This window comes from Phoxinus phoxinus, assembly GCF_949152265.1.
Source record: "Phoxinus phoxinus genome assembly, chromosome: 1".
Taxonomy (NCBI): domain Eukaryota; kingdom Metazoa; phylum Chordata; class Actinopteri; order Cypriniformes; family Leuciscidae; genus Phoxinus; species Phoxinus phoxinus.
The window spans coordinates 49,670,373-49,792,268 of NC_136876.1; the positions used below are offsets into that span (position 1 = coordinate 49,670,373).

The 121,896-nt window shown below is 39.4% G+C and overlaps 2 protein-coding genes and 1 long non-coding RNA gene across 7 annotated transcripts in view; 2 read left to right on the plus strand and 1 right to left on the minus strand.

The window, feature by feature from the left end:
• The window catches only part of LOC307003584 (NACHT, LRR and PYD domains-containing protein 3-like), a 32,781-nt gene extending 19,237 nt beyond the window's left edge, over window positions 1–13,544 (plus strand). For all 3 annotated transcript variants that reach the window (XM_079622222.1, XM_079622223.1, XM_079622224.1), the window contains 4 exons: window positions 6,361–6,534; window positions 10,245–10,406; window positions 11,433–11,479; window positions 11,555–13,544. In XM_079622222.1, the coding sequence (XP_079478348.1) occupies window positions 6,361–6,534; window positions 10,245–10,406; window positions 11,433–11,479; window positions 11,555–12,099 (928 nt within the window). In that variant the 3' untranslated portion in view covers window positions 12,100–13,544. The remainder of the gene's footprint in view (window positions 1–6,360; window positions 6,535–10,244; window positions 10,407–11,432; window positions 11,480–11,554) is intronic.
• A 13,519-nt stretch (window positions 13,545–27,063) lies between these two features.
• cyth1a (cytohesin 1a) lies at window positions 27,064–116,511 on the plus strand. 3 transcript variants are annotated; one of them, XM_079605847.1, is made up of 13 exons: window positions 27,064–27,509; window positions 85,556–85,638; window positions 88,645–88,709; window positions 89,111–89,177; window positions 89,261–89,379; window positions 91,921–92,001; window positions 92,237–92,349; window positions 93,143–93,291; window positions 95,627–95,738; window positions 105,649–105,725; window positions 110,205–110,273; window positions 110,666–110,820; window positions 115,288–116,511. In XM_079605847.1, the coding sequence occupies exons 1-13, from the start codon at window positions 27,434–27,436 to the stop codon at window positions 115,364–115,366; spliced, it is 1,245 nt and encodes a 414-aa protein (XP_079461973.1). In that variant the 5' UTR covers window positions 27,064–27,433; the 3' UTR covers window positions 115,367–116,511. The 3 variants fall into 3 exon arrangements, with proteins under 3 accessions (XP_079461973.1, XP_079461974.1, XP_079461975.1); XM_079605848.1 differs by lacking the exon at window positions 27,064–27,509 and adding an exon at window positions 67,027–67,332; XM_079605849.1 differs by lacking the exon at window positions 27,064–27,509 and adding an exon at window positions 73,352–73,612.
• LOC306994900 lies at window positions 80,628–83,722 on the minus strand. Its single transcript, XR_013796763.1, has 6 exons — window positions 83,557–83,722; window positions 82,663–82,733; window positions 82,262–82,492; window positions 82,016–82,111; window positions 81,764–81,855; window positions 80,628–81,655 (listed from the first exon to the last, which is right to left on the minus strand). It is a non-coding gene; the product is annotated as an uncharacterized lncRNA (long non-coding RNA).
• Window positions 116,512–121,896: the final 5,385 nt, after the last annotated feature.

Sequence of the window (121,896 nt, forward strand, 5' to 3'; positions counted from 1 at the left end):
AATAGAAAACAAGAAAAAAAATCTTAATTCAAATGGAAACCAAGAATTTTTTGCTTACCCCATTGGCAGATAATTTTGCTCGTTTTAAGCAAAAAATACTTAAATTACTTTCTTTTTATCTTAAAACAAAATAGAATTTCTTATGTCATTTTACTTTTCTAGTAAACACTTCTTGGTTTAAGAATTTTTAGATATTTGGACTGGAAACAAAACAAAAATACTAACTAAGAAAGTATTTTTTGCAGCAGGGCTGAATCAAATAATAAGAACAGTATAGCAGGCATAGTTAAAAAGGAACACTTCAGTAACACTACACTAGAGAAAAACATATTGATTATCATATGTTACTTCAAATGTTTACATCGATATGACGTTATGAAATGAGATTGCATAAAATCATGGTTTGCTTTTCAAACGCACGTCGCGCGAATGCGTTTTCAAACTCTCACAGCGCGTGCAGGGGACATTCACTGAAGCATCGAGCAACAGTTCAATGGCAATATGAAGTTTATGCAACAATAACACTAACTAATATAATTCAGGATTATTTCTTACCTTAAAATCGTTCTTGTCTTCAAATCGCGATCTTCTTCTTCAGATGTAAACCCAATAATCTCACAGCATGTCTTCCAAACTCGACGACTGAAGAGGACTGATAAAGTTTGCCGCTTTGTTGTTGAGGTAATGGGGGCGTTCGCGCGACACATGGACGATTTGCATCTCTATATGTTTTGCGCGTGTGGGTGTGGTCACATTAAAACTAATGAGGAAGGGTTAGAGAAACTGAATATCTTGTTGGTTTTATACAAATTACTTAAACAGAGAATATTTGTTTTCGTTTTGAATCAGATAATTTAAAACTACACACTTAAATGATTATAAATATATAGAGCTCACAAATGTGTGACAAGTATTCGCTGAGTTTTTTTAACCTGTTAGCCTTCAGCGCCATTTTTGAAAAATCCCCAGAAATTGCATTCTGAACCTAAAACAGATTCAGTTAATTGACCCTTTGTCCTAAAAGCACAAGCATGATCTCATTTGAAAGCTGACACCTGGCACTTTATTGGAAATGTAGAATGAATTATTGTCATAATGAAAAAAAAATTATGAATAGCTTCAAAGTTGTGTAAGTTATTAGAAATTTATTTTTATGAAACATCTTCATGAAAATTAAATTGAAGTTGGCCCGTCAGCACTCTAGAAATGCACTCCAGCTAAAGACACATGTCTGACCATGTTATATTTAAAATTTGAAGGTGATAAGTCTAAAACTCTGTATTTTGTTAAATGTTTTTCAAGATCATCTCAAATGACTTTATTTTGAATTGACTCTAAAATGCAAACTTGTGTTTATTGTCATCTATTAGCATCTATTCAGTCTATTGTCTCTATTTTTTTGTGGTGCAAACGAGCCCCATTCAGTGTCAGTCTCTCCTGCACACATTTACACCTCTCCAGCCGGCTTATGGCCATAAATATTCTTTTCCTTTGTCTCCATTATAGTGGCTAACGATCTGGCTATTCACGCCGTTTCACCCCCTAATTTCTTTCATAGTTCTCACTTTTCACATGTATAACTGTATCAAATGCCTTTCTTAAATAAATAAATATTTCAGTAAGCATTCCGATTTAGAAAAAAATCATAAAAAATAACAGCTAGATGGCAGGTGCAACTAGAGAGCTAGCTAGCATGTTAGCTTAGCACACCATCAATACACGACAATTTATGAGATTAAAACCGTGTTTGTGCTCCAAACTTACTTTAAAACGCAAGTCGAGTGTTTTAAATAATCTTCTATGAGCTTATTTGGCTTCAGAAAAGAAAATCAGACAGAAAATAAATGAGTTTATGTTATTCTGCACTATTGTAAAGTCTATATAGATTAGCATTACATTATACATATAATCTATTATTATAAAAATACCTGACATGGCTCGAAGAACACAGGTAAATCAAATATCATTGCAATCATGTTTATTGTCTTCAAAACATCTTTATCTGCATGTTACAACGATCTCTGAAAGCTAGCTGTGTTTGTGTAAGTGACGTCCTGGAAGGTCACATGGTAGGGCTCTTCTTCATGTGCAGTGCATCCGTATATGGATTATTCTGTGTATCTCTGGCGCCCTCAGTCTTCTGTATGGTTTGAAAACACAGTACATCAGAGTATCCAGCGCGCATATGATTACATGGACGCATTTTGATATAAATTCAATAAATATTATTCCTGTCTATAGAAATCTGATGTAAACCTATGAGAATATATCAATATTTCTCCAAATCTGCACATTTTTGAGCCAAAAGCCCTGAGGAACGTTGTTTTGTCACGCGTTCTCATGACCACACCACCGGAGTTTTTTTATGAATGGACGCGCTGATGCTCATAATTCACATTAAAGGTATCGACTCATTTTTTCATTACATAAATCCTGACACAAATTAAGACATAACTGTCACTATAAGTTTCTCAGAATACAATAGTGGTCAAATACTGAAACGTGAGACTTATATATTTTTAATGATGTATAGTTTGTCAAGGTAATAACATTAAATCTGATAGTAACTTTGAACTATTTAAAAAAAAAACGCTTCAGAGCGTCCTCGCTCTGGTGAAGGCTAACAGGTTAAATGTTTAGAGACATGCTCAAGAAAAAAAAGTTCACGAGACGGAGAGGCAGAAAGCACACCCTGTTTAATTTCTTTATTTTACAAAAGCACAACGTTTTGTTTTGATTGTAAGTGGACACATACAAAAGTAGACATCTCACAGATTCTTTTTTCATTTTTATTAAGTCTGTATGACCACAAATGACGGAGTATTTTAAGTTTATTCAGCTGCTATGTGAAAAAAAACGCGCAAATCACGCCGGCGTGATTGCCGACCCCAGGGGGTTAAACGACAAACAATAAAATCAGAACCAGTTTCAGTTCATGGTTCCAGTGCCTTAATGCATGCACGGCTTTCAAAATGTCACAAAGCGTTTTGAGATTATTTTGAATGAAATATTGAAGTTTTTAATTAAGTATTTTGGCACACCACGCCGAGTGGCGCTATCCATTGTTCTAAAGTCGGGTTTTATTCTGGCATGTTGAATTAGTGTTCGGCAGACGCGGCTGCGCGTTCATTTGGATTTATTTTTCTCATAACAGACAGCTAAAATAACTTAGGCTCTAATAGGCTACTCCGTAGTTTTTTAGTCATACAGATCAGAGTAGAGTAGCCTAGCCTACATCGGTCAAAACTGTAAACTTGTATTCATATTCAAACTTTTATTCAAAAGTTTATCTGTCGTCTCTGCATGTCTCCGGGAACTGCGCGTCACAAAAATGAACTGAAAGCCACTTTCCTCCGCTCAGTCACGATAAGAAATCGGCTATGTCTAAAGCTTTTAAATGTCTAAATATTTAATAAATGTTATCTGATTAGGTAATCCGTATGAAACCGAGAGGTGCAGATCTACTCAAAAGCTGTGAGCGCTTCCCAATGATGAACGGACAAGGGTGAAAATCTCGCTATAATTAAATGTAGTCTCTAGGCTAAATCGCCCTGAATTAAATTGTAAAAATAGATCAGATAATTTATTTGCCGAAATGTTGCGATATTGTTTCATTTAAGTTCATAAATATTATATAAATGTTATTTAGTTTAGCAGCAGCACAAAGCACTGTGGTTCGAGATTTATATATATAAAAAAAAATAGATAATTCACAAATCGCGCACCCTGGTTGTAAGGATCCAAAGATCCCCGTGGAATTTAACATTGAGTTGAACATTGTATTCATGACAACAAATGAACATGCGTTTGAACAAATTAACATGCGTTTGTATTTAGGCTTGCTTGGAAAAAGCTGCCCAAACCGAGGTAGCGTTTTATTTCTTCAATTATTGAAATAATTAAATGTTTATTAATAAACTTTTATGACAGAAATATTAGCCTATTAGCCTACATGTAGCCTAAATAATTAAATTATTTCATTATCAACACTTTACTAGCCTAATGCTAGGCCTATGTCTAGAATTAAGTGTGAATTGCGACTTCTCTTTGTTTTGAGTCGGTCTCGAGCTCAGATCGCCTGTGGGGGGTTGGGGGTTCAGGAGGTGTTAATGTTCCGTCTTTCATATGGAGAGTGAGCCTGATGACCAGGCAAAGGCAAAATAGGCTACTTTTAAAGATAAATCTCTCGATGTGTCCAAATGTAGGCCCTTAAATTATAAATATTGTAGTTTTATGTAGGCTATTGTATTTAAAGGGGTTTCACACACACTTTCAGTTGAAGTGTTCAATCCATTTGTTTCAACTGGTTTTGTAGAATTTTAACACGTTTGAGTATTGTGTTTGTCAACAATCTGGCATTATCTAAACATGAACTATCGACGAAACGCGTTCTTGCCAACTAAACGAATGCAAGTGAGCAGCAGATACAGAGCGCTTATTCGCGATCCACCTCGTTTTATTGTACGGTGAATTCAACCAGGCATTCTGTTTGAAGCAAGACTCAATCATGTTACAGTTTTTTTTTCGTGATTTGTCTGGATGACACACAGCGACATAAGTATTATCAGCTGTATAATGGGGTTTTACCCTGAAATCTTGTTTAATTTCGAGAGAGACCCGGCGCGCGCAGTGCAGGGAGACATAAACTAAAATAAAAGAGATCCAGCGCGAGAGAGAAGAAAATCTTAATTTATGTTGCTTTGAACTATTTTCGTTTTGTAGACTATAGCCTACTGTTTTAATTGTTTATTTAGCTGCAATTTCTTTGGCAATACAGATTTAAAATGTCGCAAGAATAAGATTCTGTTTCTTACTTAGAAAATAAACTCTAACTCGATGCAACCCTGTTTTAAATAAATAAACTGCCCCGACACTTTATTTAAACCTTGAAATGTCCAGGATCTGTTTTTAAAAATTTCTTCCTTTGCTATGACGGGTATCAATTGTCAGTCATCTCAATTTCGTGGATGATTCACAAAACAATAATTTAGCAGATTAAAGATATAGCTTCCATTTTCATTTTCTGACGCGATCGGCTGATAATCTTTCCTTCATCAGTTTTGTCGTCTGTGCAGCGGCTCTACTGGAAAGTAGCAAATTTATGTTGTAATGTGCCATTGATAATTAAACAAAACGCTTGACTTCAATAAACAGTTACCCATCTAACCATCAAGAATGGTAAAACATTTAACGCTGTCAGCCAAAGCTAGTGAGATTCGATCCCGCATCGCTTGAAACTCCGTGAAGCTCGTGCTGGTGCGTTGTCCACTGCACTACCGTCGGTCCGCTGATGAGACGTTGCTCTTGCAAAGCCTCATTGATGTAGCCTAATATTTTTTGCAAACATCTATTGCAATGTTTTGTGTTGAAATGTTTTCATTATTTATTAAATGTATTAGGCCTACATTTAATTTCAGTCTTGTGATTATATGAATTCATTTAACTACATGTTTAACTTGAATTGATCTGTTTTACCACATTTCAATCACTCTCAATGAGCCGCGGCGCGGCGGCAGATTACACAATAGAGAGAATAAACTGACACTTTTCAAAGTCTGCGATTGTAGCGCCTCTTAGCGGTCAAAGCCAGCAAATACACCCCCGCAATTTTACCGCCGCGGGAACGGCGGCGGTAAAAGTCTCATTCTGGTTGAGTACCATCTGTATGAACATTTTTATTTTTAAGGTTTCAGTTTAACTAATACCGTCTACACTGGATGCAAACGGGCGATACAACACACAAAATCTTTTGTTTTGCTCACTGTTTGAAGAGTTTTAGAAAAAGCAACCCAGGTATTGATAAATGTGTCCTAGCGATTGTGAAAGTAAACTGTAAAAACACATTCAAAACAGAATGATGGCAAATTTAGTATCTGCAGTAATTCAAATTAATTATATAGAACATTTTGTATATAGAAAATATATGTAAATACTAATATATAAAAAGCAGTAATCATGAAATAAAATAAAAGATATATTTAAAATGTATTTTTTGGTCAAGAATTGTGTTGTTAATGCAGACTATATGAAGAGTTTAAAAAAAAGTGGCTTCAGTATTGACCGATTCTTGTTAGCAATTATTATTATTTTTTATTTAAAATAATTTATTACAATTATATAAAGCAGATTATTACATATATGTATTTTGTCTTACACATGGATACGTTTTCCTTAATCTGCAATTTACTTATTTTATTAATCCATGTGATGTTGTCATTATTACATGATAACTGTGAGCATCACAGTGAGATGTAAGCCTTTCCATACTATGCTGACTATGAGTGCATACAGTTCCCTCAAACATTAGTTTGTATCTATATGGTGCATCTCTTATAGATTGTTTCTTATTACCCTGTTTAGATTGGTCTTCTGTAATCTCACTGATCAGTGCTGTGAAAATGTGGCTTCAGCTCTACAATCATCAAACTCCTCCCTGAGAGAGCTGGACCTAAGTAACAATGACCTACATGATTCAGGAGTGAAGCTGCTCTGTGCTGGACTGAAGAGTCCAAACTGTGTACTCAATATACTGAGGTATGTGTTTTAATTAGACTAATTACTTTTAGAATTATTAATCAACTATTTAGGCAATAAATGCAATGATTAATTAATTGAATATTCTAACATGTTAGACTAACAGTTATTATATCAAGTTACAACCAATTTTTATACAAAACATAATTTATTTTTTTGTGTGTGATGCTTTTTTTTATTCTTAACTCTTTCTGCTGTTACGTGGTAGGGGCGCTATTATGCATCTTCTGAAAGAGTACTGAATTTCCTGATCAAAACACATGCAAAGGAGAATGCGAAAACAAGTGATATACAGTATGTAGTTATATGCATATATAAAATAACACGATCATCAACATTAAAGGGTTAGTCCATTTAAAAAAAAAATGTTGCTGATAATTTACTCACCCCAATATCATCCAAGATGTCCATGTCTTTCTTTCTTCAGTTGAAAAGAAATGTATGTTTTTGAGGAAAACATTCCAGGATTTTTCTACACAGAATGGACTTCAATGGCAACCAAATATTCAGATGTTCAAAGAAGGTTCAAATGTCTGTCTCAATGCAGCTTTAAATGCTCGACATGATCCCAGTCAAGAAATAAGGGTCTTATCTAGCAAAACGATCTGTCATTTTCTAAAAAAAATAAAAATGTATATACTTTATACGTCTTGTGCTGGTCTGCGACGCCCCACGTATTACGTCATCACATTGTGAAAAAATCACGAAAGTGAAAATGCATCAAATGAGATTAATGTTAGGGAATCAGCATCATCATCAGCATCATGAATTTTATTTATAATGCACTATACATTTGACATCAAATCTCATAGTGCTAAAGCACATCTGGAGCACATCTGGAGCACTTAACCTAAGTACACAGGCTCACCTGAAAATGAGCATACCATGACTAATGGGCATACCATGACTAATGGGCCTGGTAGTGAATTAATCCGCCAAATTCAGCTATCAATGAGTGCTGGAGAATAGAACCAAAAATTACATGTCGTTACATGCTTGTTTTAATTTTATGTTTATCCATCAACATGATTGGCTGGAAATAGAGTAATCGGTCTTGTGACTCCCGTCAAATCAAATCTTGCATAGATATCTTTATCCATAGCAGTAGATGGTGCCAAATGCTGTTAATCATGACTGCTGTGGAAGCACATTCTTCAAGCATCAATTCAGTTGAGATATCAGCATCTTCCTCTAATTTGAAGAAACATGTTAAGGTGAATTTCGGATTTCTGCTTACTAAATGATTTGTATATAGGCTACAAGGTCTACAATTTTATGTAAGGTTATGGGTACAATGTTAATAACTCCGGCAAGTGCCATGTTCATAATGCGGGAATTTCCCACTCCCATTTACTTCAGCATATAGAGAGGTGTGCGATCTCCACTGCCGTGTCTATCCCTCAAGCCTTGTTTATGCTTTCGCCTGGTTCAGTACTGCGAGCCTCCGCTGACTGTGCGCGCATCTCCCCAAACAGACTAGGCATTTAAACTTGATAGGGCGTGACTGAGTTATTGTCCACTAAACCATCAGGAAGCAGCGGTGAGAAGTTAGGTACACACATGACGATGTTTGTTTTTAGTATACTTCACCAAACCTACACTACAAAAGAATCAAATAATTGTGTAAATTCCAGTAAACCTGGATACTAAAATGAATACTTGTGATATTAGAGCAAAATATATGGATATGAAAACATAAGTATTAAACTTTATTAAACAACAAATAATTTCTAATTAATATATTTTCTAATTTCATTAAACATTTTCAGTTAATTGCATCAACATTTTGAATGAATATGGACCTTTATTTTCATTAAAGGTCCCGTTTTTCCTGTGTTTTTGAAGCATCGATTGTGTTTACAGTGTGCAATATAACATGTGTTAATTTTTTGTGTGTAAAAAAACACAGTATTTTTCACAAAATGTACTTATCTGTATACCGCTGTTTTCACTGTCCTAAAAACAGGCTGATGACTTCCTTGTTCTATGAAGTCCCTCCTTCAGAAATACGTAACGAGTTCTGATTGTGCCAGCGGTTCCTGTGTTGTGATTCGACAGCAGCTTAGCGCACATCGCCCGGAAAGGTCACGCCTCTTACCATAACGTGGAGATGCATACTATTGTTATTGTAAACATATCTTTAATATTACCTCATCATAATGAATGAAAATAATTATTTCATATTTTCTCCGGGATGAAAATAACAGCGTCTCGACGACATGACAAACACTCTAGAAATGCTACTCTTCCTCTTCTCTGTAGGAGCGCAACAAGACCACGCCCCCTTTTTTATGTATTACTGTGGGCGGAGGTTAGTCAAAAAACTGTTCTAGTGACGTCATTAAAGCAGGAAGTAGAGATGTAGTCCAAACCGGCCGTTCCTGTAGGCTTTGAAAGGGGACTTCTGTTAAATAAAATATCTCACTTGGTATTGAACTTTGAGCTTTATAATTTTACAGGTATTATTAATGCTCTAACAGCAACATTACACACTAGCTAAAGTTTACCAAATGGGATCACGAAGAACAGGACCTTTAAAAGACAAATTTCTGCTATTTTAGGCCCATTTTTAGACAATTGCAAAATGGGTGCCACCAATGTACCTGATGAGCAGGAGTCGCTTCGAAGTTGTGCATCTTTGGAGCCATGCATCAAATTACAAAAAAAATGCCGTGCACACTGCTACGCGAAATGGGGGCTTGTGCACTCAACATGCATGACCGCCCACACTGCAATGATGTTATTTTTGCCACGCACACTATCACGCTTATATTGGATATAAATGTTCTATTTGTTAATAGGGCATTTGTGGACAAATTTGTTTAGATGTAATGGGTAAAAATAGAGTTTGTATTTTGAAGTGAAAGTTTAAAGTTAGATATTTGGATAACTCGCAGTATTAGTGTTGCATTAGTGTTGGGCAATATTATCAATTATTCGCTGAAAGTGAACTTGAAAAATGTGAATGTTTGGCAGAATTTTGTCATCTGACGCTGCATGTCATGCCATGGCTCAAACAACAACTATACTTATCAGAATGATGAAAATATATTTATAACAAGCAGTCTTGACAATTTGTGAATAGATCACCTAATTATGTAGTGTGTTTTAAAAAACATTTTCATTGAGGAGTCTGTGTATGTCCTACACACAAGTGTGGTTATGTGATGCCATTATGAAATTAGGCAAGGCAAATTAATTGTAGGTCTTAATACAGCGCGCGAGTCTTCTTGCACGTGAATGGTTTAAAATGGTTTTCCTCTTATGGCGACGTCAGATGCCCCAACACCTGTGATGAGACGACTAAACGCCTGTGAAGAGACGACTCAACGCCGATGATATGTTATGCCCTAAATTAATACATGATTAACTAACTGTATCTTCTTCTTTTTTTCTATGTATATTTCTGAAATGCACTTTCTGTACAGCTGCTTTGAACCAATATGTATTGTGAAAAGCGCTATACAAATAAATTTGAATTGAATTGAAAATCCCATTAAATCACTTTTTCTCTGAGCGTGCTTTGGGTGTGTGTTCAGCACAGAAAACACTAGCGCTTTAATGGTTTAAAGTAATTAAAATGCACACAAAAGGAATCAAAATGTTACTCCTGATCTCAAGTATTTGATTTTCAATGCCCAATCCTAGTTATTATATTGTACATCTCTGCAAATGAAGTACACTAACATGAACACTTACTGTTGTCACAGATTATCTGGGTGTTTGGTGACAGAAGAAGGTTGTGCTGCTCTGGCATCAGCTTTGAGTTCAAACCCTTCACACCTTAGAGAGCTGGATCTGAGCTACAATCACCCAGGAGATTCAGGACTGAAGCTGCTCTCCGAAGCACTCAGCCATCTGGACAAACTCAAGTATGTTGGCCCATAACAATTAACTTATGTTGTTCATTGTCTCTGATCTCTGTTGTAATTGTTTTTGTGGATTTTAAGAAAAACTGGGCAAACAGCCCATAGAAGTCTTTGTTAGATTTCTTTTCCATTGATTTTAATGGAGTAAATTTCCATGGTCATTGGACAAGAGGCTCTAAACATCACTGTCAGGTTCCATCCAAACATTGTGCTTTACTGGGGGTCTATGAGGGCATTATGCTGTGCCGTTGAAGCCTTAAAGGGATAGATCACTTTAAAATTTAAATTCTGTCATCATTTACTCACCCTCAAGTTGTTTCAAACCTGTATTCATTTATTTATTTTATTTATTTTATTTCTATTATTGCTGAACACAAAGAAAAACATTTTGAAGAATGTCGGTAACCAAACAGTAGACTGTACCCATTGACTTCCATAGTATTTTTTTTTCCTACTATGGAAGTCAATGGGTACAGTCTACTGTTTGGTTACCGACATTCTTCAAAATATCTTCCTTTCTGTTCAGCAGAAGAAATAAATTAATAGAGGTTTGAAACAACTTGAGGGTGAGTAAATGATGACCGAATTTAAATTTTAAAGTGAACTATCCCTTTAAGGCTTCAACGGCACAGTGTGTTAATAAATGTGTTGGATGGGTGTACAGTGTGTGTGGTCATTGAAAATGTGTTCTGATGATATGTTCTTCACAGAATATGAGCCAAGGCCAATGAGTCTTAGTTTGAAATAATAATTAATCGTATAATGTTTATTTTGATTAAAAAAAAATTAAACAGGTCCAACAGACCCGAACACCATACAAGGGTTAAATAGTGGCAGTGATGAGGGTGATGATGAGCAGGTGTGAGTGATTGGGAAATGACGTGCAGGTGGGAACCAAGGAGAGTGATGGGAAATGTAGTGCAGATGATGTTGACTAGGCTGATCTGTGACAGGTATTCATTATGTCTATGGAAAGTTCTCATAAAACATGAAAAAAAAAAAACATGTATGTGTATGTGTGTTTTCTAGTGTGGATCATGGAGGAGAGTTCAGGATGACATCAAGACTTCACAAATGTAATTTCCCAAATACACAGTTTTAGTGTTTGTTGTTGTAAATGTTGCTGTTGTAATGTGTGTTCTTGTGTTAAGATGCCGTTGATCTCACACTGGATCCAAACACAGCAAACACTCGTCTCGTTCTGTCTGAGGAGAACAGAAAGTCGACGCATGTGGAAGAGAGTCAGTCGTATCCTGATCATCCAGAGAGATTTGAGCATCCTCCTCAGGTTCTGTGTCGAGAGATTCTGACTGGACGCTGTTACTGGGAGGCTGAATGGAGTGGATTTCATTTTGATGTATCAGTGGCATATAAAGGAATCCAGAGGAAAGGAGGGCATGACTGTTTGTTTGGACACAATGAGATATCCTGGAGTATTATCTGCACTGATCAGAGATTCACTGCCTATCACAATAGGGAGGACACCGTCGTTTCTGCTGGTTTAGGCAGTAAGAGAGTAGGAGTGTATCTGGACGTGTCGGCCGGCACTCTGTCCTTCTACAGCGTCTCTGACACACACACACTCACACACTTACACACATTCAACACCACATTCACTGAACCACTTTATGCTGGATTTAGTGTTTATTATTCAGTGTCTTTGTGTCACATTAAACAACACACACAAACTGACTGAATGACAGACAAACACACATTAATGGTAACCTGATATGTCCATAAAAAATATATATGTACGTTTTTTACAGAGTTGGGAAATATATGTGTTTTTACAGAGAAAATGCAGTAAAATCTAACAATGATTTGCTGAAAAATGATACAAATATAACTGCTAAATTCCCCTAAAAATACAGATATTCAGACCACTGAAAAAAACAGGCCTTGTTAAATGTCACAAAGTTTAAAATGAGATAAATATAATTCAATATAATTAAATGATGATTGAACATTATTGAAGACATAAGCAGAATCACTGAACATGCCGAAAAGAAGACATTAAACCTCCGGGCGAACTCACACTAGGCTCTGTTGACTTGTACCGTGCCCTGGTGTGATTTACATTGCACTCAACATACCGCGCAGGAGCACAAAGTCATTTATTATGCAACTTTTTGTTTTGAAGAAAACGGGAAGAAAAGTGCTTTCACTAGCAGACTGCCTAATAGATTTATCATTTATGCCATGCAGTGATTATAACTTGATTGTATTGCACGTATTAGAAGATTATTATGGAGGCAGTTGATGTTGATGGAGGAATTTGCATCTTTACTCACAAACTACAATTCCTGTTCATCAATAAGGTGAGAACCAGACCCGTTATAAATCTAAATATACTCAAATTAAGTAAATTAATTTAAAAGTGTACTATAATAGTCAGAAAATGTTGCTGTCGTAATAATGAGAGTAGCGCACAAAAAAGTAGTAGCTGTTCATGGTTAGCGATCACACTACAAGCGTACCACGCCAGTGCCAAACTGACCCCTGCTCTGGCCGTTTATTAATATTCATAGATTAAATCTTGATGTCTCTGTGTGTCTGTTTTTCTTTTTTTATGCACAATTTGTTTTTGAAAACCTTGAGATTATCTGATTAAAACACTGCTGGATCGTATGCTGTAGAATCAACGCATTATTATAATCAATGTGAAATTAATAACATGACATCTATATTATCATAGAGATAACTTCATGAATCTTCTGTCACCTCCAGTATTTCACTGTTAATTCACATGTTTTATTACAGTTTAATCATGTTATTGTAGTTTATGGTCAATAATCGCTTGTTCTGTGTCCGTCTGAACATGTTTCTTCAGTTGTTGATCTTTGACTGTTATTTTCATTCATGATAAACGTTTGTCACCCTGAGTTTCACTGTTTTTACACGTTTGCTTCTTAATGTCCAGTTTTGACTGAATCACTTTATGAATCTTCATCAAAAGAGAGTTTGGATTGAATATAATACAGAAGAACTGCTGAACAGGAAAGTTCATGAGTTTGGCAAATAATCAAGTCAAAGTAAAAAAATAAAATAAAATAAAAACAGAAATATACGCAGTATTCGTGCTTGAGTCATATGGTTTTAAAAAACTTTTATACTATTTTCTACAAATTAAAAACTGTAGGCTAATGTGGTTTATGTAAAAAAAAAAAAAAAAAAAAAAGTACATATTGTCCTCAATCACATATGTGAGATTGCATACATATTTTCAAAAAATATTGCAATTAAAATGATTCATTTAAATACGAATAAAAAAACCTAATTGTTTATTTTTTCAGGTCAGTTATTTTAAATTAGATCTGGAGAAGCTCAATAAACTAAGCATGACATAATTATGAAAGAAAATGTATGCCAAATTTGAAACAAAAAAAGCTTGTTTAATTGCACTAATTGGAAAAAAATGTATGTAGTATAATTCAACAAGCTTCTTCGTTTCATTTTACTTCCATACAGAATCTACTGAGCAGAAAAATTTAAATTAAAAGAGAATCGAAATTGTGACTTTTGTGTCAATCAGTCATTATTGCATCAGGCTTGAAACAACATGAATATATGATGAATCTTTTTTTTTTTTTTTTGGTTGAAAAATCCTATAAAGTTATTAAGTGACCATTTGCCGTAAAAGTGTTAAAAAAAAGAAAAAGAAGGATATATATAAATATATATATATATATATATATATATATATATATATATATATATATATATATATATATATTATAAAAAGATCCTGACATGACACAAATGTTATGTTATAGCTTATACAGTAGCCTATATCTTTTCTGCTTTTTGCTTCTGTAGCACGCCCGCCGTCCGACTGGCGTTGCTGCAGTAAATTAATTCTGTTTGGTAAAACAATGAGACAGACAAAGTTGTGCTGTTATCAGTACCGAGTCGCTCTTGTAATGCTTTATTACAATAATTCAAAGATTATGTATATATTTTTCTTGTATAATTAAATCACAATCTCTTGTGTCACCTTACATGTGACTCACTCAAACAAAACAAATAAACATGTTACATCACTCTTATAAGTGTCTTTCTTCTTATACTCAGGTAGTGTTTTTCTCAGATAACTCAATACTCTTTCACGTAAAACATACATCACCATTTATAAGTCTCTGTTGTCTGTTGTCTTTGCACCAGAAGAATATATATATATATATTATAAAAAGATCCTGACATGACACAAATGTTATATGTTATAGCTTATACAGTAGCCTATCTTTTCTACTTGTTGCTTCCCTACGCTATAAACTATAACCAAAACCCTTGAACAGCCAACCAGCCTGACAACTTGTTAAACACAACTCCTAAATAATAATGTAAATATATTATTCATATTTTTGAATATTCATATATTATTCAATGTTTTTTTAAAAGTAGCCTAATATTTTAGAGCTCATTATGTTCACATCAGCTCAGTGTGACCAAGACAATTTCCAAGAAGGTTCCCAGTCCGAGAGCTGAAGCCCTTTCCTTCTTCATGTTCTTTTCAGATAAACTGTACATTTTGAACTGCCATTAGGTGAGTGTGCAAATCGGGTTTTTTTAGCTTTTTTTTTTTGCTTTGGTTTGCACCTAATTGTGTTATTAGTGTATATTTATTCCAGCACCACCAGAGATATTCAACATGTATGACAGTCTGATAGTCGTGCTCCCGCGCACATGCTGTGAGTGACGTCATCTCATCTGTTGAGGAGGAGTCGGTCTGAGGCTGAACAGCAGCAGAGCTGCAGCAGAGAGAGAGAGAGAGAGAGAGAGAGAGAGAGAGAGAGACCGCATGGGCTAGACAGAAGAGAGTAGCTGGATCCCTCCACATTATTGTTGACGCTCCTTCACTGTTCCTGCGTCAGTGTCTGTCAGCTGAAGATGGATGAGGAGAGCTACGGTAGGACACGCGCTTGAATATCTGCTTCATCATGCCTAAAGTGATAAAAATGGCATTGCACGTGCAAGGCTGTGATTTACATCATGGAGGAAATACTGTAGTCTACATGTTGCGTGTTTCTTGAAACATTTCTTGAATCGCAGTCCTGTGATGTCGAACCACATGCAATGTTTGCGTGGTAAACACCGTCATCTTGGGAGGATTCGGATGTGATGAGTTTTGGGCATGTCTCAAACAGGTCCTTTGGTCTTACAGCTCGCACGCAGCCGTCAGATCATTCTGCATCAGCTTGCGTTCCTTACCATAATAATGTGAAGCGTAATATTCAATGTGAAAAGCAGGGTATAGAGCGACGTGCCTCAGTTTTATATTTAAAATGTTCGCCCAAAAATTAAGAATATCCCTCAGTCTCAAGCCACCCAGGTGTATATGACTTTCTTCTTTCAGCCAAACACAATCGGAGTTATATAAAAAAACAGCTGGGTGCTACCAGCTTTATAATGGGAGTGAAAAGTTACTGAGATTTTAAAGTCCAAAAGAGCGCATCCATCCATCATAAAAGTAATCCATACAGCTTCAGAGGGATTAATAAAGATGAATTAATAAAACATATCCGTAGTTATAACTTTATAAACTAAAATCACTGGCTTCCGAAGTTCCAGCCAAAGAGTAAACCCTGACGCGACGCATGATGTATTGAGGAACACGGAAGCGCAGAGGATAGAGAAAAACAAAACACCGTTCACAAATTAGAAAGGATCATTTTTAAAGAGAAATGTGGGAGGAGCTTGAGTTTGTTGCCCAGCCCTGTATGTTTGGTGAGGCGTCTACTCTCACCCAAGCTTACGCTACTCCTACATCCTACGTCATGCGTCGCAACTCGACTCTCTCGTGATGCGCGGACGAGCGTTACCGGAAGTTAGCAGTTTATAAAGTTATAAATATGGATAATTTTCTTACAAAAACACATGGCTTCGCTTCAGAAGGTCTTTATTAAAACAAATTACGTGTGAGAGTTTAGCGTTCCATAATGCTCACATTGCCCTATTGTGGATATAAATACAACAAAAATATTCCTCTCTAAATATATTTGAAGTAAACAAGTTTGTATCCGAATGAGTACACTTTTTGACTAAACGCCTCAAGGGATGTAAATTTAACAAAACACAGAGAGGCATCAGCAGTTGTCAGGTTAATGTGACATTTCCCGTTTCAGGACTTGCTAAATAATTGCAACCTACTCTCTGAATAGTGGCGAAATCTGCAGGAAGATGGTTGGTGAACAAGTTGGTGGTTTGCCCCCTTTTGCACTTACTACCGGCAAGTCCTGCAGCCTGGGGAGTCATATTCTCGCCCTGTGTCGTCTTCTGTTTTATGACAAATGGCAGCGTTAAGGTGGAATAACGCCACCTATTGTACTTTGGGATGTCAACCAGGCGCTGGATTATTTACATGTCTCTTTGTTTGGCATCTTGGCTTTACTTTTATAACATAAAGATAGAGCTTGCATGCAAACTCGTGTCTGGAAATTGAACTTTGTTGAGTGGGTTACTTACCAACACATGCCCTCTATGCCTTTTATCGCCATATGCCCGCAATGGCGATACAAATGTGAACTTAACTGAAAAAAAAAAAAAAAAATTTACATGCTATTTTTAGACAGAACGCTATGGCAATATCAACGGTAACGCTTTATGGCAACTTTAAGTGAGACGTCACTTAGTTATGGCAATGATGTGCAAGACCAAAAGTGCGGTGTCCAAAACCATAGTGGACGTTATCGAGTGGACTCTTTCAATCCCATAATGCACCGCAATAACGAGTTTACAACCAATGTACTGTACGCTCAACGGCTAGAGAATACCCATAATGCACCTTTAGAGTCACAGGCCGAATGAATTCCTGCTTCTTGCCAGATTATGGCGTCTGCAGCGGAATTATCCATCCATCCATTTTCCAAACCTCTGGTCCAATGTGAATACAGCGTAATATCATACAGGTATAAATTCATTTTTAATTGACTATTAAGGTTTATACATGTTAGTTTCCATGGTAGAGTTCAATATAAATATGTTCATTAGTTCTGGATCTGCCAGTTTGCTAAGTTTCAAATGATTATTGAACGGCAAGCACACCTTCCGGCGCACTCAGTGTCTGAACTCACCCACTCATTTTCATTCACTCCTTCAAGTGGACTTCATTAGTAGAGTCATGTAGGGAATAGTGAATGAGGGTATAGGGGCCATTTTTAACACAGCTTTGGTTTCACTTATAAATGTGTAAAATGTCAATCCTTAGTCTTGTACATCTCAGCATGTGTGTTTGGATCAGTTTAGATCTTCACTTCCATTCTTTCATCTTGCATCTGAAAACTTTGAGTGAACATAAAATACAATTCACTTTATTGTAGTTTTATAATTTCTGAAAAAACATTCACACAAATCAACGTAAAAGACATTGACTTTTTTTACATTTTTTTTTTTACATTTTGACTTTAAGACATTGACTGCAGAATTGTGCAATGACGAAATTTACCAGCTTCAAAATGCTCTTCTTCAGGATAGTGTGTGCTGTGTTATGATGTTCAGTGAGATGGAAAGACTTTCTCTTCTCAATTATTCATTGTTCAGTTTGCTGAGGGCAGAATTCATCCCAGAATAGAAAAGTGTGGCAAGTGCCTGTTACAGGATATGATTTGCCTCCTAAAGGAAATCACATGGTTTATTGCAGTTTGCTAGATTGATAGTGAACTGAGAGAATCTTGCTAGTGTGATGAAACAATAGAAAAACTACCATAGACTTATGTTGAAGGAGACAAGTGAAGAAAACCCCAAGCGACCGCCCAGAATAATTGGCAACCACATATCAACATCCTGACACCCACACACATACTGCTACACACAGTCTCAGATCACACTAACTCTGGATCAACTCTAAGACCAGCAAACCCAGCCTGCTGGAAGAGGATTGAGCTTCAGATCCAGATGTTACATCTAAACCAGTATCACAGAGAGTTTATGAGCTGCTTTTGTAGGTATTTGAACTGTTGTGGGCCGAAAGCGTGAAGCTCTGGCCACCCGAGAGCTCTCTTCCTCCCACACGAACAGTTCAACATGACACCCGATAAACTCACAAACACATGCAGAACGAGTCCACGGCACATTTCACAGCCTTTATTTATAGTTTAATCCTGTCAAGACTCTTCAGATGTGTGAAATACCAACTGAAACCAACATTTCCATAAAACAAATGAACATTATTCTCACACTTGCCATGTATGAACAATTAAAATTCTGTTATTATTTACTCACCATCATGTTGCTCTAAACCAGTATTAATTGTGTGCCTCAGCAGTGACGTTTCTGAACTCACATGAACTCTCCAGGTCAGAGATCAGACACACAGATATACTTACTGCTTATTAATGAAAATATGGAAGTTCAATACAAAACCTACAATTCTATAAGTAGGCTATAATTGTCTTAAGGCATGTCAGAATGTGAGCTTGTGTGCAGTTTTCCGCTGCTCTCTCTGTGTTCACAGATCTGCGGTGAGGAGGACAGGAGGCGTAGGAGGTGCTTTAGCGCTGCATATCACATCTCTGCCTTTGACAGAAAGACTCGAGCTGATTCTTTTCCTACCAGTTTTATGTGGCATAAATTCAGAATGCCTTCGAAAAAACAAAACAGTTCCTTTGAACTGAGGTAGAAAACAGAATCAGAATTATAATTTCAATGTAAAGTTGAAAACTGAGACTGCTCTAAGTATATATTTAATGGTTTATTTAATTTATTTTGATATGAATCTATCATAAACATGTTATCATGCAACATATTGGCAATTTCCAGCACCACTACATTATATTAATAATAAAGATTAAAGATTAACTTAAATGTTATATAGACCATAATGGAAGAATACTATTTACCAGAAAGAATGCTATAATTTTTTTCATACTTTATCAGAATTCATTTTAATAAAGTCAACCCCAATTACAAATTAGCAACAACAATTAGCAACACATTAGCAATTACAAATGAGCAAAATGGCTGTTTTTGTAAACAGCTGCTTGTCTAATTGATCTAACATTTAATCATTTAAAATAGTTTTTTGATTTATGTACAGTGCTATGAAAAAAATAAGTGCACCACATGATACTTGTAGACATTCTCTGGAGCTTTATTTCAATATGATGGGTGTTAAAATATTTGTAAAAGTTTTTAATTTGACTTAAAAGGACAATTCCGGCGAAAAATTAACCTAGGGGTAATTAACACATGGTTACTGAGTCGATCGTTCTCTGGGATGCGTTTTCATGATAATCGAATGTAAAGAGTTATCTCTAAAAACTGATTAGCTTATAACGCTAGTATATGGGGCATCGAATATACACTCTAAAAAATGCTGGGTTGTTTCAACCCAATTTTGGGTCAAATATGGACAAACCCAGCCGTTGGGTTACATTTTTAAATAAAAATTTTAACCCAACGTTTGTCCATATTTGACCCAAAATTGGGTTGAAACAACCCAGCATTTTTTAGAGTGTAAGTAAAAAGAAATCGCTAGTTATTACCACTAACAAGGCTCAAAATAGCCTCACACTAACACGGTAGCATAATGAGGGTCCCTACATGCAAACCTAAGCATTGAGAACTTTGTAAGTCAGACAGTTTAATAAGAAGATACTTTATAAAGACAGTACACGTCGCGTATACAGGCAGGAGCCATCTTTGGAAAACAGTCTCGATCAGTCGAGACTGGTAAGTCCATAGGATGCCTGTGTCCATAGGATGCTCCTGCCTGTATACACAACGTTTACTGTCTTCATAAAGTATCTTCTTATTAAAGGATTAGTTCACTTTTAAAGTGAAAATTCTGTCATCATATACTCACCCTTAAGTTGTTTCAAACCTGTATGAATTTCTTTCCTCTGCTGAACAAAAAGGAAGATATTTAGAAGAATGTCAGTAACCAGACAGTTTTTGGTTCCCATTGACTTCCATAGTAGGAAAAAAATATACTATGGAAGTCAATGGGAACCAAAAACTGTCTGGTTACTGACATTCTTCTAAATATCTTCCTTTGTGTTCAGCAGAGGAAAGAAATTCATACAGGTTTGAAACAACTTAAGGGTGAGTATATGATGACAGAATTTTCATTTTAAAAGTGAACTAATCCTTTAAACTCATTATGCTACCGTGTTAGTGTGAGGCTATTTTGAGCCTTGTTAGTGGTATTAATTAGCGATTTCTTTTTACTTATATTCGATGACCCCATATACTAGCGTTATAAGCTAATCAGTTTTTAGAGATAAAACTCTTTACATTTGATCATCATGAAAACACATCCCAGAGAACGATCGTCTCGGTAACCATGTGTTAATTACCCCAGGTTAATTTTTCGCCGGCATTGTCCTTTAAATATTGTATTCCTCAAAAAAATATTGGTTAGTGGTCTAACCTCCGTTCCCTGATGGAGGGAAAGAGATATTGTGTCAAATGAAAGACACTAGGGGGCACACTTGGGAACCCCAAACCCTTTTGATGTTTTCAGAAAATGCCATTGGAAATGACGTGTGGAATTTGCATGCCTGGCCACGCCCCCGGAACACGCGGGTATATAAGGCGGCCAGTGTGCATCACACACTTCAGGTTTGTTCTAAATAGCCGAGACGGCATCACAACCCCTCAGCGACATTTCAAGTTATGGCAGGAGAGACACAATGTCTCATTCCCCTCGATCATGGAATGGAAGTTACACCAGTAACCGAGATAACTTTCATAACAAAACAGTAACTTTCTGTTGCTCACATCGACGTTGTTTTACGTTGACACTTTTTTTGACGACTGCGTACATCTGGTTGTTAATGTTGAGAAGCGTTCTCCTTCTCATTGAGAAAGGAACACTACGAGACCACATCCTACCCCTTTATTATGTGGAAAATACATCCTATGGACTTACCAGTGGGGAGAACTACATAGGGAAGAGTCTCTGTGGTGGGCTCCACCTGATGAGCCTGAAGGCAATGCTGAAGCAGTCTCATATGCATCAACCCCAGGCTTCAAAGCGGCTTCACAGCAACTGGTGACAGAGATAGACGTCGTGGCTGCGATACCCCTAGTGGAGTGAGTTTTCACTCCCAATGGGCACAGTACATCTTGGTGGGTGTGATAGGCCCAGGGAATGGGAGTGGGCCAGTCTCTGTTTGGAGTCAGCCTTCCCCTTCTGCTGACCTCCGAAGCAGTCAGAGAGCTACTCAGAACTCCTGAAGCTCTGCATATGGTCCAGGTATATGTGTAAAGCATGCAACGGACACAACAGGGACATCCCTCATCAAGAGGGATTGTTTGCAAGTTCACCACTTGGTCCCTGTAAGGAGTAGTGAGAACTTTGGTCACATATCCAGGCCGGGGTCTCAGGACAAGAGTATGCCGGCATGATTCACTAATGGAGAAGGCTTGTGCCCTCTCGCTTAATATTCAACAATATTATTGATCTGACTGTACTGACGCTGTTGTATGAGAACTGAACTGTGCTGGATAATGACATATTTTTTTGCATAACTGCTTAATAGATTAAATAAACCAATTTATTTATTGATCTTTACAGTGGAAATGAATCAACACAGCCAAAATGCATAATTTTCCTGTTATTACTGTAAAGCTGCTTTGAAACTAACTGTATTGTATAAAGTGCTATATAAATAAAGGTGAATTGACTTGTCTTGTAGGTCCCCCACCCTCTTGACAGAGTCCAATCAGGAGGACCGTCTTCAAAGAGAGGCCACGAAACTCAACTGATTGTAAGGGCTTAAAGGTATCTTTTTGTAAAGCCTGTGAGACTAGAGAAAGATCCCAAGAGGGTATGCATACAGCGCGCCACCCTGTCCTGGAGACATCGTTTGTGACAACAACAGGACACTTGTTCTTGGGGCACTTCTGCCCACAGAAACACAAGGTCCGACAAAGGGCTGAATAAGTGGTGACAAACCGGTGTGATGGCCACCCGATGTGTGACGCTGCGCCATGCCTATCCCGTAACTCAAGCCTGAAGCTAATGCTGAAGAGGTCTCATATGCATCAACCCCAGCTTTGTGACTGTGGTATTTCAGTGGTATGTTCTTAAACAGTCTCAAGCAGTTCAGCACTGACTATGCACAGTCTTATGAAAGACGTGCTTTTATGGTGATCGAGTCCAACTCCACTCCGAGAAAAGCGATACTCTGCACGGGGAAGGGCCTGCTCTTTTCCCAGTTGACCCAAGGTCCCAATCGAGGACCAGTCCCTGTGTGCACATAACAAATCTCGTGAGTGGGTTAGGATTAGTCAGTCTCCAACGTAGTTGAGTATGCAAATGCCCACCTCCCTTAGTGGGGCAAAGGCAGCCTCTGTGACCTTTATGAAGATGTGAGGAGAAAGGGACACACCAAAAGGAAGGACCGTGTACTGATGTGCTTGTCCTTCGAAGGCAAACCATAGAAACAGTCTGTGCCAAGGAAGGATCGAAACATGAAATTATGCATACTTCAGGTCTATTGCCGCGAACCAATCTTGGCGTTGAACACATGAAAGGATGTGTCTCTGTGTGAGCACCCTTGAATGGAAGCCTGTACTGGGCCAGATTCAGAACTTGCAGATCTACGATTTGGTCTCAACCCACCTCTGTAAAAAAATGGCAGTAAAACCCTTTCTTCATCTCAGCCGGAAGGACAGGCTCTATCACGTCCTTCACTAGGAGGGACAGCGATCTCCGCCCAGAGGACTGCTGTGTTCTCGGCTCGTAACAAGGGTGAAAGCACTCTGTTGGACCTGGGCAGGTGCCTGAAAAACTGAATCGCATTGCCAAACTGGAGCGTTCTGATGACCCAGCATGAAGGACTGGGAAGCGCTTGTCCAGACTCTGTACCAGTGGCAACAACGGAATGATCCCCGGTGTACCCGAAGTGGGCAGGGGATGTCGGGAGGCCTTGCACTACTTATTACTCATGGAGAATGATTGGAAACCCCAGATCACCCTCAGTGCTCGCCACCAAGGCCTCATACCCAGAGGTAGAAGAACCAGGACGGGAAGCAGCTGAGGGGACTTTTGTAAAAGTACGAGAGTTGCGACCGCAATGTTCCCATGGAGCATGATGCATCAACAAATGCTGTTTCATCATGAGTGCAGCCCATACACTGAAGACAGAGTTGCCTCTTTCAGAAAGCCACTGATGCACACAGGGGAACTCCCTGCACTTATCTGTACCAACGCTGAGAGGGACCGCTGACGTGTGCTCTGGTTCCAGCAGCAGTTTCAAGGTGAATGGAAATAGCTTCTCATGAAGAGATACTTTGCATAGGCTCTGAAGAACAAAGCTGAAGTGTGTGATGCAAGGTGGCCGCCTTATATACCCGTATGTCCAGGGACGTGGCCAGGCATGCAAACTCCACACGCCAATTCCAATGGCCTTTTCTGAAAATGTCAGAGGTGTCTGGGGCTCCCAAGTGAGTGACACAAAGGGAACAGTATTGTGTTCAGTACCCGGCATTGCTTTCTTTGACAGAAATAACTTTATTAGGTGACTTTTTTTATAATTATACATTTTTTTCACAGTACTGTAGCTAATGAGTATACCTGAAATGATCACATATTTTGAGAGATAAAAGACTGGAAGGATAGTATTTGGAATAAAAATCATTGAAGGGCCCCATGAATGTCACCAAAAACCCTGTTTGATAGAGGAAGTTGAGAGAGCAGCTCTAATTGTTTTTATTAAAATATATTTTCTGTACTGTTCTTTTCACACACATACACACAGACATGCCCATACATACAGTATAAATAAGGTTGGATGGGTTAAATGCAGAGGACAAATGGGTTACTTGCCCTTCACTTTCACTTTTTCACTTTTTGATGATAAACTCTTCAGAACAATGAGTCTCCAGGATCATGAAGGACCCCTGGGTTAAATAAGTTTCTAAAATCACAGTTCTGCTGTATCAGCTTTGGACTTCCAAGGAAAGGCTTCAGCATGAAATTGAGCTGAGGAGATTATCAAAGAAAATTTCCCAACAATCGAATGACTCTCAGCTGTAGTTTTGACACTTCATGGCCTCTGAGGGGCAGCATTGTAGCATAATGTAAGTGTCTTCTGTTGCATTTCATCAGCATTTTCAGAATACTGAAAGCTTAAAGAAGGGGAAAAATAGGGGGGAAATAAATAAATAAAAACATTAATGCATAGATGATGTTGTGATATAGCAACAAATTTTAAATGACCCGGGATATAAATAAAAATCCATGGTGGAGTGTACAGCCTATTCATAGTTCCCACACTCTTAACTAACTTAGAAACATCAATTTGATTTGCTGTCTAATCATGAAACAAAATAAACGTAAAAAATTATAGAAAAGCCATTGACATTTTCTAAAGTCATAGAGTTTTCTCCTAGTTATGCTGGGCTGGAATAGTGAAAATTATTATTATTGTTTTTTACTTTAGTTCATAACTTTATTGGTAACTTCATCATAGATTGAATTGAATAGTAAATAAAACAGCTGTTGTATCTTATAACTACTTTTACAACATGGAAAATCCAACATTTGTCCAAAAACAAAATCCAAAAGATTTTTACACATATGTGAAATATTTCTTGCTTGGAGCCACCAAAGGGGAAGAAAGGAAAATAATGGATCATCATATTTGTGTGACAGACATAGAGAGTGAGAGATTACCCTGCACTGTATGCCACTAATAAGAAAAAAAACCAGCAAAACACTATTAGTCACGTTATGGAATTATAAGGTTATATCTGACATTTTTTGTCAAGATTGAGTTATTCACATATTCTTGTTCTGTGACAACTAATTTACATTATGTGATGTTTTTTTAATGTTGTGTATATTTTGGGGCTTTTCATTTAGACAAAAGGGTTCTATCTAGTCGAATGGAATGCAAAAACGTTGGAGCTCAATATCTCAAAACTGCTCTGAATCCAGATAGACTCTTATAATTCCAAGATGGTGTATACATATATTAATAATAATAATATTAAATGTCCGCATGTCTTTAGAGCAGCAGAATGAATGTCAGCTCAGAGAGAAGTGAAGGTCAGATGTGAGCAGATCTGCTGAGTTGACAGACAGTCTGCTGTCATGTGACGTGTTTGACGTGCAGCTGCAGCATTTCAGATCCCTGACTTTGCAGCTCACGCATGAGACTTTTGTCCCTCAGCTTCTTTCTTTTTCTCGCTGTACTCGTGATTTTTCACTCTCTTGACTGTGATTGACAGAAAGGCAGTCTGAACGGTAATTGGCCGAGGCATGTAACGTGTTAGTTATGCGACTGCTGGGTGAATCGCAGTAATGCAGGCACAGTTGGCAGTCATTGAAGGGGAAGACATTAGAGGACAACAGTGTCTCTATCAGTGATCCAGCGGTTGCACATTGCATTTCAGTGCATGTTCATATGCAGGGCATTGCTTTAATGAAAGGGGAAGAATAGTTGTGGTAGACAAGTTGTGAAAATAAGACATTTTATTTTCACAACTTGTCTGGCAAAACTATTCTTCCCCTTTCATTTCTTAAAGCAATCTTTGGTTACACTTTATTTTAAGGTGACATTGTTACATTGTGTAGTTATATATTTAAGCACTGAGTAATAATAATCAACTACATGTTACTATGGGTCAGGGTAGGATTTGGTTTGTTGCATGTAATTATGCATAATTTACTATTATTACTATGGTAAGTACATGTAACATATGTCACAAGGACTCTGCTAAATATAATGTTACCCAATCTTTATATTGTGTTGTTATTATAACATAATATTAGATCACAATGCCAACCTCGGACATGATATTAGTGGAACTGACAACAAAATGTGCACAATTTAATACGTTTTTACAGAAAGGAATTGAACAAATGTGTAAAATGTCTACATGAGCTGACCTTTTATTACTCTCTGACATTCTTCGGCATAGGTTGATTTTATGTAATAAAAATTAAATATTTAAATATAAATTATGTAAAAAAAAAAAGATAAATTCTATCAAATTGAAATTAAAGTCAACACAATGCATCTTATCTCATTTTACTTTCATAATATTATGTATTTCTAGGATTTTCAAAATGAATAAGAATGTGGGACGGGCCTTACTTTTATACCGAGAAACGATTGGATGGCAAAAGTGGGCGGAGCCAGAACGGCTCCTAACTTCATAGGGAAGTTCATCATAGATTTAATTGCGTTGTAAATAAAGCATCTGTTGAATCTTATAACAACTTTTACAACATGGAAATTCAAACATTTGTCTAAGACTTTTACATACATGTGAAATATTCCTTGCTTTAAGGAGCCAATAAAATGGGAGAGAAAAAAAAACAATAGATCATCAGATCATGTGACAGAGATGAGAGATTAACCAACACTTGCCAATAATAAGGAAAAACAGCAAAATAATATTGGATGGTGAAAAGTGGCGGTGCCAAGCAGAATGGAGCCAGAACTGCTGTTGGGTTATGTTTGTGCAATGGCCCACATGACCTGAGAAAGTCATTTCAGAGGAGAAACAAGTTATTACATTTTGATAAAACATTTGGAAGTACAATCTTGCCTTTGTTTATTCGGGATAGTGTGCAATAATATGTTGTTCACTTAGGAAGACTGGAACATGGGTCGAATTCATGTTGATTTGAAACATTTTTAGAATAACAAACTACATTTTCAGTGGTGTTTAATCTGTTTGCTGTTGTGTATCATATGTGAGCAGACTTCAGAATATCTCACAGTAAGTGTGTGTGTGTGAGAGAAAGAGGCAGATTAGGAGAGTAGAAGTGGAGCGAGACATTATTAGCAGCGAGAGGGGAAGCGTCGCTGTTCTTGTGGCAGGTTGAGAAAGAGGAAACAAACACACAAATGAAGTTGTGAGGTACTGAGAGTGCATGTCACAGAGACGTTGGGATTATCAAGCAAGGCACAACACACTCACAAGCATGAGGACGAGTCCCATGGACCACAGAGCAAACGCTGTGAGATACTGAGACATGACAGGCACGCTGGTTTTGGCATGTGTTGCTTGACCCGGGCACTGAAGGGAAAAAAGCAGCAAAGAAAGACCAGACAAACATTCAATCTGAGGCCATGGGGAGTGTTAGTGAATTGTGTGTGTCCAGTTTTCAAGCTCTATTGTGTCCAACGATACCAAGGACCCCTCCAGGTAAGAGCCGTCTAATCTTTCATGGCATTGTTATCATAACCAATACGTTTTCTATTAACCAGACTTACCATGTTATGACTGACAGATGATAAAGAGGACATAATACCAGAATATCATACAGACTTGGTGGGATCTTGAGCCAATAAGCAGCATTGTGATGGTGTGTTTTGGATGGTCAATCACCAGTCCACTAGTTTATATCACTTTGAGAGGGTAACAGCAGTCTTCATGTGGAGTGCAATAGTAGGGTATGCACTATAATCAACATGTGATGGGAAAGCAAACTGAAGGACTGAAGTAGTGGGAGTTTGTTTCGGTCTAATGAACCTGTATACTTGTATGGTCAGCTTAAAGGATCTTCAGTCTCTCAGGCAGGAGCCGAGGGAAGAGACCGGTAATGCCATTAAGGGCTATATAGGCAGACGTAATCCCTCAAACCCAATGGTCAAGAGATTTTGTGAGCATCTTTTCCAAAGTTGGGTCTTAAAACCTCACCAGACCTCCTAAAAGTGGCCTTTGTTTAGGTATCCTTGTCTGGATCTCACAATTTACAGGAATAGTTCACCCAAAAGGAAATATTTCGAATAATAATTGCTTTAATTCCAGTATATTCCTCACACAAAGCTATTGACTGACTTTAGAAGACTTAGAAGTCATATGGACTACTGCTATGATGTCTTTGTGATATGGTGCTTTTACTTTTCTTTTTAAAGGGGTCATGACATGTTTTTTTTTATTGTATTATTATGTTCCCTTAGGTGCAATTATAGTATTACTATAGTTTTTTTTTTACAAAAAAAACGTTTAAAATGTAGTGATGTATGACCTTTTCCCACCCTGTTTCTCATCCTCTGATTCAAACAGTCTGTTTTGGGGGTGTTTCCCCTTTAAGAGTTCAGTGTTAACGCCCACTGTTATGATTGGCTAACGTCAGTGCCTATGCATCAATTATTAACGCCCCCAGCCAGAACATTTGCGGATTCGGCGTATTTAAAAAGTAGTTTAAAGTTTTAAATACATTACTTACAGTTTGCGTCGTCGTTGTTGAGCCCAGAATAGTCGGCACGGACTTATCTTTGAGCAACAGTTTTCTGGCAAAGCCAGCATCATTTTGGGATTTGTTCTCAAAACAGTCATCTAACACTGCCGTGACTGAGACGTCCGCAAAAAATAAAGTGCATCCATTTTTCCCCGACGTCTGGATCTTTCGCAGCGTATTCAAAGATGTAGTTTGTCCACAGCCAGGAACAGCACATCTGCGGCATCGTAATTTCCCTGTACACAGACCCACTCGCTGTCCGTCGACTGAACACTTGTGAGGCGCGCAGCGATACGAAATGAGCGTAGTTGTCTTGCGCTTTAAGCGTAGTTGTCTTGTGCCGGAGGCGGTCATATGCAAACGCTGGCACGTCACTTCGTACCGTGACGTCACTTCTTACCATGGATCCAGAACGAGCTGTATTTAGAGCTTGATTAAATAAATGATTTGTTTATAATGGGGAGGACGTCTTAAGCTACGAAACTTGCAGGACGTTTTAATGGTACAAAGACCTCTTATATACCAAAACATCAAGGCAAATTTGGTTTCTCATGTCATGACCCCTTTAAAGGGGTCATGAACTGTAATGTCTGCAATATAATGCATGATAGAAACACAAGACGAGGATATGCAAACTCACGTTTCAGATTTTACTCAACAGTAGCTGGCCAAGCATACAGACATAACCAAACAAACCCAGAGCATACATTTGAAAACAGACCTTAACAATAGAACAAAGATGTCTGCTATGCTGATATACAACAAACTGAATTTTTTTTATTATAATGTTTCCTGGGTTGTACTTCTAATGTGTAGTTTAGAAATAAAAGGCATTTTTCCAACACTGATGTTAGCCGTCTGATTTGAACGCACTGTTTGAAGGGGCGTGAGACGTCAGTGTAAACGCCCACTGCTGTGATTGGCTTACATCTTTGCATATTAAATAAGTATTACATGTTTTTATTATTACAGTTGTCGAGATTTACTAGCGATGAGCATTGTAGTCGATGACAGACATGTCTGTTGAGCGCATGAATGCAGTGATCTCGTCAAATTGATTTATGTACACACGCAAATGCTTTTATCATTAAATAACAGTGGAAACACAAAGTAAATAAGAGATTCATTGTGCAGTGTAGACAGCGTCATTGATTATAATGGGAGTTTTGGCGAGAGTCCAGAACATACTGATAAACTTGTGCTGTTTGATTGACAGGTCCAGCGATTATAAAGGGAGCGTTTTTAATCATTGTATATAATTTAATCACAACTAAAACAAGAGATTATTTTTATGCTACTAATAGAAACAATGCGAAGTCAGTAAATCAAGCCTGTGGCTAAACATTCAATGTTTAGCCACAGGCTTGATTTACTGACGTATAAACAGCAACAAATGATTTTGAGATACGCTTACTGTACATGAATCATATCATGAATCAAATCATTGAACACAGATTAGTCATTTGTACGGTTACTTACATCTTGTGGGATTACTGTCAGGTCCATATCTTACATTAAAAATACAATATGTCATTTTTTTCGCCGCTATGGGCCGGTGAAAATTTATCATTAAATTTATAATTAAGCAGAATTATGGATCTTGTCATCAAGCTGATGGATCTAATAATGTTTATGGATGAGTGAATACATTGATGTTTTTATCATGACTGAGGTATGAAGCAGGGCGCGATTGCTAATGAGAGACAGATATCAGCGTACACACACGAGTCCCGCGGATATAAAGGAATAAGGACATTTAATTCTACCGAACTACCCGCAAGTGCTGAACTTATACTCACACAGGACAGTTTATTAGACGAATGAAACTTGTGAGGTAACGCAGCGCTGTCTCACTCGCTCTACACCATCACACTAAACTGCATTTGAGTGTGTTAAAGTTCTAATGTTATTCTATGTGTTCGTTTTTTGTCTCTATGAGACCAGCAGTAAGCTAGATAAACATTAGAATAACATACAGATCATATTCTAACATTTAATCATGTTGAACGATAACATTGATTAGTTTTATCTACATTTGCTCACCTGTCTAATAAAGTACATGCAAGAGCTCTGTCAAGTTGTGAAGCTCTGTCAAGGTAAGTTATAGGTTGTCTTGATTCTTGAAATATTTTTTTTCTACTAATTTTCTTCAAATAGGCAATATTCAGAAAACAGTTGCAGGCCATGAATCAAAACAACCAATCAGCTCCAAGATAAATCACAGCATTAAAAAGCATATAGTGACAAAGATGTAAGTGTGTACCTGTGAGGACTTAACTGAACCAGACTGGATATTTATGTTGCTTTAATTCATTTTATTATCGGCAAACACCAGTATTGGCTTTTCTGCTACAACATTAGGCGGGTAGCTAAATAAGATTAGCTAATGTAGCAAGCCTTGCGGTTCCACGTCTCAGACTGGTCCTGAGATTGATCACTTCAGGATTGTGCTGTATTTCAACATGAATGTGGTGGTGATTTTTCACATAGGAACTCAGAGTGGTAAAGAAAACGGTGTTCTTCAAAACGTGCGATGCATTTTGACTGGACAGACATTGCCCTATCACTTTCAGTTAGCACATTCACTAGACTGCCAGATTGAGGAAGTTTGTCAGCATGTTGAGTCAGCATGTTGAGAGAGGGTGCCAGGGACGGACTGGGACTAAAAAACGGCCCTGGACTTTGACTAGGCCCGGCCCAAAGCAATCGGCGCGCGGAAACTCGTCAACAACAACAACAACAATAACGCCTGGCATGAGTGTCACAAGACTTTAATTGTGGCTCATGATACTATCCCATCCAAATTATAGCAATAGCACTGATGTTGACTAGATGTTGTGTTAAAAGCATATTATTCTAGATTAACTTGAATACTCACATGTAAATGGAGGTCTCAACACACTGCAGTCCCTCTCTGGCTGAACCAATACAAAACAGGTATCTGAAACACACAACACATAGTACTGTATGAGTTATATGATAAATCACAAAGTAAAGAGGTATTAATATACAGTTTAACTTGAATACTCACATGTAAATGGAGGTCTCAACACACTGCAGTCCCTCTCTGGCTGAACCAATACAAAACAGGTATCTGAAACACACAACACATAGTACTGTATGAGTTATATGATAAATCACAAAGTAAAGAGGTATTAATATACAGTTTAACTTGAATACTCACATGTAAATGGAGGTCTCAACACACTGCAGTCCCTCTCTGGCTGAACCAATACAAAACAGGTATCTGAAACACACAACACATAGTACTGTATGAGTTATATGATAAATCACAAAGTAAAGAGGTATTAATATACAGTTTAACTTGAATACTCACATATAAATGGTGGTCTCAACACACTGCAGTCCCTCTCTGGCTGAAACAATACAAAACAGGTATCTGAAACACACAACACATAGTACTGTATGAGTTATATGATAAATCACAAAGTAAAGAGGTTTTAATATACAGTTTAACTTGAATACTCGCATATAAATGGAGGTTGAATACTCACCTAAAAAAACAATCCAGCAATGGAATTTTACTCAATGTTGGGGGATAAGGATTTTCTTCAACAGGTCGCTTTGTTCTGCAACTCTGTCTATGACCAAGTCATTATCAAGGGACATGAGGATGTCTTTCTCTGTGGACATAAGCATGAATGCTTCCAGGTGTTCTTGTGACTGTGTGCTTCTTATTCGACTTTTGATGTGTTTGAGAACAGAGAAACTTCTCTCACAGGCTACCTGTGTCACAGGCAGAGTAAGGAGGTACCTGTATCCCCAGCCAAGGATATGATAGGCATCTGTGAAGAGGTTGTAGCGTTTCAGAATTTGATAGCAACAGACTGGGCATTCCTTACAAGATTTGCACTGTTTGTTTAGTACATCTGTGTCTTCTTCGTCATCATCACAGCCGCCCCCTACCATCCTGACTTTGTACTCTTCAAGTGCAGACATTTTAAGCCGTGGCCACTGAGCTGCCAGACACTTTAACTCAGACTGCAAATTGACAGCTGTTGCTCTGCTGTCAAACCTGAGCAAGCATTTGCTAAGTTCTTGAAATGCAGAATCAGGCAGAGTACCTGATGACACTTCAGCAAAGTTTCTCGGATCAAGAAGAGCCAAGTCGGCATAGAGTGTAGCATGGGTCAGAAAACGCCTGTGGATGCTCTCGGTGATTGTATCCATAATCTGGTTATGGACCTCAACTTCATAGGCTCTGTTTGCATCTGTGAGAGTCTCATCACTTGTTGTCATTTCTCCAGCCATCATCTTCCTTTTCCTCTTCCTTTTCTGTGGAAGTTCTGCCTCCAATTCAAGCTCACAGTCCTCTTCCACCATGAGTTGTGCATTTGCCCACTGGACAAAGGTATCAGCAGCTTGCTTAACTGACTCAAAATCTCTTGCCATGTTCTTCATGGTTTCTTGAGTTGCCATTACCATCCTGTGTGCAGTTAAGATATCTAGTCCACTTGACTGTAGGTATTTTGACAGCGGTGTTGTGACCTCAAATATCCGCAGGAAAAGCTGAGCAGTTAACACTGTGTCATACCTCATCAGAGCCTCTAAGAATCCAGCTTTGACACGCACTGCAGTTTTTAAATTGGCCTGACTTTGAAAGACGCTGAGTGTCATGAGGACATCAATGTATAAAGCCTGGTCTGGTTTTCCAAATGACCCAAAGATCCTCTTCAAGGCTACATCTTTGGCCCACCACCTTGTCTCTCCGATAGTAGAGAGACGTCTGTGTCGAGTATCCTGGCTTCTTTGTTCCCACACATTCATTCTTTGATACGATTCACGAATGAACACAGCAATGTCATTCATGAGGGAGAAGAGGGACCCACTGGATATGGCCATTTCAGTTGTGTCAGCCAGAACTAGGTTCAGCACATGTGCATAGCACCAAACATGTACCTGGTTTGGGGCTTTGGATGACAGGAGTGTGGAGAAGCCTCTGTACTTGCCTTGCATGTTTGATGCCCCATCTGTAGCATTACTGACACAGTTACTGATGTCCAGATTAAAACGTTCCATCACATCTGTCAGCATCTGGACAAAGTATTGACCAGTGGATGCCTCACACTTAACCACTGCAAGAAGCCTTTCCTGAATTGCATCTGTAACATATCTCAGAATTACAGAGCATTGCTCATGGGACGTAATGTCTTGGGTTGTATCTATCTGCACAGAGAATATCACACTTTCAGCAACCTCTTTTGCAATGGTCTCCTGAATTAGACACTTCACTGTAGAAATTACGGTGTTCACAGTGGTTTTGGATAAAAATGTTACAGCAGCACCGCGACCCCTAGCCTGTGACTGGTGCATCTTTTTACTTTTTGCTATGCACTCAGTGAGATGTTCCTTCAAACATACATCATATTTCCCTAGAAGAATGATGAGCTCTAGGAAGTTGCCGTGGTCAATGTTGTGGTCATCTAGAGTGTACGCTGCCTCAGATTGCTGTCCTCTGTAGCTCAGTCCTCTCTTTCCTATGAACTTCACCACATCTACTACTCTTTCTAACACCTGCCGTCTCTTCCTCACTTGATCTCTGTGAGCCACAATTTGGGGACCATGTAGCAGGCTAGCTATATCTGATTTAGATGCCCTCAAAAAATATGCCTCAGCACAACCTCTGTGTATGTTGCTCCTTTCATGTTCCTCAACTCTTTGACTGATATGGTTCCAGTCCTGCATTCCACTTATGAAGGGACTGGTTTCAGTTGGTTTGGCAAATGCTAAACATACTGCACAATACAGGGTATGGTTCTCTTCACAGTATGTAAGCCATTTTCTCTCTGTGCCATCTTTGTGTTTAAACACTCTCTGTACTGTCCGGTATTTTGTCTTCTTCTGAGGGTGGTATGAAAAAAAACCCTCTAGGCTGTGACTGTCTGACTTGGGGCGCTTAAAAAAATTCAAAGTTGAGCTGGAGTGGGTGTCTTTCTCAGATCTTGGTCTAAGCTCAACCTGAATAAACAAATGATGGAATAGATTTTTTTTTTTTTAAACAGGTTTTATTCCAAGATAGCATGGAATAGATTATACAATATGCTATTATAACAGCATATTATACAATCTATTCCATGATGTCTTAAAATTAATTTATTACTTACTAATGTTAATTAATTTATGCAGTAATTAATCTTACTGCACAAATAATAATACCACATCTAAATGAAAACACACCATTACAAATGTAACTTCTGTATTCAAAATCTTCAAAGTTTGTAAGCATTAACTGTAACGTTACCAACATTTTTTAAAGTAAAATCACAACATATTTCTTAATATTAGCTACTGCATGTGGCATTTTACAGCTAAAATGTTGAAGTTTAGCTGTTTTAACTTCTGTAATCATTAAAAATGTAGCAACCCCTGAATATCACTTCCTAACATCATCCCTAGCAAGTAACTCTCTTTCTCCTCTCATGTTCCATACTTACTTGCCCTGGATCTACCTGTGGAACCAGCTCATCTTTCTGTCCCTCATCACTGGTGGTGGCATGTTGCTGAATAGCTGTCTGGCTCACTTCTTCACTACTAATATTTAACAGCGAGGTGGTGCTGCTGCTGGCTGTGCTGCAACTAAATAGTTCAGTTATTTTGTGACATTTAGCTGCTTCACTATCTAAATTCCGCAATTTTTTTTCTCTCGCCTTCTCAGCCCCACCCTTTTCTTTCCGCTTTTTACCCGCGGCCGCGTTATGCATATTGTTTGTTTGTTTCTATGCTTCTATGTTCTACTTCGTTCTATCTAACGTCTTTGCTGTTGGTTTCTTCCTCCTCATACCACTTCTTCTCCTTACTTGGCGGCCGCGGCCAGTGCAGCTGGCATCCAACTTAAAGGTGCATTACTGCCACCTACGGTACTGGAGTGTGAAACAGATTAGTGGGGGGAAAAAAACAGGTAATGACTGCGTGCGTGGCGGGTGGTGGGCCGGCCCACCGGCCGTCCTGAGTACCGGCCGTTCTGTGATTCTCCAGATCACACAGATGGCCAGTCCGCCCCTGGAGGGTGCTTATGGGGACAGGAATTTCCGAACCTGAATATTCCGGTTTGTAGATTAAGTTGGTGTGATGCACAGTATGTACAGAGGTTGATTATCGGGAATTAGCTGTTGTGTTGGGCAATGGAGCTTTGTTCAGAAATGCCATCACACAATGGTGTTAGAGTTCATTTGAGTTCATGTTGCTGAACTCTGTGCCTCCCTCAGCTTCATCACACTCCCGACTTAAACAAAAAGCCTGCATGAGTTTGAACTAATGCATGAATGCCGTCGGAGAGTCTTGCGTTACTCATCTAAAGGCTCGCAATTTCATACACTCAGTCGTAGCTAAATTGTTGATTTAACTGTTTGATATAAAGTGCTTCTTTCTTATCATGGCCAAAACGAACATACTAATCAATTTAAAAGTTTTATCTTCAACTTTTATGGCATGGCCATTGGCAGGGTCTTAATTTCACCTCTGGTCCAGTCCATTTACATTTATGCATTTGGCAGACGCTTTTATCCAAAGCAGCTTACATTGCATTTCAATGTACACATTTACATACTTATCAGTTCTTGCATTCCCTGGGAAATGAACCCATGACCTTGGCGTTGCAAGCGCCAACGCTCTACTGTTTAAGCAACAAGAAAGCCAATACCAGTCCAATGGTATTCGGTGAACGTTTCCCCCAAAAAAACATGACAATCTCCAGCTAATTAGCACAATGGAAATGTGTAACAAATCCCAAGATAATGTTGCTTTAAATGCTCTTGATGATAATTAGTCTGAACTAAATCCCTGACCGTGTGTGTGTCAGTGCAGAGCAGGTGCTTTGAGATTATAGCTGCCGTCCACTGCGTGACATGGAAATTGTTCCCTACGTTTTGACTACAGCTGGAGGCGGCGACGGGGAACTGATCAAGACAAGGGTTCATTACTCTGACCGCTGGAAAATCACAAGAGGCGGACATTTAAGACACAAGATTCAAAGCTTCATTGCTGTGTTTGCTTCACATTTTGTCGGTTCTCACTAAATTTGGGTATTACCAGTTAACACACTAGTTAACATATGAGAGACTCAGCATGTTTTTTGAACTGTGGTGAACTCTGATGAACTCAGACTCAAGGTTGAGTTAGAATCCATTTTGCAGAAGAGTTTAATTAACAAATGTAAACAATTGGGCAGTAAAATAGGCAGTAGTCAAATAACAGGCAAACAGTCCAACGGGCAATCAAGGCAGAATTGAAAATCCAGAAATGTAAATCCAATAAACAGGCAGAAGATCATAACATGAGGCTAGACAATGATAGGGAAACACTCAGTGAGGCAGGTGAACGGGCAAAACTTCGCAATGATACCCTTATGGAAATAAGTACACTTAAGCATACTTTTAAAGGGATGGTATAATGCCCTTTTCACAAGATATAAAATACATTTCTGATGTCCCCAAAGTGTGTTTGTGAAGTTGTAATACCCCACAGATATTTTTATATAGCATGTTAAAATTGTCACTTTTTGAGGGGGAGCAAAAACGCACCGTTTTTGTGTCTGTGCCTTTAAATGCAAATGAGCTGCTGCTCCCGCCACAGAGGGCGGAGCTTCAAGAGTGTGTGTTAACAGCTCCGATTACCTCACACAGACACACACTAAAAATTAAAAAAACATACAATATTTTCTGTTCAAACCAGAGTCAGACAATAATGAGAGACTCATTATTGTCAATAAGAATTGACAACATGTAGAAGAACAGGACATTTCTGAATGGTTAGTTGATGAATCTTCTAGTCATTGATTAGCATATTCTGTCTTGATAATCTATAATCGTGTTCCTGGGGGCGGGGTTTATGTAAATTCTAGGGTTGGGACACTAACCCAGAAGGATTGTCGTGTAGTCCCTACCAGCCGTTTGTTGTAGTCCTTAAAAAACTATTTATTTAAAAGCAAATATCTCCCTTTGCTTTGAACTTTGAGCATTGCAACTTTGCAGATGTTTATGCTCAAACAGCAACATTACACACTAAAGTAAATTAGTATTTTTTTATGTATGATCTAAGTACATCTTTATATGTAATAATTTCATACAATTACTTTTATTTTCTTTGAAATATGGTTAAAGTGAACTGCTGAATGTTCTAACAAGCATTTATGGTAAACTAAAATATAGTTTTATGTAATTTCTATTGAAACTTGAATTACATGTAATTAAATATATTTGTAATTACACATTTGCAAAGGTGAAGTTGCAATTTAGTGCATTTAAAATATATTATCTATTAAATGATACACTACAGTTAAAACTATAACCATGTACTTTGCATGTGCTTTAGTGAGTTCTCTTACGAGAGATACTCTCGTACTGCGTTGTCGTAGCAACGCATTGGGGAAAATCCTTTTCCACGAGAATACTGAAGCAAAAATTATCCTTAATTTTGTATCTATGTAAAACGCTTTGCCACAGCATACAGACCTAGGCGAGACAGCTCGCGCGCCTATTGGCTGCTGTGCGGCAAATGCTTAAGCCAATCGAGTGATTGAGCCCTTGAGTGACGTCACACCCAATGAGGGCGCTTCGCGCCCTCCTGCATCACGTCCCGCCGAAACGGGCGTGGCTTAGGGCTATATATTTCGCTCACAGGCTTATGAACTCTGATTTTTAATCCTTCAGCGAAGACACCTCATCGCTGATCCGAGTTGGAAGCTGCGCCGTCGAGAGAGCACATCAGCGGGAGAGACGTGAAGCTGCTGGCACCGCCGCCTTCTTCGCCTTCCAGCTGCGCGTTCCGGCGCTTATATCCTTTCACTTGCAAACTAAACTGTATTTGTGTGTGTGTGAGTTCGCCGGCGCGACTCACACTTTGTATCTAAAAGAGCAGCGTCTTTTTCAAGATGCCTGTGGAGGACGACTGCTGTTCTCTCCTCGCTTCGGGTAGCGAGGGATGGGCGAGCTCCGAGGATCTCCCCACCCCCGCCGCTCGCGAGCGTCGAAGAAGAAAGGACAGCATCGCTCACGCAGGCCGTCGCGAAGCCTCGGCCTCGAGTGATCGGCGCCCGTGGAGCCTGCGCTTACTGGCTGGATGGCTGCTTTCTGCAGGAGGATGTACGTTACCGTCCTCACGACTCGCGCTTCTCTTCCTGAGTTTCACGAAGAGGTTGCAGAGTCCGGGAAAGCCCCTTTTCGACCAGGTTCCCTAGCCAGCCTAGGAAAGCGACGGTGTTCAAATCCCGCTGCGGCCGGATTTTCACCAAAACTTTTCGCTCGCACGGTCCCAACACACGTGACCGTGCCAGTGTATTCTGCAGTCACCAAACCGGCATCAAGGCCCGTTTGCCTGCACACAAACGCCGTTTTCACGACGTCCCAGGTAAATCTATAAATGTATTTTCTGGTGTCCCGGCCACGGCCGATGGTGTTTTGTGTGTAACTGTAATGCCCACGACTCAGTGCTCATTCGTACACACAAGCACAGCCCTACATAATACAGGGCTTGCACACATAAATCGACTCATGTCGATTGTGCATCACATGTAAGTTAGTGAACGTGCCCGCTTTTCAGTGCCCACAATCACTACACACTGCATGTCCCACGGTTTCTGTAAAAACGAAACAAATGCACGGTCAGTCAGTTCTGATAGACAGTACTCTCTGTGCTACGTGGTGTCCCGGCCACGGCCGATGGTGTTTTGTGTGTGACTGTAATGCCCACTACTCAGTGCCCATTCGTACACACAAGCACAGCCCTACACAATACAGGGCTTGCACACATAAATCGACTCATGTCGATTGTGCATCACATGTAAGTTAGTGAACGTGCCTGCTTTTCAGTGCCCACAATCACTACACACTGCATGTCCCACGGTTTCTGTAAAAATGAAACAAATGCACGGTCAGTCAGTTCTGATAGACAGTACTCTCTGTGCTACGTGGTGTCCAGGCCACGGCCGATGGTGTAACGTGTGTGACTGTAATGCCCACTACTCAGTGCCCATTCGTACACACAAGCACAGCCCTACACAATACAGGGCTTGCACACTTAATATCGACTCATGTCGATTGTGCATCATATGTAGTGAGCGTGCCCGCTTTCAGTGCCCACAATCACTACAGGCTACATGTCACATGGTTTCTGTAAAACAAAACCGATGCACGGTCAGTCAGTTCTAATAGACAGTACTACCAGTGCTATAAATGTACCCGCGTTCACGCACCTACATTTATTCACTGACATGCCGAGCCCTACGGGACTCGCCCCGCGCGCTCCCTCTCAGCTGAGAGCTGAGGGCGCGCGGGCTGCCCGCTCGATAAGGCGCGCCCCCGCATCAAACGCGGCAATGGCGTCCATGTTACAGCACACGGCTCTCGTGTCGCCGCCATTTCGCGACAGGGCCCGGTTTTTCAACCCGTGCACAAGCATTACAGTTCCAGTGGAACTCGTCCAGCCCTCCCCCTCCCGGATAACCACCGTAGAGGGGTCGAGCGCGGACATTCTGCCTGCTGTCATCGGCGCGGTCCCCGCCTCAGATGTTACGAGCGTGGCGCTTGAACGAAACCTGCGTGCAGGCGCTCGACCGGCGAGCGATGCTATAAAGGTGGTAAACGTGCCCGGTCCCCAGTGCCCGCGTTCCCACACAAGCATCACGGTTCCTACGGAGCCCGTCCAGCCCTCCCTCTCCCGCCTGAAGGCTGTCGAGGGGTCGAGCGCGGACATTCTGCCCGCTTTCATAAGCGCGGCCCCGGCCTCAGATGTTGCGAGCGAGACATTTCTGTCGCAGCTCACGAAAGCCGCTGTATCGCGAGTCGGTCAGAGCGCGCTTTTCACTCAGCCCCACGTGCAGATGCATGGGAGAAGCTTCCCGGGGTTTCAAAATGGGTGATAAACATCATAAAAGAAGGCTATTCGCTACAGTTTCGCAGACGCCCTCGCCGACACGCGGCGCGCGTTGAGACTTCGGTAGATTCGAATGTAGCACACCTACTTCAAGCCGAAATTCAGAAACTTCTGAGAAAAGGGTTTATCGAACCTTTATCTCAGGCTCAGAGCGAAGGGGGGCTTTACAGCAGATACTTCCTGGTACCCAAGAAAGACGGGGGTCTCAGACCCATACTAGATCTGAGGCAACTGAACAGAGCGCTTGTGAAACGCCAGTTCCGAATGCTAACGACCAGAAAAATCCTCGCGCACGTTCGCCAAGGAGACTGGTTCGTGTCAGTAGATCTAAAGGACGCGTATTTTCAAATACAGATTGCGTCACGTCACAGGCGATTTTTTAGATTCGCCTTCGAGGGCCAGGCATACTAGTACAAAGTCCTGCCGTTCGGCTTGTCTCTAGCACCCCGTACATTTACGAAGTGCATGGACGCAGCACTCGCTCCCCTCAAACTGCAGGGTGTTTGAGTGCTGAACTATTTGGACGATTGGCTCATTCTAGCCCAATCTCATTCAGAGATAGTGGCGCACAGAGCACTGCTGCTGAGTCACCTCGAGAATCTCGGTCTCACAGTAAACTGGGAAAAGAGTTCGCTATCCCCCAGTCAGAATATTTCTTTTCTGGGACTGGAACTGAACTCGCTGTAGATGACAGCGCAGCTGTCACAACAGCGCGCGCTGCACATCCAACGCACAGTCAGCTCATTCCGCTGCGGTGCTGTTCTCCCTCTAAAGAGCTTTCAGAAATTGCAAGGTCTGATGGCCTCAGCATCTGCAGTACTGCAGCTGGGTCTGCTGCGCATGCGCACGCTGCAGATATGGCTCAAATGGAGGGTGCCATGCAAAGCATGGGCCACCGGTCGGCTTCGCCTCAAGGTCAATCAAGCTTGCGTTGCAGCTTTGAAACCATGGAGGTCAAAAGACTGGTACCTGTCAGGTGTAAGCCTAGGGACTTCCTCGAGTCTGAGGGCGGTGTCTACGGACGCATCCAACGCAGGATGGGGAGCGCTGCTCGAGGGCAGACCGCTGTTTGGCCTTTGGTCAGAGCGAGAAAAGCTCTTCCACATAAACTGCCTCGAGATGTTAGCAGTGTGCAAAGCGCTCACTCGCTTTCGTCTCCTGGTTATGGGCTGCCATGTACTGATACGTTCAGACAGCATGTCAGTAGTGTCCTACATAAATCGCCAGGGCGGCCTCAGGTCCCTGTCATTATACAGGCTGACCAAACGCCTTCTGATATGGGCGTGCTGCAACCTCCTTTCACTAAGGGCGGCGCACGTGCCGGGGCACCTGAATATTGGACCAGACGTACTGTCCAGGAACCGCGTTCCTGCAGGAGAATGGTCGTTACACCCACACACAGTACAACTGTTGTGGAAGAAATTCGGCAGAGCGGAAGTGGACCTCTTTGCGTCTCCAGAGAACGCTCACTGTCTAGAATTTTTCTCAAAAAGCAAGGACGCGCTGGCTCATCAGTGGCCGCGCCGCCTGCTGTATGCTTTTCCCCCTGTCTCCCTCCTGACCCAGGTGGTGGAGAGGATCAGGGAGGAAGGATGCTCAGTGCTGCTAGTAGCGCCGCGCTGGTCGAATCAACCCTGGTTCCCAGCTGTGATGCAGTTAGCCAGCACCGTCCCATGGCCAGTGCCTCTGAGGAGGGATCTCCCCTCTCAAGCAAATGGTTCGATTTGGCATCCTCACCCGGAGCTATGGTCCCTTCATGTGTGGGCCATCAACGGGTATCCGCTGACCTCCCTCAGGGAGTGTTAAACACAATCACACAAGCTAGAGCTCCGTCTACGCGATGGCTCTATGCGTCTAAATGGTCTGTTTTTTCTGGCTGGTGCACGTCTCGCGCCGTGTCACCCCCAGACTGCGGAGTGACAGAGGTTTTGTCCTTCTTACAAGAGATGTTGGATAGCGGGAGATTCCCTTCCACACTCAAGGTATATGTGGCGGCTATAGCGGCTTTTTCTGAAACCGCACACGGCCAGTCCATAGGAAGGAACGATTTAGTCATTCGGTTCCTTAAAGGAGCTAAGAGACTTAATCCCCCCAGTCCCACAGTTCCCATTTGGGACCTTTCCACGGTGCTGGACGCCATGAAGGCTCCTCCTTTTGAGCCTCTTCAGGAGATTGATATGAAACACCTGTCGCTCAAGACGGTGTTTCTCCTGGCTCTCGCTTCAGTGAAGCGCGTTGGGGACTTGCACGCGCTCTCAGTGAGCGCGTCGTGCATGGAATTTGGGCTTAATGACTCCAGAGTCGTGCTCAAACCTAAGCATGGTTACGTTCCAAAATCCCTAAACACACCGGCGCAGGTTATTTCCCTGTCTGCCCTTCCGGTCATCGGGGATAATATGGACGAAAATTTCATCTGCCCGGTAAGGGCATTGAGAGCTTACGTGTCGCGCTCGTCTGCTTTCAGACAGACAGAGCAGCTTTTCGTTTCGTTCAGTGGGCGTCTCAAGGGACTGGCCACTTCGAAACAGAGCCTATCCAGATGGATAGTGGACGCTATAGCTCTAGCGTACGCATCCAAGGGCATTCAGTGCCCTTTGGGTGTTAGGGCGCACTCCACGAGAAGTATGGCTTCTTCGTGGGCTTGGTCGAGTGGGATTGCCTTACAGGATATTTGTATGGCGGCAGGCTGGGCCTCACCGTCTACATTTATCAGGTTTTATAACCTCGAGGTACCCGCCTTACAGGCCAAGATATTATCGGTTTAAATAACCGTATTTGTTAGACTGACATTTCAGTCGTCAGTTATGGCATTATTATGCTGAACTGCTAACAGTTAATTCTGTACTGATCTGCTAAGCGCAGTCTATTCTGTACTGATCTGCTAAGCGCAGTCAATTCTATACTGATCTGCTAAGGCAGTCCTTTTGCGAGAGATGGTGGTTAGAGCCCACCTCTTTCAGGATTCTCTGTGAGTCCTACAGGTGATTATGTACTATATGAACCCCAGCTCAGTGCTCTGGGTCTATGGTGTCGGATCACTGCACACACGGCGTCTTACAGGGTGTTCCCCAATGCGTTGCTACGACAACGCAGTACGAGAGTATCTCTCGTAAGAGAACGTACTCGGTTACTAACGTAACCTCGGTTCTCTCTAGAGAGAGGAACGAGTACTGCGTTTCCTGCCGTGTATGCGCTCTGGTTGTTTCGCTTTAAAAATCAGTTCATAAGCCTGTGAGCGAAATATATAGCCCTAAGCCACGCCCGTTTCGGCGGGACGTGACGCAGGAGGGCGCGAAGCGCCCTCATTGGGTGTGACGTCACTCAAGGGCTCGCTCGATTGGCTTAAGCATTTGCCGCACAGCAGCCAATAGGCGCGCGAGCTGTCTCGCCTAGGTCTGTATGGTGTGGCAAAGCGTTTTACATAGATACAAAATTAAGGATCATTTTTGCTTCAGTATTCTCGTGGAAAAGGATTTTCCCCAATGCGTTGCTACGACAACACAGTACTCGTTCCTCTCTCTAGAGAGAACCGAGGTTACGTTAGTCAACACATCAAAATAAGTGTACTTATTTTCACTTAAGTGTACTAATAAGTATTATTAAAACAATGATTTAAAATGTTTTAAGGTAAAACTTTGGTTACACTTTATTTGAAGGTGTCTTTGTTACACTGTAATTGTACGTTTAAGTACTGAGTAATATTAAGTAACTACATTTACTTAGGGTTAGAATTTGGATTTGATTTAGGGTTAGTTATGCATCATTTATAGTTATTACTATAGTAACTACATGTATGACACTAAAAAGTCTTACCAAAACCTTTAATTTGACATCATTACAAGGTTGACTTCATAATACTGTACTTAAGTGTGAAAGATGAAAGTGACTCTCTTTAGTACACTTAAATTACATTTTATTTGATTAAATTATTAATCAATAATTGTATTATCTACAAATACGGATAGTTCCGGTCCTAGAGTCGTGTTCAAAGCTGTTGTTAGTTACTCTTCAACACATTTTATTGCGCCACTGCAATAAATATTAAAATAAAATAAAAATTTGGACTAACCATTTTATAAAAGCAATAAGCCCCATGAAGCCGTGGTTTACACAACATCGGCCCTTAGCTGTTATAAAATCACTGTAAACCTCGGCTTCACGTTCGTATTGCTTTAGTACACTACAAGTGCACATTCAATACAAGCGCACTTCTTTTTCACTATAAATTACACATAGGCACTCTTCTAGTAATTTGGCTTGAAGTCATGAGCCTGTTCCCTCCAGATTCCTGATGTTGCGGAGTCCAGTGATACACAGCGCTTGAAGATCAGCCATGTTGGCCATCTGGCCCACTGAACACCTTTGGGGAAGAACTGGAGCGGTGAGCCAGACCCCATCAACAACAATTAACATCAGAGCCTCTTCGGTCTCACTGAGTGTTTCATTTCAAACGTTTGTTGGAGAAAGAGCATTAACCTCTGCAATAGCTTCCTGGGAAGGTTTTTCACAAGATGCTGCATCCACAAACAAAGACCAACAATTAAAAAACATAGTGCAAGAATGTGTCCTGAATCATTTATCCGATCAGGTCAGACATGCAGGAAACTCTTGACATATGTGTGTGTGTCTGTGGGGCTCTTTGTCCTAATAGTGGGATATTGTGTCTCTCTGCTCTGAGGCGTTTGCCAGGAAATGTCCACTGCTTTAATCTTTCCAGCAAGGTCAGAAACGTGGACGAAGCAGCTGGAGAGCCAAATCCAGGACTTAGTGGATTACTCAGGCTCTTATGGCCACAGATTAACCTCGATTCCAGTTGATTCCCTACGGGCCTCGGACATGAGATATGAAATTGACTTTATGCTAACTGTTTTTGTCTCTGTTACTCGTTCTCTTGTAATTTGGTTAGTTGGTTGAATGTGCATATTTAAAGTTTCTGTCACAGAAATAACAATGCAGGTCTCGTTGGAAAGCTCTGTTTACACAGCTAGTGTTAAGATGTGTTTCGGTCGATCGGATCACGAGTGAACGAGGGAGACACATTCCCGTTTACACCCGGTGTTTTAATCCGTCTCTTTTGTCCACTTTCAAACACTTTTGTCCTGATTTCTTCGAGGGGAGGGTCTATGAGCGGATAAAAGTGTGTGTTTGTTTTAGATCTTTCGATCTAATGAACCAAATGAGTGTGTGTTAGAAATCATGAATGGTGAGAGAACATTGTGCTTGGTACATTTTTCATCTTCAAACCAAACTTGGGTCTCTACTAGCTGACCCCGTCTGGCTAGAACTCTTCCCATAATGTTCCCGCATTAGGTCAGTAAATGCAGAGAAGATGATATTTTACGGTGGTTTGAACACATGAGTGTTTACACTATGAAAGCAATCCGGTCGAATGTGTTTTCAACTCCCTCTGGAAGTGGTCAAAAGTGGACAAGTGCAAAAAAAACTTTTACCGTCGTCCACTTGTGATCCGATCGACCAAAACGCTTCTGTAAACTGGGCCTATGGTCGAACTTAGTTTATCTTGGCTGTGGATCTAATGGGATCTGAAACACACACACACACACACACACACACACACAAAACAGACTACCCAGACATACAACACACATTCCTCTGTATAGTGTACGTAACATTGGCCCAGATAATTAAATTATGTCCTACAAATGCACAGTATTAAATTAACTACCACAAAGCAATGGTAACACACAGGATATATTTCTGTCATTATTTCCTTTTCGAATCTGTTATTTTTCTATGACACACACACACACACATGTTTTAATTAACTTTTTTACAAAGTTATCTTGTAGCTCTTTTCCTTTTAAACCCATAATGACCACTTCTGTCAAGCTCCAAACAAGAAAAAAAAAGGATATATTAACTCCTGGAAAATATTATCCATGAATAACAGCTTTCATTTTACTACACAAAGCTATCATAGGCCTTCAGAAGATTTGGGATATAGCGCACAAGTCATATGGACTACTTTTGTGGTGCTTTTGTGTCTTTGTATCTGCGTTTCTCCCTCAGTTTCCATCATTCATGACAAATGCCTCGTGAAAGTCTCTTTGAAGCAGGATTGAAATGGCTTGTTGTCCTGTGCTGTCATTCCTCGGTCGGAGCCAGCAGGGGTCACTCACTGCATTTCTCTTCAAGTAGACTCTCAACTGGGATCATAGTGCCTTTGCAAGCTTTCATGCTATATGGTGTTCAATGAAGTACTGGAAAGCAGCATGAAATCAAATTTAGCACCAATTACTTTAAGCAGCACCCCCCTTTTTAAATAGACGTGAAAATGCACATTTCAAACTTAAATGGTTGTAATTGATTTTTGTAGAAGCGAAATAAATTAAGGAAGTTAAACAGAAAAAAGTTATAGAAGTTTGTGTTTATGAAAATGTACAATGTTAAAAAAAAATATTTATATAAAATATATATTTTCAAAACCTGGAGGACTCTAAAAATGCAACAAAAAAAAAATCAAAGCAAAAATCTGAACAAGTTGTGTTTCAAATTTTAGGTTTGCTTTCAGTGAGATTTTGTTTGTGCGCAGTACCAAACTTGTCCACTAGTTGACATTACTGCCCATATAAGGGCGCCTCCATTTCCATATGTTGTGTGAGTCTGAACCATTATTTTTACCATTTTCATACAATTTATGAAGTAGACATCCTATTCAGAAGTATAGGATGGTTTGGCAGATTCTGAAATGAATTCAACCTCTAAGAAACACAGAAAGATCACGTATGTGCATTATAGCTCGCTGCCACATCACAAATGGTGAATCTATTATTGTTTTCTTTATATTTAGAACATTTTCAGACCTTTTTTCTAAAATAATTGAATGGATGCTATCTTTTGAACACTTGGCATGAAAACAAACTGAGGTTTCTACCATTCTTTCATGATTTTTCATGTTTTCACTATTTCAAAATAAAGGTCTGAACACGCCTTAGGAGTATGAACATATTCTTGTTGCAAATTGATAAATTACGGCTCCTCTGTCATTTATTTTGAAAATCAGTCACAAATATGTAAACTAGAGATTGTAAGCTTTCAAATTATATATACAAGATTAGTTTAGGTTTAGTATAGGATATTACGGTTTTAAATATATGTAATGGCTTAGCCAATATAAGGGGTTAAGGCAAGAGAATATGGCAAACCAATGTTTTTTTTGTTTTTTTTTATCCCATTGTAAGATTTTTGGCTATTTTGACATCATACAATTCATAACATCTTTTATTTCTCAGACTGTTTAAAAGAAAATATCCCAAATACACACTTAAGTGTTTATCTAAATATACTTTATCTGAATCTGTAGAGTTCAATTACAATATATAGTGAAGATTATGTTCTCAAAATGTGTTTTTGTTTTTGAACTCTCCAGCTCAGCAGCTTTACATGCACCAAACTTTACAGTTTTATCAATACTCTGAAGGTTTTTACCAAGGTTTGTTCATATTTCATCCACGCTGATATAACAGTTTATCCTAAAAACAGTCCTGTTGACAGTATTTTCTGATTAACCTTTAAATGCAACAACATAAAACCGTTAAGAACCTGGCTTTAACCAAAGTTCAGATCTCTAGTAGAAGTGCAAACTAATGTGTATTTAATGCCTCACTTGCAGATTTAAAAATAAGATTTCCAAAAACATGTAACACACAACAAATGTCTCGGTGTACTGTGATGAATCAACTGGTAAAGTATAGTTGATATCTGTTAGATCAGCTGTGGGGTCTTGTGTGCAAGATTCACCAGTGCACGTTATTCCAAAAAGACAAAAACAAGTTTTCTTAAACTTTCTTGATTCTCCTAAAAAATAACTTACCTCTTCTGCTTTATGTTACTTTTCAACCACTCCAATCACATGGCTCCATTCTGGTATGTTATTGCATGTTTTTTTCTTCTTTAAAACATTACTGAGCAGTCCTAGATAACATTGTTAGTACCGAGTGCTCCTGGAAAAGCAGACTTCAGTTCCAGCACACCTGCCTGTGATCTTCAGGTAACCCTGAACACATTGATTAGTTGGTTCAGGTGTGTTTGACTGAGGTTGCAGCTGAACTCTGCAGGACAAGAGTTAGGGGCCGTTTACTCAACACCGTTTTCAACTAAAAACGTAAAACTTTTAATGTGTTTTGGCCGTTGATTTACATGACAACTGCGTTCACTTTTTTGAAAACAATACCATTATTGTCTCCGTGTAAACTACAAACACATGAATTTGTGACTACAGGACTGTGTAAGGACTTTTTGCTGCTCAAGATACTGAGTTTATCAATGCTTCTCCAGCATTTACTAAATATTTACAGGTTTACTGGCATAATACAGCATTTTTTGTAGTTTTTGCCGAAACATATGAACGAGGATCATTTTGACAACGTTGTCGTCTTTAGCCTACGTGAAACTTTTCAAAGACACATTGGAAAAACTTTTCTGATTTTAAGTAGGCTACATTGTTGTCATGTAAACACACCCCAACTCTCTTATAATATGATACTATAAAATCTAATATTTTAAAGGAACACTTTTCATCTCCCCTAGAGTTAAACAGTTTTAACAGTTTCGAATCCATTCAGCCGATCTCCGGGTCTGGCGGTAGCACTTTTAGCATAGCTTAGCATAGATCATTGAATCTGATTAGACCGTTAGCATCTCTCTCAAAAAAATTACCAAAGAGTTGAGATATTTTTCCTATTTAAAACTTGACTCTTCTGTAGTTACATCGTGTACTAAGAATGACAGAAAATGAAAAGTTGTGATTTTCTAGGCCGATATGACAAGGAACTATCCTCTCATTCCTGCGTAATAATCAAGGAACTGCTGCCGTACCAGCAGCGCAATGATATTACAAACTTAGTGCCAGTCACTTGGGGAGTTACTGAGCTGGGGACTATTTTCAGACGCTGCGTAATATCATTGCAAAAAAATCACAACTTTTCATTTTCTGTCGGTCTTAGTACACGATGTAACTACAGAAGAGTCACGGTTTAAATATGAAAAATATCAAACGGTCTAATCAGATTCAATGATCTATGCTAAGCTATGCTAAAAGTGCTACCGCCAGACCCGGAGATCGGCTGAATGGATTCGAAAACGGTAAAACTGTTTAACTCTCGCGGATCTGGAAAATTAGCATATTTCCAAAAAAAGTGGAGTGTTCCTTTAAGAGAAGTGAATTTTGTGAACAACATTATAGTAAAACAGATCTATTTGTTGTGGCACAGACTTTAAACCCTTTCGTAAGCCATTCCTGACACATCGGGTTAACCCTCGTCTGTTTATCTGTGTGGTGTTTAACGTTGAGCTGCGTGGCAGATGTGGTAGATTGGTGCTGGATTTGGTCTGTGTGAGGGCATTCGTGACAGAGCTGGTCCTCGTTCCCACAGCCACATCCCAGTGTTCCCGGCACTGCCTTGAGAAACAATACAAGGAAAAACAACATTCCACAAATAGCCGCTATGATAACAAGGCAACAATCACATTCACAAGGCAGTTGGAGAGCATGCGTTTGGTCGAGGACTTGAGGAATCCTGCAGCCTTCCTAACATGCGGACCTATTTTCTTCTTATTAGCCTATTGGTGTTTGCTAAAGCAGGATTTGAACAAACCTTTAACCTCAAGTGTTAATTTGATGCGTAACACATCCTGTGCACATGTAAATGACATATTACCGATTGTGACGTATATCAGAGTGAAGCGGCTTCTGGAACAAGAACAAATGTGGGCGGGGCTTGATTTCCCAGCCAGCACAGCCATGTGGGGCCCACATGGGTTCGACCTGGGCTATCTAACTGGGACCCAGACAGTTTTGCACCCGGTTTCCATGGTGGCCCCACATGGGTTTGCCCAGATGAATTGAACACTGCTCAGTGTGCACACTACAGGCTGTTAAATGTAACACATATCAGTGTTGGAGTTAATGAGATAATTAAGTGTTTGAATAATGATTGAGCATTACTGATGAACACCTGCTGTTAACAAGCAGAATCACTGAAGGAAAGAGAAACACAAGAACTACTTCTAGCCACAGCCTTAGATGAAATCAACTGAAGATAATACACTAAATCTCTCAGGATCTGATTAAACAACTCCACAAGCAGCATTACCAGCTTCACTTATTACTAACCAGACTGACTTTAGTTCTGTCAGACGTCTACAGAAGTTCTTATTGAGAATTAACAGAGTTTAAGATGTTGATGATTTATTGAAAATAATAGTTTGGTTTGGTGTCACCATTATGGTTGTTTAACCATTATGGAGCCATGGAGTTGTTTAATCAGATCCTGAGAGATTTCGTGTATTTTATCTTCAGTTGATTTAATCTAAGGCTGTGGCTGGAAGTAGTTCTTGTGTTTCTCTTTCCTTCAGTGATTCTGCTTGTTAACAGCAGGTGTTCATCAATAATGCTCAATCATTATTCAATCACTTAATTATCTCATTAACTCCAACACTGATATGTGTTACATTTAACAGCCTGTAGTGTGCACACTGAGCAGGGTTCATTTCATCTGGGCAAACCCATGTGGGGCCACCATGGAAACCGGGTGCAAAACTGTCTGGTTCCCAGTTAGATAGCCCAGGTCGAACCCATGTGGGCCCCACATGGCTCTGCTGGCTGGGTTTCTCTGTGGGGAATTGATTGGATGGTTGTGGTTTGCTATTGGTGGATCTCATGTGAGTGACAGGTTGTCCCGATATGAGCTGCAAGAAGGAGTGGAAGTTATTTGGATTAAAAGATAACAAGGCACATTAATAAAAAAACAACAACACTATATTTAGAGATACAACCGATGAAATCATCTCACTGACTTGTGGGGCTTTTGCAGCAGAGGAACGTTTTCATAGTTCATCTAACTATTGGCCTGCTTTTTGGTGAACCGCAGGATCTGGGAATTAATTTAGTTTTAGGAATGCCTTTTATGCATAAATTAGCTCCCAGCACAATAGGAGCTAGCAGTGACGTAAGTGTCAGCGATTGACTGAACTCATGGTATACGAAACACCAGCACATTCTTAAAAAGCTGCGTAAACACACAGCTCACATATACTTACTCTACGAACTAATAGACAGATAGCAAATATTAACAGCACATAAACAAACAGAAAGCTAATGTTAGCGGGCACCTTGACGTCAATTTGACATCAACAAATAGTCAAGATTTTGACCACCATGCATGTATGACATGCATGAATATGCATATTTTCATTATATTTTGTAATTATTTCCTTGTGGTTGTAAAGAGGCCCAACAAAGGTATCAATCTGACATGTTTCTTCTGGTCCCTACATCTCAGGTCAATATCATTGACATTAATATGGAAGTAAAATAATGACAAATGTTTTTGAAATAAAAAAGTCTGATGAATTGCACTACTTGAAAAAAATATGCATTGCATTAACCATGCTTGCATTTTAATGCATTGTATTTTTAGGGCTTGCATTTTTATGGGCTGAAATTCAACATGGTTGTATATTTAAGCTGTGAATATTACAATTCAAAACATTTCAAACACATTTTCATTCATAAATATTCAATAATCCATTTTCACCTTTCATATTTCACTTCCAAAATATTCAAACTGTTAAAAAATACAACCTATAATATTCAACAGGCAATTTTCGGTCCACTTTATTTCGCTTTACAAATTCGCTTCCACAAATTCAGTGGTTCAAATTCGACAGTAAATTCAACAGTGACCTCCAGGAACTGCAGGAAAAGCAGTAGATTACCGAGCATAATCTCCATCTGCTGTGAATCAACCTTACCAGCAGGGGGCGCAAGCGCGTGTTGTTGACGAAGATCAGAGCAACAGTTAGAGCAAGCCATTCATTCATAAAAACTGATTTATAGAAATGTAAGTGTATTTGTGATTATTATGAGGGCTGTTTTTATGTTTAATTCAGTGTCTTCACGGTCCCTGTGTAGCCTACGTGCATCTCTCTACCGTGAACGAGATTATAATGTTATTCCCCCGATGCTGATGTACAGAACAAATGTTACATTTGAGGTAGACATATATTTCTCTTGGTTGTTTTGCCTTAACTTTATATCGCGACGATGTGCTGCAGTACTGGGGTTTCCCTCAATAATTAAGGATTGCTGGATATATAAAACGCTTAACGTATACTAATGGACTAATAGTGATATAAAAGACCAAACTCGCACCTTATTGATAAGGCTGTACTATATGGCTACAGGCAAGCAGACTCAGAATATGAACTTAACACGCAAGCAAAGTTTCACGCTAAGCGTTTCCCAGTTACATAACTTACTTGAGGTCGATTAACAGCAGATGGAGATTATGCTCGATTATGCTTTTCCTGCAGTTCCTGGATGTCAATGTTGAATTTACTGTCGAATTTGAACCACTGAATTTGTAAAGCGAAATAAAGTGGACCGAAAATTGCCCGTTGAATATTATAGGTTGTATTTTTTAACAGTTTGAATATTTTGGAAGGGAAATATGAAAGGTGAATATGGATTATTGAATTTTTATGAATGAAAATGTGTTTGAAATATTTTGAATTGAAATATCCACAGCTTAAATATACAACCATGTTGAATTTCAGCTCATAAAAATGCGAGGCCTAAAAATACAATGCATTAAAATGCAAGCATGGTTCATGCAATGCATATTTTTTTTTAAGTAGTGCAATTCAACAGGCTTTTTTATTTCAAAAACATTTGTCATTATTTTACTTCCATACATTAAATCGATGTTGATTTGATGTCAGGAAATAAGATGTCAAATTTATGTGAAATTTATGTCAAAACAATGTCTGAAAAGGTATATTCATTACTCGTTGTAAATCAATGCGACTCATTTTCAACATCCTAAAGACCTCGCCTGAATGATCTTGAAAGTTGTAGGCCTAAAGTCTATGTATTTTGCATGTGTGTTTTTATTTATTTAAATCCTAGCATGATTACATTTAGTGCACGTTTAAAATGACAGCAGACACTATAATTGCATATACTATAAAAGGTAAATTTAATCTGATATCGAAGCTTGATATTGGATGATATAAAAATAGCATTAAAATTACATATGACATCCTGACGTCAAATATAGAATTGAAATCAAATGCTAACAAAGCTTGACGTTGTAATGACAGCAACATCATGACATCTTGACGTCAAATAAATGTTGAATTGACATCAAATGCCAACAAAGCATGACATCAAAATAACATCAAAATGACATCAGCAGAGGTCAAAATCTTGACATCGACACTTTGATGTCAATATGACTTTTTAATTTTTTACCTATTTCGTGATGTAATTTTGACATCAATGTTTTATGTCATGTTGATGTTAAATTGACATCAAATGCCCACTGTAACGGCAGAGTTGGGAGTTAGGCTACTTTTCAAGTAACTTTAGGGTTGTTTTAACCCAATTTTGGGTCAAATATGGACAAACCCAGACATTGGGTTACATTTTTAGATTGCATTTTTGATCCAACGTCTGGGTTTGTTCATATTTGACCCAAAATTGGGTTAAAACAACCCAGCATTTTTTAGAGTGTAAGTTACTTGGTTTTTCCATTTATTGATTGACACTTCTTCAGTCTCCACGTTGAGAGAAATCGCGAGTAAGTGCAGAGGCGTTGTGTGTGAACATGACGGTTACTTTAGATCGAGATGAGCATTTACTCATCTCACTTGCACAAAAACACTCACTATTCCTCAAAACGAATAAAAACTGTGAAATGCTATTACGCAAACCTGCAATACCTAAAAATGTTCAATTAGGCAAATATAGCATTTAATCTCACTATATAAGCCAATGTCTTTGCTGTTGACCTTTAACGATCCAATTCAACCATACTAATAAACAAAAATGACTTAGATAGACATCACAGTTGTTTGATTTTTTTGTTTTGCTGAAGAAAGAGTTTTATACTTTCTTCTCCTGTGTCCTTTTCTTCTGTGGTTCAGAATGGCTGAAATCTTATTCATTTCACTTTTGGTGTGAAAAGCCTTTACAGTCAAACCAAACATTATTCAGACACCAGATCATTTTTGTAATATTTTTTGACTGTTGTGTGCAGGACACAATAGTTAATTTATGTAAGTGAGGAGAGAAAAATAAAGTAAACTCTTGACACATTATAATCAAAAAGTCTTCATACAGTGACTACCAGTAACATTTATACAAAATTGGGGACCAAAGATTATTCAGACACTTTGAGCTGATTATGTTTTGCTGAAGAGTTTTTTTCTTTAATTGCTAATGCGACCTTTTTACACACACACTGAACAAAAAAAACTAAGCATTGCTTGGTAATTGGTTGATATAAACTGGTATTATCTAGGTAAATTTAACCCCGTAACACCCCCTTTTTTAAATAGACATGAAAATGCACATTCGGAACTTAAATGGTTGTAATTCAAGAATGCTTTGGAATATAGATGTGAGATTGGTCTTGTTTTTAAGAAGACATTTGGCAGATTTTTGTAGAAGTGAAATAAATTAAGGAAGTTAAACAGAAAAAAAGTTATAGAAGTTTGAGGTTATGAAAATTGACAATGTTAAAAATAGTATTATTCATATTTTATATAAAATATATATTTTCAAAACCTGGAGGACTCTAAAAATGCAACAAAAAAAAAGCTTTCAGTGAGATTTAGTTTGGGCGCAGTACCACACTTCTCCACTAGTGGACATTACTGCCCATATAAGGGCGCCTCCATCTCCATATGTTGTTTGAGTCTGAACCATTATTTTTTAAATTTTCATACAATTTATGAAGTAGACATCCTATTCAGAAGTAGTATTGAAAGTTTGGCAGATTTTTAAATTAATTCAACAACTAAGAAACACAGAAAGATCACGTATGTGCATTATAGCTCGATGCCACATCACAAATGGTGAATATATTATTATTTTCTTTATATTTAAAACATTTTCAGACCTTTTTTTCTAAAACAATTGAATGGATGCTATCTTCTGAACTCTTGTCATGAAAACAAACCGAGGTTTCTACCATTCTTTCATGATTTTTCATGTTTTCACTATTTCAAAATAAAGGTCTGAACACGCCTTAGGAGTATGAACATATTCTTGTTGCAAATTGATAAATTACGGCTCTTCTGTAATGTATTTTAAAAATCATCAAATATGTAAATTAGAGATTGTAAGCTTTCAAATGACATATAGTTTGTCAAGATTAGTTTAGGTTTAGTATAGGATATTACTGTTTTAAAAATGTAATGGCCGTGGGCCCGCCGTCTATGCCAATATAAGGGGTTTTAACAGCTGACAGTCAATCAAGAAACATACTTTACAATAAACTGGTATAGGACAGTATAATGTAAAAAGTATATTAGGATGTGGAAATGGTGAACAAGGGAGGACATATTTGTTTAGTTATTTAAGGAGGACTGGACTGGACTGGAAAGATGAATGTAAGTATGAAGTGACAAGCTAATAGACAGCAGGTGGCAGTAATGCAACTTTTTGGATGCCAGCTATAGGAAGAAGAAGACGACAGCTATTCAGCATAATTCATCAGTGAGACAGTCTAACAGAAGGATGGCCAAAACCAGTGAAATATCAACTGATTTGAGAGGAAAGCTAGTCAAATTCTACAAGGAGGGCGTTTCAATCAGGAACATAGCAAAACGATTAGACATGCCTAGAGGGACAGTCTTTTCCATTGTGAAGAAATTTAGAGAGACTGGTGATGTGAAGAATTTGCCTGGTCGTGGGAGAAAGAAAAAGACAACACCCAGAACAGACAGACTTATAAGACAGTTAGCAATGAAAAACAGAACATTTTCAGCTAAACAAATTGCTGCCGAAGTCAAAAAGGCGACTGACACAGAGCTGTGTGCTCAAACCATCCGCAACAGGCTGAAGAATGACAACGGCCCGCTTTCCCCGGAAGATCAGCAGGAGAAATCAAATAAAACGCCTCCAGTTTGCTAAAGAACGTATCAACAAGTCTGCAAAATTTTGGAAATCGATCCTTTGGAGCGGTGAGAGCAAATTTAACATGTTTGGCAGTGATGGCAAAACTAAGAGAAACCCCAGTGTCTTACTCCTATAAAGCAAGGCTATGGTGTGGAGGTGTATGCTAGTGGACTATAGGTAAACTACATTATATTGATGTAACTATGAACTCGGAAAAGTATGTGGAAATCCTCCAGATATGCTGCCATCAGCCTGGAAACTCATGGGCCATCGAGGATTAAAGTACTAAACTCATAGATATACATAATAAAGGCTAGATGTCTCATCCTGCGCTGCTGGCCAATGGAGGTCGACGTCCGCACACGGCGGCCATCTTGCCACAGTCGGCTCGCTCACTCGTAACATTGTGTTTTAATGGTGCATGTACTTTTTAAATAACCATAACTTGCTCAATTTTCTACCGATTTTCAATCGGGTTGGTTTGTTATAAACGTCAGAGATGTAGTTATGACACTGCGTACTTATGAATAATTATATTATTATATGTTTCAACATGTTCAAGCATCCAGAATTATAGCCACGTTAATAACGTTTGTAAGAAACCAAACCGTTTGTAAATCCGTCAAGATTTCAGCGAGATGAGAGTATTTGTGTTCGTCAGATCACTCACCTTACATCAGGAACCACAGAGCCCACCAGAAAGCTTGCCTGTGACAAGATGGCCGCCGGTGATGACGTTAGAGGCTCCGCCGTAAGACATCTAGCCTTTATTATGTATATCTATGACTAAACTGGGCACCGCAAAGTCCAGATCTAATCCCGATTGAGCAGGACGTGAGGGAACGTCTCCGCCTGGATGAAGTGCCAACAAACCCGCAGGAACTGAAGACCCTGGGGAGATATTGAAGTTCAGGTGTGCATGAACCTGGTTGACCGCATTGCCCAGGAGACTATACAGGCTAAGGGTGACCCAACAAAGACTTGATAGTTGTGTAAATATTGTCATACTAACAGTTGTCTGAATAATTTTTTGATTGATTGTATACCTTTTCTATGAAAGTTACCTGACATTATCAAGATGAATTTGTTCTGACACCGTAATGTGAAAAAAGTTGAAGGTCTGAATAAATGTGAACAAAAAAACAGTCACATTGGTCAATTGTTTTGAAATTGAGATGAATAAATCATACAAAAGCTGAATAAAGAAGCTTTCCATTGATGTATGGTTTGTTAGGATAGGACAATTTGTTTCCGAGATGCAACTATTGTAAATCTGGAATCTGAGGAAGCAAAAAAATTTAAACATTGAGAAAATCTCCTTTAAAGTTGTGCATTTATGTTCACGATCGTGCTGCATTCACTCACAAAAATACATATTTTATATATTTACGGCAGGAAATTTACTAAATATCTTCATGGAACATGATCTTTACTTGATATCCTCATGATTTTTGGCATAAAAGAAAAAAGAAAAATCAATCATTTTGACCCATACAATGTATTGTTGGCTATTGCCACAGATATACCGTGCGACTCGAGATAGGTGTTGTGATCCAGGGTCACAAATAATTATGTTAAAGTAACTAAGTAACGCAAATAGTTACTTTTTAGGGGGTAACGTAATACGTATTGTCATGGCTAACTTTAAAAGTACTTTCATGTTGTGTTACTCAGTGTAAACTCAGTTTACTCAGCCTCAGTGTAATGTAGCACTGCAAGATGTCCTCGGAGATTTTGTCTCTTGCCTCTCCTTTTTGCCCTTTTAAGCGAATAACTTCTACGTCTACATTACATCTCCGTTATCACAAATCCCGCGACACATTAAAAACACAGCTCTGATCATGGCGGCCTCCGTCCTCCAGTTGTGGACACTGTTGAATGTCACGCTTAAATGTCTAACGGTTCCTGTATACTCACAATGCGAATGCAACCAGGACAATCACCCTAAGGGAAAATTTTGTTCCCAGAGAACTGTCCTGGTTGTTATAGTTTCATATAACTGAGTTTCTATAACTATAAATGTGGATTTATGGGATGGGCCACTATATTACACACTACAAATCACTTAGTATTGTGTATTTGCACAATCAAGCACCACTCACATTTTCTTGTAAAGTAGGCCTAGGGGAGAGTGGGGTAAGATGAGCCAGTTTTTACTTATGTGGATCTCCAGGCAAGGGAAATCGAGACCAAAGTACAATGAACACATCTACTGTTAATTTGGGATGTTCCCTATCAACTGAAAATATAAGAATGCACCTATGACAAAGAGCCTTGAAAATATGACCTCAGAAAAAAAAGTGTTCATGTGACTCAACTTACCCCAGGCTAGGGGTAAGTTGATCCCAGTCAGTGGGTAAATTGAGCCATCTGGGGGTAAATTGACCATCCTATTTTTCATGTTTTAATGCAAGCATAATAAAAAGAAAATAACTTGCCTCTTTAAAATAAATCATTTAATAATACACTTACCTTTCCAAACAATGTTATTTTTTTAAAGCTACCTCAAACAACACAAAACAAACCAATTAAAGTTTAATTTTCCCTTTAATCTTTTTTTTTAGTATTGGTGAACAATATTTTAAACATCTCTGTTAAGTGAAGGATTGCCAGCATAGTTTTCAGGAGTAAGAAATATGGTTATATGCTGTATTTCTTATGCTGTAAATCAAGTCATGTCCAATCACACACAAACATAAACGTGTTTGGCAGAAAGAACGTCCCACCAGTGTGTTCAGTTTTAATTTCCAATTTTGTTAAACAGTTTCACAGTTTTGAACTTGTGAGAAGAAAAGAACAGTTTGAACTTCCAGACCTCAGCACAATGAGAATGACTATTGGACATTCCATCCATCAAGGTTGCAGGGAAATATGAGTTGTTGCTCCCTCCTTGCAGTTCCTCCGACCTTTTGAGGTTTAGGAAGTTTCTTCAGCACATCATTCAGTGGGACAGATCCCACATCATTTTCTTTGAATGCAAAGGTGGCTTTGTCTTTGCCAGTGCTCCCTCGGATTCTTCTGAGGAATCTTGCATTGACTTCATTGCCCTCAAGGCTCTCAACCAAGCCAATATAATGGTAGCTGTTGCATTTGGTTGCAAAATTCACAATGATATAGTCACCAACTGACAGATCTGAGATGTCTGGTTCACTACTCTCATCCTGGGAGCTCTCACACTCAGAAGTGTCATCAAGTGGGATTGGAACATCACTCTCCTCAGAGCTGCTGTACACTAGGATTTTCTTCTTGGTTTGTTTCTTCTTTGACTTTCCTTGTTCTTTGATGTCCGTTACTTGTTTCACCTTTAGTTTGTTTTTTCTCTTTTCATGTTCCATTTCTATTGCCTGCTTTTCAGGTGTATCAGTCAGGATCCTTGTCTTCACCCGCTTTCTCTTTGTCTGTGCCCTAGGCTGCTGACTTTTGGGTAAGGGTAGAATTTCAGTGGGAGACACATATCCAGGGGAGGTGAGGAGTGAATCTGTCCCACATGTTGAAGAACATGCCTGTGAAGGCAACTCAGCAGAGGTGGAGGTTGAAGCCATGGGTGGATCTTCTTCGGAAGTAGACAGCACATCAGGGTTTGGCCTGTCTGACACCATGGATGGTTCAAACTCTGCATCAGAGAAAATGTCTCTGTTGTAAGGAAAAATCCCTGTGGACCTGAATCCAGAAGAGATATTCCGTGGTGTCATTGCTGACATGAAAGCCTCGTTCACACATACAGGGATGTGGTATATGCTGGCTGTTTTGCCTGGGTTAGATCTCATCCAACCATCAAGAGCTCTGTTGTAATAGGTCTTGAATGGACCATAGACACTCTTGTCCAGAGGCTGCAGACGATGAGATGTGTGGGGTGGAATTGTGAGCATAACAATCCCCTTAGACTTTGCTAAATCCAGTGCCCTCAGTGAAATATGGGCCTCGTGGTTATCAAGGAGTAGCAATATGGGATGGTCAGAGGAGCACTTGGTATGCTCAACCAGATGTTCAAGGAACTCCGCAAAGGTGTCTTCATTGATCCAGCCAGATCTGGTGGAGGTACCAATTGATCCTGGAGGTGCTCCTGTAATGAAATGGTCTTTGTATCTAACCCTTGGGAAGATGAACATAGGAGGCACTGCATTCCCAGTAGCATTGACTGCACAGACCACAGTCACAAGCTCTCCTCTTTCGGCAGATGTGATGGCCCCCACTTGCTTCTTTCCCTTTTCCGCCACAACTTGCTTTGGTGTCTGCACTGTTGTGACACCTGTTTCATCAACATTATAAATCCTGTTTGGAGGGAATTTGAACCTATAAAAAAAAGACAAGAGCCATGTTTAAAAAAAAAAAATTGCTTTCCAAGCAATGCTAAAATCATACTAAACAGCCCTGAATATATATCCTGGTAACTGTGGCTGATAAGTAAACACATGCCAATTTATTGTACAGTAAATGTACTTTACTCTTGTATCTTGCTAGTTGCCATTAAATTGTATTAATATTATGGAATATATTAATTCTGTCACCTGTCCATCACTTTGGTCAGATTGTCAAAGAACTCTTTGACTGTAGTTTTGTTGAAAGCTGTAGCTCTTCCTAAAGATGTTGCTTCAGGCATACGACAGGAGAGATGGTGCCGTGCCATAAAGTTTTTGAACCAATCTCGACCTAACAAAATATAATTCATTCCATTTAGATACTGTAGCATGAAACCATAGACGTCATCCTTTCCTGTCTTAATGAATTCGTTAATGTAATTTCCTGCACACCCTACCCGCTAGACCCTTCTCTTTCCAGTTGTTGGGGACAGGGATGTTGTTTTTCTGTGCAAACTGGAATGCCAGTTCACAGCATTTCTTTGGAGCGAGGCCATGGAACTGCTCAGCCAACTTTTTGATGTGATCGGCAAGCTCCTTTTCCACCTCTTCTGTGAAGACCCTCTTGGCTTCTGCTGTTCCACTGTACCCTACTGTTTTGACTTTCTTTACCTCCCTCTTTTTTATGTACCTCCGCAGTGTTGACCTGTCAATATTTCTGTCCTTCGCCACTGATCTGATGGATTTTCCGCCCTCAACATCAATGGCTGCTCTTTCCATCTCTTCTAAGGGTGTTGAGCCCCAGCTGGTTCTTCTTTTGTAGGTTCTTGGCATGATAGCTTTTATGCAATGTGTAATGTATGGTTAACAGTTGTGTAATACTATATTTATAACAATGTTATGCTTAAAACTTAACTTAACTTCAGTGTCTTAAGTTAGGGGTAAGTTGAACCACTGGTTCAATTTACCCCACATCATCTGGCTCACTTTGCCCCATAGTCACCATTTAGGTAAAACGGCCTAGCTTAGCAATTCAGGCTAACCTTTAGCTTAATGATTCACATGGTTTTATATGTTGACAAATCACAAACATGTACCATACACAACTTTAGACCTAGATAAATTTGCTTTGGCACAACAGCTATTATACCTGCAATGCAGAAAATTTACTTTAACAAGCAAATAAGTGTTTTTGTGGAAAAAAAAACCTTACCTATTTTCCCATGTGCTTCTCCTCTTCACAGCAAAATAGAAATGATGGAGTCCTGCAGAATGTATGGTCACATGACACCAAATGTATATAGTTGCCTAGAAACAGGGGGTGGGTCAACTTACCCACTGGGTCATCTTACCCCACTCTCCCCTACAGACCGTGAAACTCCCAAAAATTATAATATTGTGCAAAAGTTCATTTATTTCAGTAATTCAACTTAAAAGGTGAAACTAATATATTATATAGACTCATTACATGCAAAGTGAGATATTTCAAGGCTTTATTTGTTATAATTTTGATGATTATGGCTTACAGCTTATGAAAACCCCAAATTTAAAATTAGAATATTGTGAAAAGGTTTTCATAAGCTGCAAGCCATAATCATCAAAATTATAACAAATAAAGCCTTGAAATATCTCACTTTGCATGTAATGAGTCTATATAATATATTAGTTTCACCTTTTAAGTTGAATTACTGAAATAAATGAACTTTTGCACAATATTATCATTTTTAGAGTTTCACCTAGTATAGCATAATCTGTCATAATTTTACACAGTCCATAATATTCACTGTACACGTGCCTTTTACACAAGGCACTTTGCAACAAATCATGTCACATTTACATAATATTTACATAAACATCAGATTTCCAGCCCACACATGATCCAGGCATATAATTTGCATGTCGCATGGATTGTATAATTCTTTACTGCATTATAGTCTGAAAGTTCCCCGAGTGTAAGACTGCCCTGCCGTCCGAAAACAAGGATTTCTTGTCTCGATATAATTGACGTATGCAGGTCAGCTGGCGCAGTCGCGAGGCATTCTTCATGCGCAGCTCAACAGAGGACGCATTGTGTGTGAGACGAGGACACAGTGGAGAAATCTGTTAAACTAGGCAGGAATGCGCTCGAGCCCTTCTGAAAAACAAGTGTGCTTAAATGTGCGCTTGTACTGTAGGCCTACTTCACATTCAAAAAGCAAATATTTAAAAAAAAAAAACTGTAGGCTACTTGCGGAAAATATCATGTTAATGAAATAAAATGTTACTTATTCGATATTATAAAACGGTTAGTTCCAATCCTTGATTCTGATTGGTCAATATAGCTGTGTTTTATTCACGATCAAACACGGCTGACCGCCTAGCAACCGCTCTTAGCAACTTAAATACATGTTTGATCTCATCGATATTGTTCATTGAAGCTCTAGTAGAGTATTGCGAGAGATCGAGTAAGCGAGTGTATAGGCCCTACCTGCATTTACAGTAGCATTTTCATTCAGGTCAGTCAGTCCTATTCATAAAAAATCTGTTTGAATGTCCACTGCGATATCCTGTCCTTTCAACAGTTAAGGGGTTTTCCCGAGCCCATAGTCATCGGTCGGGTGCGTCTTCCTTCTCACAAGTTGAAGTCCTTTCAATGTAAAAGTCTTCTACTGACTGACTCACTCATAAAGACAGTCTTTGTCGCCATCTATTGGCGAAATAATGTACCGATGTAACTGCTGTTGCTGTTTATGGTGGTCAGGGACTATTTTTTCAGGGAAGGAAAGGAAGGCTTTTAGTGATTTTACTCCACAAAAGTTGCATAGATACATATTTTTCGGCTTTAATATGTGTGGTAACCGTTTTATAAAAGCAATAAGGTACGAGAGGCTGTGCTGTATCGTGAATAAGTCACGGCTGAAGGGTGTTGTTAGGCACGACGCGAAGCGGAGTTTTTATATTTGAAGTTAACATATTTGAGGGGGCGTTTACACGTCACCGCTTTCAGCAAAAACGGGAAACGGTTTGTCTGTTCATTCAGGCTATGTTTACACGGAAACAATCTGAAGAGAAAACGCAAAAGTGGCGTTGCGTTATCAATTTTTATTCTGCGTTTTCTCTTCAGATTGTTTCCGTGTAAACATAGCCTGAATGAACAGACAAACCGTTTCCCGTTTTTGCTGAAAGCGGTGACGTGTAAACGCCCCCTCAAATATGTTAACTTCAAATATAAAAACTCCGCTTCGCGTCGTGCCTAACAACACCCTTCAGCCGTGACTTATTCACGATGCAGCACAGCCTCCTTATTGCTTTTATAAAACGGTTACCAAAAACGCAAAAGTGGCGTTGCGTTATCAATTTTTATTCTGCGTTTAGACGATCTGCGTGCATATAGTGACGCAAAAGTGAGTGAAATTCGATGTAGTATGTGAAGCACTGCCACACAACAACACCAAGTCCGCGCGCCTGCGTACAACCTTCCTTCTACTTCTCTCCCTAGTAGACTTTTGCGTTTTTTCCCTTTAAGACGCTTTGTTGCTATGATACAGAATATCCGTTGGCAGGTGTGGTATTAGTCCCGCCCGTCCTCCACTGTGATTGGACGACTGGGTAAAAAGTGACAGTGATGAGCGCTGCGTTTTACCCACAGTTGAACATTCTTCAACTCTCGGCGACCTGTAAAAAGCGGCGAACGCTCAGCGCTTCAGCGTGTAAAAGACGCTCAGCACCTCTTTACACTCATGGCGTTTTAAATACGCGGCGCACCCATTGAAAACAATTGAAAAAACACGCCAGCCGCGTAAAAAAAAAAGCTTTGGTGGACATACGGCCTTACAAAGTGACATCGCCACCTACTGGCCTGGCACGAATAATACAGCGTTTTTAATAATTTTCACGGATCCGGGGATCTTTTTTGCAAAACTGTCGTCTGTATGCGGAAAAACATGAAGGGAAATGTTTCCGTTTTTTAGCACATTGTTGTTGTGTAAATATATCCTCAAGCACATGCAAAGCACTTGATTATAATCTACTGATTTTTAACTGGTGTGTTATTCAATATTACGTTTGAAATATGAGATGTAGGCCTACTAAAGTGCAACTTCATCATGACATACAAGTTTAAAGTATTTTAGCCTGTCATAAATTCTTTTCAAAATGATAGTTTAACTATATTTCAAAGACAACAGAAGTAATTATGAAATGATAAAGATGTGCTTGAGTCTTACTTAAGTGGGTCAAAAGAAGCAGTCAAAAGTTCAGCTAATTGCATTTAATATAAATTTAAACCATAATACATTTTTATTTAATTGCAATTATCATGTAATTATGTGTCTGAAATTATCTTTTATTATAGGCTATGTAGTCTAATATTATAGAAGCCCCCCCCCTTTTTTTTTTTTTTTTTTTTTTTTTTTACAATTAGGGGAGTACTTACCAAAACAGAGCCTTTTTTCCAGAGTTTCTGTTCCTGAAAGCACTTTAAAGGGACAAAGAGTTCCCCTTCATCGCTCCGCTTTGCCTTTGTTTATTTTGAAACGCAATACTTCTCTCATCTCATCGTGCATGAGTGTCTGTCCACAAAGAAGACTTTAGATTTGATCTCCAATGGCTCATACCGACATGATTGTTTAGTATGTACTCCTCAAAAACAGGCTTGAAGTATCTAGCTAAATTGCAATAAACATGAAATAAAAAATCCCACGTTTCCAATAATATGTTATATAATATGTGCATGGTAACCAAAACTTAAACAGATTACAGGTGTGGTGTGTTGCCTCACAACATTGTTCGGTGTTTGTGACAGAAATCTTTGATAATTAACAAAAATATTCTCACTATTGAACATTAGTTTCAACACCCTTCTTTAATTAGCATGACTCATAGGCCTATCAATGATATATGTATTATCTTGTATAAGTAATGTGCAATTGTATGGCCATAGTACAAGTCTGTCACATGAGAGAAATATCATAATGTATATTTCTGCACATTACCCTTGTGCACTTGTTTTAATGGCTGTTATCTCTCTTATATCGGCTCAGGGCCACACACACACACACACACACACACACACACACACACACACACACACACACACACACACACACACACACACACACACACACACACACACACACACACACACACACACGTTCAGGTTCTCTGTCTGTGTTCGTCATCCGCACTCCCTGCCCCCACCGACACACACACACACTCCCACACACACACTCCCACACTCACAGCACAGGGTGTGGATGGTGAAACTCAATACTGTGGCTTTGTCTCAAACTCCTGAGCTTCCTATCTAGACAGCATGGGCATTTTAAATCCCTTCAAAGATGTTTGTGCTCATCACAGTAAGACATTGTTAGTTGCTGAAGTCAGAATCATAAGCCATAAGCTTACATTAGTAAAAAGTTGTCCGTCAGGAAGAGTTTATGAGTGTGCGACGTATGATGTAAACGAGTGGCTGTTAAAGGCAGCATGAAACTTAAGTTGCGAGAGTCTTTTCTTCCCTATTATGACATGAGTGAAAACGGCTTCTGGAACGAGAGCAATAAGGTGGGGCTTGATTTTGTCCTTGGGGGTTTGATTGGTTGGTTGGATGGTTTAGGTTTGCTATTGGCCAATCTCATGTGAGTGACAGGTTGCTCCGCCCTCGTGCCAGTATACACGTCATCAGAGAAGAGAGATGTAAGAGGGACGGATATGTGATATATAAGTCCTCCTGTAATGAGACCAAGTGTTTTTTTAATCAAACTTTAAGTGTGCATGATGGGAGTTAAAAAGAAAAATAATAATTTATGATGTTTATTAATTTATTAATTTTTTTCACCCTAATATGAAGTTAGTTATGTGATTTAACGTTTTAATTAGGATATGTTTAATATAACTAAATTAATTTCAACTTATTTTAAGTTATTTTGCTGCCCTGGCATTTCTGAGGGCCACAGACCCGGTTGTGGAAAGGTGGAAAACTTGTGAATTATTCATGAATCACAAAATTCAAGCATTATACTTTTGTTTCTGGGACATTTCTAGGATCACACAGGCTGTCGGTGTACAAATAAGCCCTATTATGCCACATTTAGCTGTTTAAAAGACACCAAAATGAGTCATATTTACAAGATTCCCAATTATTTCAGATGTCTCCATAAAATGGGTTGCTCAGATTTTGGTTTATCTAATAAAATCGCGCCCTGTCCTAGTGGTAGCGTGCTTTATTATTCACTCGGCCGTCAACAGTGATCAAGTGATCGAGTGTGTGTGTGTGTGTGTGTGTGAGTGTGTGTGTGTGTGTGTGTGTGTGTGTGTGTGTGTGTGTGTGTGTGTGTGTGTGTGTGTGTGTGTGTGTGTGTGTGTGTGTGTGTGTGTGAGTGAGACACGGCCCGTGTCAGAAGCGGGCTAGAATCCGTCAGCATTCAGTGCTCTCGGTCTCGGGTGCGCGCTCGGGATTGGCCCGTTACGGTTAAAGACACTCCCCTGATCACGGACGAACACCCTTCCTCAACCGCAAGCCTTCCGGTCTCGAGTGTTATGTAAAATACCCGACTCTGTTCTCGAAAGTTGACTCTAAAGTTGAGTTGTAGTTGTAAATCGAGCCATTTTAAACTTTCCGTTGATTTATTTTACGGTATCAACAAGCGACTAAAGAGCGCGCGATGGTGTTGAAATCTGAAGACGGAGTCGGTGAGTGACGATCATCGACAGATGTTACTTTTACCAAACTTATTCTTCATCATAAACAACACGCGCTTGTTTATATCAAATATCTGTGATATGATATCTGAGATAAATTTAAATGTCTATTGACATCCATTCACTGTGTTCAAAGCTTGACTCCTCTAGAAGTTGTGTTTTTTCCCGTAAATATAACGTCACATTTTTTAACGGTGTATTTATTTCGATTTCGTGAAACAAACTAGCTTTTAATAAATAAATAAACAAATATTATGGTCTTGTTTCTACATGTACCTTACTTTGAGGATAATCAGATACTTATTTGTAGGCTGTTATGGGGAATGAGTGTGATATAATGCTGCATATTAAATGTCTCTTTTGACAACAATACTCCCTCATGCGAGCTGTCCATCATCTCTTCTTCTTTGTAGTGTATGCAGTTTTGAATTATTCATGGGGTAATGAAAGAAAGGCCTCTGGTTTTGACGAGAGATGAATGTGTTTTATTGTTCCATGATCCTCTTATGTGCAAACATCTCAGTTAATATGCTTTCTGTTATTTGAGCTGTGAAGAAAATTAAATCCCTGTGTGTTTTTGCAGTGCAGTGTCCTCGCACTGGTTTTGTCCTCACTTTTAGTCCTGCATGTTCGCCTGTTTAATTCCTTCACTTCCTAGTGTGACTCAGACAGGCAGTGACTTGTCTGAACCAACCTTTTGATTTCAGAGCAAGTATCCACAAAGTATTGCACATACCGTGAACAGAGAAGTTTCCTGGACGTTTAGCAGTAGTAACATGCTGTAGTCGTGTGTGTGTGTGTGTGTGTGTGTGTGTGTGTGTGTGTGTGTGTAACACTTGTTGTCTGTCCCTGAGGAATGTGGTTCAGCTGTCTGGGTTCAGTGAGGGGGTTGGGATGTTTTCTGTGGGAATGCTAAATGCTGAGAGCTCAATGTGACAGACTTTTGACCATACAGTATCGACAACTTATTTTGGCCAAGAGCCAACTACAAAATAAACCAATTTGAACAGAATCAAGTTTGGACAACGAACACGAAACGAAGCACAATATACAATTGTGCTTGAGCATTTCTTGCACTCAAATAAATGCTGGGGGTGTTTCAATCATATTTGGGTCAATTATGGACAAACCCAAACGTTGGGTTTAAAAATTACATTTACACTAGCAACTCCATCCATCCTAACCACCCACCCGTCCATCCACCCGTCCACCCATCCACCCGTCCATCCACCTGTCCATCCACCTGTCCATCCACCCATTCATCCACCCACCCGTCCATCCACCCGTCCATCCACCCACCCGTCCATCCACCTGTCCATCCACCTGTCCATCCACCCATCCATCCATCCATCCACCCGTCCATCCATCCATCCACCCACCCATCCGTCCATCCACCCGTCCATCCACCTGTCCATCCATCCACCCGTCCATCCATCCATCCACCCACCCATCCGTCCATCCGTCCATCCACCCGTCCATCCACCCACCCGTCCATCCACCCACCCGTCCATCCACCCACCCGTCCATCCACCCACCCGTCCATCCACCCATCCGTCCATCCATCCATCCATCCATCCATCCATCCATCCATCCATCCATCCATCCATCCATCCATCCATCCATCCATCCATCCATCCATCCATCCATCCACCCGTCCATCCATCCACCCACCCATCCGTCCATCCACCCATCCACCCGTCCATCCACCCACCCACCCGTCCATCCACCCGTCCATCCACCCATCCATCCATCCATCCACCCGTCCATCCACCCGTCCATCCACCCATCCATCCACCCGTCCATCCACCCGTCCATCCACCCACCCACCCGTCCATCCACCCGTCCATCCACCCATCCATCCATCCATCCACCCGTCCATCCATCCACCCATCCATCCACCCGTCCATCCACCCGTCCATCCACCCATCCATCCACCCGTCCATCCACCCGTCTACCCATCCACCCAATCCACCCACCCATCCACTCGTCCATCCACCCGTCCACTTATCCATCCACCCATCTAATCTGTTTGAAATACAATTATTAAGATAACGGATTTCAAATTCCAAAATTTGGTCACTTTGATCACTTGCATATTGTAACTGTTGAGAAGTATGCGTGGGTTGCTCTTTCCCATAGTAAGGGTGTGGAGCGTATAACGGCCTTCTGAGAAAGACACTTGACAGGAAATGTCACCTTACGTTGAACCCTCACAGTAAGAAGCATGTCTCAGCTGAGGATCTTGGGAAACGCAGTGCAGTTTAATGTCACTAACGTGTCTGTGACCTGACTGTTGAGTCGAGCTGCTGCTATTGATTTATTTCTGCTCTGCTCTCAGTTTCCTGTCTGTGTGCTGTTGGTTATCTATGTGTGACCGCTGTGGTCACATGACTTCCTGTCTTGCGTTCTACAGGCGCTGTGTTTATCAGGTGAAGGGCATGTGGGATGTGGACCGTGTGTCTGTTCACACCATCAGTAGATGGAGAGATAGAGGACAGAGATGTTTTTTTTTTCTTGATAAGCTACATCTGTGACATGCTGTCGAATATCACAGAAAATAAATGCATCTCTCATTTTTTATAATCAAGTAAAAGTTGTTTACAATTGCAGTAGAAATAAAACATCTTAAACATTGTGCATTGAGCAACGTCCACCCACAGGAATGACTCCTGTAATGCATGACTAGAAGTGCATCCACTTGTGGAAAAGTAGATGATTTCATTGACTTTATTATCTAAATCTACAAGTTGTTGTATGCCCCATAGACTTCCATTGTAAGTGCATTACTACACAATTGGCTTGTTTTTATAAGCTGACGTCACTTCATGTTTTGGAAACAAATGTTGGTTACATCGATTGTGTTGGGGTCAAATAAACGGCCATTGGTTTTCATGCAGTTTGGTAAAAAAAAATTATAGGAAACCTTTATTGTAGCTTGTTAAAGACTAAAATATAAGAACACATGAGAAATACATGTAATTTAAGACTCAACGTTTACTTGAAAATGAAGACTTGTCTTCTGAATAATCCATGGAGAATGTGAATTCTGTTCTGGTTTCTTCATCTATTTGAGCTTCACAGTGAAAGGATGTCCCCCCCGGATCTCAAGTTTGCAGAATTTTACCTTTACAAGGGTTTGAAAACCAGTCGTAACAAAACGACAGCGGTTATTTTCACTTATGGGTCAGCTTGCAAGAGAGGTGGGCCTGTTTTCTGAGGAAGCGGAGCCATATAGCAGAAGTAGGGCTAAGATACCTAGTGCTGAATGCAATAAATACTTGCACTATAAATAATACTGTTTACTTGCAGTTATTTGCACCTTAGTGTGCATATAGTCACTAAAAGTAACCATGACAAAAAAAATAGAAAAAAAAAATAGGTGGAAATTATTATATTTCTTAAAGGTGCTATGTGGAGTTTTTCTTCTAAAATGAATCCTTTAGACCCAGTTTCGAATGATGTCTTACTCTTATCTGTAATAATAGTAATAATAGTGCACATTTATCTAGGTTAATAACTTTAGAGCAAACGGCCATGTAACGTGGCTAACCAGGCATTGGGACTGTTGATGGTCAAGAGTTTTTATAACGTAGCCTATATGATATAGTTAAGCGACATCACACGACCAAGACAGAGTGCTGAATACCATCACTATTGAAAATGTGAAACCGATTTCACTTGACAGTTCAATAAACAAATAATTAAAATTAAGACACATTTTAGATGCAAAATTGACTCTAAAATAATTCCAAACAAAGATCACAGCAGAACCATAATGCAGCTCACAGGAACACTTAACCGTGTTTTCATGAGTGAATGATTCAGCGAATCGGTTGAGTCTAAGATTCAATGACTCGCTCATAAACACCTTCCTCATTCCTGAACGAATCAGCCGTTTGAGCGAATCGCTTAAATACATGACTCATTCGTTCAACTGCCGCCTCCTACTTGTGGTTTAGTTTCGTGTTTAAAAGTGTCATTCTTTCCAGAATTTCTTATTTGTATTTTCCACAAATATATAAAACGGTCTCATGACATTATTTAATGCAGTTGTCATTTTTCAGTGTAAATTATTTAATTTGATTGCTAACAGCCCTATTGTGTTTTATTATTCTAATTTAATTTGATTAAATTTAAGAATTTAAAATGAAAGCTGAAGCATAGCCTATATTTAAAATGATTTGGGGACAAATGCCCTTTTAAAAGGTTAAAATATCATAAATATGCAGATTTAAATATGTCAAAGCTGAGAATATTGCTTCAGAAAACTTTTTTTTTTTTTTTTCTGGGCAAGCTTATGTTTTTTTACTCAGACAAGTGAAAGTGAAAAGGCTTAATGTCGAGCCATGCTAACGTTACGTTACTACTTCATGTTTCAAATGATAAGCCAAATTTAAGGTCGGTGAGTGATTTCCTGCCCGATATACTTTACCACAAGGACCCGATCTGTCCCTCACAGAGTGAGAGACTTCACAACTTCCTGTGGAGTTTATTTCTGCAATAACTGACCACATATAATTTGGTAAGACTAAGCCTCTTCTCATCGACTAACGTTTAGTTGATTATTCGGGAGCAGATGCCTCTTCATGAATGAAAGTATTTAATATTAGAAAATGTGTTTATGAATAACGCTAACATTTCCCACAGTATATAGTCCTCACATGGCGTGAACCTCTGCCTCAGTCAGGATTTGTGGTGTTTACTCATCAGATTTCTCCTGTACGCTTTGGTTTGCTCACATGAACGGCAGGATGTTTACTCTGCAGAGCTTCAGGATGTTTGCTCAGCACATCGGCCGTCGGCTCGGGCCTCCCCGTCGCAGCTCACACATCAGATCTGCAGAAAAATCCTCCGGTGCCTCATGATCCTTTAGCTGGGCTGATGATAAAAATAAACCGCTCTGCATTCCACACACAGGCCTTGGAACAATCTCTTATTGTTGCTCGTGTTATTTTTGGCTGATGCCTGCTGCCTTGATTCCCTGGCTTTCACTCAGACCCGTGAGTCGTGTGATATTGAAAGCATGTGCGTGACAGAACTGTGTCACCACCTCAGAGATCTGATTTAAGAGCCTCTCAGGACACACCGATTCCAGGAAAAGCATTTCAATGATGATCCCAGGCCTTGATCATTATGCTATTATTACAAGTTTATCGGATTAGGTGAGCTTTACACAGTAGGCTCCAAAAATGCAGACATTGCCGCGCTTTACTGTTTGAGCAACGTCAATGTCATATTCCCGTTATACTCTGTGTTAGTGAAGTAGTGATCATGAAAGTGTGACTCATTGGTCTGAGTGTGAGACTGATGACATTTCCTCCCCTGCTCTCCTTCGTCATATGAACACAACACTTCATACACCACCAGTATTATGTGGCTCTAAGACAATGTGGATTTACGAGAGTTACGATTGACACCGAAAGGGATATGCCTAGTTCACAAAAAAAATTACAATTATGTCATCATTTACTCACCCTCATGTCCTTCCAAACCGGTTTGAATTTCATTCTTCTGGGGAAGACAAAGGAAAATGTTGGCAATTAAACAGTTTTGGTGACCATTGACTTCCATTGTCTCAAAATACCTTCTTTTATGTTCCACAGAAGAAAGAGAGTTGTAAACTGTCCCTTTAATAGAAAGTACACTCCTGAAATAAGCAAACTGCTGGTTAGTTTGTATGTCTGTGGGGTGGCCTCTTCCTGAGAGGTTTTTAACAGAATAATATGAAATGTGCCTTTGTGGACCAGATTTATTGCTGATGGTAAATATTCTGGCTATATGAGACTAAATATTCGATTGTAAAGAGAGAGAAAAAATCTCATTGTCCTGTTGGTTGGTACTAATGCAACTTGGGCCAAGTAACACGATCCCTCTTGTGGCCAGTGTATCTGCTTGATCCATAAACAAAAGTGAAGAAATTACAAGTGAAGGTCTGCAAGAAAGAGCAGAGAATGGCCACTAGATGGGGCAATCCTTGTTTATGATGACATTAAGTCTGAGAGAGAAGGGAGGAGAGAGAGACAGAGTGTGGGATGGAAAGGACCGTCTGCACATGGACTTCAGCAGTATGTGTGAAATGTGTCTTCCTCTTTCTCGGTCTGAGGTAGCGAATGTCTGTCTTTGTCATACTTGACTGCCAATTCTTACCTGGATGAGGTGTTTGGTTTGAGTTTTTCTTTGGATAATGAAGGGGAGAGTTTTGATGAGTGAACAGAAGTGTACTATTGATGTCAGGACGACATATTCATTTCACTAAAGATTGCGGAATCAGGTCAGTTCGCTTTGATACTGAAATGGCTACTTGGCAGGGTGTTGAAACTATTGTGTTAGTGTGCCAAGTTACATTTTCTTTGCTGTAGAATGAATGCAAGTGCCTGTAATGTGAACAGTCTCACATATTGAGTGGTTTAATTGCAAACAGATAGATTATTTGTGGACTCGATACAACTCTCTGCAGTGTTGTTGAGCGTTCACAGGACATGTGACGTTAGTGGCACATGGCTTCTCCCTTCCTTCACGCAGTCATTTGTTCCTTTTCTGCTGCATCTACCAGTCACTGGCTGACCATTAGCTTAAGGAGCTTTAATTTTACTGGTTCATGTTCAGAAGGACAGAAAATACGTTGGTTGGCTTGAGCCTAGCATGATTCTGTGATACGCTGTCAAGCTGTACTTGATTCCAGGCACTATAGGAATGATGATTATTGTATTGTAAGTTCAAGGGATTTCTGAAACCATATTCAGTTGTAGCCAAACTCCATGAAGAAAGACATTGTCTCATTTATCTAGAGCATAGTTGCATTGATTTATGGTGTTCAGTCATCAATTATCTGCCCACTGTCATATCAGTGTTCATTCGCCAAGAAGTCCCACGCTGCCCTTGGAAATGCTGTCTCTTTCAGCAGGTCAGACCTGGTGCCCAGTACATTAAAGTGAGTCTAGTACGTTTGAACAATGCCATAATACATCCAAGTGAATGCAGTTTCTCAGTATTTCTGTCGTGGGGTCAACCTTCCAGAGGTAAGGAATGTGCAATGTGTTACATTGTAGAAGTAAAACCAAAGAGCCAAAAACAAGATACAAAGTATTTATGATGTCGGATTAGAAGTTCTGAATTTCGGTTTTGACTACTGTTCGATTAATCGTCCTGCTCTAAAGCACACACATGGTGAGACAGCCTAAGAGAAGTGTCTTTGACTGATGACCAGACTTGTTTCAGTGAGTAAATGTTTAATGTTTACAGGCTGGCAGGACAGATGTGGCTCCTTTACAGAGACTTTGTGTTTTGCAAATCCTACTGAATGAGGGGAATCAGCTGTACTTGAAAGATAATATTCTCTCGAGAGAAGGACATAAAGGTGGATAAAAGCAGAGACAATTGAAAAGGTTTTCTTGACAACAAAGGAGCAAGTTGAGGTGTAGTGGTTAAGGTTGAGAGCGAGCCATGAGCCACTATTTAAACAATCAACTTAGCCTAGCCACCAAGTAGGCTAAGTAGCCTTTTACCACATTGCATCCATGGGTCATAGGGACCACCATGGATGACTACAGTCCATCATAGGGGTAAAGTCTTTAGATTGTGGGGAAAGTCTAAACTCCTGAAGGAAACTCATGACGACACGGGGAGAACATGCAAACTCCATGTTCAGCCGGGGCTCGAACAAGGGTTCGAGGGTCGCTACTGCAGTGTTTCTGAAGATTTTCAGCGCCACTGCAAAATCTTCACATGATCAGTACTATTACGACATTCACTTACACACTGTAAAAGCAAAACAGTAAAAGTAGACGCCTCCGTCTCAACATACTGTACGTGACCGTTGCGACGTATATTCACATCAAATGTTAACGCAGAGGAACTGGACACTGCAGTTCACAAAAGTTCATTATTTGCTTGTGATTTAAAGCCTTTCCGGTTAAACATGTCATTCACACGCTTTTCTGAGCTCAAACACCCGACGCACTAAAAGTCTGTCAAACAGCGCCTGGTTACTGGCCTAAGTTATCTTTTGAGTCTTATTGCGCTAATACTGGCAAATACACACAAGGTTTAAATAAACAAAGTTGGTTATGTCTGAAGTGAAAGAAAACAGGAAATGTAGAGAAAATCTGCTTGTTAAATGCGTGTATATTATTAGACGCGTCGCGTGCAGGTCTTAAAGAGACAGTACCCATATAATAGTAAACATGCTGCCGCTTGTCCTTAAAGGGATAGTTCACCCAAAAATAAAAATTCTGTCATTATTTACTCACTCTAATGTTGTTCCAAACCTGTATTAATTTATTTCTTGTGCTGAACACAAGAAGATATTCTGAAGAATGTGGCTTACCAAATAGTTGCTGGTCCCCATTGACTTCCATAGTAGAAAATATATATACTATGGAAGTCACTGGGGTATATCAACTGTTTGGTTACCCAGATTCTTCCAAATAACTTTTGTTTTCAACAGAAAAAAATAAACTTATTTGGGTTTAAAACAAACAATCAGGCCTTGAATCTGTTGATGGTATGTAATATTTGTATGTCTTAAAATGTCCATTTCTGTCCACAAAACTTGCCAGAGGTCATGGTTTAAGGAGTAATTAAAAAAAAAAAAAATCTTCCGATGGTGCATGCCGTGTGCCGGTGTAAACAGGCGCATGTAGGCAGTGATAGCATTGTAAAATGCAGAATTTCCTTGCACAACAGCTGCTAGCAAAGACATCAACATCAGTAACGCTTGTAATTCGTTATCCATGTTGCAGTCACGAACGTTACGTAGTCCAGGCTGTTTTGTATGTTTTCTTCCCGGGGACGGGTCATGTGATGGGTGTCTGACGAATCAGGGAAAGATACGCCATGACTGAAGACACCCAATCATAGAGCCGGGTGTGAGCCTCTGCATCATCGTTTCTAAAGTCCTCCATTTTGACCGTCTTCACTAAAACGCCCTCCGGAGATTCAAAATGCAAAACGAGGTCGGAGCGTTTTTAAACTTCTCCGTTTTAGGTCTTCGTTTTTGCCGTTGTAGTCTGGACGGGACGTGCAAACATAGCAAAAGGTCTCCGTTTCTAAACGAAAACGCAGTAGTGTGGATGGGGCCTTAGTCACCATGACACACCCAGGTTGGATCCAGTGGGATTTCTTCATGTGGGACACTGTAGGACACTTTCCTTGCTCCAGTCCCTGAGATATGTCTGTCAGGATCTACTTTCAATATCCAGCAGCACTGTCTGCAGTTGTCTGTTGCCTTAGCAATGTAATTTTGTTACCGTTACTGATGGTCATATATTCCTACAATAATCAGGAATGAAATCATAGCTCAGGTTCTGTTGGAGCTGATGCATGTCTCTGCAATTTCTTTGCAGCTCAGTCGTTATATATATATTAAAGCTCTTGAGCTCTTGATAGAAGGGATGGTGTGGGCATATTTTTTTGCTCCCTGGCTCCCGTAGGCACATGTTAAACTGGGTTAAATCCGAAGGAGGAGATCCTCAAGTATTAATGTCCTGACTGAGAGTTCTCCAAAGGTTCTGGACGGAAAATAAGATTGTGCCAATCCTGACAACATGGAGTTTGGGCTCGGTCTTCAAGGGTTTATGTCAAGAGGCTCTCTGTAATTGCGGTTTTTCTTTGCTGGGTTGCGGTGCCTGTGCCATTAGGAAGGCCTTCACCCTTCCATTCAATCAGAGCGATTATAGAGCAGCTTTTGTGACTGATCAGAGCAAAACACTCTTCACTCTTTACGGCTTAAATAAGGACCACAGAAACAGGTCAGGACAAACTCCTGCTGCTGTCAGTGGAGAGATGGGAGCATGCACACTAAATATGTCAGCAAAAAAAAGCACATGATAAACGAGGTCAATGAATAAGCTTGTTCTGGATAATACCCTGATCAAACCAGCTGAGCTGTGTTTTACAAATCCAGAACATGGGTGTGCAAGACGCAAGTCGAGAGATGCTGGTTTCGGCTCTTTGAATCTGCAGTTCCTGTTATCAGTCAGAGACATGTTGGTTTTCTTGGAATATGAACCTTTCATGTTTTCATCCCAATACCAAAAAATGATGTGTATCGTCCCGATCTGAAACCAGCACAGTTTTTTTTTTTATCAATGTAGAATTTCTGTGTGTGGAAGAAGTCATAATGACTCTTTTATGTGTTAAAAACAATCTACTAAATACAGACTACTTCATTATAAAGAAAAATTTCCCAATGCCACGTGAAAAAAATGTAGGCAAGATAGTAGTATCATGGCCCTTTGTCGGTTAACCTTCAACACTCGAAAATACTTAGTCAAGAACACATGACTAATGCTTCCAGTGTCTTCTGCTTCTAGATATTTTATAAAACTGTCCTCTATGCTGCTTGATATACAAACTGGTGCATAACTGATTCTTTTAATCGATCACAATCATAGACATACTGGTTTGTTGCACAAATAGTTTTACTGTTTACTGCACTTTATTATTCTTCTAGTTATTCACCTTAAGCGGATAATCAATCAGAAGTCTTGCACATTCACAGAAAGGTTGACTTACTTCCAGGTTGCAAAATAAGGTGGACGGGGACAGAAAGAAGGGTTTTGTTTGGGACTTGTCTCTAGCTGTGTGGGTTCTTGTGTGTGGGATGTTGTAGCATTAGCATGTGTGGGTGATTCTGATTAGCAGCCCACTGACTGGCTGTTGCTCTGAAATTACTCAATTTCAGACCTGATCTGATCCTGCAGCCTTAAACGTTTGAGATTGACCCATTTATCAGTTTCGAGCTGCAGCAGATAGGCCTAGCTGTTGATAGGTTGTGCTACTTCTGTCTTAATTCATGTTAAGTGATTTGTATTTGCATAGTGCTTTTCATAATCCGTTTAAAGGCAATAATGTCTTATGCTAGGATCAGACCACACAATCCATTTGTCCACAATCCACAATCCATTAATTCAAGTCATTAAAATCGGCAAGCAGCGATGATTGGTCGGGGGTGCAACGTTTAGTCTGACAGGTTTCTTGTCCACGACCCAACAAGAATTTAGGAGTCATAATCTGACACCGTGACATAGGTCTGCACGATATTGGAAAAAAAATACATTGCAATATTTTTTTCCCCAACGATATATATTGCGATATTGAGAGCCATAACTTACAATAATTATCATTTCATGATATTAATAATTTCACTAATAAGCAAGCTTCATTACAAGTGACAAAAAAGGTCACTTAATATTTTATTCCAAAATTAGAACATTTCTGTAAACACAAAAGCAGAACACATTTTTAAATAAAACAGCAGCTTTACACCAACCCCCTGATTGGTTTACAACAATATAAATTAAAATAAATATATTTTTTATAAAACAACTTAAGCATTTTGGTTCACAATCTTTTAAGTCAACTTTTAAGCCAAAGTGCCAAAGTAAAACAGTGTTGGTGTTGGTCATCATAATCATATGAAATAAACAAAATTATATAAAACTTTAATATGTTTTGTATTAAATCTTCTAAACAGATTAGAGAACATGTTTCTGTAAACAGAAAAGCCGAACACATTTAAACAGCAGCTTTACACCATACCGCCTGTCAGCGCCGCCGCTCCACGCGCATCATGCGCTGAGGGGGCACCAAAAAAATTGCCTAATGAAAAATCAATAATTCTAATGCCGATATTATTTCAGTATAGAAATAAAGACATCCCAAGTCTCCCGGAAGTTCCGGGAGTCTCCCGCATATTGATAGCGGCTGATGCCCGCGAATTATTTAAAATCTCCGGAATCTAGAGCGAGCGCGCCCGCGAGACAGAGACTGTGCTCCTAACCGCGCAGCGCGTGCACGGCAGAGAGAGCAAGAGACCGCGCGCGTGCCTCATGAAGGGCATGTAATATCTCCTGCTGGTGCTACTGTGCTACTACCCTTCACATCGCATGTTCCGGCGATGTCGATGTTAAAATCGAATATCGTTCAGCCCTACCGTGACGGACATAAATATTGTGTAGTCTGAATGCGGCATAACCGCTCCGGTGAGCAACTGTGGCAAGGAAAAACCTCCATAAGATGTTTAGGCAGCGCCGGGAAAGAACCTGTGTGGGGAGCCCATCCTACTCTGGCATTGCAGGGAATTCATTTTCTTCATGTGGGTTTCTCGAGAAAAGCGAACACTGAGCTCTCTCTTCACCTCGTTTCATTGTTCATTGCTGGAGGAAGCAGAACTGTGTGTTTGCCACTTGTATGACTGGGAGGGGTTTTCCATCATCCAGCATACATGTGAAGTGGTTCACCATATCTATCTTTCCCTCAGACTCTCAGAACACAAGGGTTTTTACATTGGTAAATAAAGAGTTTCTTTTCAAATTAGGTCTAAATTCATTTTGTGCAGTGTTATGATTTTCTACATAATTGCTTTAGGGTCATAAACTTTCCTTCTGATGTTGAGAAAATAGGCATAATTCCAATGTGGGTTTTTTTTTTACAACTTTTTCTCATGGAAATTTTTGGTTCCCATAAATCTGGATGTTTTGTCTCTGTTTCGGTAAAATCTAGTTTAATTAATGTAGTAATCTAGTTTCAATTACTATGTTCTACACATTTGTAGCATTAAGTTTTTCCCTGAAATCCACTTGTTATATAATGTGGTCTCAAACAGGACCAGGGTTGAGAATCACTGTTTAGAGAAATATATGTAAATGACCTCCACATATTGGCATAGGCTAGGTCAGGGGTTCCCAAACTTTTCCATGACAAGGCCCCCCCTTTTGCAGGATGTGTTATTGAACCCATCGACAACACTATGGCAAATGTAGAAATAAATAAATAAAACATCTGTTAACATCAAATTATGTGATGGTGTTTGATACCAGCCAACCACACTGTAAAATCCGATTAGTTCCGCTTACTCAAAAAAAGCATGCAAACCGATTGCACTTAAAAAACTAAGTACAGTGGAATCGGTATTGCGTGTTGTATTAACAAATCCTTGTTTAGTATGGTAAACTTACTCTTGAGTTTAAGTTACTAAAATAAATGTGTGCGATGTACTCCTGACTTAGTATAGTCTACTCAGAATTACCATTTCAAACAACTAAGTAAAACCATGTGAACTTTACTTAAAGCGATTCTGATTTACTTGTTAAAACCATGCAAACCGAAGTAACTGTTACTTCTGTAAATGAAGTACTTCAAACATTAATTTTACAGTAATCAATTGACATTATTCTGAAGATATTCTCAATCTCAAACACCAAATGCTCACCTATATGTTAACTCTGTTCTGCAAACTCACTATACACTTGTCACAAATGTACCAGAGAATAAGTATAAAGTATCATAAAATAGAAATATTTAACACACAACCACATTATAGTTGAAAAACAGGTTTATTCTTTGAACATTAACCATTGGTATTTAATTTCCAATGTTAAAATCAAAGTCTTAAAACCTTTTGAATCTGATAAAGTATACATTACCTTGACATTTTTAATTTTATTCTGATTGTATTTTATCATCTTATTTGTCCAGATAAACCTTGTTATTTCAATCAATCAAATTTTGGCACAGGATTTCACAATTTTGAGTTCTTGACTTGGCTGATAAGTTAACTTTTTTTAACCGGATTATATGTATTAATATGAATTTTTGAGAAATATACTTGTTTTTATGAGTGTATCCAGTACAGAGATGTTTACTGGGAAAACAGTCAAATCTGTACTTTAGACAGCTGATAGAGATACTAATTGGTTTCGAAGAGATTAAAATGTTAGTCATTACTATAAGTGATCAGTACCACTTGAAGACAAAATTCAGACTAAAATTATCAATGTCAAGGTATTAGCGCCAACCCCAGATTATGTCTTCTTACAGAACTAGAATGCGCACACACGCTTATCACACTGCCATAAAATATAAAAATAAAAACATTCTTCAAAGTACAGAGTGAAAGCAACACCCAGGGGTGTGAACAACGGAACGGACAGCGGAATGTTTGCCTATCTGCACATATACAACGGTACCAAAATTGTTTTTCAATAATCTCCCAGTAATATACAGTACATAACATTGTCATTTGTGGAAAAACATCCACTGTGTCAAGTTTGTTCTGTCCCAGGCCAAGCATCACTCGTTGAATGTGTTTTTCATAGCTTTAGGGTAGTCCAAGTGTAGCGCATAGCCCAAACAAGAGGCAAAGTGCTTGAGGTAGGTTCTGGAGAATGTCCATTACAATACCTCCTTCAAGAATGATGGCAGTAGACACTGGGTCGAGATGGAGATGATTTGGAGAGAGAGGCGCATCTTCACTGATGACAGTCAGCAACCCAACAGATACCTGGGCCCAGGCCTCATTACTGTCAGAATCCTGTATACAACCAACGAAAAACAACATTACAACAAGTAATGCAGCCCATCTCTGTTCTGAACACACAGTGACATACAGTATGAGCTCCTTTAAGATGTGAGAACTTACAAAGGAGGTGTTGTAGAAGTTACAGGGGTCATCACCAAGAAGAACAGAGATGCTTGGAGAACAAGGGTACGCACTGCTGTCACATCTGGTTTCTAGAAGTGGATAGAACAAATAAAGTTCAAGAGTTACAATACAAACATTCAAAAGTTACAATACAAACACATTTTTAAAAGTGTATATGAAAAAGGTGAAACCATGTATGCTTAACAGTTCAGAGAACAGCACAGACTAACACGTCTGTAGTTTACTGACCCTTGAATTAATTTGCTGCACAATTTCAGCCAGTTTCTCTCCAACAAAGTCATTCTCCAAGTTTGTCGTAGCTATCCGGTTGAACTCAGCAAACACCTACAAGACACAGAAAAAATGTAAGTGAGTAGACTGGCTTGAGCCAGAGTGGAAATTTTGGAAAACCTTTGGTTACCAGTCCTAAAACCTAAATACACACTTTGTCATAGGAGAAAACAAACAAAAAAGCATAGCAATATCAATACGTACTTGTCTCTGTAAATAGGGCTGGCCAGCGCTCCAGGGTTTTCACTGGAAGTTCAGCCTCCACAATCTCCTGTCTCCGCAGTGGGAAGGTCTGGTCCATCTTAGATCCAATGACAGTTTCAGTGAGGTTCCGTTTTTTCATTTCTTCAACCAGGAGCTTTCTTTCAGCCTCTAGTCTATCTTCATTCCTCTTTTGTCTGTAGAAAAAATACACTGCTTACAGGTCCACTGCATCTGCAAAAAATTATTTTAAGTGGAAATTTTAGGTGCAAGTTGTAAGTCTTCGGTCATCTAATGTGCATGTGTTTATATATATATATATATATATATATATATATATATATATATATATATATATATATATATATATATATCCTCCAAAATGTTGTCTACTGTTATCTCACCTCCAGTGTATTGAGACCAACACTGACAAAGCAGCTGTGAAGAGTCCTCAAGCCAGTCGCCACAAGCACTTCTGTAAAGGACAAAGAATGTCTTAGTTAAAAGAAAGCTCCACTTACAGTGATGAGATTTGTAGATTAAAGACACATGTGAATAATTTACAAGCATTACAGAATAATGCTTGTTTTCCAATATAAATATAAAAAGTATATATATATATATATATATATATATATATATATATCCTCTTATATTAATATTTGAAGATTCAGATTGAGTTTAAATAATTAAAAAAAATTAAGAATATAAACAATCCTCACTTAAGTATAATTACAGAACAGCAACCACATTTACTTAAAAAAATAATAGTACTTATTTGAAAGAAAGTGTTGGTTTTTTACTAACTTTATTACAGTTCATTAACCCTTTGTACTAAAAGCACAAGTATGATCTCATTTGAAAGCTAACACCTGGCAGTTGATTGTAAATGTAGAATTAATTATTGTCATAATGAAAAATAATTGCTTGAAAGTTTTGTAAAGTTATTAGAAATGTATTTTTTTATTTTTTTATATCTTCATGAAAATAAAAATTTAAGTTGGCATTGTATCAATCTAGAAATGCACTGCTGCTCAAATTTCTGTGTTGTTAATACCCAACATTCGACCAATATACATCCACTGTGTCAACTCGGGGAAAACACAAAATTTGCTGTAGCTACATTTAAATTTTCACTTTCAGTTAAAATAAGATTTTTTAGGTGAAACCAAGATTGCACCAAACATGTGCTCTGGCTGTTATTTTGCTAATGTTTAACAAATGTTAGCTAATGTTGAGGCAGCAGACAAAAACACAAATTCACACACAAATAAAACATAACTTGATTGAAAACTTACCTTAATATTCCACAAGCAATGAAATCGGTACATTTCCAGCAAATGCGTCAGCACAGTCCGACAGGCACCACTGTTGTTGCGAGGAAATTGAACGTTGGTAGCTTCTACTGAGCACATGCTCACAACCGAAAATGCGCACAGAATCTATTACGCATGCTCTCACAAGTGCTGCTTCTTCTTCTTTGTTTTTTCTGCACATTAGGCATTCTTTATTTCACTGCTGCCTCTCAATGGTTTAGTAACGTCATTGCATTCTTTGTTGCTACTTGCTTATTTCAAGTAAGCGTCACTCAAATGATTGAGTAACTTGTTATTTTCACGCTGCAATTGCCTTTAACTCAACAAAACCTAGTAAGAAGTATGTATTTTATATTACTGAGTAAAGTTTACTAAGTATAAGTGAGTCAGGAAAGCTATTGGATTTTACAGTGCAGAAAGATTATAGAGATGCACCGATTCCAATTTTCTCGGCTGATTCCGATTTTTCATTGAGTTTGAGCTGCCGATACCGATTTTAGCCGATTCCGATTAAATTTTTCAAACTACTTTACAGCACACACAAATATTTATTTTCTATTTTTAATTTTTCAATTTTTTTTTCTTATAAAACACCATATACTTTTACCCAAACTGAATAATAAAAACAAGTTAAAATGGGTAAATTTAAAAAAAATTGAGTCTTCATTTTCTTTTCTGAAATAGCCTACTCCAGTTCTTGTTAAAACACACTAGACATGCAAATAATGTGCATTTTAGGCACTTTTTGTGTGAAATCATATTTATTTTGTCCATCAAAGTGCTTTCACTTTAATTGAGGTAATTGAGGTACACTCACACGTTGTTCGCGCTTGCGGTGTGATACGGCCGTAATTCACGAGGTTTCCTACATGTGCGTTCCCTGTGCACGTGTGATGCTGATGTTGCGCGATGTTAATCATGCGGTGCCCGAGTGCATTTGACCGGCATAAATTGTCATATATGTCAGACTGATTGGCCGGTCTCCTAATCTCTAAAAGATTAGCATTAAAAGTATAATGTTCAGATAGGCTATGCGACAATTGATTATAATGCTATTTCATAACAATTCTCATAATAATATAATAGTTTTGTTTTTTACTTTTTTGTTTTTTTGTTTTCTTCCAACTTGCTGTGGCTCCCACTTTGAAAACCCCTGGGCTTGGTCACACACACTGTAATTTATCCAGGAGCTGCTGAATGTACTTAATAGGTGGTGATAAAGTCGCCTAATGATGCAGTTTTGACTTAAACAATATCGCTTAGTTTTATTAAATGATTTTGGTGGACTGGGGACTTGTTGAAACTGAGTTTTGAATGTTACAGTAGGACAATTAAATTTCACTTTATGAAGCATTTCATTTCAAGTGTATATTTTATGGGGATTATCCGCTGTGAGGTGATGAGTGTTTGTTCTCGGCACCCTCGCAGATGGGGTTTGAAACACTGATGGGTTGCCATGGCTACAGAAGGATGCTGTGAGTGAGATCTCACAGTCACATGGTGAATAAAAGTTTGTGCCTGTGATTGAGGCGTCTGGCTAGAGAGCACTCAAGCCCATGTCTGTGCTGCCGAAGGCGTCGTTCAGGCTAGTTTGACTCAAAAGGGTTTTGATCGATTTGTGCTTTATCTGTTGGATCAGTTTGAGGACATCTGCAAGTATTTACGGATCTCTTTGTTTCCTTGTGCCAACTGTGCTTGGTGTCTCTTTCACATTTGGAGTAGTTTTACTCATGATCCAATTACGTTATCATAGTAGAAATCAGGCCTGGTTATTGTTTCTTTTCAGTGATTGGTTGGTTGTTGATGCATGAATGCTTGTAAAGATGCTGCTTGGGTAATATTGTGTCCTATCGATTCGACACGATTGATTCTGTCTTCATTTCACCTCTTATATCATCACTAAAATAGTATTAGATCAATGTTTAATATTTCTTCAGTTCAAGGTTGAAAAAAAAACATATTTTTTTTATCTCGTTCTCAGTGCCTGACGACCTCACGCCTGAGGAGCAAAAAGAACTGGAAAACATCCGCCGCCGAAAGCAGGAGCTGCTGGACGACATTCAGGTAATGGAGAATTATTCAACTAACTAACTCCTAATATAAAGCGTGACTTACTTCTGAATAGTATTACAATATCACGCATGGATTTTACTGGCTTATTCATTTAATAATCTACAGTTCAGGGCTCAAGACTGCGACCAAATGGTAGCATTTTGCTACCTTTTTTCCCACCGGTGCGACTAAATTTAGTTTGAGGTCATATTGGTGCCACTTGACACTTGGCCAAACGATAATAGCTGCCTTTATATTGCATATGAGAAACGAAACCGCACTTCTCGTTTGAGATGTTTATCAGCTCGGATCAATATTAGAGATAGCAGCACGAGCTCAGAACAGGTTTACTCGCGGCCGCTCTCGATCATGTGACACCGCAACTACACATCGTTTGAATTCACAGAAGAATAGATAATAGATCAGCACTGATGTGGAAACCAGGAGATGCATTGTGCTTGAACGAACAAGTTGTAAAAGGCTTTTCAATCCACAAATCATCAACATTCATCATGCAGCGATGTAGCGATGCTAACTGTAACCATGGTATTGTGGCAGAATGTGTTTTTTACATCATCTCAGGGTTCGTACTACTTTTTAAGGGTGACATTTAAGGGCTTTCAAGTACTTTCACTTTTTCCAGCACTTCAAAGCTCAAGATATGATCCAATTTTAATATTATTTGTCATGTGATGATTTATACAACTAAAAGTTTAAAGATGTAGGAAACTAAAACTTCATGGCAATGAAACACTTTTATAAAAGAAAAACAAAAAAAACATGAAATTACCACTATAACCAGTAGATGGTGGCAGAGGAGGACCATTTCCACTCCCTATTATAAGGAAAAAAGTAGGAATTAACAAAGTCTCAAGAAAAACGCGAACTTTTCTTCAATTTGTGACGTAATTTTATCTCATTTTACATTCATTTTATAATCACTGAAGCTGTCGGCCAATGGTCGGCCAAGAACAATGGTACATTTAATAAGAGTGGAATATTTACTGTTGTTAATTATGATAGTTAATTTTAAGTGCTTTGCTGTCGAATTTACAATAAGCAATCAAGTATTATTAGTAACTGCACTTATTAATGCAACAAAAAAAGTATTTTTTTTTATTAAATTGAGTTTATGATTTTAAAAAATAAAAAAGTAATGTGCTGGCGCCACCATCTGTTGAGCTTAGTGGCACCGGTGCGACTGCTGCCCTCAGATGTTAGTCTGGAGACCTGCATTTCCTCTTTAACAATTTTTTTTTTTATTGATTTAAAAAGTCTATATTTTAATCTGTGTATTTAATCACTTTGTGTGAAGCACATTGTAGATAAAAAAATAGAGAAATATAAAAAAATAACTTTTTTTATTTTTATAATACAAATAAAATAAATCATTATATATATTATTTAATCTTATCCCACAGCTGCTATATAAGATGTGAAAATGTTTTATTCTGAAATAATAATTGTAATAACTTCAGGAATCTAAAAGTATTTGTGGTTTTAAAATAATTTGACTTGTAATTCACCAAGTATGAACACCGTTAGTCCAAAAAGGAAATGACTCAAGCTGACAGGAACAGGGTGGAATTGTTTAGAAAGGGACTCTCTTACATGAGCCAAACACGGATCACTTTCAGCTCTTCTACTATAACACAGTTAACTGGATTTGATCTGTCAGGGCCGCTGACCTCCAGTATACTATATACTTACTTAAAATTCCTTTCGTTTTCCATGGGGATGTATAATTTCCTTAGCACACTCCGGTTAAATTGTTAACAAACTTCCCTGCCCTTTCCAAACCGAATTTCTACATCTTGAGGTCTTCTGACAAAAGTGGTTCTGTTCTTGAGGCCGTTTTCCTTTGGGAGGACAAACGTCTGAGGAATGTGGGCTTTCTCTGGTTTTGGGAAAACAAAAACAGGCTTTTCTTTGCTAGTGAATTACAAACAGGAAGAATAACTTGAGCTTGACAAACACTTGAGAGCGAATTTCACCACCATACAGCTGAAAACGAACACGAGGAGGGAGAACTCTTCATTGTGTGACCTCTGGACCAGCCCGGCTCCAGACCGTCACTAAACTCTTGGCAGAAGAGACAGGCCTGCGTCCTAAAACCATTAATCTCTCCAAAGACATGGTAAAATAATCCAATTTCGATGTCTGTAGTCTTTACTTTGGGGGCTATTCTCCAGTTGTCCTCCTTTAATGTCATGTATATCAAACATAGCAGTCTAGAGCAAACGATTCATCCGCTGGAATTAGGTTTGAGCCGTTAATGCCAGGCCTCGTGAGGTGGGACAGGACACATGCCACCATACTCTCTCTTGTAGTAGACCATAAAACATTCACTACTAGGTTTAAAAGATATAACCAGTTTAGATGGAAAGAATCTGAAGATTTTACTATAGCTAAACCCATTAATAGAGACCGAGTGTATTTAGGCCACGCCCACACCGGGGGGGAAACCAATCCAACCGTCTCCATTGACTCTGCATTGCGAGAGGCTGCCTCATTGTCATTTCTTGCTTCTAACTAAAGACAGAAAAATGCCTAAAAGCTGCTGTGTGACGAGGTGTACAGCAAACAAGCTAAAAAACCCAGAAATACGTTTTTATAAGCTGTCGACCCCAAAAAACGAGTGTTTAAGGACTTTATTACGAGCTCTGTCGCGATCTCTTTTTACCAGCAGACGCTCTTTTTTTTTTAAATGGGGGATTCCCGGATGTTCGAGATTAAGCCGCTCCATGTCAACCATTCCCACTTATTGCCACAAAAGTAGCCAGATCAACTTTTCTCTATTTACGGATGTGACGAGACGCGTGTATAATTACTTGCTGCTGAAAAATTCCAAGTGTTTCTTGTTTTTGGTACTGCTTCACTCACAACACAACTCTAGACACGTGTGTGTTGTTGTTGTTGTTGTTGTTTTATTTCTCATCTGTATTGACCACTATGGTGTGGCGTTATTATCTCTGGAGTCTTGTTTGATTTGAACCCTCTCATGTCCTCTCACCACAGCGCCTGAAGGATGAGATAGCCGAGGTGACCAGTGAGATCGAGAACCTGGGTTCCACCGAGGAGAGGTGAGTGGACGTCCCGTCACAGACGACTCATACACACTTAATGTCCACTGATGTGTCACTTTGTGAGTCATGCGTGAGGTCAAATCTGCCTAGCATCTTAGCATCTAGCTACACCATCTTCTTGAATGTCAACTCATCCTATTTTATTGGAATCTGTTAAACTATTCAAGTCACAGTAGGGGATTTCCAGAGAACTGAAATGAGAACCAAATTGCAATTCCCAATCCCATGTGGTTTCCACAAGACCTCTATGTTCAAGGCAGTACTTGTTTCAATTTTGGGTTCGTCAGCCTGAGATTACGAAGCATATGAAATAAACCTCATGACATCTTTTGTAAAAGGGTATAAAAAAATAAACATCAGGCGTTATTTTTATAATCTACTGATCATTGTCCCCGCAGGAAAAACATGCAAAGGAACAAACAAGTGGCAATGGGCCGTAAGAAATTCAACATGGACCCCAAAAAGGTGATTAAGCAGTCTTATTAAAGCACACTATATGTGTATCATTTGTCTTGGACACTAAACACCTTGAGCACGTGTGTTTGCAGGGGATCCAGTTCCTCATTGACAATGACCTTCTGAAGAACACCAGTGAAGACATCGCACGGTTCCTCTACAAGGGTGAAGGTCTCAACAAGACTGCAATAGGAGACTACCTAGGAGAGAGGTGTGTGTGGTTATTAGTGCACAGCCGCTGGGCCAGATAAAGGGCCGTTTTAAAGACTTAAGTGCAATATTTCATAATTTGTCAAATTCATGCTTTTGGTTCTTTACGGCTTGTTCACATTAGTGCAAATTCAGTGAATATCACAGGCAAAAAAGATCTATCATCCACTTTCAATAGAGTAGAGATGCAGAAAGCACTACTTACACAAGTCACTTTCAAACCAAGCATCTTTCTGTTGGTCAACGCGACGAGTTTGCATTAAAAACACAAACAGGATGTGAAATATGTGTGGAGAAATGCCTTTACGGGAAACTCCGAATCGCAAAGATCTCTATTGTGAAATGACTGGATTTTCATAAGTTTTGCCGAGCATTGGTTAGTGTAACGGTACTTTTACCCAGAAGTGTCTCAAAAGTTTATATGTCAGTCCATTTGATTTGGTGTTGTGTATTTGCATTGCTATCTAAATACTATCAAATTAAAATCCCAATCAATAAAATATCATAAATGACCCATTATATTGAATTCACCAAAATGCATATTCCACTTATGTTAATAGAAACCACATTAGATCCACTTTAAATCCACCTAATATCTTGTCAACTGGCCCTTCTGGTTAGTTCCCGGAAACCAGTGTCATCTTGCCAGTGTAATTTGCTGAGAGACGGGATAATGTGGATTGTTCTGTAAATCCCGTCTGCATCTGTCTTTGATGACCCTTTTATCCGGACTCTAAGCTCATTAGGCTCTTCATATTTAAGGAACGCTGACTCAAACGGGACTGAAACTCAGGCGTGTTGTTCTAGTTCACCGGGCAACACCTAGTGACGTGGTTACGTCTGCACAAGAAATATCCTGGTTTTCGCCGCCTCCGCCTCCTTGTTTTCTGTTCTTCCTTCGGTCTGGGTGTGGCGGCTGAAGCGCTCAGGAAACCGAGAGCTTTCCATGACAGCGGATCAGATGGTCTCTCTGAGCTCTTCAGCTGCTCTGGTAGGGAGGGGGTCTGCAGGGCTGTGTCCCGTGAGCGGACTGTCACCAGATCACCGGGAAAGGGTGTAGAGATCGCCCTCATTCCCCATGAGGGATATCACATGCTCCGCTTGCAGAGGTTAAGTGTCACGGTTTCGACAAATGATGCAGTGCTGAATGATCTCACATCCACTTTGTCTCGAGTAAAGTCTTGGCCAAGAGGTCACATAAGTGACAGATTTGATTATCATTGTTGCGTGCTAAAGAGCAGTAATTATTCAAAATGTCTCCTTATGTGCTCCACGGAAGAGAGGAAGCCATACGATGACATGTGTATTATTTATTTGGCGGTGAACTATTCCTAATAACTATTCCTTAAAGGGATATTCACCCAAAAAATGTAAATGGTCATGCATTTCTCACCCTCATGTCGTCAGACTTTTGTTCATCTTCAAAACCCAAATGAAGATATTTTTTTATGAAATATGAGAGCTTTCTGTTAATTCAACCAAAGCTTTCATGTTTCAAAATGTCCATGAAGACGTTGAAAACGTAATCCATATGAATCGAGTGGTATAATGCGAAACTGTTGAAGAGACATGATCTATATTTATGACGAACAGATTAAATTTAGACTTTTATTCACATAAACATTTGTCCACACACACACACACACACACACACACACGCGCGCACACACACACACACATATATATATATACACATACAGGTGAAACTCGAAAATTTGAATATAGTGAAAAGTTCATTTATTTCAGTAATTCAACTTAAAAGGTGAAACTAATATATTATATAGACTCATTACATGCAAAGTGAGATATTTCAAGCCTTTATTTGTAATAATTTTGATGATTATGGCTTACAGCTTATGAAAACCTTTTCACAATATTCTAATTTTGAATTTGGGGCTTTTCATAAGCTGTAAGCCATAATCATCAAAATTATTACAAATAAAGGCTTGAAATATCTCACTTTGCATGTAATGAGTCTATGTAATATATTAGTTTCACATTTTAAGTTGAATTACTGAAATAAATGAACTTTTGCACGATATTATAAAGTTTCGAGTTTCACCTGAAGAGCACATCAGTGTATGGTCAATAAATGATGAAGTCTTATGGGTTTGGAACGACTTGAGTATTTGAAGGATTTTTTGAGCGAACTGTCCCTTTAAACTTCTGTTACTCCAATAAAGGCCCATTCATAGCATTAGCGATAATGCTAAAGATAAAGTTCTAAAGATCATCTACACCACATCTAACAATTACGGGACAGATAAACTATATCATTGGAATCACTTTTTAGATCGATTCCCCCCCCCCCCCCAGCTGATGAACAACAAAACCTTGACAGCCAATCAGAATCCGTCCTGCTTTAAAGAGCTTGAACATTTAAAGCGACTGTCGACAAAACTATAATTATAATGAACAGAACGTTATCGTCCGTTGGTGTGAAGGCCAGTATAATTATCGCTGTAGTTATGTTTATAGTTATCATTCTTGGTGTGAACTGGCCTTTGCATGACACTTACCACTTGCTCTCTTTGTTCAACAGGGATGAACTGAATCTCCTGGTCCTTCATGCTTTTGTGGAGCTGCACGAGTTCACGGATTTGAACCTGGTTCAGGCTCTCAGGTAAAAGCTGTAGTTGTGACTGTAAATAATATGTATACTGTGCATGTTTGAAATCTACGAAAGGTTTAATACATTTGCAACAGTGTTCAGTATTCAACCAACACAAACCGCATTGGGTACCACATCCTCCAATCCAGAGTTCTCGACTTGACCTTTCATTTCCAGTGTGATTTTGAAATATCCTTCTTATGTTTGGTCAGACCTAATATTATCCCTGGTGTCCGCCTCCACACAGGCAGTTTCTCTGGAGTTTCAGGCTTCCTGGCGAGGCACAGAAGATCGACCGAATGATGGAGGCGTTTGCCCAGCGCTACTGCCAATGCAACCCGGGCGTCTTTCAGTCCACAGGTGTGTCTACTTCACATTGTAGTCTGTGTTCGAAAGGTGTTTAAAGCTGCTTGAAGGTAACTTTTTCACTCCACCAAAGCATAAAAATACCATAATATGTTTGCATATATTGAGGAAACATACTAAGTTCATACTCGTTTCTCTGAAAAACACTTTGTTTGTTTTTAAATGTGCTTTTCCAGGCTGGAATGTTTGTTATTGTTTTGGTCTGTGTGATGCCAATTTTCATTGTCCATTGCGCTCGTTCCTGATGCGTGTCTCAAACTGGCGACCCGTGTGAGCGCCGTCCCGTCTGAGGAGCAGGAGGCGGGAGAAACCACCCTCTCCGATCATTTTAATTTAAATGCAGTACCTGTTTCGACCACTAGTTCTCATTCTTACATACTGCACCTTTAAACCAACATTTACAAGAAACATGAGCGGTGTTTCACCAATCCTGCTTTCCCTAGTAATACTCACGAATTGAGAGCTGGATATATCGAATTAGACACTCTCAAACAATGCATTTATCTTAAAATAAATGTAATTTACCAGTACCCGATATTTACAACACATGTAAATATAGTTAAATGAAAGTTTCCTGGCAAATGGCATCAACTTTTATTGTGTAATGCTAGCAGTATGTAAAAATCCCGCACACGTGCAACACCCGTTAACTTCTCTCTTTGGCCTTTTTGCTGTAGATGTATTAGCATCTCCATTCCTTGAAAGTGTTTGGAAATGCTGAATCAGAAGCGATGTCAGTGTGGATGGTGGTAACGAATGGCTTGTTTTTTGTTTTGTTTTTTTGCAGACACATGCTACATTTTGTCCTTCGCCATCATCATGTTGAACACCAGCCTTCACAACCCAAACGTGAAGGACAAGCCCGCCGTAGAGCGCTTCATCTCCATGAACAGAGGCATCAATGAGGGAGGAGACCTGCCCGAGGACCTGCTCAGGGTTGGTCTGCTCTCACTTCTGCTTGCGTCTGTAGATGTGTTCATATTCTCGTGTTTGTGTTATCGTGGTAGCGCTGTTGTCTTCGTCCCTTATTCGTCCCTAAATCTTGCTTAGGAAGGGCATTACTGAAAACTGAAAAACTGGCCACTGTCTGAGTCACCAATCTCGTTTATACAAAACCAGATTAATTTTTTTATTCACTTTCAACAGCGCTTCTTAGAAATCACTCACTGCAGGGTCCGTGTAACGCTTCACAATTCAGTTTTCAGACCATACAATGCAACAACAACAAACAAAAAAACATTTTTTTTTCGAAAACATACTTTTTCTAAATCGTGACTTCAGAAACAAACATTTGAATAAATGAACTTTTCTATTTTTCCATTTTTCTTCTTGTAATTTGCGCTGTGGTGTGATCTCGTGGTTGTGCTGTACTGTGCAAAATAAACAAGGGTATGAGGTTTATTAATAAAATAAAGAACGAACGAATAAGTTGGGAAATACAAACAAGGGCAATGTGCCAAATCAGTGCCCAGGCCATCGGGATTTCACTTTTCCCGGCTACTCCCGATGGCCAGTCCGAGACTGCCTTATAATTTAGCACAGTTAGACTATTAATAATAAAATGATGGCTCTTCAGGTGAAAAAGGTCTTTTAAACGTACTCCTCAAAGCACATGCAGTGTAAATAAAGCAGTTACATCCATGAAATGATAGTAAAGTTAGTCAACGGCCACACCCCCGTGTTAATGGCATAAGGCGGAAAATGGAAAAATAGAAAATCGGTTAAGGCCCTTTCACACCGGACGCGTACACGAAAAAGCGAAACGAAAAAGCGAATAGTTCGCGTGCGAAATAGGGACAATTTGAGGAGCTCGTTCAGACAGTGGCACCGCATCTGACGAGACAAACCACTAACTTCAGGGAACCAATCGGTCCGGAGCAGCGTCTGGCAGTCGGCTGAGGTGAGGGCTACGTTTACATGCAATCAAATAAACAATCCACTGTGTGTGATTGGCTGAAGCCTTTTCTGTCGCTGCAAAAGTAAAAAAAAAATCGACATCGAAGCGGAAAAAATAAAAGTAGTTTTTTCGCCGCAGCACATTCGCGTTCGGTGTGGAAGCACTCATTACACAACAGCTGATCAAAAAATAAAACCATCGCGCGAATTATTTGTGCGTCAAAATCGCGTCCAGTGTGAAAGGGCCTTTACATTTAATTTATTCAAATGTTTGTCTCTGAACTCACAATTTAGCAAAAGTAAAATTGGGGAAAAAAGCAAATGTCCATTGATAATGCAACCAAAAAACAAGAAACGTCTGGTTTCAATTTGTCATTTTTGTGTTTGCATTGTATGATCTGAAAACTGAATTGTGAAGCGCTACACGGACCCTGCACCTTTAAGAGATCATTATTCTCAGATGTTCACCGTAACAGTCTGATATTCAAAGGGATTATTGGTCTACATTTTCTAATTTGTCTTTCTCTCATCTTTCTTTGATCTGGTTATAATGGAGGACGTGAATGAAAATAAATGACATGATTAAATTACTAAAATGCAGAGTAATAAATGGGAAGAATGAGCAGAACAGAATAGCAGGAAATGAAAGAAAACATGTTCAGAATAGAGCTTTGGTCACTTTGTTTACAGGAGTAGTCCTGTCATTGTGTGATTGAGGAATGTTTCTCACATGACATTTACAATTGTAAAAATATAATCACTGAACAGTTTAACATATTAGTTTGACTGTGTATATACTGTGTGTATATGTGTATATATATATATATATATATATATATATATATATATATATATATATTCGTTCATCTTTTCAAGCCTTTATTTGTTATAATTTTGATGATTATGGCTTACAGATTATGAAAACCCCAAATACAAAATGAGAATATTGTGAAAATGTTTTCATAAGCTGTACGCCACAATCATCAAAATTATAACAAATAAAGGCTTGAAATATCTCACTTTGCATGTAATGAGTCTATATAATATATATTAGTTTCACCTTTTAAGTTGAATTACTGAAATACATGAACTTTTGCACGATATTATAATTTTTCGGGTTTCACCGGTATATTGGTACCGCCTATATATATATATATATATATATATGTATATGTATATGTATATGTGTGTGCAGAAAGTGGGAAACGATAAGTAGCCCATGGCTGGACCTACTTCATTGACTAGATAATATTGTCCAACTATGAATAGCTTACACTATTTAGTGTTATCTGTCTCTCCTTATAAAGATGTGTGTGTGTGTGTGTGTGTTCATTGATGTTTTGAGCTTCATAGTCTTTTGCTTTGACTCCTACAGAACCTGTATGACAGCATCAAGAACGAGCCGTTCAAAATCCCCGAGGACGACGGCAATGACTTGACGCACACTTTCTTCAACCCGGACCGAGAGGGCTGGCTGCTCAAACTGGGTGAGCGGGACTACACGCAAACGGCTTTCACTTACGCCATGATCGCGCGGCTCGACACCTACGTTTCATTAAGAAGTGTCCTGCCCAAACACACGCTCTGAGAGTGTCACACACACACACACACACACGCACACACTGTACAGTAGCACATCTTTCCCTCTGCACTGTTGATGGATCAGTATCTCTCCTCACAACACATGAAGGTAATAATAACACTTCATGATCACAATGAATCGAGCTTAAGCACATCCTTTTAATTAGAGTTAATGTTGGGAATCGATATCTCAAGCTGTCGCTGTCATGAGGTGTCAGAGAAACTGCACTTTGAGAGATGGACACTCTCTATAAATAAAGTATTATTACAGGTGAAACTCGAAAAATTTTAATATGGTGCAAAAGTTCATTTATTTCAGTAATTCCACTTAACCCTTAAAGACCTTCACAGCCGCCGCCGGCTAAAAATAACTATTGCTCTTAAATGTTGAATAACTTTTGAACCGCTAATCCAATCTGTGTGCTTTAAAAAGTCCCGTAAAGAGGAGATTCATGGCTTTTATGATATATATATATATATATGTCACTTTTGCTTCAGTGTTCAATTACAATGTTTTCTATTTATTTTACTTCCTGAACTTTTTTGGACACATCTACATTGTCAGTCAATTGAAAAACACACACCAGCTTTTCACTGAAAATCGCCTATAATAATGTTGTAATAAATGGCTATAACTTGCTTAGGGATTGTTACATGTAGTCAAAATTTCATCTGGATATCTATAATATCCAAGTAAAACTTTCTAAAGAAAAAAAAAATCCAAACTTCAGGAGGATTTGTTCGAAAAAAAAAAAAAACACTAAAAATGTGCTACCGTTTTTCTGGTAAATTCATCCATTCCAAGACAAAATGAATGTAAAATTGTGAATTTAAATGAGCGAGATGGAGACTTCAGGTTCTCCTCTTTAAAATGATATATGGCACTTGATGCTGACGGCTATAATGGGTCAGAAAAACAAGGAAAGGCGAGTCAGGTGCTCCAAAAATGTTCCAGGTCTTTAAAAGGTGAAACTAATATATTATATAGACTCATTACATGCAAAGTGAGATATTTCAAGCCTTTATTTGTAATAATTTTGATGATTATGGCTTACAGCTTATGAAAACCTTTTCACAATATTCTAATTTTGATAACCATCAAAATAATAACAAATAAAGGCTTGAAATATCTCACTGTGCATGTAATGAGTCTATATAATATATTAGTTTCTCCTTTTAAGTTGAATTACTGAAATAAATGAACTTTTGCACCATATTCTCATTTTTCGAGTTTCGCCTGTAAGTCTATACTGTACTCTAGTTCCTCTTTGTAATCTGCATTATTGTCATAAACAGGTTTCAGGGATTTCTGTGTAATAATATTCATGGTTACACTGTTAATGAATGTAAAACATTAAAACGTCTTGAATTATGATTAGTTACACACATAAACACACATCTTAGCAGCCGTGAACATCCTACAGTTATTTGAATTATTCTGATTCGTTCGTCTAACAATTTATTGAAGGTTAGCACGAGTTTAGCCTTATTGCTGTAATATCTTTCACTAAAACTGTTCATAAGAATAAGTTGTCTTATGAATGTAATATAGGCTCGTGAGTAGTTTGCCTTTAGAGCAGCAGTTCAACCTTTTTAAATCCAATATTTTCCAGTTGTTTGGGATTTACTGAATAAAGATCATAACAAAGTCGATTCTTTATTGATGTACTACATGCTTATTATTATTATTATTATTATTCTGGCCCAGGCCTGAAAGGTTCTGGCGTTGATGAACTGACTGTCCGCACACTTGTACTCTGATTCGCTGTGTTGTTTTTGGAGGTTCCTCTGTGAAACTTTCTTTGATCAGAGAAGGCAGCGTGTGGGGAGTATGATTTCCTATTTAATTTAATTATTTTGTTTCCTTTTTCTTCCTCATTTGTTTGTTTGTTCCCATGATTTTGGCTGTTGTCTTTCCCTCAGGAGGTATGTACACCTGTTCTTCCCAAACACTCGCTCATCTCTCCGCTCTCAGGTGCTTCTGGTGGTCCAGCCTTGCTTCCTGTCCCCTGTTCTGTTGTTAGCCACCGTAGGGTCATTGTTTCCCATGGGCTTCGTCTTTCCATGAGTTCACTCTAGTTTTTTTTTACATGTTCCTTCATTTGTTTGTCTGACGGCTCGTTTTATCCATCGAATCAGCGGCTCGTCCACGTGCCGCCCTGTCTCTGTATGGTGGCGGGTGCTTGGGTTTTGATTTTGTGGCCAGTGTATTGAAGAGCACCTCTCTCTGTTTGCTGTGGTGTTCGAATCTCTCTCTCTCTCTCTCTCTCTCTCTCTCTCTCTCTCTCTCTCTCTCTCTCTCTCTCTCTCTCTCTCTCTCTCTCTCTCTCTCTCTCTCTCTCTCTCTCTCTCTCTCTCTCTCTCTCTCTCTCTCTCTATCTATCTCTCTCTCTCTCTCTCTCTCTCTCTCGTCCCTCTCTCTCTCTCTCTCGCCTCTCTCTCTCTCTCTCGCCCCTCTCTCTCTCGCCCTCTCTCTCTCGCCCTCTCTCTCTCTCTCTCTCTCTCTCTCTCTCTCTCTCTCTCTCTCTCTCTCTCTCTCTCTCGCCCCCATCTCTCTCTATCTCGCCCCCCTCTCTCTCTCTCTCTCTCTCTCTCTCTCTCTCTCGCCCCCATCTCTCTCTATCTCGCCCCCATCTCTCTCTCTCTCTATCTCTATCTCTCTCTCTCTCTCTCCTCTCTCTCTCTCTCTCTCTCTCTCTCTCTCTCTCTCTCTCTAGTCTCTCTCTCTCTCGCCCCCCTCTCTCTCTCTCTCTCGCCCCCCCTCTCTCTCTGTCATTTCCACTTTGGGAGCTGCAGTATTTTCTGCTTCCTCTCAGTCTGAACGGAGCTCAACAAACACCAATGAAAACAGCGACAGAAGAAAACTAAACGCATGAGATTAAAGGATAGTTCACGAAAAAATGAAACATCTGTCATTGTTTTTTCTCACCGTTCCAAACTCATATTAATCTGTCCTTACTCAGATTCATTGTAAGTAGGGGTGGGCAATATTATAGTAGATGGTAAAGATTTAAGTTATTTCTTGAATAAACATAAACTGTGTCTATTCATCTGTGCATTCGGTCTTAAAGTGACAGCAGCCTAATAAACCTGATGCCCGTCTATGTTAATTAAACAAAAAAATGCAGCTTTAATTCATACAGAAAAGAGATTTCATACATTTGATTGATTTATTATCTGTAGTATTTCATATTTTTGATAGACCTGAAAAATTTCAAGCACTATTTATTTAATTTGTATCTTTTTTCTTTTTCTTTCCCCCCCCCCCCCCCCCTGTAATTAGCTTCTTTGTTCATATTTCCTTACTGACTTCTACTCACATTAGACTAGTTTATTAATTATGAAATTTCAATTGCATCTAAAATTCTGATGTCACAAAATAACTGTATCTTGATTTACTTTGTTATAGATAGTGAAATAAAATTACTAATATATCGTAACTCAGGTTTTCGCTCATATCGCCCGCCCCCCATTTATATGGAAAAGAGCAGCTTGGACTTTCTTCAAAACGTCCTCTTTGTGTTCTATGGCAGAAAAACTCATTCCTGTTAAAACATGATGACGGGATTTTCATTTCTCTGTGAACTCTTCCTTCAAATATGATAATCAGTCATCTTCACTGCTAATGGCTGGACTCCTGCTGTTCGATCCGTTCAGACTGAGTCAGAGAACTGCACCTGGACCAAAGACTGCTATTCGTCATGCTCTACGTAAAGTGTGTGTGTGTGTGATGCTGGACTGCAGCGCTGAGGAAAATGTGTGTGTGTGTGTGTGTGTGTGTGTGTGGTCAGATCGGACTCACCACTATGATGCTGGGTGAGGGTGTGTTTCAATTGATGTGTCAGACTGACATCAGAACTGACTATAATAAACTCAGTAGCACTTTAGTTTAGGGTCCGATTCTCACTATTAACTAGTTGCTTATTATCATGCATATTATTAACAAGATCATGCATATTTACTGGGATATTGGCTGTGTGTCAGGACTTCTAAAGCACATATTAATGCCTTATTCTGCATGATCATATTCCCTTAATCTGAACCAATACCTCAACTTGACAACGACCTTACTAACTATTAATGAGAAGTAATTAGGAGTTGTAGTTAAAGGGATGGTTCGGGTCGTTTGCACTATGACCTCGAGCCAAACCTTGGTTTTTCCCCTTGGTTGAACATTATTAAAGTTAGAGCTTATTTAGAGATATCAGCCGAATGGTTTAGTGCGGGCGCTAATGGATCCAAGGTTGTATCTGGTAAATTACTCCACTAATAATGCCCGGGATGGCACCAAACTTCTACAGTAGTGCACATAGTTTCTGTCCTCATAAAATGAGGCATTGGAGAGTGTGCAAGTACATCAGGAGTTTATTTAAATAACACTTGCCTGATGGCTAATGCTACCGCTAACCCGGACGTCGAGGTCACTTCCGTGATTTGGGAAAAGCCTGTAAAAGTCCGGGCAGAAAGCGGTGCATGGGGATGTAGTGTAGCGACGACAAATATTTTGTTGGTAGCACCAGTTTGCAACAATTATTAGCTAACACTAAGTTGTCAACACTTGAAAAAACGACATTTCTATGGAGTGTTAAATTCGCTAGCTTTTCCCTTACCCTTGTTGTGAGTTTATGAAAAGGACTTTTACGGGCTTTTCCCAAATCACGGAAGTGACCTCGACGTCCGGGTTAGCGGTAGCATAATCAGGCAAGTGTTATTTAAATACACTCCTGATGTACTTACACACTTTCCAATGTCTCGTTTTATGAGGACAGAACCTATGTGCACTACTGTAGAAGTTTGGTGCCATCCCAGGCATTATTAGTGCGGTAATTTACCAGATACAACCTTGGATTCGTTAGCGCCCGCACTAAGCCATTCGGCTGATATCTCCAAGTAAGCTCTAACTTTAATAATGTTCCACCAAGGGGAAAAAGCTTCTGTTTGGCGCAAACGACCCTAGGTTGAAATTACTCCGAACCATCCCTTTAATAGTTGGTTAATAGTGAGAATTGCACCCTAATCTAAAGTGTGATTATAATATATATATAAAAATAATAATCCACAGATGTGTGATTGCTGTTGTCTCGTGAGAGACGTGACTAGGAAGGCCCATCCATCTCCCAGCCCTGTATCCGTGTCCGTCCTCCTCACTCCTCCACAAATCTCCCTCTGAGGCGTTTCTGGACGTGATCATTAATAACAGCCGATATCTCAGCCAATCAGCTTGCTCAGAAACTGCGTGTTCGTGTGTGTGTGCCGCTCCCGCCAGGACTCGGATACAGTGCCGGAGGACCAGGACCAGGAAAGCTTTAGGGTTGTCCCGTGCCGGATCACATCGGGAACTACGTTAAATAACATTAGGCCTGTCACGATCATCAATTGACCGTTCGCAAAGACCCGCCCCCCTTAGTTACTGTCGCTATGCCCGACAAGCTACACCGCTCTCACACACACCATGTTCTCATGCAGTGAAAAACACATCGTGGAGCAGAGAGGACACTGACAACACACTGACAGACACCGACCAGCTTCTCGGTTACTTTTGATATTAAACGTATTAAACAAAGTCTCACCTTTCAAATGTAGTCATTTTTTAAAAGAAATTTAAACAATAAATGCCGTTTTGTGGCTCTTTAATGTGTGTGACAGATCGCTGTGTCGCCTCAGTTAAAGCTGCTCGTGAACCGATCATCTCTTCCTTCTAGTTCATTTATAGCATCAAATAAACATGGATGAACATCAGAAGGAATGTTGTTTTAACCGCGGAAAGGCGTCTCCGTTTTTTAAGCTCAAATCCTCCCATGTTAATCTACTAACTCTCCTGACGGCTTTGTCGGACAAAATGGCGGACGGCGAAGTGTGATTGGTCAGATCACCTGTCAATCAAGCTCCCTGCGAAGGGTCAATTATGTGCTTATGGTTTTTAAAATGTTTTACTTGGAAACATTTATTTAAATAGGCCCATTAAATTTATTCAGTCCTGTGAAAATAATATTTTGAAAGTTACAATATTTCTCAAAATATAATACGACTTTAATAATGGTCAAACTTTTAAAAGAAGTCTCTTATGTTCACCAAAGCTGTATTTATTTGATCAAAAATAGTCAAAATAATAAAATGTTATTACAATTTTTGGAAGTATTTTCCATTTTATTATGTTTTAAAATGTAATTAATTCCTGTAATGGCGACGCTGAATTTTCAGCAGCCGATCACATGATCCTGCAGAATAATATATTTTGCTCAAATTGAAGTTATTTGAATTGCAAAATGTGACTGAAGTTTAAGTTGCACAATTATCTCAAATATTTTCAATAAGATCAAATAACCGCAATCAGACGATTGATCGATAATCGCGACAGGCCTAAACGGCGTTTTGTTAATTATTTTATAGCCGCTATGAATTATAGCCGACTTCATATGGTATTTGTACAGTACTTTTCCTGCAAAATCAGCTGTGAAAAGGAAATGCTGAATAGATGGGAATATCCCTTCCCCTGTATATTCCTCTTTCTCCCCCTTTTTTATTTTGTTATGATTGATAAATATTTCATAAATGCCTATGGACATGTTATGCATCAACTTCCCTGACACACACAGTTAGTTAAAAGTGCTTTCGGTTGCACTACACTGTCTATTAATTGTAAAGGCGTCTCCTTTGCCACTGTGAGAGGTCAGAGGTCATCCTCTGCATTTACTTGCAGTCCCTATAGAGAGGGTTGTGGGAAATCAGCAGATTACTAACACAGTCTGTTAATCACCATACGTGATCCTGGACCACAGAACCCAGTCACATGACGCACGGGCAGTGCTTAATTTGTAAAGTGGGAGGTCCCGGAGCGCAGAGGGGGGGGTGGATCCGGCGACTCAAAACGGGGGTTGGAGGAAACGGAAAAAAAAAAAAAAAAAAAAAAAAAATTACACTGGCTACGTAGCTTCTCTGCAGGGACAGCATGTGCTGCTAGATCATTGACGGGGAGCTGCGCAAAACTTGGTCACTAAATATTTAATATTCAGTTAAAGATCACAATTAAAGTTTTAATTTTATTAAATTGAACAAGCGCAGCATTCAGCATTCAATCAAATAGGCCTGCCGCCTATTCTAAAAGATGTAGGCTATTATTAATAATAATGTTATTTCAACACAATATCTCGTTATTTCGAAATAATATGTGTGCGTGCATCTGTAAATCCGGTGACGCGTGTATTGATTTTTATTAATAAACAAGTGTTTTCTCTAAGTGTCGACTCGGCTGCAAAGATGAAGTTGACGATCGCCATCTCCGTGTGAACGCGCTTATAGAGAAATGCACATAAATAGGCTAAGCCTAATAATGGATTATCAGAGAGTAGCCTTTTTCTTTTTTCGTTTTGAATTATTTCGTTTAAAGACATTTCAAGCTTTGTGTATTTGATGTATTTGTCACGTCTGTGTGAGGCATACACTGAGTTTCGTTAAGTTAGGATGTGCTCTAGTTCACGTGCAATGCAAGTGAGCGCGCGGGCGCCTCCGTTATATTTGTTTCGTCGGCCTATTCATTAAATACAGGCAATTGGTTGATGAAAAATTGATTAAAATTAAGATACAATTTATACAAAACGAAATTCACTTTAAAAAAAAAGGCTTTCTATAACAACTTCAACTTCAACGGTCAAAATCATGTCTGACCCGCTCCATGTCTCACATTGCGCATCTTACTCGGTCGTGCTGTTCACTTTCCATAAATCAACATAAATGAAAAAATTTTTTTATAATATTTTAACAAATATGAAACGCGCTTTTTTTAATGGCTACAACAATATAGTAGGCCTACATAGCCTACTCTCTATTTGTACACATTTCTGCACATTAATTTAATTCTGAATTTTGCACACACAAGTTGAAAGGCATTTGTTTAAAAAAAAGTTCACGGATAATTGTGCGTGCATTTATTAGCCTAATCATTATGATACTAAAATCCTAACAAATAGCTATGTACAAAAAAACAGATGAGCGCAATATGAACGGTTAAGCATTTTCCTTCCATAGAAAACCATTAGGCTATAAGAACGCTTAATGTGGCTTAATGCAGATTAGAATGTCCCCTTATTATGTCGAAATAACGAGATATCGATACTAGGCTACTGTGTCCACCGTGTCTCCTTTTTGATCAGCGGAAACGATTTTTGCTTGTTTGGGATCTGACTGTCAAGCGTATTTGAAAAAGTTAAGCAAACTTTCCTGTCTTTTTGACATTTTTCCCCTGAGTGAAACGTTTGAGGCTAACAGCAATAGAGAGCCTAAGTCCCGCCCCTCCGCTTCCGGCTCATGGGACCTTATTTCGGAAAAAATATGTATGGAAGTCAATGGCGAGAGATAACTTATCTTTTTATTCCGTCTGAACTGTCCCCTGAACTACACATATGATGTTTGTCAATTTAAAAGGTAAATATGAAAGTCAAGAAAGTCGCAGTTTGTCATAAAACAGAAGAGTAACGTTTAGTTGTATGTGAAAATCGCTCGATGAACTACATCTCTCGTCTCGCACTATGTAGCCTACGTCACAAGATCCGTTGCTCGTATGTGTGTATTCTGGCTCAAAACACGAGTCAGGCATGACGGCGTAACGTTACGATTATAATGTAAGACTATAGAAAAAATGACAGACGTTAGCTTCAGTAAAGTTAGCTTCATTCATTGCGAGAAAAGGTATGACGTCGCATGTGCGCCTTCTGGGTTTGTAGTCTTTGTAATTACGTATTTTCACAGTCTTATACCTCAACAGTTTTACATCAAACTGCGACTTTCTTGACTTTAAAATGTATCTTTTAAATTGACAAACATCATATGTGTAATTCAGGGCACAATTCAAACGAGATCAAAATATTTGTTGTCTCTCGCCATTGACTACCATACAATATTTTTCCGAAATAAGGTCCCATGGTGGTCGACCGGAAGGGGAGGGACTTAGGCTCTCTATCTCAACTCGTACAACAAGCGCGGAAGTCATGCGTCACAAACATTGAACACTACACAAACTTTAGTGACACAGGAGGTGCCGGATCCAATAAAAAAGGTTCCGGATCCAATGTCGGAGGTGCCGGAACATGTTCCGGCGTGTTCCGGCTCAAATTAAGCCCTGCGCACGGGTATATCTGTGGAAATAGCCAACTATACACTGTATGGGTCAAAATTATCCATTTTTCTTTTATGCCGAAAATCATGAGGATATTAAGATCATGTTCCATGAAGATATTTAGTAAATGTCCTACCGTAAATATATAAAACATGTGTTTCTGTGAGTGAATGCAGCACAATCGTGAACATAAATGCACAACTTTAAAGGAGATTTTCTCAATGTTTAGATTTTTTTTTGCTCCCTCAGATTCCAGATTTTCAATAGTTTCAATAGTCTCGACAAAATATTGTCCTATCCTAACAAACCACACATCAATGGAAAGCTTCTTTATTCAGCTCTCATATGATGTGTAAATCTCAATTTCCACAAAACGACCCATGTGACTGGTGTTGTGGTCCAGGGTCACGTATCGAGCGTCCACACGGGTCCCCCGGGCCCTCGTCGGGGGCAGTGCAGGGGTCAGTCGGTGGGGTTGAGGGGAAGGACAGCTGTCAGGTGGTTCGCTGATGGACTGGTTTGAGCATGGTGTGCTGCTGGTGAGGAATGCTGTGCTTGGGTCTTACTGGACATGGAGTGGCTGTAGAAGAGCTCATTGTGTGTTCATCTGTCTGTCTGTCTGTCTGCTCCTCTGCCGCTCTACTCTTCAGCTGCTCGTCTGACGCTCGCGCGCGGAAGACTAACGCTCATCTCTTGTTCCTCAGGAGGACGTGTCAAAACCTGGAAAAGACGGTGGTTCATCCTCACTGATAACTGCCTTTACTACTTTGAGTACACTACTGTAAGTACTGGAAAACATGGCATGCTGCCGTAGGGGATTTATGTTCATATATATATATATATCAGGGAACTACACTGCGACCTTTTGAAATGCCATTGCGACCCTAATTTTTAATGGGTCGCAAATGTATCACTGATTATTTTTGTTCCTACCTTATGTTTTAGTCAATATGCTATGATTTACTATGAGCATTTATTAAAACAGAAATGTGTATTTTAAGAATACGTTTTATAACGTGCTCTGAGCATTGAACACAAAGTTGGCTTCAGCCCCGCGACTTAAAGTAATCGGGTTGATGTGCGCGTTTATATGTCACACGTTTCCCGCTGTTCGCGCATAACCATTCTCCTCTATTGGTTCTTTATTTGTTTTAAACAGCAGACGTAATATTAATCCGTCTCTGGTCATGATTTGGAGACAATGAGCATTGAACCGGTTTGCCGTGCTGCTTATATTTATCACGCAGTAAAAATGCCCCTCCCCGCGGCCAAAACCAGTCGTCTGTGGATGAGAATCCAAAACAATTAGTGGGACGTTGTCCTGCTTCACTTCACAGGCGCTGAGTGAAATGAGAATTTTAGAATGACGGGGTCACGGGACACTCATTTATATGACACTTTATTCAACAGGAAGAACAGCTCGTTCCGCGCGTCATACGTCATTGTACGCGCAGTCCTTTCAGTTTCGGTTTTCAATCCGATCAAGTGTTGACATGTTCTCTCGATCGCATTACAAAAGGAATAAACAAACCCTTTCAATCCGATCGAAATTGCATTCGGATCAAGCTCAATCCGATCGATTAAGGCGTTTACATGAAGATCTTTTTAGTCCGATTGAGCCGTCAATCCGATTATAAGTGTCCATGTAAATTGAAGCTTCACAATGACAGTATGAAGCACGCGAAATGTATAGACAGGTACATATCCCGTGACGCAGCAGCACTCCGCACTACATTACGGCGTCAAGCAAACCAAGCAAGTGAGGAATCTGAATTGATAATTGAGTTCAATGTAGCTTATAATATAGCCTTATTTGTGGCTTATATTTCACTTAATTGTGAAGTAGACATGCATTTTTGTATTATCTTTAATACTGAATAGTCAATAGCTGCTGAAAATCTATTATTATTTTATGGATTATATTTATTTTATTTTAAGAGTTCAGGAGTCTGCCCATCTGTGGCAACCGTAGCATGTTGAAATCCAAAAGAAATTAATTTTGCACTTTATTGTGTACTGTATTTTCTATTGCAGTAAATCTATCCCAACCAATGTTAAAGAAAACAAGGCAGCATGTGGTTTAAAAGATGGAAAGTAAAATAAAAAGCACACCTGTATGCAATACAGTTTCATTATTGTTCATTATTATCCAGAGCGGCTTACTATAAATAATTTGTGCGACCAAATCATGTTTTGCGCCAGTAACTGAAAAAGTTAGTAGCGCAAGTGCCACCAGTGGAAAAGGTTAGTGTAGTTCCCTGATATATATATATATATATATTAGGGCTGTCAAAAGATTAATCACGATTAATCGCATCCAAAATAAAAGTTTGTGTTTGCATAATATATGTGTGTGTACTGTGTATAATTATTTATATATATATAAAAACACACACAATCATGTATATATTTAAGAAAAATGTGTTATATTTATATATAAAATATTTATATATAATATTAATTATATAAATGTATATACAGTATATAAATGCAAATATTTCTTAAATATATACATGTGTGTGTATTTATACATAATAATTATACACAGTACACACATATATTATGCAATCACAAACTTTTATTTGGATGCGATTAATCTTTTGACAGCCATAAAAACTTCAAGCATATATATATATATATTATTATTATTTTATTTTATATATAGTCTTCAGAAATTATATTTACTTATTTAGTCTCTTATGCTCACCAAGGCTGCATTTATTTGATTAAAAATACAAAGAAAAATGTAATATTGCTAAATATGTTTACAATTCAAAACTGTTTTCTATGTGAGTATACAGTAACTGTACGTTCACACCGCCGCCGGCGAGAGCGGCAAAATTCGCTCTCGCCGCCCTGCCATCGATGCCGTGAGATTCGGGGACTCTCTGGCGCTCTGACGTAGATTTTAGAATGCGTGATTTTTTTAAAACTTTATTTAAAGGAGCCGCAAAGCAAATAAGAAATGAACATAAATGAACATAAATCAGTATCCTATTTTGTGCATACTGGTCACATGTAGGGTATAAGTTAACCTATTAAAATCTTTTAAATGTGAAAGTAACAAAACACCAACAATTTCAGACACCTTTTTCCATTCGTCGTTCTTTTTATTAATGTCAATGTCCCCTGTGACACGTCGTACAATAACGGGAAACCCGCAACAGAAATAATGAACTTTTCCTCCATTTTCCTCCCTAATGTGGTCGGAACCAAAGTTTACAGGATTGTGTTCTCTGGTATCCTCTCAGGCGGAGGACTTCTACATTCCGATTGGTTGCCGCCAAACCGTGTCATAGCTTATTACCATAAAGTTGACAAATTTCAACTCTTCTCGCCGCTCTCGCCGTCCAAGACGCGCCGCGCCACCCTCGCCGGAGGTCGCCGCCGGCTCTCATTGAAAATGAATGGCTTCCGGCCAATTTGACGCCCTCGCCGGCGGCGGTGTGAACGTACAGTAAAGTGTAATTTATTCCTGTGACCAAAGCTGAATTTTCAGCATCATTACTACAGTCTTCAGTGTCACATGATCCTTCAGAAATCAGGATAATATGATGATCTGATGCTTAAGAAACATTTATGATTACAACATATCAATGTTGAAAACCGTTATGTAAAAGAAAAAATCAGACTCTTTGATGAATATGAAGTTCAAAAGAACAGCATTTATTTGCAAAATAATCTTTTGTCACTTTTACTGTCACTTTTGACCAATTTAATACATACTTTCTGAATAAAGGTATTCATTTATTTAATTTCTTTCCAAAAAATAAAACTTCTCACTGACCCCAAACTTTTGAACGGTAGTGTTAATGTTACAAAAGCTTTATATGTCAGATAAATGCTGTTCTTTGAAACTTTCTATTCATTCAAATTTACACAACTGTTTTCAGCATTGTGTATTATGTTATATTGTGTATTATGTTGTGTATTATGTGAAATCAATATTATGTTTTTTGAGCATCAAATCATCATATAAAAATGATTTCTGAAGGATCATGTGACACTGAAGACTGGAGTAATGATGATGATGAGAATTCAGCTTTGATCACAGGAATATATTACATTTTATCATATATTCAAATAGAAAAGTTATTTTAAATTGTAATAATATTTAACAATATTATTTTTATTTTTAATCAAAGAAATGTAGCCTTGGTGAGCAGAAGAGATTTATTTTAAAAACATAAAAAATCGTAACGATCCCAACCTTTTCAACTGTTATGTATGTATGTATATATGTATACATATCTCAAACATTGAGATCTGTGTTCACGCTGATCCAGAGAGAGCAGTTAACATGTACAGTATAGATATGAAACCGCTTCACAAACACACAGGATCATTATTTCTCTTACAAATATTAATATTATCGCAGAAGTACTGGGATGAAAGTTCATAGTTCGGTTATAAACCCTGATTTGGATGGTAGTGTATAAAATAGATTAAAGGTCCTGTATGGAGGTTTTCTTCTAAAATGAATCCATTTTTTATTGCCTGTGTGTGAAGGGGTTGTAATCTCACAATAAAATGATCCACTGGGCGGGTTTTGCTATTACCTCTGAAAGTAAGTATTCCAATTTCTATGTGGAGTCTCCGGGTCGGATTTACCACGAAATCCAGTGCCGTGACTGAGACCGGCATGCGCGCTCCCGAGCGTCTCGCCTCTCGCCTCGTCTACTGACTGTGCACTCAACAGCGACGACACTGCAACTTTATGACATGAGTCTGCACAACACAGACTCCAACACAAACTCCACATAATAATAAAAGCACGATCACTTGTTTGTAAACGTATTGGTTGCAATCTGAAACATTACCGCTAGATGCCGCTAAAAACTACACATAGCCCCTTTAAATCACATGACGAAATTAAATAACGATTATATCGATTATAATGTTACACAAGTTGGTGGCGACGAGTGATTGTTGAAACAATGTATGTGTCATTGAATCATTCATTCATTCATTCATTCATTCCAGAGATTTGTTTTAAAACTACGATTCATCCATTCATTAAACAAGTGACGTTTTTTATGAGCGAGTCATTGAATAATCTTCAAATCAATGAAACATCTTCAAATTGATTGAACTTTGAGAACCTCCAGGAAATTACATGTTATTTTGTTTAGTTGTGTATCCAGAATTGTGCAGGTCTAATATGTACACACACACACACACACTATCTGTCTTTTTTAAATTTTATTTTTATAAGAAATCATGATAAACATAAACTAACATGTCTCTTCTTGTCCTGCAGGATAAAGAACCAAGAGGCATCATCCCTCTGGAAAACCTCAGCATTCGTGACGTGGAGGACAAGAAACCGGTAAAACCTCTTTTCCCGCAGTTTAAACTCATAAACTGTCTCCAGACAATCAGGAAAATATTATATTTCATCTGATCTGGCGTGTGGAGGAAACATTTGCAGAGTGTTTGCTAATGATCTGTGTTACCTTGAGAGAACTCAACACTGTGGGCTGCATCCCAATAACACATGCAGACTATATAGTGTGCTGGGAGGAGTGCGTCCTAAATCATGTTACATTGGGAATAGAGTCCCAAAGGTGTCCGGATACAGAGACGCATTATAAAAAGCAATGAATTGTGCTTGATTATAACACTTCAGACAGTGACTTCTACACTGGAGTTGACCGTGAAAACCCTGTGTCTCCTCCTAGTGGTCAGACATGTGATCGCCTGCTTGTGTTTGCTTCTCAGAACTGCTTTGAGCTCTTCATCCCGGATAACAAGGACCAGGTGATCAAGGCGTGCAAGACGGAGGCTGACGGACGCGTGGTGGAGGGGAATCACACGTTCTACCGCATCTCCGCTCCCACCACCGAGGAGAAAGACGAGTGGATAAACAGCATCAAGTGAGTGTTGCTCATTAAAGCGAGACACTACAGGTCAACAGGGTACATTTCTTAACTAGCAGATATCACCGTGAAACTTTCCCAGTTGATTACCTACATTAAGATGAGAAAAAAATCTATTACAAGTTTTCTGTAATTTAATGTTTAAATATGCAAATTAGGCAATATCTAATTAAATATGCGCTAATTTGCATCTATTTAAAAAAACAAAATCTGAGTATTGGATAAAGCCAGGTTAAAAAAATATACTTTTTCATTGTGTTCACATATTAGATGGGAAAATAAATGACAGGGATTTATGGATATCTACTTTTGTTATCCTGTTAATCAGAATATACTGTCAATCGCCTTTAAAAAAAAATTCGCCATGTTTTTTTGGAATAAAATGTTATATAAATCAGGCTAGGAATAATATATTTACAAATCCCTCTGTAAATGTCTTCATAATATAACTAGGTACAAGACTGGGAGGTTTGGTGTATATCGGTGCGACTGAAGTGGAGATTTCAGACTTGGAGAATGAGAGAAAAGTCATTTTGAGAAAACGGGCTTTAGAGATTTATCATCAGCCAATGAGATTGCGCATTCAGCCCTTTAACTTTCACGATTGGCTGCTGATAAAAAGGAAATTACCATATTTGGATCTGACAGCATTGTACAGGAGAGAGAGAGCTTTCTAACGGTGTGTGTGATGACAGGGAGCAGACAGCGTATTTCTGACTTTTTTTTCACCACAAGTCTGAAAGTAGACATGTTATTGAATTATCCAAAAATCTCAAAATTGACCAGTAAAAAATTTTAAAAAACGATGTTTTTTAAAGACATGCATCTCATGGTCATTTTTACAAACTGAGGGGCGAGCTTGTAGTGTTTATTTTGGGTCAGGTCCAGATAATTGTTAAATATCCCTGTTTTATTGAACAGCTCGCTGGAGCCTCTCTCTTGTTTCTGATTGGTCAGTTGCAACATTGTGGAGGCAAATATTTTTCTAGCCGCAAAACTGTGTAATTTGACCGTTGTAGCATTCAAGCCATTTCCTGCATAGCTGTGCTATATTCATGCTGATCATTTCACTCCACTCTCTTTTTTCTGATATTATATGTCAATATTTAATATCCATTTAAGTCGTAAAAAATGTACGTTTATTGTGTCACTATGACCATCTGACGGTACTTTATTCCTGACTTATTTCAAGACGCATTTGTTTCTGTAGCGCTTTATACAATACAGATCAGTTCAGTTTAGTCTGAATCTGTTAGTGAAGTCAAATTAATAACATTATTGGATATTAAGTGTCTTTTAAACTCCAACCTATTATTATGCTATTTTCAAGGTTCCTCATTTTGTTTTGGAGGTCTTCTACAAGAGGTCTGCTCTGATTGGTCAGATGGTCCAGTCTCTGTTGTGATTGGTCTACTCTGCTCTGATTGGTCAGATGACCCAGTCTGTTATGATTGGTCTACTCTGCTCTGATTGGTCAGATGGTCTACTCTGCTCTGATTGGTCAGATGGTCTTCTCTGCTCTGATTGGTCAGATGGTCCAGTTTTGATTGGTCTACTCTGCTCTGATTGGTCAGATGGTCTACTCTGCTCTGATTGGTCAGATGACCCAGTCTGTTGTAATTGGTTTACTCTGCTCTGATTGGTCAGATGGTCTACTCTGCTCTGATTGGTCAGATGGCCCAGTCTGTTGTGATTGGGCTACTCTGCTCTGATTGGTCAGATGACCCAGTCTGTTGTGATTGGGCTACTCTGCTCTGATTGGTCAGATGGTCTACTCTGCTCTGATTGGTCAGATGGTCTTCTCTGCTCTGATTGGTCAGATGGTCCAGTTTTGATTGGTCTACTCTGCTCTGATTGGTCAGATGGTCTACTCTGCTCTGATTGGTCAGATGACCCAGTCTGTTGTAATTGGTTTACTCTGCTCTGATTGGTCAGATGGTCTACTCTGCTCTGATTGGTCAGATGGCCCAGTCTGTTGTGATTGGGCTACTCTGCTCTGATTGGTCAGATGACCCAGTCTGTTGTGATTGGGCTACTCTGCTCTGATTGGTCAGATGGCCCAGTCTGTTGTGATTGGTCTACTCTGCTCTGATTGGTCAGATGGTCTACTCTGCTCTGATTGGTCAGATGACCCAGTCTGTTGTAATTGGTTTACTCTGCTCTGATTGGTCAGATGGCCCAGTCTGTTGTGATTGGGCTACTCTGCTCTGATTGGTCAGATGACCCAGTCTGTTGTGATTGGGCTACTCTGCTCTGATTGGTCAGATGGCCCAGTCTGTTGTGATTGGTCTACTCTGCTCTGATTGGTCAGATGGCCCAGTCTGTTGTATTTGGTTTACTCTGCTCTGATTGGCCAGATGACCCAGTCTGTTGTGATTGGTCTACTCTGCTCTGATTGGTCAGATGGTCTACTCTGCTCTGTTTGGTCAGATGACCCAGTCTGTTGTGATTGGGCTACTCTGCTCTGATTGGTCAGATGACCCAGTCTGTTGTGATTGGGCTACTCCGCTCTGATTGGTCAGATGACCCAGTCTGTTGTGATTGGGCTACTCTGCTCTGATTGGTCAGATGACCCAGTCTGTTGTGATTGGGCTACTCTGCTCTGATTGGTCAGATGGCCCAGTCTGTTGTGATTGGTCTACTCTGCTCTGATTGGTCAGATGGCCCAGTCTGTTGTATTTGGTTTACTCTGCTCTGATTGGCCAGATGACCCAGTCTGTTGTGATTGGTCTACTCTGCTCTGATTGGTCAGATGGTCTACTCTGCTCTGTTTGGTCAGATGACCCAGTCTGTTGTGATTGGGCTACTCTGCTCTGATTGGTCAGATGACCCAGTCTGTTGTGATTGGGCTACTCCGCTCTGATTGGTCAGATGACCCAGTCTGTTGTGATTGGGCTACTCTGCTCTGATTGGTCAGATGGCCCAGTCTGTTGTGATTGGTCTACTCTGCTCTGATTGGTCAGATGGCCCAGTCTGTTGTATTTGGTTTACTCTGCTCTGATTGGCCAGATGACCCAGTCTGTTGTGATTGGTCTACTCTGCTCTGATTGGTCAGATGGTCTACTCTGCTCTGTTTGGTCAGATGACCCAGTCTGTTGTGATTGGGCTACTCTGCTCTGATTGGTCAGATGACCCAGTCTGTTGTGATTGGGCTACTCCGCTCTGATTGGTCAGATGACCCAGTCTGTTGTGATTGGGCTACTCTGCTCTGATTGGTCAGATGGCCCAGTCTGTTGTGATTGGTCTACTCTGCTCTGATTGGTCAGATGGTCCATTCTCTGTTGTGATTGGTCTACTCTGCTCTGATTGGTCAGATGGCCCAGTCTGTTGTATTTGGTTTACTCTGCTCTGATTGGCCAGATGACCCAGTCTGTTGTGATTGGTCTACTCTGCTCTGATTGGCCAGATGGCCCAGTCTGTTGTATTTGGTTTACTCTGCTCTGATTGGCCAGATGACCCAGTCTGTTGTGATTGGTCTACTCTGCTCTGATTGGTCAGATGGCCCAGTCTGTTGTATTTGGTTTACTCTGCTCTGATTGGTCAGATGGCCCAGTCTGTTGTGATTGGTCTACTCAGTTCTCATTGGTCAGATGACCCAGTCTGTTGTGATTGGTCTACTCTGCTCTGATTGGCCAGATGACCCAGTCTGTTGTGATTGGTCTACTCTGCTCTGATTGGCCAGATGGCCCAGTCTGTTGTGATTGGTCTACTCTGCTCTGATTGGCCAGATGGCCCAGTCTGTTGTGATTGGTCTACTCTGCTCTGATTGGCCAGATGGCCCAGTCTGTTGTGATTGGTCTACTCTGCTCTGATTGGCCAGATGGCCCAGTCTGTTGTATTTGGTTTACTCTGCTCTGATTGGTCAGATGGCCCAGTCTGTTGTGATTGGTCTACTCAGTTCTCATTGGTCAGATGACCCAGTCTGTTGTGATTGGTCTACTCTGCTCTGATTGGCCAGATGACCCAGTCTGTTGTATTTGGTTTACTCTGCTCTGATTGGCCAGATGACCCAGTCTGTTGTGATTGGTCTACTCTGCTCTGATTGGTCAGATGGCCCAGTCTCTGTTGTGATTGGTCTACTCTGCTCTGATTGGTCAGATGACCCAGTCTGTTGTGATTGGTCTACTCTGCTCTGATTGGTCAGATGACCCAGTCTGTTGTGATTGGTCTACTCTGCTCTGATTGGTCAGATGACCCAGTCTGTTGTCTGTCAGCTACAATTACAGTCTTTGAGGGTTAAAGTAGATGTTGTTTACCAGCAGCCAGTAAAGTACAAGTTACTGATGACAGTTCAGAATCAATTCCTTCTTTTAGGACACAATTTTATTCGTCGTACAATTTGATCTTCAAAACGTTTGCAGGCCTTTTACATTCACAAACAGCCACATTACACACTGCATGAAAGGTAACATCTGGAGAAAGAAAAAAGCAGTTTTTCATAATATTCTTCCTCTTCCTCTCCAGAGCGGCCATCAGCAGAGATCCTTTCTACGAGATGCTGGCAGCGAGGAAGAAGAAGGTGTCCTCTGTGAAGAGACACTAGAGCTGCTCAGTGTCACAGACTCAGGACTACTGGAGACAGTTGAGCTGTGAAGAGGCGAACACAACCCCCACTCGAGGCCTAACCTCGCTCCACTCTTCAGAAACGTCTCCTTGCTCAGCTCAAGCGTGCGTGTGTGTGTGTGTGTGTGTATGTGTGTGTGTGTTAGAAGGAAGTCAGTGGGATTTTTAACTCGCTAATTCTTCCTTAAACCCCCAAAGAGAACATTTTTCCTCATGCTTAACCAAAATAGGCTCTCTCTCTCTCTCTCTCTCTCTCTCTCTCTCTCCCTCTCTCTATCTTTCTCTCTCTCTCTCTCTCTCTCTCGTCTCTCTCGTCTCTCTCGCGCGCGCGCACTTGCATTATCTGAAATCAGCGGGTCTGACAGAATGTGGAAAACCAAACGAAAGTTCCTGCGTGCGTCAGAAGAAAAGGACGATTTTCCCTTTTTGTGCTATGAAAATGTACAGGCAATAAGTGTATTTTTACATTTTGTATCGTGCACAAAAAAAGCGGCTCAGTCCTCAGAGGTTTATTTGTGTATTTAACTGTACAAACAGGTTCAAAAGAAACGTCTATTATTTGCAACAGAAAAGGAGAGGGTGGGAAAATCTCTTGAGAAGTGTGTGTGTGTGTGTGTGTGTGTGTGTGTAGTTGTGTTTGTGTGACGCTGCAGTGCTTTGTATATTGGCAGCGTTCACAGACGAATGAATGGTGGCCCGCTAAGGATTCTGGGACGAGGACATCATGCATTGGTACTACCTCTCAGACAGACGGACGGGACGGTAATGAACAGATGGCAATGCTTTTATTCTCCATGAGGTCTTTTATCCCAGACCTCCCCAATAAAACGCTTCTCATAAATGTGCCTAACAACGGTCGCCAGTCCTCGGGATGCTCCAGTGCCTGCTCGCGTCTCTCCAGCCCGGCAGTTCTTCTACACGCTATATATATATATTCAATCTGAGCAGTATTGGTTTAATTTATCAAAGATGTACATACTTTAGTGTATAGAGAATATCGGTTTCCATTTTATAAATGTGTGTAGCAGTGTTGTACTAGTTGAGTTTCTTTTCTTTTCTGATTTTCTGGAGGTCGATACCATTGTAGTGGTAGCCAGATCTCGCTGAAATAAAGATGCTATAGCAGATGTGGTTGTGTCTTCATTTTGATTCAGTCACATTTAAAATATGAACACCATTCATACGCAGTGTATGAGAGACACCAGCAGGTGGCGGCGTCGCGACATCTGTGCTACTTTTCCTCAGAAACATCGACGTAGGGTTTTCGGTTACACTTTATTTGGAAACACAATGTCCTTGTTACATACTTACCATAGTAATAACAGTAAATTATGTATAATTACATGCAACTAACCCTCAATCAAATCCTGACCCATATAGTAAGTACATGTAGTTGATGATTATTACTCAGTACTTAAATTACACTAACAATGACACCTTAGGACACTTTGTCCTTGTAACCTTATTTCCTAACCTTATAGTAGTCAGCACATGTTGCATAACATTATGAATGGTTTACAGTTATGTGGCGGAAAATGTTGTTTGGGAAGAGCTACACATTTCCTCGTCTTCTCTTACTTCCTGGGCACATCGGTCTCTAAACAGTTGCGACACGATTTACAGAAAACGGACTATTTCTTATCAATACTCCCAACAAGTCAGTCAGCCAGCTGATATATTTCCTCATGACACATTGTAAACACTCCTGATAACACACACACACTCCTCGAGGAACAGAGGGGCGTTTGATGTGCTTTGTTGAAATCGGACATTTTCCAGAAACGAGAGATATAGGAGAGAGAGATGGAGAGAGAGAGCGCGCACAGCATGGCAATGAAATGGTAATTTTACGCCTAGTTTTGGGAAGCGGGAACACGTGAGAACAGTGTGTTTTCAGCCAAGGGCCTTTTTAACAAACCGGACGAGTGAACAACACATGTGCTGAACACTCAGCCGGTTTTCTGTTGTGTAACTGGATCTGGAGATTATGTGACATCTCATGTTATGTTAAGGCAAAAGAGTGCATTCCTACAAAAAAAATTATAATAATCATACAAAATGTGAGTTCTAATAATGTGTGCAATATTTACTTTGTTTTAAGTTTCAGAGGAAGGCAGATGCTGAATTCAGAAACCCATACTAGCATGCCATATCTTTCTTTTGCTTCCCATGAGATAATTTGCTGAATTTGAACCATACTAGTATAGGCCTACTATACTTCGGTATAGTAAAAATATAGTAAAAAAAAAACTAGGCTAGGCTATATATTTTTTTTTCCCTCGGAGTAGAGTAGTAGCAGTTCCTAATTCAGCTATTTTCTTTTATTCCAAAAATCATGAGGATATTAAGTAAAGATCATGTTCCATGAAGATATTTCCTACCGTAAATATATAAAACATGTATTTTTGTGAGTGAATGCAGCACAATCGTGAACATAAATGCACAACTTTAAAGGAGATTTTCTCAATGTTTAAATTTTTTTGCTCCCTCAGATTCCAGATATTAAATAGTTGTATCTCGGCCAAATATTGTCATATCATAACAAACCACACATCAATGGAAAGCTATTCAGCTTCCATGTTATGTATACATCTCAATTTCAAAACATTGACCCATGTGACTGGTTTTGTGGTCCAGGGTCACGGTTGTGGTGTGAAGCTGAGCCTCAGGTAAAGAGTCACATGAGAGGCTACAGTTGTGATTGGATGATGGTCAGTGGTGTACCGTGTATGTAATGGCCGTCTATGGTCAGGCTTGCAAAATCCTGACAGGTCAAACTAGTATAAATAAACAGCTGACCCACCGACAATCACTTATGCTCACTTCAAAATTGAAACGACTTGAAACACTGATCACATTAATTTCATGGATTAAAAGCTTAAGAAATAAATTCAAGCTGCCATCATCAATATACTTGCAGACAGTGTTTACTGAGGATTTAATGACTAACCCCATCCAGAAACACAATATAATCCTGTATATCTAGTGACAGTGTATGTCAGAACACTTTATTTATAACTCTTTATTTTACAGTAAATGCACTTACAGTGTAGGCTACTTACCTTAGAAGTACAGAGTACGGTAACTAAACAGGTTAAGGTTAGTTTTATGAGTAGGTTCAGGGTTAATACCTGGTTATTACCCAATTAGTGTAATTACTGTAACAAGTACATCATGTACAGTACATCGGGAACAGGACTGTAAAATAAAGTGCTACCAAAATTTGTATACCAAAGCATTTTTTTTTTTTAAGTATGATATACTGACTGTGGGCGACAATCTGAAAGCCAAACGAATTTGTCGGCCGAGAGGCTGAGCAGGGGAAACTTAAATTGCCAGACGCGCTTGCTCAATGATGATGACGAATCCAGAGACTTCGTTTTGTAGATTTATTTGCAGAAACAAACAAGGCTGTGTATCCAGTAGGCTACGTTCCATAATTGCTTCACAATACGATATGGTGTACAAACAGCGTTGGAAGTGCGTTCTTCAGCGGTCAACAAAAATAGGACTTCCCCCCGTCACCCCCTCTCTTCCACTCCCGAACCACACAGGTGAACAGATGATATGCTCTACTTCCTCCGCCACCACCAGGTGCCTTAATTACCGTATGTGACCAAAAAGAGTGTTCATAAAAATACAACTATACCTGGCTCTTACACTGACTATGCATGTTTATGAAAACAACAACACACACACACACACACAAAAACTGTATGCATGTTTGTTCTCTTATTTAACATGTATGTCGATTTTTGTTTATGTCTATAACATCAAAACAATTTGCAGGTTTTATATAGGCTATATAGCACACACACACATTGAAATATCCTAATATTTATAAGTAGCCTGCAGTAATTAAGAAATGAGTTACAGTAACGTTATGATTGATGCTTGATTTAACAAGCAGCACTAATGGAGGGCGGTGTAAAACAAGTACATGCGGTATATCCAGCTCACTTATGCATCATCAGTGCCCGAACTCAGTGTGTGAGGGTTTCCTTGTCCTGGATGGGAAACTGGGAGGCAGCCAGCACACATTATTACTTTACGTGCCAGCATACTGGAAACACCGAGCAGTCGATGCTCACTTACACTAGCGTGCGTTTGGTGTCTCATGCTGGAGAGTGCAGACAGATCTCCGAGCTTGCGGGATTCCTCGTCCTCTCTCCTAAACAGATCCATGTGTAAACTCACATAGCCTACTGCCAGTTAAACAGCCCGTTTCCCAGAAGAGAGAGCTCCTCCCTACCTCGCGCTCGACACACACACACACACACACACCCCTGCCCGATTCAGCAACAGCTGATCACACGGAGAGAGAGAGAGAGAGAGAGAGAGAGAGAGAGAGAGAGAGAGAGAGAGAGAGAGAGAGAGAGAGAGAGAGAGAGAGAGAGAGAGACTGCTAGTTAGCTAGAGATATTATTGTAGGCTGAACTCACAAGAGAGACAGTGTTTCATTCGACACTGGATGTATTGTGGGAATAACAATAAAGATGCAGCCAGAGTTTCTTGGAAACCCAGGACATAAAAAGTTCACAGTGAGGAGCAGACTATGACTACCTGGCGAGAGCTAGCCGTTAGCATTAGCATTCATCTCGGCAGTTGCTATGGGCGCTCACCACTGGATACAACTAAAAAAACATCTAGAATATAATAAAGTATTTGAAATGTATATGTTATTTGTGTGTGTTTATGTGTGTATTTCATCATATATTTATTTTTAATGGCATCAGAGATCAGTATGTAAAAGTTCATCCTCAGGCTTAGTTTACTAATGCTGTAGCCTTCATGTTTATGATGAGAAATTACTTCATGGCAATAATTATTGCTCTGTTTTGACCAACAACCTATAAAACTATGATCAGAAGTTAATGTAGAGCCCAATAAATCCAAAATATAACGTATCATTATGTGACTTTTGAACATCTCTAAACTTAACGACTTTAGAAATCCAATAAAAATCAATAAAATATGTTGAAACAGTTGAGACCATTCAGCAGTAAAAATATGTGAAAAAACACGTGTGGATATTTTGTTAAACTAATACTAGATTAAATACAATATAGTGATGGCCCAGAAAGATAAAAAGCAGATTAAAGATTAAGATTCATTTAACCTAAGATTAAGTTAGGTTCTTTAAGTTGTAGATAAAATTTGTTCTAGTTGCATTATGCAAAACCAGGTTTATTTAGCCTATGATATTTGATATTGATATATGTTGAATCCCCAATTTCTGTCATCAACATGTAAATCCTGTAAACCTGGTAAAAGTATGTAAACAAATGTGTATGGGAGATACGGGGATCCAGTTTACTGTATATTTGCACAGATAGACTTAGTAGTTGCATCACAAACCTGTAAGGCCTGAAACACATTCAAAGTCAAATTCCTCTATAACCTACCAATGCTTTACTTATGCTTACTACATAAAGCTAAAGGGTTTTGTTAATATTGTAAAAAAAAAAAAAAAAAGTAGTGTTTACCTTTAAGTTATAATTAGGTCAAGTCACCTTTATTTATATAGCGTTTTTTTTTTTATACAGATTGTTTCAAAGCAGATTTACAGAGATAACCATATATATATATATATATAGCCGCTCTGGAGAAAACCGTGATGTCGTTGTTCAGTTTGTGTATTATGGTGTCAATGCAGGCAGATCAATAATATTATTGAATATTAAATTAAATGTCCCCCAACTAAGCAAGCCAAAAGCCAGAAGTGAAAAAAAATGAGAATGAAATGCTTCTGTAAGACTGTAAAAGTAAACAAATGCTTTTTCTCTCAACTCGAACAAAGGTGACCAAGAGTAGAAAGGCCTAGCCGAGATGGTATCGCTGGAACAGACTGTTCTGTGTTTCACAGCTGAGAGACTTGGCGTGTTTCCAGAGGAGTTTCGCCTTAGCCGGAAACCCTCTTTCATGAGAAGGGAACAGGGAAGTGGCCCGAGAGAGCAGGCCTCAGCCTGTTCAGTTCTCTGGTATCTGAGCTCAAAAGATGTTCAGACGAATAAAAGAGTTGCACATACTGTACGCAGTCAGGCAGGGCGATACGAGTGAACGGGACAACTGTCAGATCCCTCCTTGTTGAACTCTGCTGTACTGTTATTCTCACTGGCTGAGAAGAGAAGCATGCAAAGTCCAGTGTGTGTGTGTGTGTGGGAAGTCCAGTGTGTGAGTCCAGCAGGGAACAGTCGCACCGCTGAGAGTTTCAGACCACCAGGACATCTGTGCCATACAAGCACTGCTCCCTAAGGGGCTGTTTACACCACAACGCCTACAGCTAAAAACGTAAAACTTTTTATGCGTTTTGGCCGTTCGTTTACACGACAACAGCGTTTTGGGAAAAACGCAAAAAAGTTTTGAAAACGGGTTTCAAAGTGCAAGTTAAAAAAACGGTCTCCGTGTAAACCATAGACATACATAATAAAGGCTAGATGTCTCGTCCGCGCTGCTGGCCAATGGAGGTCGACGTCCGCACACGGCGGCCATCTTGTCACAGTCAGCTCG

Excerpts from the sequence above, each read along its gene's own strand:
- cyth1a (XM_079605847.1), top strand. The coding sequence starts at position 27,434 with ATGGGGAGTGTTAGTGAATTGTGTGTGTCCAGTTTTCAAGCTCTATTG. Across the intron at positions 89,380-91,920 it reads GGAGACTACCTAGGAGAGAG|GGATGAACTGAATCTCCTGG; the intron begins GTGTGTGTGGTT and ends TTTGTTCAACAG. Across the intron at positions 93,292-95,626 it reads TGCCCGAGGACCTGCTCAGG|AACCTGTATGACAGCATCAA; the intron begins GTTGGTCTGCTC and ends TGACTCCTACAG.